The 114,273-nt window shown below is 43.5% G+C and overlaps 2 protein-coding genes across 8 annotated transcripts; one reads left to right on the top strand and one right to left on the bottom strand.

The window, feature by feature from the left end:
• Positions 1 to 28,056: 28,056 nt before the first annotated feature.
• Positions 28,057 to 53,525, bottom strand: SYNDIG1 (synapse differentiation inducing 1). 3 transcript variants are annotated; one of them, XM_081917920.1, is made up of 4 exons: positions 53,422 to 53,525; positions 41,054 to 41,606; positions 32,507 to 32,644; positions 28,057 to 29,641 (listed from the first exon to the last, which is right to left on the bottom strand). In XM_081917920.1, the coding sequence occupies exons 2-4, from the start codon at positions 41,546 to 41,548 to the stop codon at positions 29,483 to 29,485; spliced, it is 792 nt and encodes a 263-aa protein (XP_081774046.1). In that variant the 5' UTR covers positions 41,549 to 41,606; positions 53,422 to 53,525; the 3' UTR covers positions 28,057 to 29,482. The 3 variants fall into 3 exon arrangements, with proteins under 3 accessions (XP_081774046.1, XP_081774048.1, XP_081774047.1); XM_081917922.1 differs by lacking the exon at positions 53,422 to 53,525 and adding an exon at positions 51,661 to 51,778; XM_081917921.1 differs by lacking the exon at positions 53,422 to 53,525 and adding an exon at positions 45,588 to 45,695.
• A 9,916-nt stretch (positions 53,526 to 63,441) lies between these two features.
• Positions 63,442 to 113,910, top strand: AFAP1 (actin filament associated protein 1). Of its 5 annotated transcripts, none has more exons than XM_081917782.1 (18): positions 63,442 to 63,536; positions 74,407 to 74,535; positions 75,666 to 75,763; positions 79,288 to 79,396; positions 80,779 to 80,990; positions 81,440 to 81,619; positions 87,362 to 87,454; positions 89,750 to 89,834; positions 90,179 to 90,328; positions 92,231 to 92,442; positions 94,793 to 94,938; positions 96,726 to 96,843; positions 98,023 to 98,280; positions 100,149 to 100,263; positions 103,406 to 103,570; positions 104,017 to 104,207; positions 105,292 to 105,453; positions 108,013 to 113,910. In XM_081917782.1, exons 2-18 carry the CDS (start codon positions 74,409 to 74,411, stop codon positions 108,037 to 108,039), a joined length of 2,448 nt encoding a protein of 815 aa, XP_081773908.1. In that variant the 5' UTR covers positions 63,442 to 63,536; positions 74,407 to 74,408; the 3' UTR covers positions 108,040 to 113,910. The 5 variants fall into 5 exon arrangements, with proteins under 5 accessions (XP_081773908.1, XP_081773906.1, XP_081773910.1 ...); XM_081917780.1 differs by having other exon boundaries at positions 96,726 to 96,861; XM_081917781.1 differs by lacking the exon at positions 63,442 to 63,536 and adding an exon at positions 63,987 to 64,056 and having other exon boundaries at positions 96,726 to 96,861.
• Positions 113,911 to 114,273: the final 363 nt, after the last annotated feature.

Raw genomic sequence — 114,273 nt, 5'->3', positions numbered from 1 at the left:
TTCATGAGGTGAGGGGAGAAGGTGCAACCATATAATGTGGGCCAAGACCATGGGAATATTGCTTCAATTCTTCTTTTAAGTTAATATGCTTATTTCCCCAGAAGACACAAAATTTAAACGTCAGCCAGTGAACATAGCAGGAGCCTTTGTTCAAGATGATTGCAGTTTGGAAACTTTTTTTTACACAGAACACTTTTGATCTTAGTACTCTTTATGCAGAACATAAGCTCATTATTAAATTATATTCTAGTAACATTTAAGGTTATTTTTTACAATGAATATTTGCGGTATTAAGAGTAATCTTTACCAATGAATAGTTTCTACATTGGTGCAGGAGTGTACAATGGTGTTTTAAATAGCTTAAACTCTTTATGTGGGATTGAAATGGGGGGGGGGGATTTCAACTCATATCTGAATATTTGCCACCCACCACTGAACCACCTACTGATTCAAGTATGCAAATCTGCTAACTGTGCTACCAGCTGCACTAGAAGAACTCCAGCCCAGGAAACACTGCACACTGTGAAAATAAAAGATAATATGGAGCTGCTTGAATATTGGCATGTGAGAGGTCAAGGACAGAGAAGGGCCTCCATGAGGCAATTCTGCTTGTTCACAGAAGTTCATGTACTGCTTCACTCAGAATCAATAATCCTGCAGCTGCGTCTGGCTGCAGATGCAAAATGCCCTCTACCCTGGAAGGAAGCCACCTGTCAATCCTAAAGCATTTGACCTGCAGTGCTGTCCTCCAGCCAAGCCAGAGGGCTGGTTTTTCAAACTCTTTGAGCTGTGCGCCGTGTATCTAGAAATATGCTTGCACTGGTGATGGGACTTCTAATTGTTTGATTTTTATTACTAATCATCCTTCTCATTTTCTGTTTATGAGCAAAAATTATTTACGTTGCCTGTAGGTTAGCTCACCAGCAAGGAATTTACCAGACCAGAGTCTCCCTGCACCCCACCTCTTGGAGGAGGGGGAGTCCCGTAGAGTTGTCTTGCAAGTTTATTCTGGGCATGAAGAAATTATACTTGAGCACTAAAACAAGATGTCCTACAAGCCGGGGGGGGGGGGGGTTGCAAAAGACTAATAATAGTCAAGCCCTGCCCCCCCAATTGCTCGTGTGGGGCAAGCAGTGGCTTGGGAAAGGATTTGTCTCAGGATGATGGCAGGAGGGGAACAGGTTAATCACTATTCCTCCAGAAATACAGCCCAAATCCAAATGGAGCCTTTGCACCTGCTATTACTTTTTAAATTTGTGATACCTTATTCTCACATCTCCACATCGTGTTTGGTTTGGCAAGAACATAGGAAGTGCCTTGCTCAGTTAGGCCCAGGTCATTCTACAGCTAAGCTCCATAATGCTTATTTTCTGACTTATTCTTAGACTTGCAACCTAAGGTTTTAATGTAGCACCCTGTTTGTGGTTAACGCTTAGCTGGAATGAAATATTCAACGCAGCAAGAGAGAAATTAAAATAATAATTTATTTGTCAGACAAATAAATGAGAGGCACAGTGGTATATGGTTACCAAGCTCTGGCCTGGCCTCCTGCCATTATGGCCAGCACTTATATTCCCTCAGCCCAGCCTCCTTGCTCCTCCTTTGGCTGCCTCTGTCCAATCAGCCTGGTTGAAATTCCCATTGGCTGTTTGCTAGAACCAATCACAAAAGATACACCCATTTCATATTACCTTTTATGGGAGACAAAAGCTATATATTCTTCTATCTATAAATGACAAATAAGTAGTCATTTATCTTACATTTATCTCAACAAGGAACCTTAATTACCAGCTCACCTCTTGCCCTCCTTGCCCTATTGCCTTCCAAAACAGATGGTTAATCTTAACTTTTTATCTTCAAGGATCTTGAGTTCACATCATCATTGAAAGATCTCCTTCTTTTGGAGGTCTCTAAACAAAAAGCCTGACAACCATATATCAGGAGTGCTCGATGGCGTCTCCTGTCTGGCAGGGGGCTGGGCTCATTTGCCCCTCTGGTCTCCTACAGCCATGATTCTATGAAATAAGAATTTAACATTTCTTTCTTTCTAGATCCTTTGCATAATTACATTTAAGCCAATATATTTCATACATTATCATAAATAACCTTTTTAAAGGAAAAGAAATCTTCTCAAAGTATAAAGGAACAGTTTACAGCCTCAAAATAAAATAGGAAGAAATCTCTTCTTCTGTTTACACCTCATTCTCCAGCCAGTTGCTTTCTTTTCCATTTGCTCTTGGCCTTTTTAACCTTAGGAAAATATGGCTCAAGTTTAATGGGAGGCACATGGTTTTATTTTACTATTTATCAACGCTTAATCTGTAGGGTCAGTGTAACCTTGCTCTTAGCCTGTAATTCCCTTTTTACGACTTTGAGAATTGTTTTCTGCTATAAATCAAGGGGCCCCTTGTCCAGGAGAATAAACATCTTGCCAAGGTTCTTAGGCAGCTGGTTTGCCTGGCATGAAACATTTGAAAATCTTTAGGCTCATTTTAAAATACAGGCCCTGATAAAAAAATATAAGCTTTGATAAAAATGCAGGCTTATGATTAGATGCCTCATTATGTCATTAATTTCTCAGACTCCTACACTACCCATCCAATGATGTGAAAAAGCTTTCCTTCCTCACAATAACAAAATATTTCTGCTTCTGATCTTAACCTTGTTTTTTCCCTCTACTCCTGCCTCGCCCACCATGTGCCCACTAATTTCGGGAAAGGCCGGCTGGATCTCCCATGTGGAGAGTGTCAGTTTGGCCCTGCAGAGCAGTGACGCTGCTTGGGTTCCCACATGCATTCCCACTTACAGTAATTATGTGCCAAAAATAGCACCGAAAAATGGTGTTGCGGAATGGGAAAATCCCCACTTATGCATGTCCTGTAACAGAACCTCAGTGTAAGTGGCTTCCACAGGGGAGCTGCAGAAAAAAAATGTGGGTGGCCAAGAGAGCTGTGGACTCAAAAATGTTGAAAACCACTGATTTAGGCAACAGGATAAAGGGATAGGACTCCAATATTGGAAAAAGCAGTTTTCTCACCACTATGCAACTGTCCTTAAAGTGACAGTTCTTAGAAAAAAGGAACATCAAACTGCTCCCTTCACCATAGCTGTTAAGCGTCCCTTATTTGAAGGGACAGTCCCTTATTCCAGACTTCACATGCTATTCGTGTGAATGGGCAATTCAGGTAGAATTTGCCTCACATTAGTGTGGATGCTTGAGGTGCAAGTCTTCTTCTGTGGACTTCCGTGGTTGTTCTAGGTTACAGGACTTGGGTAAAAATACACACAGGCTTCCCCAATTAAGATGTTCACCCTAATGTGTGAATAGCAGCATCAAGGCCAGCTGCACATCACTGGGGACAGGGATGCAGCCCTTTGTACCTGTTATGCCTTCACTTGAATAATGTATAATGAGGGCTAAGAAGTTCAGTCCTGCTACCAGTGGCTTAAATTTAGATAATGGGGTCTCATCCCACTTACCAATGTTAAAATGTCTGTGTTATCATAAAGAACTAAGGTTGCCATGTTTTGAAGAGCAAAAAAGAAGACACATTTGCCGACTTCTACTTTTAACTATGGATCTCTATGGCAACTGTCATCATGAAAAAGAAGACTTGTCCTGGAAAAAGAGGACATATGGCAACCATTTGCATAAGAAAATAGTAACTCTTCATATAGCTTATGAAGTGGACTCTAATCCACAAAAGCTTTTGCCATAATAAATCTGTTTGTCTTTAAGATATGACAAGACCTAGACATGTCTTTAAGTTACACTACAAATAAAGTCCAGCCAAAGATGCACAAGGTTTGAATAAGGGTCACTTACAATCTTAGGTTTGGGGAAACTCAGTCTGACTGAGAGCGCAAGAGAACATCAGTGTTGAGAACACTGCACTTTCGACTGTGGAAAGGACAGTGCCAGTCTGGTCACTGCATATATCAGAAGTATGCAATTAAGAAAACTCATTTTCTGGAGACTTCCGGTCGGCGCCAGCGTTAATGGCGGTCCTTGCTTCGAGCTCCGAAGCAGGACTGCTCCGTGAGTTCGGGTCTGACCCGCTACGGCGAGCGGGGGACCCCTAAAATCACAGGCGCTGAAGCCTGTGAGCAAGGAGATTCGGTGGGCACCTTGGCGCCCCCCGGTATCGCGAAAGAGCCTTTTTAAAGGCTCCGGAGCGGCAGCGGGTGTGAGCGCGGTGCTGAGGATCGCAACCCAGCCCACGGAGCGAAGCCGCGTCGCCATTGACGGAGAGCGCCGATTCCTTCCTGAAACTACCGATTGGAAATAATACCTGTGAGTAAGATTGATAAATAAAGGGAACGGGACTCTAAAATTTAAGAATTTAAGAAGATTTGGCTGAAAACGGGTCAGGCAAAAATTAAGGAAGTCAGCCTCCCGGAACTACATGTTTGACTGAGCAACGAAAAAAGTAAGCTGCATTTAAAGGGATCGTATTTATCTTTTGCAACTTCATTAACCTGACATCGAAAGAGGACCTCCCCCCCGGAGAGCGGGAGAGGGGGGGAAGAAAAATTGACTTAATTTTGTTTGGTGGAAGAGAGGAGTTTGGAAACGGAAGTTTTCCGCTGTCAACACCTCTGGCCAGGCTGCCGGGGCAGCGAGCGCCTGGGAGTGAACTGTCAAACTAGATGTGACACAAAGTAAGATTTATCTGAAACAAAATAACGGGACTTTAGTGGACAGAAACTGTAATACTTAAAATCGCAACAAAGTAGGGTTTTTACTTGGACTTTCACTTTTGGAACTTGGCATGGCTACTTCTCTCCCTGTTTCTTTGTTCTTGTACTGGATATAATGTACTCCCTCTAGAGGTTTAAAAGAGAGACTGTTGCTGTACTGAGGCAGAAATAGTGGGATTTTCCACTTGCAGCTGTTCCTGTGGGAACGACCTTGAGATATGAGCGGCCCACTGGATGAAATATCAACAAGATCCAAAGCAAAGCAGGCTCAGGCTCAAAAGAAAAGAGGCTCCTTGTCAGGAGCATCAGCTGCACAGGAAAGAACAACAACAGTATCAATGGATTCTATGACACAGGCTTTACTCAGGATAAATGAATCTTTAGAAGCACTTACCAAGCAATCTACAGAGAACTCTAAGAAATTGACAGAATTGACAACAAGATTGGATTTGAACACAACGGCAATATCGTCTAATACAGATTCTATTAATCGTTTAATTCAGGAAAGTACAGAAACAAGGAGAATAGCCGAGAGCGCTAGGAGCACGGCCGAGGAAACTAAAGGGAAATTTGTTCCTATTGCAAAGAAAGTATATGAACATGATGCAGCCTTGGCCCTTATGGAATTGGAGAGGAAAGGCAAGAACTTGAAACTGAGACTGGTACCTGAAGAGGAAGAGGACAAGCTTGGGGAATTTCTTACAGACAAGTTCCAAGAATTCTGGAGTGATGAATTGGAGGAAGAGGAAGAGGATTTCGCAATAACTACAGCCTTCCGGATTGGCAGAAAGCAAGGCAAGAAACCAAGGGATTGCTTAATCACCCTTAGATCCAAGGAAGAAAGAGACAAGATACTGAATCTACATTTCCGGAAGGCATTGGTTATTAAAAATTCCCAAATACAGATCTTTAAAGATATTCCCAGATATTTTTTGGAGGTGAGAACACAATTTAAAGACTTAGTTGACCTATTGAAACAAAACAACATTCAATTTAGGTGGGAATTCCCACAAGGGCTGTCTTTCAACTTCAAAGGGAAGAAAATCAAAATAAAAACAATTCAAGACAAAGAATACTTTTTGGAGAGAAATTTTGAGGACTTTCAGAAAGGAACCGTGAGAGAGAGGGAAATACCGGACATTGCAAACCTATCGTTTGGATTGAACCAAGCACCGACTGACGAGGAACAAGAACTTGGAGCAGTGGGTGGGAAAAATACACAATAACAAAATGTCCCTGCAACTTCTGAGTTGGAACTGCAATGGTCTAAACCATCCCCGAAAAAGAGATCAAGTTTTTCATATATTAAAGAAAGAACAGTTAGACATAATCTGTTTGCAAGAAACCCATATTGCCAGGATACACAGGAAACTTTTGATAAATAAGAGATTAGGACTGGAATTTGTTTCCTCAGACAAAGTTAAGAAAAGAGGAGTGGTGATTTATACCAAGGAAAAATGGGAACCAAAAATGATTTTTAAAGATGATGAAGGAAGATACCTGGCAGTAGAAATTCAAATTCAAGGGGAAAAGATTTTAATTGTTGGGGTTTATGCTCCTAATGAGGGGAAGGCAGAGTTTTTCAAGAAGTTGCATGAGACTTTAATGGACTTTATGGACTTTAAAATCATATTGATGGGCGACTTGAATGGAGTTGTCTCCACAAATATGGACAAAGCTCAAAGACAAGTAATATCCAAGGATGGGAGACTACCAAAGACTTTCTTTGAACTCACTGATACCATGGACTTGATTGACATTTGGAGAACAAGGAACCCTCTGGAAAGAGAGGGAACCTTCTTCTCTGAAGCAAAAATGACCTGGACTAGAATTGATCAAATTTGGATTTCTAGCAATCTGGCACCAAGAGTGAAAAAAACAGAAATCTGCACAAAAACCTGTTCCGACCACAATGCAGTTAAGATGGAAATGAAATTAACAACGGCTGGAACCTTTAGATGGAGAATGAATGACACCCTATTTAGAGATGAAGAAATTTATCAAAAGGCCCAAAAAATAGTGAAGGACTATTTTGAGATAAATTTGAGAACAGAGGTGGAGAAAAGAATAGTATGGGACGCAAGTAAGGCCGTGATGCGCGGTTTCCTAATCCAGCAGAATTCTATAAAGAGGAAAAAACAAAATGAGAGAAAGGAAAAGATTTTGAAACAGATAAAAGAAGGAGAGAAGAAATTGAGATCTAAACCAAAGTCTCAGGAGATCTTAAGAGAAATAAAATATTACCAGACACAATATATGGAATTGATGAATCAAGAGATAGAATGGAAAATAAAGCAAATGAGACAAAAGACTTTTGAATCAGCAGATAAATGTGGGAAGCTGCTGTCATGGCAATTGAAAAAGAGACACAAGTTAAATACTGTGACATCCTTGGAAATAGATGGGAAGCTTGTTAACAAACCGAACGAGATAAGTAACTGTTTTCAAAGCTTCTTTAAAAAATTGTATGCACAAGGGCCTGTAAACGAACAAGAAATGGAGGAATTTGTTGAAAAGTATGGACTACCAAAAATTACAGAACAAAATAAAAGGATTTTGAATGAAAAAATTACAGAACAGGAAATAGAGGGTGCCATTCAGAATATGAAATTGGGGAAATCACCAGGACCAGACGGTTTAACTGCGAAATACTATAAAGCCCTTAAGGAATGGTTAATACAACCATTGAAGGAAGTATGCAACCAGATACTAGAGGGGAAAAAGGCTCCCGAATCATGGAAAGAAGCATTCATCTCACTTATACCGAAGACAGAAACTGAGAAACATCAAGTTAAGAACTACCGCCCTATATCACTCCTGAATGTGGATTATAAAATTTTTGCAGACGTTTTAGCGAAAAGATTTAAGAGGGTACTGGCAGAGGAGATTCACAAGAATCAAACAGGCTTTCTCCCAGGGAGACACATGTCAGATAATGTGAGGAATATTATAGACATTTTGGAGTTGTTAGATGTGGACATTAACAGAAAGGTAGTTTTGATTTTTGTGGACGCGGAGAAAGCCTTTGACAACATTTATTGGAAATTTATGAAGAAGAATCTCCATGGGATGGGGGTAGGCCAAGGGTTTGAAAACGGTATAGGTGCAATATATTCTGAACAAAGAGCTAAATTAATTGTGAATAATGTGGTAATGGATGAAATACCAATAGAGAAAGGTACACGACAGGGATGCCCTATATCCCCTTTACTGTTTATATCTGTCCTGGAGGTTTTACTAAACATGATTAGAAAGGACCAGCTGGTAAAAGGAATACAGGTCGGAACTAAACAATATAAGTTAAGGGCATCTGCAGATGATCTAGTGTTAACTTTGCAACAGCCAGAAGCTAGTACCAAAAGAGTGTTGGAATTAATGGAGATATTCGGCCAGGTCGCAGGATTTAAATTAAACAAACAGAAAACAAAGGTGCTGGAAAGAAATCTAACAAATGAGGAGAAAGATAGGTTTCAGAGTGAAACCGGGTTGGAAATAGCAAAAAAGGTTAAGTACCTGGGGGTAAATCTAACATCTAAAAATGTGAATCTATTTAAAGATAACTACGAAAAATGCTGGACAGAAGTAAAGAAAGATCTAGATATATGGTCTAGGCTGAAACTTTCCTTGTTAGGCCGAATTGCTGTTATCAAGATGAATGTATTGCCAAGAATGTTATTTTTATTCCAGACGTTGCAGATTCTAGACAAAATGGACTGCTTCAAGAAGTGGCAGAAAGATATATCTAAATTTGTCTGGCAGGGCAAAAAGCCCAGAATAAAATTTAAGATTTTAACTGATGCAAAAGATAGAGGGGGCTTCGCCCTGCCAGACCTAAGACTCTATTATGAATCAGCAGCATTTTGCTGGTTGAAGCAATGGCTACTTCTTGAAGATACAGACATTCTTGATCTGGAAGGATATGACAATAGTTTTGGTTGGCATGCATATCTGTGGTATGACAAGGTAAAGGTCTATAAAAGCTTTAAGAACCATATTGTCAGGAAAGCATTGTATAATGTTTGGAATAGATATAAGGATCTACTGGAAAGTAAAACCCCTAGGTGGTTGTCACCAATGGAAGCGAAAGCAGTGAAAAAACTTAACATGGACTCTAATTGGCCTAAATATTGTGAAATTTTAGAATATGATGGTGAAAAACTGAAGCTTCAAAGTTTTGAGAAGCTAAAGCTACGTTATCATCAGATAAATGAGACATTTAAGCAGGACAGGAAACTTGGTTTTCAGAAGGAGAGGTCAAAGTTAGAAACAGAATTGTTAGAATCCAATACTAAGAATTTATCTAAAATGTATAATTTGCTGCTGAAATGGAACACACAGGATGAAATGGTGAAATCAGCTATGATTAAATGGGCACAGGACATCGGTCATGATATTATGTTTGATGACTGGGAACAGTTATGGACCACCGGTATTAAATTTACGGCATGTAGTGCCTTGAAAGAGAACATAATGAAAATGATCTATAGGTGGTACATGACCCCAGTCAAACTTGCAAAGATCTACCATTTGCCCAATAACAAATGCTGGAAATGTAATGAGGCTGAAGGTACTTTTTATCATCTTTGGTGGACCTGCCCAAAGATTAAGGCCTACTGGGAAATGATCTATAATGAAATTAAGAAAGTCCTTAAGTGGACATTTGTAAAGAAACCGGAGGCTTTTCTCTTGGGCATGGTCGGCCAATTGGTACCAAAGAAGGATAAGACATTTTTTATGTATGCAACCACAGCAGCAAGAATCCTGTTGGCAAAGTATTGGAAGATGCAAGAATTACCTACTCTGGAAGAATGGCAGTCGAAGGTGACGGAATATATGGGACTGGCAGAGATGACCGGCAGAATCCGTGACCAGAGGAAAGAGACAGTGGAAGAGGACTGGAGGAAATTCAAAATATATCTTAAAAATTATTGTAAAATTGTGGACTGATAAGATGTCAAGGGGCAGGAAACAAAGAATTACAGCTGTAAATTTTAAACTTTAAGTAAATTTAAAAGGGACTTGATTAAAAATTGACTGATGAGTTGCTCGAAAAAATGGCAAAATAAGGATGTAGCGAAGGGAAGGTATGGGGAAGTCAAATTATTGTTGTATGTTTTTCATGTTTGTGTTTTGTTTTGTATTGTATTGTCTTTGATATGTGTAAAAACCAATAAAAATATTATATATAAAAAAAGAAAACTCATTTTCTGTTCCTGTGGATTAAAAGACATACAAGCCCCCAAAAAACATCCTATGTAGCTGCAGCACTTATTGGTACAATATATGCTATCAAATGCCCTTGTAGGAAATCATACCTTGGTCAAATTACAAGAGCTTTTGAGAAATGTACAAAGGAAAACATAATATAATATAATAATATAATATAATATAATATAATATAATATAGTAAGCTGGAGCCTCTCAGGGAATGTTTTTGGACCATAATAATATCATTAATTTCTTCTTTGGTAATAGACAAGCTGAACAAACACAACACTGAGCTGCTATTAAAGAAGGAAGTGTGTTGTAGTTTGAGTTTGCACAATTATAACACCCACAGATTTTACTGAACAACATGATTTTATTTCCCTACTTTAGGAGGCTGCTTTTCTTCATCTTTTCTACAATAATTTTGTTTGTCAATTTCGGCATTTCAGACAAGCATAATGCTTGTGGCAAGCGCCTGCCCTGGGCTGCCTCAACCTTCCTCAGCCTAGTGCCCTCCAGATGTTTAGGACTACAGCTCTATCACTCCTAGAAAGCATGCCAATTATGGGTAATTATGGGAGCTGTAGTCCAAAATATCAGGAGGGCGCCAGGTTGGAAAAGTTTGGGCTACATCATCTGCTTATTTCTGAGATCTCTTCATTTTTAATTTTTTGCAGCTAGTATCCTCCCATTTTCCTTCTCCACATAGCCCTGGCTGTTAAGGATTGGTCACTGTTGGTTAGAGAGGGGAGTCTAGTGAGGTGGAATGAGTATGGCCTGGTGGGGAAAAAGGGTCATGCACTTCCCTTGAAGACACTGCGGAAAGTGGGAAAATATGGAAAACTCCAGGTCATACTCAGACTGGGCAACCCTGTCTGAAAGCTGCTAGTTATTTCTTTAGCAACTTTTCTTTAGGCAGCGCCAGTCCAACAAAAGTCCTCACTCTGAGCACTGCAGAACATTCATTTAGGATGTAGTCATAGCAACACTTGAGGTGATTATTATATTTTTGAACAATGTCAGGTAACAATCAGGTAATTGTAAAATGACAAAGGAGTGATAATGTATCTCTGGCTCAGATAATCATCTATTGGAAGTGAAAGACAAGGGCTGATCTAAATGCCACTCATGGTGGGTGAGATTTTTGGGGTGATTGCTGCCACCCAGAGCAGACCTCAGTAAAGTTGTGGAAGGAATGAACAGATTGGGGGAGAGCTCAAACACAAAAGAATATTTCCTGTATGTGGATCTCTATCAATTATCCTGTACAGTGGTACCTCGGGTTAAGTACTTAATTCGTTCCGGAGGTCCGTTCTTATCCTGAAACTGTTCTTAACCTGAAGCACCACTTTAGCTAATGGGGCCTCCTGCTGCCGCGGCACTGCCAGAACATGATTTCTGTTCTCATCCTGAAGCAAAGTTCTTAACCTGAAGCACTATTTATGGGTTACCAGAGTCTGTAACCTGAAGCATATATAACCTGAAGCGTATGTAACCTGAGGTACCACTGTATAGGCTCTAGTATAGAAATTAGGTTTAGTAAAACACTTCCCACTAAAAAGTCCCAAAGCAATTCACAACGTAGTAAAAAAAATTACAGTGATAAAATTTGCATAGACAGATTTAACAATACCATGTTCTAGTTATAGGAAGCAGAGCCTGGTGAGATGGAGGAACCACAAAAGGATTGCACCTGGTGGGACAGCAAGGTTTTGCTACGGTTTGAGCCTAATGAACATGGGTGTTGAAATGTAGGTGGGTTCAAGCATGACCCAAGGGCAAGGTTCAGCTGTGTGTGGCCAGTGGGCTTGCTGGGGTGCTGCTGCAGCAAGTAGTCATAGGGGGCCATGAAGACGAACCACCAGAGCGTGCGGGGGACAAGATCTGTGGGGTCTGGTGCAAAGAGGCCTCGCAGTGGCTTGTGGTCTGTGATTATTGTGAAGTGGTGGCCATAGAGGTAATCGTGAATGAAATATTCTCAGAGTCAAGTGTGAATTTCATGCTCTTTATTCAGCTCATAGTAGCAATGAATGAAAATTCCCCCAAAACGTCTAGCTATATATACATTATTTACACAATGGCCCCCGCATGATTGGCTAATTCCGGGCTGTTCCTGTAGGCCAATCAGGTTGCAGATTCACTTCCTCAGGAGCCTGATTGGCTGCTCCTGCAGGCCAATCAGGTCGCTGATTCACTTCCACCTGGAGCTGGATTGGGTGGCTCCTGCGGACCAATCAGACTGCTGCATTCTGGATCCTATTTTTCTAGGTTTCAGCTCAGTACATAACAGTGAAACCTCTTTACTCCAGCCACGACCGCCACAACCTCCTTGTCAATTTGGGCACAGTTCCACTCAGCTGCTGACAAGGTCCACAAGCAATAGGCAACCAAAGCTTCCTGGCCAGCCAGCGAGAAGTTGCTGAGCACAGCGCTGAACCTGTATGGGGAAGCATCACAGGTGAGTACCACGAGCAGGGACTCATTGAAGTGGGTGAGCACACTGTCTGAGTGTTCAGTTTCTGTTAATTGATTCTCATGAAAACTTACAGATTCTGGCTTCACACAATTAACTCAAGGCAGTGTCAATTGACTCTTGGCAGAAAGCCAAGGTCTGCTTGACCTAGAAACTACTTACTCTGGTTAACGACCAGCACTCAACTCTGTTATCTAGGAATGCTAGCACAGTTTGTGTGGTAGGTGTGTTAGGAGTAGAAGTGCTGTGTATGGTTAAGAGAGAGAGAGAGAGAGAAAGAAAGGATTTATTTTGCTTTGTTTTGTATGCAGAAACTCTGCTGGTTTTATTTTTCCTTTTAATAAATCCTGTAAATAGTTATTCTGAGTCTAGCTGACTAGTCATTTCCACCTCAACTAGCTTCTTCGCTGTGCAGGAAAACTCTGCTACGTTTGGGCTAAAGCCATTAGAGCTATGCCTGACACTTCAAAGTTCCAAGACTGAGGAAGGGAGGCCCTTTGTAGCAGAGAAGGTGTCGCCGTGTGTGTGGCCCCAGGCCCAAGGGGACTTCTTGTCCATGAGCTGGTGCAGGGGCTCCACCACAGCTTGTGCGGCAGGATGGAATGATAAAAGTTCAAGGGTCCCCAAAATGCCTGCAGCTCCTGCTTAGAATGTGTTGGTGGAGTGTTCTAGATGCTGGCTACCTTGGATGGAGATGGGCGGATGCCGTCAGCATCAGTGAGGAAGCCCAGAAACTCGGCCTTGAGGGCACCCATCTGGCACTGATGCCAAACCAGAGGTGCTTGACTCAGAAGCCCCGCCCCCCTCATGGGTCACAATTGTTTGAAATGATGGACATATGTTTGCAACAGGAGTGGGAAACCTGATTTTTTAAAAGAAATTGTATTAAATTTAAGTAATTTGGTTTGATTTGTAATAATTTGGAAAACTAATAAAAATACACTTTTCAGATTCCTGTGCAATATCTGGTGGATATTTTTTTAATCTGGTTTGCTTCTGCAGTTTACTGGTTTTATGCAAATCTGAGGAATCTTCTCTCTCTCTCTCTCTCTCTCTCTCCTGTTCAGTAGCATGCCAGGAAGAAAATATATATGCACTGAGGAAGGAGTGGGCATGGAAAGAGGAATAGAAGAAAGTGACTGTTGATCCATCCGCCCCAAAACACTGGACTCATTTGGAGTCCATTTCTACCCAAGTTAGTGGATTAGCCCCATATCAGGTAAACCCAAATTTACAGGGGGGGAAACAGATACTTGTGGGTTTTTTGGTGTAGCATCATGTGGACTACAAAAATTAAATGGGAACACAATCATCTTGAAACCCACAGTAAACTCTGGTGTGGATAAGCCCTACATAAAAAACTCGGTTCCAGATTGTTTCATCTTACTTAAAACACCTCACCATCTTTTAACATAATAACTGACATCCTAAAGGAAAGATGAGTAATGCTCCAATCTTATTGTTCAGAACATTGCTTTGGTAGGTGGCCCTATAATTAGCATCCACCAGATGCATCGCAGGAGCATTTTACAAAGGTTTGAGCTAATGCTGCTGTATAAGTGCCAGAGTGGAAAGTATTTAGAATCCCTTGACATAAAGTGATACAGACAAGGAAGGGATAGTATATCTGGAGGCAGATAGTATAACTCTAGTCCACCAAGAAATTTAAGAGGCATTTAAATAAGGTTTTGGAGTGAGGGTGGGGATGTCCCACTGTTTCATTTTTAAGAAAAGAACATGTTTACAAAGAGGTTGAGTGGTAGATATTCCACACTTGAATGTTATCTCTCTTCTTGGGTTTCTGTTTACCATCCCTCAGCCAGGGCTGAGCACTTTTGGGAAACCATTGCCAGCAGTGTGGGTTTCAGATTTGTATACAGAGGCTCCTGAGGAATTCTGAAGTTGCCCATCTCAGCCCTGTGACGCTATGGTTGTACTGTGACACCAACATTGACAGTGCAGCATCTTAACATGCTTTCATTTGCCTTCAGCCATAAAATGGGGCAGGAGCCCACAGTGCCTCTTTTGACGTTTACATGTACCAGTTCTCTAACAATGCTTGATTCCAGAGGGTAGGGTTGATTCAAAGGCTGTAGGAAAGTTTTTGCCACCACTGATTTGGGCCACTTGCTCTCCAAAGAGATAAAAGAAAGCTAATTTTGTAAACAAGTTCTGTTGTGTATTGAGTCAAAGGATTTTATGTCTGTATTATTATTGTCTGTATTTGCATTAGGGTAAAGTAACTGCCTTTTGGTTCCAGAGGGTACAGCTACTATTGGTTCATTTAAGCTGCTGTATTTGGATCCTCTGTCTTATTGGTTTCCTCCAAAAGGCAGGACTGTGATTGCCTGATATTGTTCTCTCCAAAATGTATCCTTTCTAGTTAGTCCCCTGTCCCTATAAATGTAGCTTTCCCCTCCTCAGTCTCAGTCTTGTTTGCTTGAATAAAGAAGTGTTACTAGAGAACTGTCTCCAGCATATTATGTCAAGAGAGCTGAAATCACAAACCCCACGTCACAACAACTGGCGACGAAGGTGGGATCCGGAATGCTGAGGAGCGGTTAAACGCAGCCCTGCCTCAGAGTCCGGATTGTAACTAAGAACGAGACTCACTGGCCAGCTGAGAAGACGACCCTGCCCACAGGACCATGGAGAGTCCAAGGGTATTGGAGCCCTTCCAGCTATCAGAGCCCCACACGTGGGAAGACTACGTCGAACGCTTCGAGTTCTTCGCAGTGGCTCAAGGGATCACCTATGCCAGCAAAAGAAGGGCCACATTCCTGAGCTACTGTGGGCCTGAGATCTTCACGCTGGCCAAGGCATTGCTTGCTCCAGCGAAGCTAAGTGAGACATCTCTCAAAGATATTCTTGCCTGCCTAACAAGCCATTTGGCGCCTACTGAGACCAAGATGGCCCGGCGGATGGAGTTTCATAAGAGGCAGCAGCGTGCTGGGGAGTCTGTATTTGCATTTCTAGCTGAACTGCGGAAGCTCGCTCAGCACTGCAACTTCCAAGATCTGGAAGAGACTCTCCTGGATCGGTTTATCGGTGGTCTGAGCAGCAAGAAAGCCAGAAGACGCATCGTGGCTAAAGAAGAGGTTACCCTTGCTTCAGCCTTGAAGGAGGCCACCGCCACAGAGAATTATGAAAGAGAGGAGCTTGATGCCAGTTGCAGGGCCCCTAAGCCACAGATAGAAGTTGCGCATGCCATGGACGAGCTAGAGGCTACTCCGAGCCAGAGCCCAGTCCGTGGGGTCGAGTCAGTGCGTCAGGCCTGCACAGTGCACAAAGATCACCGAGGCAGGTGCCCTGGTTGTGGCGGAAACCATGAGCGGAAGAGTTGTCGTTTCCGGGATGCTATGTGCCGGACGTGCGGGAAGACAGGTCACATCGCCAGGGTCTGTAGATTGGTGGCGTTGGCAGCGACAGGAGCACCTAGACTGGAGCATCGCAGACCGCCCACAGCAACCCACGTTCTACAGGACTGCCACTACGTAACGGAGATCAACGGGAGGGTCGTGCAGTTTCCAGCTCAAGGCAAGGCACACGTCAAGGTGAAGATTGAGGGTCAGCTGTGTGACATGGAGGTGGACTCTGGATCTGGATTCACTATCGTGTCGGACCAGACCGCGAGGACATTCTTCCCCAGGGGTAAGTTGCCCCCTCTGGAGCCCTTCCCGGCAACTTTGCAGTCATACTCAGCGGGCCGCATCCATGTCATGGGAATGTGTGCCGTGAGAGTACAGTTCCGGGACAAACAGGTGGTACTCAAACTGGTGATTGCGAAGGGCAGTCGCCCCAGTCTCCTGGGCACTGACTGGTTCCCCGCCCTGGGACTGAGTATATCAGGGCTTAATTCAATCCAAACCTGCCCTGAGATGAGCGAGGCATTATGCAAAGAATTTGCTGGTCTCTTTAATGGAAAACTGGGTTGTTATAAAGGGCTCCCAGTTGACTTCGAATTGGACCCTGGGGTGGCCCCAATCCGACTCAAACCAAGGCGAGTGCCATTTGCACTGCAACCCAAGATCGAAGCAGAGCTGGATAAATTGGTCAAGCAGGGAGTTCTCTCACCCGTGGACTCCGCTAAGTGGGAGACTCCAATCGTCACGCCCCTTAAAGCAAATGGGGAAGTCAGGATCTGTGCTGATTACAAATGTACTATCAATAAGGCACTCAGGGGAAACTCATACCCCATTCCAGTCGTATCACATCTGTTGGCTAAACTGGCTGGGGGCAAGGTGTTCGCCAAAATTGACCTGGCACAAACTTACCAACAGCTGCCAGTAACCCCACAATCAGCGGAAGCACAGACTATTGTCACACATAAAGGGGCGTTCAGAGTTAACAGATTACAATTTGGAGTTTGTGTGGCCCCAGGGATTTTTCAAGGGTTCATGGAATGCCTGTTAAGAGGTCTGCCGGGGGTCTTGCCATTTTTTGATGACGTTTTGATTGCTGGAAAAGACCCACAGGAACTGCTTGCGCGTGTCCGTGCAGTGTTGCTCAAGTTCAAGGAGGTGGGGTTGCAACTAAAAAAGGAAAAATGCAGTTTTGGGGTGCCAACTGTGGATTTCTTGGGGTTTAAAATTGATGCATCAGGCATCCACCCCACAGATGCTAAGGTTAAGGCCATCATTGAGGCACCACGACCACAGAACAAGACGGAGTTGCAGTCATTCCTGGGACTTATTAACTTTTATCATTCGTTCTTACTCCAGAAAGCTTCGGTAGCTGAACCATTACATAGACTGTTGCAGAAAAAGAATGTGTGGCGATGGGGGCAGGGGCAGCAGAAGGCTTTTGACTCCTTGCGAGGAATGCTGAGTAGCAAGAGCGTCCTTGCTCATTATGATGAGTCGAAGCCGCTGGTCCTGGCATGTGATGCCTCTCAATACGGCCTGGGGGCGGTGCTGAGTCATAGGGAACCGGATGGGTCGGAAAAGCCCATCTCTTTCTATTCCCGTACGTTGTCGCCCACGGAGTGCAACTATGCTCAAATTGACAAAGAGGCGCTTGCAATTGTGGCAGGAATCAAAAAGTTCCATGATTATGTGTACGGTCGCCATTTCTCCATTGAAATGGACCACAAACCACTGTTAGGGTTGTTCAACCCGAACAAACAAACGCCACAAATTCTCTCCCCCAGAATGTTGCGTTGGTCTATATTCCTGAACGGGTTCCAGTACACCTTGACCCATGTGCCGGGGAAACGGTTGTGCCACGCTGATGCGCTGAGTCGATTGCCCCTTCCTGGCGGGAGCAATGACGATCCTGCTCCAGCGGAGCACATAATTATGCTGGAAACACTTCCGGGGGCTCCTGTAACGGCTACTGATATAGCTGAGAAAACAAGGAAAGATGCTGTTCTCTCCCGTGTGCTCACTTGGGTGGGGAGGGGGTGGCCAGGAGGTCCACATGAAGACAAATTCAGGCCTTATGCGGCAAGGCAGCACGAGTTGTCCATGCATAAGGGTTGTCTCCTGTGGGGAGATAGGGTGATCTTCCCAGCACCACTGAGAAACAGGGTTCTTGAGACGCTTCACGTGGGACACCCGGGAATGGTCAGGATGAAGTCGCTAGCCCGATGTTATGTGTGGTGGCCTGGAATGGACCAGAACATAGAACAATGGGTACGAACATGCAAGGCATGCCAAGAGGTGCGGCCAGAAGTGGCCAGAGCACCAGTTCACTGGTGGGAGCAGTCCAGATCTCCCTGGAGCCGGCTGCACTTAGATTTTGCTGGGCCATTCCAGGGGAAGGTCTTTTTGGTTATCGTTGATGCATATTCCAAATGGTTAGAAGTGGCGATGGTCCCTAGCATGGCATCAGCTGCCGTAATCAAGGTGTTGAGGCAGCTGTTTGCAACCCACGGGTTACCTGAGACCATTGTATCAGATAATGGGGCAGCTTTTGTATCCCAAGAATTCAGGGCATTCTTGGCTGATAACTTCGTAAGAGGGGTCACATCCGCGCCCTTTCACCCATCCTCCAATGGGCAGGCGGAGCGCATGGTAAGAACAGCCAAAGAATCCATTGCGCGCTTAATGGAGGGTAACTGGTCAGCTCGCATCGCGCGAATGTTATTTTTGCAGCATGCGACACCGTGTACTGCGACGGGCAAGTCACCAGCTGAGCTGCTCTTGGGTAGAAGACTGGTAACGGTGCTGGATTATGTCCACCCGGATAAAATGCCAAACCGTAATTCAAGAGCAACCCCCCAGGCTGAGACTGACACAACAAGGTATCTCGCCCCTGAAGATCTGGTCTGGGTGAGGAACTATTCACGAGGTCCACGGTGGGTGGCTGGTGTGGTCACCCGGACTAGTGGACCTGTGTCCTATTATGTGACCTTGGAAAATGGGCAAGTTTGGAAGAGACATATAGATCAGCTGAGGCGCCGGGCGCTCAGCAGGGAGGAGTCTGATAATTCATCCCTGGCTAACGATGCAGAGCTGCAAGACCAGGGTGAAAATGGCCCAGAGGTGCAGTCATCAGGGGCCTCAGCAAATGAACCAGGGTCTGCTAGTCCTCAGGATGACGAGGTACAGGTAGGGGACTCTGAGATGTCTGGGACTCCATCTGTTCCTGACGAAACCCCTATAGCAGCCCCCCTACCACAGGTGACACCCAATCCAGAACCAGCAACACCTGTTGTCAGGAGATCAAGTAGAAGTTGTAGGACCCCACAGTACCTGAGAGATTACGTCTGCTGTGCTCACTAGGGGGGGGAGGGGTGTTGTGTATTGAGTCAAAGGATTTTATATCTGTATTATTATTGTCTGTATTTGCATTAGGGTAAAGTAACTGCCTTTTGGTTCCAGAGGGTACAGCTACTATTGGTTCATTTAAGCTGCTGTATTTGGATCCTCTGTCTTATTGGTTTCCTCCAAAAGGCAGGACTGTGATTGCCTGATATTGTTCCCTCCAAAATGTATCCTTTCTAGTTAGTCCCCTGTCCCTATAAATGTAGCTCTCCCCTCCTCAGTCTCAGTCTTGTTTGCTTGAATAATGAAGTGTTACTAGAGAACTGTCTCCAGCATATTATGTCAAGAGAGCTGAAATCACAAACCCCACGTCACAACAAGTTCCCAGCTTAAGGTCTGTTTTAATTTAATATATTTTTTCCTGTAAAGGATTACTGTCTGTGCTGTGTTCATTTGTGCACTAAGCCTATTGCTCCTAAGAGTGACTGATTTCACTATTTTAGAAAACAAATTCACACTGGTAAACATGCAGTTTGCATGGTGCAGCACAACAGCCAGCTTCCCAAAAGCTCAGTGCAGAATTTATTTCCCATCGCCACATTTCTTTGGGAATAAATGACTTTCCATATGCTGAGGAACAAGAGTCTGTAGAGTGTTAACAAACAGACTGTGAAAGAGCATCCTTTTTGGCAGACTTCTTCTTAATTGGTGCTTGATTAAACAATGTGCAGAAATGTGCTGAGGCACTAACTTTCCCTGTGAAGTTCAATACACTGTCTGCTCAGGCATTATGAACATGGGGAATATTGGATTTGCAGTCAGGGAGGGCTCCACAGATCTGCTGTAGCAGCCCTCGCAAATCTGCCAGCCCTTGCGAAGCGGCAAAAGCTGAGTGGTGGAATTCTTACACCCCACTCAACACCCCCAGGACAGCAGATTCTAATGCGGAAGGAGCCTTCCAGCCAGCAGAGTTATTTGCGATAAACAAGCCGCCAGGCGATTTATTAATAGATATTATGCCTTACATAAAGTCTATGAAGCAACAATAGAACAGCTCTTTTAGGAAAGGATCGATGTGGGGTTCATACACCCAGCTAAACCTTAAACTGTTGAAGGTAGTTTGGCATATTCACATCCACTCATTTGCAGTAAATGTAGACGCTAATATCTTAAAACGACTTTCCTGTTATTCTTCTGGAGCATTCATAACTTTCAAGAAGAAAGCTGTGCTCTTAAACTAACCTTTGACAGTCCTACATTCATTCCAGATCCCTTTGTGCAGGGCCGTATTAAAAGTTTTGGGGCCTTTTTGCCACTTTCTGCTTTGGGAGCCCCCTCCCTTTTTTCCATTTAAACTTGGCCACCTCACTGTTCAGAGTCATACACCCATTCAGATGCACACAGAAATCCATTTACAATCTTCCTGTTTGGGCCACTTCACACACTAAGCAGAGACACATATTTGCCACTGAGTAATAAATACACTGTACAGGCAGGTGCAGCAATCACAAGTAGAAGGGGCAGGTGAGGAAAAGGAGAGCACTCTTGTGCTTTCGATAGGAATGTAGAAGAGGGTACTCCAACAGGTGTACCTTACATGCTGAACTTCCCCTCTTCTACACACCTATTAAAGATACAAAAGTATTGCCCGCTTTTCCACCATTCTAATCACACTTACCTGCTGAGCACTTGTGTATAATATATTTGTTTGCAAAGATATTTTTAAAGATGCATCTTTAAAAATCTTAGATGTGCACATCTAATGTGTGAAGCAGGCAACACTCTTTTTTGGGGCCCAAATAAATTATACTTTGAAATGTCACACACAATGTATTGAATGTTTTAACCAATCCTAAGCATGCTTACTCAAAATCCGGGACCAGAGAAGAGATACGGCGGAAGAGGATTGGGGAAAATTTAAAGAATATTTAAAGAAATACTGTAAAATTAATGAATGTTAGAAAGACGCTGGATTATAAATTAAGGGGTTAAGTGCGGCAAAGGGAAATTTAAAGAAATTAAATAATATTAAAATTAAGTCAAAAGTAAGGGAAGAATTTGCTGATAATTTAATTAGAAATTAGAATACAGAAAGGGGAGGTATGAGGAAGTCGGGAAAGTAAGTTATAAGAAAGAAAAATCAGAATTTATACGTGTTTTATGTTTTATGTTTGTATTTTTCTTCTATATTGTCTTTCTATTCTGTTTTCTTTTCTATTTGTGTTGTGTATAAATTTGTGAAAATCTGAATAAAAAATTTACTTAAAAAAAAATCAAAAGTAAGTTAACACTGTGTGTTTCCATGTTACTGTGCTTATGACTGCAGCACGTCTAATGTGGACTTGGGCAAGTAGTGAGGAAAAGACACTCCTAGCCGCCAAAATTACCCAAGCCTCCAGTGACGATGTTGCATCCAGCAGCAAGCTCCCCTTGTCTCTATATCTGTCCATCAGAGGTTTCAATTTTTCCCAGTGACTTGGTCACTTTGGGATTTGTTTGTAATACAAACTGGTAATACTTTGTTTTTCTTTCCTACTTTCATTAATAAAGTCTGTTAGCAGTTTAAGTGCTGTGGCTGCCACGCTGTGTTGCTCCAGCGCTTCCTGTGTCCATAACACCTCACTTTCCCCCACCATTTCTCAAGGGCTCCTCAGATTTTGATATACACAAAACATAAAATCATCTGTTCATCTCCTCAAAAAGTAAGCTAAAACGTTATTGGGATACACAAGGCTATTGTTTGAGAAAAAATGCAATTCAGTGAGCATTGTCATGGACTGGGTGGACACAGAAAAATGGTAGGAGGCACCATCTTGGAGAACCTCCAAAGGAAGAAGGTTCAGAGCCCGGAGACTGGTGGTGAGGATGGGTGGACAGAGGGAGAAGAGGAAGCTGAGAAGGTAGTTTAGGAGGTTTAATGAGCAGGGAGAGGCTGCGGAAGAGAACAGTCCAGAATCAGAAGTAGAGAAGAAGCAGGAGAGGAGGGGAGTGGAAAGGCAGAGATGAGGCACGCTGGTGAAGAAGCCAGAAGAAGAGTTAGCTCCACATACTCTGTGTGAGTTATTGCTGGCTGCCTCTCTGACAGTATATGCACAGGCAAACTTCTGCTTGTTATGAAAGGTGAAAAGGTTTGCAGAAGGTTCATCAGTAGTGGAGAGAGACTTTAATGGAATTACAGACTCCAAAATGGAGAGTCCAAATAGGAGTTCTAGGTTCTCTGGTTTTGAGGTGAGAACATGAGTCAACACTTGGATCCAACTGCTTATCACCAGTTAATAATGCGGCAGACTCACCTTGCTAACTGTCCCCTATTAAATATAATGCACACACCTCACTGTACACCAATTAATACAAAGCTTTACAAATTTACCACAGGATGTCTAGTGGGGGACTTGTGGGAGGGAAAACTTTATGATTAGAGCCTCGGGCATAAAATGATCAAACAAACAAGAAAATTTTATTAAACAAAATGAAGGTTTTGAAACAAAGTGGGTCAGGAAATGTGGTCTTTCAGGTAGATGTTAACTTATTTACGGTACTTTAATTAACTCTAAGATGTCTCACTGTAACACAGTGTTACAATCAGAGTTTCTCTTAACCTCTCTTTACTCAAAATCAGTTGTTATACTTCAGTTTCTGTTACTTAATTATGACAGTTAAATACTTTTAACATCATACAGTTTCCTTCACCGATTAATACTTTGGTTCATGAGTGAGGGGCACTTTTCCTCAGTTGCCCACTCTCTCAGCAATCCCACACCTGAGGTATTCCAAACGGTATAACAGACCCAGGGGATCCCCTCACCCCTTGTGACTGGGTTGGGAGTCTTCGGGACTAGACCAACTCTCCCATCCTGGCTATACTGAGACCCAGGGAGCCTGCATTCTCACAGGTTCTACCTCTCCCAGTTCAGTCACAACCCTCCCAGAACACTCCGGCCTGTATACCTTTCCCAGACCCTCAACCCAGTCTCCCTAGCCAAGTCTCCTCCAGTATGGATGTTTAACTTAACTGAAAACCAGTTCTCCCTCAATCAAATCCTATCCTACTCCCTATCTCTCCTCTTAAATCCAGCCCTATCTCTTAACCCAGGCATAGTCAAACTAAGCCCTCCCGATGTTTTGGGACTACAACTCCCATCATCCCTAGCTAACAGGACCAGTGGTCAGGGATGATGGGAATTGTACAGTGGTGCCTCGCAAGACGAAAAGAATCCGTTCCACAATTCTCTTCGTCTAGCAGTTTTCTCGTCTTGCGAAGCAAGCCCATTGACATCTTAGCGGATTAGCGCTATTAGCGGTCTAGCGGCTTTTAGCGATCAGCTGTTAAGCGGCTTAGGAAAAGGGGGGGAAAGCGAAAAAACCCGCGGGAACTCGCAAGGTGTTTTCGTCTTGCGAAGCAACCCCATAGGGAAATTCGTTTTGCGAAGTGCCTCCAAAACGGAAAACCCTTTCGTCTAGCGGGTTTTCCGTCTTGCGAGGCGTTCGTCTTGCGGGGCACCACTGTAGTCCCAAAACATCTGGAGGGCCGAGTTTGCCTATGCCTGTCTTAACCTGAACCTTAGCCTTATCTAAGTCTCTCCCTCAGAAACTGCTCCTTTTATTCTCCCTCCCAAAGTGCTGCTCCTCCCCCTTCTGTGACGAGCTGACTTTCTAGCCAATCAGAGAGAGGTGCCAGCGTTCTGGTGGAATTTCAGGGGGACTGCATCACCAGACTCTGGTCTGGCTCTGCTGGCCGTCAACACCCCTCCGGGAGAACAACGAAAACCCCAATTGCCACCAGCAAGCAAAAGAGGGGGAGTGAGAGGAAAGAATAATCAATGGACAAGAATCCTAATGAGGGTCAAGTTTCCAAAAGAACTTGACTATCCAGTTTATTTTGGAATCTGTGGTTGATTATCTGATTGCAGTGCTTGCAGTTGTTGTGAGCATTCACACGATGGGAATAGTTAGTTCCATTAATGCTATAATGAGGTGGGTTTTTATACAGGGTTTGTTAATTCAGCATAATAGTCACTGAGCAATACAAGAACAATGAGCACATATGTGATATATTGATGTCGTATGTGGATAGATCCAGCTCAGACAGTTGCATTTTTCTTCCTGAGTGCAGGAGGCATTGTGCCTGTAATACCAAGTCTGAATACTGAAGAGCCTGTCTGCTTGGAACACGTGCCTCTTCAGAAAAAAATCAAATTTTCCTTCCCCTTCCACTGAGCCAAGGAAAGTTCTGAGCAGTCTTTTCAGGAAGAGTTAGCACTGGGAACTTCTCATTTGAAAATCTGTCTCTTTACAAACCTTCTTAATCTTGTTGCTCCCATTAATCTGAAGATCCAATCTTGTATGCTAGAGACACAAATGAACGATAGATCTACCCTGCTCCTTTGTAGGGAATATATAGCTATTTACAGCAACATGCAAAGGTCATGCTGGTTCCTGTTCCTTTAGCTGTTGTATTTGAAATAGAGAATTTTAGCAGTCCCCCCACCATTCCTGCATAATGTGGCACTTCCATACCTTGGATCATTTGATAAGATCTCACAATCTTGACTCTATGCATGCTGGCAGACGGACAATACCCCTTCCTGCTCCAGACACAGGTGAATGTCCTGTTTGACAATTGTGTAAACCCCAAATGGCTGTATGAATTGCCAGACATGGGATGCTGGTTGGGTGTGTTGTGTATTGAGTCAAAAGATTTTATATCTGTATTATTATTGTCTGTATTTGCATTAGGGTAAAGTAACTGCCTTTTGGTTCCAGAGGGTACAGCTACTATTGGTTCATTTAAGCTGCTGTATTTGGATCCTCTGTCTTATTGGTTTCCTCCAAAAGGCAGGACTGTGATTGCCTGATATTGTTCCCTCCAAAATGTATCCTTTCTAGCTAGTTCCCTGTCCCTATAAATGTAGCTCTCCCCTCCTCAAGTCTTAGTCTTGTTTGCTTTAATAAAGAAGTGTTACTAGAGAACTGTCTCCAGCATATTATGTCAAGAGAGCTGAAATCACAAACCCCACGTCACAACAGGGTGCTTCAGACTTTTGTGTGCATATACACTGTTTCAAAGCTTGACTGCATACATGCTTGATGGGCGATTGGTAGAAATACACCATCCATCCTTCTTTCTTTCTTTCTTTCTTTCTTTCTTTCTTTCTTTCTTTCTTTCTTTCTTTCTTTTTCTCTCTCTCTCACACACACGCACACACACACAGCATGACATGTAGGGAAAATTTTGTGAAGAGAATTTTGTGCATGTCTCCACTTGCAGGCAGATTCTTGATCTGTTTCATATCTGATCCAGATTTTTAATTCAGATTTAAGTGCACACATGAGAGGCCGAAAGGCCCAGCAGGCCGGGCATTTATCCTTGCTCTGGGCACAAGGCCAGGTGCTGCTATTGGTCAGTTGGTCCTGCACCCAGGGGAACGCCCTCTAAATTCCTGCCACCATTGTCCAATTCGGCAGCAGCAGGACAATTCGGCCTGCAATAAGCTGGTTCACAGTGGAGGCCTGGGACCCACCTGCAAAGCTGCCCACCCGAGAAGGGCAAATGGAGGCTACAACGTCTCCTCCAGCCAAGACTAGGCTTACCCAATGCCTATCCGCCAATCAAGGCGTTATTGAGTAAAGAAAATTCAGTTATTTTCTGTTTGTTTTTCCTAGCACTATCAAAGCTCACATATGGCAACCTTTGCTTGCATACACACAACTGCGCAATTACGGCTCCCATACAGAGCACTGCATTCTTCTTCTCTACCATCTTTCAAAAGAGAGCCCCTGATTTATGTCTTGTTCTCTTTTGAAAGGCAACTCATGATCTTCACCTGAGAGGCTTGCAAAGAAGCTTTCTGGAGTGGCAAAGGCTGCTCCTTACTCACGACGACACATTTTGTTGCTTGTCAGGGATACCCGAAGCCTTCTTAATGCCAGGCTGGTAGTATTTTCTGAGGTGGTTGTCACCATCCCTGAAACTGCTTTTTCCATACTGGCGAGAGGGGGGCATGAATTAGTCCTGCTTTTAAGCATTAATATCTCCTGTTAGTTCATGTGCTTCATTGTGCAGTAGTAAATTGCACACAATTCTGTTTTAGCTTCAGGGTTTTTTAAGAATTAAAATACAATAAATCAAAATAGTAATCTCTGGTTTCAAATTCCGCTTATATAGGGTTATATAGGGTTGCTGTCATGGCGTGTGGGATTTACTTCTAAGTTAGCATGCAAAAGTTTATATGGCAATGTCTGGCAGCTTCATGAAAAGTAACTTATGATGTTCTCCTGTTGTTGTTGGCATCCGCCTGTCTCAAGAGACAATGGAGGGTGCCTCCAAAGGTGAAGTCAAACCACTAGAGAATCACAGCGCCTGCTGTGGCTGCAGAGAGAGGTAAATCGTAACTGCTGCCTCCTGCATTGTTTTTGTTGCATTCCCACCACCCAGACAACAGGACCCTGCTCTCGACCTTGCATGGTCCAAAGGAAAGCAGAGCAATACGTTTGGCACCAGTTTGACTACAGGAGTTGCTGGAAGGAAGTGTACAAGACACCAACTGTCCAACCGTCTTAGGGAATCCACTCTGGATTTGTATAGGGTTTACTCCTTTGTTTTTCTTTTCTTCCCAAGATGTCCCACAAGGGTGCAGACAGTGCTTTGTCTCAGGGGGGACTCGAGGGGATGCAGTAGCAGCACCTCTTTTTTGTTATTAAAAAGTGTGGAACTTACTGTAACAACTTCATGGCAGGTACCTCTCTTTCTAGAAAAAAGCACTGGGTGCAGGTAATGTGGGGAGACGGTTGTGTGCTTTCTAGGATGTGCTGTTAGTTTGCATGGTGAACCAGCAAGACCAAACAGGTTTTGTCAGGTGCGAACCAAGAGTCAGATCTGAATATATCCCAGAGACTCCTCTATCGTGACAGAGGTTCTCCTGCAGGCAAATCCATGTGATATTTCAAAACTACAGAACTAAGTTTGAGTAATTAGGAAAAAAATATTATGATCCTCAAAAGATTTTTTTGGAGTGGTGGTGGTGGAATCAACATGTGGATTGGTGGCTTTCCTTTGGGAGTTCTGGCTTCACAATCCATTTCTAATGTGGACTTGGACAAGTAGCATTCTCAGCTCTAGGACCCTGTTTGTAGAGCAGGGTAGGTATGATATGTGGAAACGGCCTTGTGAGAGAATATACCTTGTAGGGCAAGGCAAAAAATAAATAATAGGATTATTGTGGGGACAACAAGAGCTGTGGAATGATTGTGTGATTTGGGCAAGATCACTGTACTGCAGAATGGTTTGCTGCACCCCAAGTGGGGCAAGCCTACATGTGCATGCTACATTCTTATTACACTGAGCCAGCAGTCACCACACCCACATATTACACAATGGAAACAACCGGTATTGACAATTTCTGTGCGAATCATCACAACTGGACAGCATTTCCACCCATCTTGCAAACCCCAGTGAAAGCATCAAATCAAAAGCCCAGTAAACTGTGTTACTAGCAGCCATCCCATAGCCACTAAAAGTTCCAAGCAGAAGAGATAGAAAGCTTCCCTCAAAGCCACGGTGGTTAGGAATGTAACTGGCAGGCTCAAATTAAAATTCTGCCTCCAACTCCATCAAGTGATTTTCAGGGATTGGTTTTATACTGAGCAATGTATCTGTAATATTATAAAAAATAAATACTGTGTAGAAACATATACATACCCCAAATAAAATGCCCTGTCATTTAGTGAGGGAGGTTGTGGGAAAGGCCCAGAATTTTATAACAAAGTCTCTGGGTATGGGCTTTATATATGGACAAAAGTTTCCTGCAGGATATCTTGTAAAATGGCTGTCTTTCATCACTTTTGTCACAGTTGACAGTAGTCTGTTCCCATTTTGCTAACTGACTGTGCAAGATCTATCAAGTAGGTTAGAGGTAAAAGCCACCTGCTCCCTTCATAACAAGTAGGCAAATTACATGAACCAACACCTGCATTTCTTATATTTTTAATGAACTTCCTAAACTTGCACAAAAATAGTTCCACATCTGTATGCCCTTTAATTTCAAGCGGCACTTTTAAAAAATGGAAAATAAACAAATTCAGTGTTAACAGGACCTTAGATTAACAGCCTTGATTAAAAGCAATAAATAGAGATAAATACAATGGTTCATTGCAACGAGTGGTTTCACAGAAATCTGCAAAATGCTAGGTAAGATGTTGCTTCAGGAGATCAGAAGAACATCAAAGAAATAGAAGCACAGTAATACACAAAATAAATATTATTTTCAGTTGATTTTTAATATTAATTCTTTTCAATATGCCCATTGCCCACTTGAGTTTATTTTAGGCGAACATCGCAACTAGAGAATGGGGAATGTATCACAGCATGACTGAAAGTCCATAAACCAAGAATGAAGGTTTGTGCCATCAGGCTGACACTCCAGGGTCCTGTCACCAGACCTCTTGGTCCATGCTGTGATGTGGAACTCCATGCCTTGTCATGAAATCTGTGGACAGGCTTCTTACATTTAGTTGCAGGAGAGGCCCCTTTGTTAAGAGAGATGCTGCCAGAAAGAGCTGCATGCTTTGCAAGCAAGTCATTTTCAGAGTGGGATCAGGGCCAGCCCAAGACACTTTGGCACCTGAGAGGGACAAATCCTCTTGTTAGCAATGCACCAAGAAGCTCAATGTAAGCTCCACCGAAATGAACAGGAGCTGCACAAGAACACGACTGTACTTCTGCACACCTCATTTTGGTTTCAACGCAGCTTGCACAGGAAGCTTTCACAACAGCTTTGTTCCATAAGTTCAACACCCCAAATCTGCTGCCCTCAGGCAGCCACCTCATTTTGCCTCACCTCTGGATGTGATGGACCAGAAGAACGTATCATTTTGAGTTTGTTCATTTCCTATAGGGCTCCTGCTATTCCTATATGACATTCACTTTGCAGGTAATATTTGAGCCATGGTCATGAATATGCACTGAACCAGCTGTTTCATCTTCTCAATCATCCAAAGCCGAGAGAGGAATCGCCTTTCTTATGTAGGAAACTGTCAGCTGTGTAGAGCTTTAGGTCTCTACATTCAGATGCCTCTCACCTTTTGACAGATGAACCTCATGATCCAGGGTATATATGCGACAGAGCTCCCTTTGGGTTTGGTCCAGCTCAGGACAGCAACGAGCTCTGAAGACGTATATCTGGCTCTCAGGAAAGAACCTGCATTTCTTGGCTTCTTGCAATGACTGTACTGCCAACATTCAAAGTGAGCTGGAGGGGGTGTATAGATCCTGAACATTCTTCTTCAGAATTCAAATCGTACAAAATTACAGCAGCCCTTCGTACCATCAAAACAAGTGATATTTGAAATGTCATGGCCTCCTGTGGCTTTCTACAGCAGTCCACTTCTTTGAGTTTCATATGTGATTGTTTTTGGACAGGTACGCTATAAGCGCCACGGCAACCCCTACATAGATGCCTGTTCCAATAGTGATGGACAGCACAGCCAGGAAGAGGGCTCGTCGTGAACTGGAGCTGGCATGGTGGAAGTCCCCTTTAGCAATGGCTTTGTTTGTCTGTAGGGGGAGGAAAAGCTCACTTTAGTAAACCTGGATATGGTGCACTCTTCAACTTTAAAGAAGAAAAATGATTTTTTAGACTTTTTTTTTTAGTATACTGTATAGTTTGGGCTTTTAAAGCTGTTGCTAAGGTAGAAATAGCCAAACACTACAAAGTCAGATCCATTCCATCAAGTACAGGAGGATAAAGGATTGCCCCGTCACAGACAAACTGGTGCATTGAATAGGACTTTCTGAGTTAGTAATTTAGTTGTCTTTGCCACCTGGCATCCATTTTTGGCATAAACAGACGAGCCACATTAAGCTGCAGCCCCACTTCTTAAATGTCAAATAATCTTGACATCTCTTTTACAATAATGTGTTTTATCCTGCATTGCCTGGATGCTTGTTTCAGTGGGTCTGTTTTCTTTTTAGGTGGTTCTTCAACTCCTGTCAACTGCATTTTAATGAACACAAATGGTGAAAGGCAATTACACTGCAGCTGTTCTGTTTTAAAATTACTGATGAGTTAATCTGTGATAGTATAACTGAGCATCTAAATGATAACACTTAAACTATTATAATGTTGAGACAAGCATGTCTAAATAAACATGGTGTGTTAAACTATTGCTCGGCTAATAAAGGCCAGGTGAAACATTTTTCTATGTGCCATGCTAGGTCATAACAGAACACCTGTTTTGCATGCAGAATGCCATAGGTTTAAGCTTTCAAATCTTCAGTGGTATACACACCCACACACCCCATATTTTTCCGTGTAAAGGAGGCCCCCATGTGTAAGACCACCCCTATTTTTTAAAATCCAAAATGAAGAAATCAATATTTTAAACATGTTGTAGCATGCTGTAACTAGAGTAGGTCATTCTGCCATGGTTAATGGCAAAATCTTGCCTGTGAGTCCTAGAAAACCTACCCCCTGTCTTGCAGGCTTTCCCACCTGGCCTGGGAGGGTGAGACCCTGACTGACTCCAGCTACAAAAGCTGAGCCTGCTGAACAGACACTTGGGCTGGGGAATTGCTTTTGTCACGTTTGTAATTATGTAAATCGTTTCATGTTATAACCTGTCTTGAGCATGGTTTTAACTACGGAAAGGCAGCATACAAATTAAATGATGATGATGATGAAGAAGAAGAATATCTGACACCAGAGACATCTATCTCACATGAACTTGAAGAACGACACTGCCACCCCCCAAAATCAACCCTCCTTTGCTGTCCTGCAGGACACCTCTGCAGCGGCTATGAGTTCCAGCACTTTCCTTTCTGGAGAAAAAAAAACAAAAAATATTTGGCCAGACTGTGGTTGGCATCAAGATGACTGATGAGCCAATTTAACACAGTCTTCAGGCTGAAATGTTTTCAGTAGCAGGCCAAAAGCTTTAATAAATAAAAAGCAGGCACAAAACACAAACGGAATTCTAAGTTGGGGGATTCCGCTCAGCAGCAGCACAGGGCAAGCCAGCTTGTTCAAGAGCAGACAGAATTAAAGATAACAGTGGGGACTTCCTTGTAAAGGTCTTGGATCCTTCAGCACCGATCATCTTTAAATGTCTATTGCCTAGAGCATCCTCACTCATTAAGAGCATCCTCACTCATTAGCCTAGGATGCCTCCACTATTTTAGTTTTCTCTGCAGTAATGTATTTGTAATAGCACTGTACAAGTGGCAGAATGGCAAGTCTGACAGCAGTTCATAGGGGCTGGTGACATTTATATGATCATATGTGCCATGTGCTTGTGAAAATGGGTATATTTTTAGGGATTTTGCAACAGAAGGAAGCTAGTTGCTTAAATCAGTCTATAAAGTGACTGTCAAATTCACAGTAGCAAGAATGCACATTTGAATGACTTCCTTCCACCCTTTAATTTTATTTCTAGAGTGCTGAAACAAAGTAGGTGCTGTATATAAAACACAAGTCAGTGTAAGATGAGAGACACTCAATGGAAGGAGAGAGGTGGGAAATAATAAAGGTGTCAGGTGGGAGAACAAAAATTTGAGTTTCATAGTGCAATCTATACATGTGTACTGAGAAGTAAGCTCCATTGAATTCGGTGTGGCTCCTTCCCAGGTAAGCGGGGACTAGATCACAGCCTTGCACAGGCATTTAAAAATAGCAGTGGGAGGAACCAGGTGGATTCTCAGTTCTATCCTGCATTCACAATGTTGGCAGGTGGGGAAAATGCACTAAAGAGCCTCAATGCTTTTTTGATCTCTCATCAAAAATGGTCTTGAATGCATTCTAGGATCAAAAGCCCTTCAGTCTGAAAGAAAAATTAAGGTACTTACAAATTCAAATGCACCAAGAAGTATAGACATTATACATTAAAGTGCCCCCATTAACTTCTGCCTCATGTAAGCAATAACCACATCCTGAATATTGTGTTTGCTTTCAACTTATGCTTCATGCACCCACATTTCCCCTTGGTCTTTCAGTCCCAATTCTCTTCTTTTGAAGGGTTGAAACTTCCAGAGATATATCAAATTTTAATAAGCTAAGCTTTAGAATTCTAAATTATTACTTCTGACAACCAACCTCTTGCATGATGAGCTTATCTTAAATACAATCTTGTGCATATTTAGCCTAAAGTAAAGCCATCCAAGCACCTGCGCTGAGAATTTATCTCCTCTATTTCATGAAACGGAAAGAACTCCTGAGTACAGTCGATAAGGCAAGCTTGAAATATCAAACCAGGGAGGGGAATAGTTGCTACACAGAAATAAAAGTGGAGGCGCAAGGTCATCCTGCCCCCTACATACTCAGCTCTGTCTGCCCAGTCCATGGATGGTTTCATCATGCCCTCAGCATAAACAGGGCAGCGCATGCCTGCACACACTGCTAATTGAGATAACAGAATTGTACATTACCTCATGTGACAAATAGAAGGCAGCAATTCCCAGTGGCCAGAAACAGCAGAGCATGGAGAACACGCTGAGTCCAAGATGGTCCCTGGGCGGCATCATAAGGAAATGGTCTTCACTGTCGGTGTCACTTGAATAATCGCTCTGGAACAGCAAGAGGAAGGGCACGTAAAGAGGACACTGATTAGAGGCAAGTTCTTATTGCCTGCCCCTTTTGGATCTGCGGTCATTTATTTAAAGTTTGCTATATAGCCGGGATAGCTTAGCTGGTAGACGATGAGGCTCTTGATCTCAGGGCTGTGGGTTTGAGCCCCACAAAAGATTCCTACACTGCTAGGAACTGGATTAGAAGATCCTCAGGATCCCTTTCAACTCTACTATTCTATATCTTAAGAAGATATCTTTTTAAAATAACTCACGAAAATTGAACTGACTAGCCAAAAGCTTCTTAAAAACTAGCAAACCTTATTAATAATACTGTTGTGAATTTGGCTGCCCTGACCACTCAGAATAAGCAATCGGAACCTTGACAAAAATGTATTCTTTCCTAGGACTGGGTGCTTTCTCAGATGAGCGTGGGTGGGGTCTCAGGTGGGTGCTCTGCAGTGGGAGAGGGTGAATTAGTGAAACAGGCAGCTTGCCTCAGACCTGGAAGAAAGACAGCTGAGAGTCTGTAGCTGAAACCGGGGATATGGTTTTGTGAAAGCTGCACAAGTTGCCCTCAGAGAATCTGCTGCCTGTTTTTAAGAGTCTGCTTCCTTCTTATAGGCTCTGCTTTATTTATCTGTATCTAGCTATACATCTAGGCTAACATTATAAAGAGTCCTTAAGGCAGTTGGATGGCGTCTTGCATGCCTCCTTCCGGCAACTCTTGAAGCCAAGCTGGTGCCAAACGTCTTGCTCTGCTTTCCTTTGGATCACATTGGTGAGGACCTTCAGGCTTGCACCCTGGGGCTGGTCCCCCCCCCCCGCCAAGGTGCACTCCATTGTGTCTCGAAATAGGCTGTCTTTGTAATATTTTGCTGGGATCTGCCTAAGTCTGCAGTGTGCTCTTGTTCAAAGAAAAGTAAACACTGGCTGTAGACAGTGTGTAGCACATTTCAAATGTTAAAGGCAGGTCAATATCATGATTATGTAATATGAATTGGGGCAGGCAAGGCAGAGACTGGTGGTTTGTGAAGGCTACCTCTTGAGAAGTCTCTCCTCTTTCATCTGCCTCAGGCCCTCTGTAAGCCAAGGGACCTGTGTGAGTGATCATGGTGATCCTGAATTTCAGAGGTGTGCAGCATCCTAGGTAAGCCATCAAGTTCAGACAGAAAGTCCCCTAAACCTAGAGAAGGTGGTGTGAAGCCCACAGGCTGCATTCAGTTGTCCTTCCCAGGAAAGCTACGCCCTCCCTTTTCGCAGAACCACCAATACACGGATGAGTCACCACATGGCAGCAGCAGAGGACTACATGGATCATAAGGTTGCCACTTTGTGAAATGAAAAACAACAACACTGGGAGATGGCTTGGTTGCAGTGGGAAGGAGGCTTCTGAGTCACAAGGCAGTCCCAAAGCACATCCATCTGATGAAGCCCAGTGCGCTTAGCCAGCTGGAAGAACAGTTGAGAAAAACAAGCTTGCTCTGTTCATTTCTGGGAATTGTCCCCAAGGCAAAAAAACCCCAACAGCCAGGCATTTCCCCCCTAATCAATTGGCAATGTTAATGTTTGAAGGGGAATTCTGGGAGGGCTGATGACCGTTTACTTCTATTCCAGAGAGTTCTAGAATACATTTCATTATCTGGGGAAAGTAAAAAAGGTAAAAGTCAAGGACCCCTGGACGGTTAAGGCCAGTCAGAGGCGACTATGGGGTGTGGCACTCATCTCGCTTTCAGGCCAGGGAACAGCTTTCCAGGTCATGTGGCCATCTGTCACGGATGCTTTAGCTGAGATTCCTACATGGCAGGGGGTTGGACTAGATGACCCTTGGGCCCCTTCTAAGGCTAAGATTCTATGATTCTAAGAAGCCAGGGTTAGCCCGCTATATGTGGGACTATGAGAAAGCATTTGACCAAAAGGGGAATGCTTCATCTTTATGATTAGCATTATTTAGAACTTGCACATTAATCATGGCTGCTTTTGGAAAAAGAAAATGGGGCACATCACAACCACAAGCAAGCTCTTTTTAGTTGTCGTGGCTTCTCAATGGCAGAAAGCTGAACAGATGCTCTTAACGTTCTACTCTATGTACACTTTCTCCTCTCCCCTGTTGAATTCAGTCTGTTTGTCCTCCTAGGAGGCGGTTTTGTGGACGGGTTCTGAGCTGCTCTAGTGAACCAGGCAGGAGGTCTTGGACGTTGCCCTGGGTGCGGGACCAACTGACCAACAGGGGCACTTGGACAGAATAAACTGTGGCCTGCCAGGCTAATTGACCTCTTCCTTTTGTTGGAACTTTGTGCAGCAGTGGATCAAGGGATCAGGACCTGCCTCGAGACTCAGCTGCGGATCCAGGAGGAGTGGCTTCTGTCCAACGCTCAGACAGGGGCTAGGGCCGTACCACTCCTCAAACAGGGACCTCTTGGGGGCACCCTTATCTGATGTAAGTCATAGGGTGCCCCCACCCCCAGTTGGGTTTACCATCAGACCTCCAACAGATGGGCTGGAGTGGATTAGTGGTGGCTTCACCCAATGCCTGTTGCCAAACCTTCATATCTGTAACCAATAAAGCTGTGGCCTTAATTTACCCCATAAATCATTATTCTGCGTTTCGACTGGTTTTTTCACCTAGGGAATGGGGTGGTCTCGGGGCCTTGGCACACGAAGGTCAGGTTATGTTTTGCATCTGGAGAGGCCTTTAGGTGCAGTGCACCAATAGCCACCTTGTATGTTCTTGGAGAAGGAATTTAATTTGCTGCTCTGGACTCTGTCTGGAAAATGAAGACTGGTTTGTTCTATTTCATCTCTTGCAAAAGTAAAGCCAACAAAGACCGTGAGGTTTTTTTAAAATGACGTCTATACTATAAGATTCCACCACCATACTGAGTGAATTCTGTAGACATTCAATTGGCCCAGGCCCAGCAAACATTTGCTGCGGAAAGAGAGACTTTTGGATAAAAGAGCATGGCAGCTCAAGTGAGAAGCTCAGGGCACTGACACCGCCCATGAAATGTTAATCTAACTTTTCATAATTCAGAACTTTGGTATTCAATATTTCTCAAATCTTAACATCTATCAATCAGCAATAAATGGCTGAAAGGAATACTAATTTATTCATAATCATCTGAGGTTGCAGCCATTATTCAGGCATGGCAGCTTCAGAATGGCCATAAATAGTTTAGTGCCTGAATAAAGTTAATCTTCAGCCCCCCTTCCTGATTTGCAGTGCAACCCTGTACTGTCTATTTAGAAGTAAGTCTCAGAGTTCAATGGGGCTTCTCCCAGGTAAGACTGCAGACTAAGACATTTGTCTGGGTATGTGTGCTTTTATCTTTGTCTTCTCAGTAGTCTGCACTAGCTTTCCCTCCTCCATCGCCAGCCTTCCTGAATACTGAATGTGTATATGTGTGTGGGGGGGGGGGGAGCAGAGAGAGAGAGAGAGAGAGAGAGACAGAGAAAGACGTGACTTGGCAATTATATAAAAAGCATCTCACACACGTGCAAAATCTCAAGGTTCTGTCATGCTCTCTGGAATAACTCCAAAGCCAGCCTGGGTTAAGATTGTGCCTTCAGCAGGGTAAGGGAGGAACAAGAAAAAAGACTGAACTTGACACGGTGACTAAGGCTGAGGAAGAGGTTCTCAATAGATAACCTTCACAACTAAATTGGAGAGGAGCTACAGTGCGTTCGTGAGGAGGGGTGAAATTCATGAAAGTGGGAAACATTTCAGGGGCAACCAAACTGTTTGGAATGTTCAGTGCGGGCTGTTTTCTCATGGGTGACAGATGCAAAGTAACTATTTCTTTAAAATAAAAAGAAAAAAGAAAAGATATTGGTGGTGCAGCTCTTCTCAATAGCCATCAGCTGGCACCTGCCATTTTTGTTTCCCAGAATGCCTCAGACATAACATTATGTCTGGACTTTCTGGGAAACAAAAATGGCAGCTGCCCACTGGTGGATACTGAAAGGAGCCAGTGGCATAGCATGGGTTGTCAGCACCCGGGGCAAGGCAAGTAATTTGCACCCCCTAACCCGTGGATTTGCGCCCCCTAACCCGTGAATTTGCACCCCCTAGCCCTAACCCCCAGATGTTGAGCCTGGTGCGGCCGGCCCCCCCTGCACCCCCCACGCTACGCCACTGAAAGGAGCCCCACCATTTGTGGCATCAACTCTTCAAAGAAACTGGGGAGGGGGGAACTGCTACTGCTAATAATTTCACTCTGCTGGAAAAATCACCGAAACCCTCTTCCATTCACCTTCTGTGCATAGTGTGATGAATTTAGAATAGTGGCAGTATTTTTGCTTGGCCATAAATCAGTCCACAGGTTTACTGATTTTAACTTCCAGGAAAGTTTGGTGTAGCAGGGGCAGGGACTTCAACAAGCAGCTCATCTGCCAGCAGTTGAATCTCCAGCCCTTCTGCTGGTTGATGTGTCTAGGGAGGCTGCCAATATGCCACTCCTTCTGCCCACTGTAGCTAGCATGCCAGTCTCAAGTGACCCTTCTGTGGGGATATCTGAGAAACATTTCACCACCACCCCTTGAATATGGACCCTGTGAGCATGAGGAGCCCACTTCAAAAAAGAAAGGCAATCAAGTGTCCACTCTGCCCCCACAAATGTGCTCATCCCTTGGCATCTGAGCATACAGTGCAAAGACTAGCAGCAAAGAAGTCTATCTATATCTGTGTTATATCTGCATGTGTGAAGACTTCTGCACAATTAAGAATCGTACACAACTGGGCCTCCAGACTGTGTGAAAGTCTTCATGCATGTGTATGTGGCTGCTGGGGGCAGAGGAAGCTGGCAGTGTGGAGGGTGGGCACTCAGTGTGCCCTTGCTTCCATCTTGCACGCTGATTCAGTACATCAGCAGCTCTTCTGAAGGGGAATAGAATAGAGCACTGAGTCTATAACAGGTGAACCAATACCAATAAATATATAATTTGCTATTGAAATTATCTGGTGAAAGCACCAGCTCCTAGCTACCAACCAGGAATCTAGGGAGAATTCCTTCTCAGCCCTGCCAACTGGTGACTGACAGCTTGTTCACAGAAAAAGAAAGTGTCTGACAGAAATAGACAAGGGGGTAGGCTGGCAAGCCATGGCTAGCATCAGGGCTACACCTGAAATTTATAGCCCAGGTGCGTATCAGAAACAAGTTCCTACTCTGGTTGGCATGCATGCCTCTTTATCCTCATAACAGTCCTAGGAGGCAGATCAGGCAATGTGATAATGGCTGGTCCAAGTTCACACTGTGCGGGGGATTGAATCTGGGTCTCCTCAAACTAAATTCAGCAGCTGCAGCCTCACCGTGGCTAAATCATTTAGTTTCTTCTCCCCTCAATTCCAATACTTGCTCTCATTCAAATGTTTAGTAAAAAGCCTTCAGATCTGTAGACTAATCTCAAGATTACTGCTGAGGCTGAATTAAAAATATTTCTACATGTTTCAGTGCAAGCACAGATTATTATTTTCCTGGAGAAAACAGAACTCTTCAGTTTATCAGCATTTTGCATTGTGTAGATCAGTACTGTGAACAAGAACCTCTTAAGAGCGAACAGTTGAAGATGCAATTGAAGACAATCTGAGTAACACTAAAAATAAGAACACAAAAGAATTTTGGAAGCTGGCATGAAACCAAGTAAGGAGAGACACTTTGGATAAATATCCAAATTAGGAGGCATTCTGAACTGTGTTTTGGAAGGACACCGTTGTTTAAGACAAGGGGCGGGAAAGATTTTTCAACCTGAGGGCCACATTCGTTTGAGAGCAACTTCCCAGGGGCTTTGTGCGAGGGGAGGGTTGAGCCAGAGGCAACAGTGGATGGAGCAAAGGACTGTGCATTTGTACAGTCGGCGACATGCCTCACCCTCGCTCTCTGTGCTGGCAAGCAAGTGGCATGATCACACTTCAAAGACACATTCCAGCAAGACAAAAGTACTTGGGAAGGGCATGGAGAGGAGGCGCAGCCTAAGGAGATTCCTGGGGGTTGGGTGAGGGGGCCCACCAGGCCTGAAGCTCCCCCCATCCCCCCCGATTTAGGCACTTCACTGAGAGTAACGGTAGAAAGCATATTTCCAAGGAAAAGTCACTCAAAGCAATGCATTAGCTGCCAACAGAGAGGAATATTGCCTATGAGAATGAGTATCTGAACTCCAGTGTGTAGTTGGTGACAGTATCGCCAAAGAAGCAACTCAGAGGCTTGCCAAGCGAAGAAGAAGGCTTGGGAAGACTTTCTTTATTTTAAGGGATTTGAAATTGAGCCATTTAAGACTGTGGTTCCCCCACCCCCTTTATTGATTTTTTTTACTTGGCTGAGAGAATGAGGAAAGCAAGATTATTGCCGTTCATGGACTGTCTTAATTAAATTAAGCCAATCAGCAGACTAAATATCAATGAACCCAAGTTTTAAACCTGGGCAATGCTGGAGCTTTTGTGCACATGGACTGGTGTCAGTGGTGCACTTGGATAATTTTAGGCTCTGGTCTTAATGGAGGATTCCTGTTTTGATGGCTACCACTTTGTTTACTTCAAAAAATGGCAAGCCAGTCCTGCTCATCCATCTGAGTTGGGCTTTGAACCTCTACCTAAAGTCCTGCCCTGATGGCGCCATTGGCTGCTGAGATAAAGGAAACTAGATTTTGGTTTTGTTGTTGTTTTTAAAATTTTGGCTGTGTGGAGAAATACCCCTGGTTTCTCTATTTCTCTTGAGGGCTACATTTCAATCAAAATGATAGCACGACTTCCAATCTTAGTAAAAAAATAAATAAATCAGATATTCAGTTTTACTTTTTTCTGCTTTTGCAAAAAGAAAAATCAAGAACATCTAATGACTGTGCAATGGAAAAGAAATTGCGCCAGGATCCAGACCTGCATGATTTCATTATATATTCTATACACATTTTGTAATTTGCTTCCTTATTGGCATGGGACTTTTTGTTGGCTGAAAAATGTATTGCTTGTGCTATTTAATGTATAGGAGCAAGTCTTTGGAACAACGTCAGGCAACTAATATAAATGTTTGCCAGGGACCCTGCATCTGAGCAATGATATTAGGGATGGCCGGGTAACTAGGCAAGAATATTAATTCCAGCACAAATTGTATTGCAGTGCTTTAACTGCTTTCCACAAAGATCGAGACAGCACACGAGACTACAACTGAAGTAAAGTACCTTTGAGTCTCATTGATTTCACGTGTGCTTAAATGTCTCCCCTTGAAAACAACTGAAATTAAAACAGTTTCACTTTGCTGCATCGGGCTCTGCAAGGGGAAAGTCTCATTTGCTTCCAAAATAAAAAAGTTAAAAATGAAAGACACAAAACAATAGCAGTCTATTTTCCCTCAGTCTTTTAGGACATCTCATAGGGTTGTCACCTGTCCTGTATAATACAGGATTTTCCTGTATTTCAATGTAAAATGCTATGTCCTATACTGATAGTCTGTCCTGAATTTCATGTATTCTCTTTCTCTCTCTCGCTCTCTGCCAAGTTAGGGATCCTCTCCAAATGCATGGTTTCAGTTGAAAGGGTGTGTGTAAGATCATGTATTTAAGCTCTGGGTAGCAAAACACAGACTAATTTACAAAAAGAGAGAGAGAGAGAGAGAGAGAGAGAGAGAGAGAGAGAGAGAGAGAGAGAGAGAGAGAGAGTGTAATGGATCTTCCTTTACTCTACACACCACATGGTCAAAGGCAGAGGATATTGCAAGTACCAAGCAGGGAGCCAAATATTTAACTGCTCCCCCACCTGATGTTTCAGGACAGTGCCAAGTGTAGCCTAAAAATCCACAAACTGAAGATGACGGTAGTTTTGAGGGGTTTTACTTGTGACTTTTCACTTACACTGAAGACGCACACCATTTTAAGAACTGACATCGTACAAGCTTCATTTAAATACACGTGTTGACTGACAACCACTCTGAGCAAACTGAACATGTTTCAACTATACGTATTCTCCCACACTAGTCATAATTAAACACATAAACAGCAACACATAAATGGCAATACACAAACACTAGAATCTTAGTGGTGTCATCTGAAAAACAGAAACCAAAACTTATTTTAAGTTTGTTTTAAAATATACAGTATTTTTCAAAACAAACTCACTACTTGAGCAGGGAAGGATTCTCAGACTGCGTAATTCTGCTATGTCTCTGCACTGGGAATATGTGACCGAGCCTATCACACCTAATGGAGAGATGTAGCAGAATTACTCACCTGCAATGGAGACCAGCTGGAAGGGTGGTAGCCCAGAGTAGCCACTCAGGCAGAGAGGGAACGGGCAACCTCTTTTGTGGGCGGTCCCTTTGGACTCCAAGTAGTCTTTAATCGTGTAATAATAAAGGCATGCCATTGGACCAGATCACATCACAGAAAAACTCCTGCAACTAATGACAAGAAGACCTGCCTGACCTCTACTTCCTGGAAGTCATCCTCTTCTTCCACTTCATAGGAGAGGGTATGGATCTTGATCTCATCCGTGGAGAGGCTAACAAATTTGCCATCAGAGTATCCCAGGCTGTCTTTGGTGGGTGACCGGTCTTCAATGAAGGTGGTTTCACAGCACTCCGCACTCACACTCTCTCCCCACGATCGCAGCATGCTTTCCGAATAGAGGATGATATTCGGGTGGTAGCGGGACTCCACTGTCTGTGGGAGTGTATTGGGGTCAAGGAGTTGTTGCACCGGGTCATTCCGTGGGTAGCCTGGAGAGTAGAGAGTACCAATCTGCCGACTCTGATACTGGGGGGTGGGGTACACAGACACCAAACCTTCCCTGCCCTCAGCCATCAAGTTTCTGGTGTTAATCAGCCCATTCCTCTTCTTGGCATCAGCTGCTTTGGTGGGCTTAAGGACACTCCTCTGCTCAGCCAAGCCATCCATCCTGTTTTCCTTTTCCTCTACCATCTCACTGAAGGGGAATCTTTGTGGACGATTATCACATGGGATGAAGAGATCCTATATCCTGAGGCATGAGAAAGGGAATAAACCACAAATTAGCACAAAAGCCCCATTCATCCCTAAGCCTTACAAATCACTTTTCCTGGGCAATTTGCTTCTTGTGTGGAAATGATAGGGCTAAAAATCATTTCACCACAGAGGATTCTCACGGCATTGAAAAGATACTGTAGTAAAAGGGCCAAGAGACAGAGCTGTTAACCATCCCCATCACTATATTTGTATGCCATCTATTCCATACATGCTCAAAGAGGATTACAACAGGAAAAGGTTTGCATAATTATCACTAAATGGACTTAGGTAAGTTAAGTGTTCACTCAAACTCAGCACCTGCTCCCCCTTCTGCAAGATGACAATATGGTCTAGACCAGGGGTCACCAACCTAAGGCCCAGGGGCCGGAAGCAGCCCACGGAGGTCGACTGACAGGCCCACGAGCCGCCCCCCAACCGAGCTGCCCACTCACATGCTGCGCTAAACCGGCAGAGGGACTTGCTTCCATGGTGCCAGAAATCGCGTCTGCGCATGCGCAGATGCCGAAAATCGCGAGTGAGCGTGCGATCCGGCCCACAGAGGGATCTCTGCGGGACCGATCCAGCCCAGGCAAAATAAACCTTGCTGACTCCTGGTCTAGACCCCTGTTTCTCAAACTATCTAATGTGGTGGACTAGCAATTCCGCCAACGCCAATGTGCCAGGGACCAGTACCATATTTGGTCCCTGAAGCACCCCCCCCCAACCTTGGGTGTCCCTGAGGAATAAAACCAGTGGCTTGTGGACCATTACCCAATTCATGAACCACCACTTTGAGTAGTCCTGGTCAAGAGGGACTGCTGTTTTACCCCCACCACGTCTCCTATGTTCTAACACCCAATTTCATTTGATTGACAAATGTTTACACACTTGTATTAGCATGGGAAGGGAAAGTCAAGCCAGAATTGCAAAAACTATTTTTAGCAGAACCTTTTCATGTTGTATTTGGCACTACAATGGCATAACCTGCTGTGAACATAAAACGAATGCAGATTTATCAGGCAAATCAGGGCTGCATTTCACACAGGAATTAATCTTAATGCTTAAAATCTCCTTTCACAAGCAAGATAAAAAAGGGATTCTCAGGAACATTACAGAGTCCTGAAATACAAAGGTTTTAACCATGTATGTTTGACAATTTCTGCAGCGACAGTATTTTTCACCCTTCTCTAAATGTGCAGGTTGGGTGGGAATACACTCCTATAAAGATTTTTATATCATGTCTGGTAATGTGTCCCAATGACGTATGAGGCCAAAAATATTCTGTAGAACTTGCTACTCTTATCACAGTGCTGCAGTGAAGGGCGAAGAGGCAACCTCAAGCTTCTCCCTGCTGCACAAACCACCTTGTGGCCCTTCCTGGGGTGGGATTGCTGTACTTCAGCTATTCATTCACTTGTGAGATTTGCACCCCGCCCTCCATCGTAAGACACTAGGAAGGGTAACAACAAACATACCAATCCACAAACAAAGTCCTGTACCCACTCATCAAATCTGATAAAATGTCAACTGTCTGTCGGCTTTTCTTTTTACCACAGAGACCACCTCCACAGCATGCAAAACATCTGAAGCAAGAGACAGATCTGCAACTGGCACCTAAAGATAGCGCTGGCACTGGGACATGATTCTGGCCTACCCAGAACCAGTCCCTTTATATGGCCCAGCTTCACTAGTCCTCCATCATGTAAAGAGGTTGCATCTCCCTTCCAATACACAAACTGGTATTTTGACAGCTCCCATCTCCTTCCTTTTGCTATCATGCTTGCTTCTTCCTCCAGCCCCAGGTATTTTCTGTGCTATGTGCAACCTCAGTGAGTCACCTGTCCATCAGAGCCCAAGCTGCCAATATTGCTTTGTCCCTCATGCCCCCCCCCCCCGTGACCATCCAAGATGCTGCATTGCTTGAAGAGAACCCTAGGTTTGTGCCATGAACTCCTAGGCTAATCTCACTTTCTAAAATTATTCATTTGCTTTCTTGAAGCACCATTCTGCTTTCCACCTCTGCCCTCTTGCCTCTTATCCTTAAAAAACTTTAAAAAAAAAAGTGGTTGTTGGGGTTCTTACATGTCTATGCACCAGAGCCAAAGGTGCAAAATGAACACTCAAGCCCTTCAAGGTCCTATTAAGCAGGATTGCTTCCAAATGACTCTTAAGGACCATCTGCTTTTGGAGTTCCCTGATAACACTGAGGAACACTAGGTAAAGGGACCCCTGGCTGTTAGGTCCAGTTGCAGATGACTCTGGGGTTGTGGCACTCATCTCACTTTATTGGCCGAGGGACCCGACGTACAGCTTCCGGGTCATGTGGCCAGCATGACTAAGCTGCTTCTGGCGAACCAGAGCAGTGCACGGAAACGCCGTTTACCTTCCCACCGGAGCGGTACCTATTTATCTACTTGCACTTTGATGTGCTTTCAAACTGCTAGGTGGGCAGGAGCTGGGACCGAGCAACAGGAGCTCACCAAGCTAGAAACATCTATTATTGCAGCCTGTGAGCAAACTATTGGATACCAAACTAAGAAACACCAGGACTGGTTTGATGAGAATGACAGTGGGATTGATTGATTGAATGAATGACTGACAAGAAAAGGAAGGCCTTTCAGATCTGGAAAAGAGATAGAAACTGCGCCACTAAGAAAAATATCTATGCCAACGCTAAGGCTGAGTTTCAAAGAAGAACCAGAGAATAAAAAATGTTGGATAAAAAATGCTCAAGAGATCCAGCACTGAGCCCACATTCATGATGTAGAGTTTCTTTAAAGCCACAAAGACCATCTATGGGCCATTAAATTATGGTATAAGCTTCCTATGCTCTACAGATGGTACCACATTTCTAAAAGATAAAGAAGCTATTGAACTGCACTGAAAAGAACATTACCAGCATCTCCTTAACCGCAACTCCCCCGTAGCTGCTGAGGTGTTCTCACAAATTCTGCAAAAACAAATTAGAGATGAGCTTGCGGTATCTCCAAATCTGGGAGAGTTGTGTGCAGCTATTAACCAAATGAAAAACAACAAAGCCAGAGACTTGGTGAGATACCTGCCAAAGTCTTCAAAGTGGGTGGAATTTAACTTACACAACAACTTCACAATCCCATCAAAAAAATCTTGGAGACAGAAATCCTAGCAGACTTTAGGGGTGTCAAAATTATCAATCTTTTTAAAAAAGATGATCAAGCGGGTTACGGAAACTATCAAGGCATCTCTTTATTAGCTGAGGCTGGTAAAATTCTTATAAAGATCTTAGCAAACCGTCTCTTAACAATATGCAAGGCTACCCTTCCTGAATCCCAAAATGGTTTTGACCTTATAGGGGAACAGTGGACATGATTTTCACCACTCGACAGCTTCAAGCAAAATGCAGAGAGCAAAACCAAGCCTTGTATATGGTGTTTATTGACCTGACTAAGGCCCTCGACACTATAAATCGTAATGCCCTGTGGACTGCCCTTCCGAAAATTGGCTGCCCAGATAAACTTGTGAACATCCTTCGGCTCCTCCATGATAATATGACAGCAATAATTGCAGATAACAATGGCTCTCAAAGTGACCATTCACAGTGGAATCAGGTGTTAAACAGGGTTGTGTTATTGCCTCTATTTTTTTCATTGCCATGATCCTACACTTTGACGAAGGGAAACTCCCCACCAGAGTAGAAATCACATATCGAACAGATGAAAAGCTCTTTAATCTGAGCCGGCTGAAAGCAAAGAATAAGGTTACCATAACTTCTGTCATAGAGTTTCAGTATGCTGAGGAAAATGTAGTGTGTGCACACTCAGAGGGTGACCTCCAAACCATCCTAAATATCTTCGCAGATGCTTACAGAAAAAATTGCCTATTGCTCAATATCCAAAAAACCTAAGTGCTGTACCAACAAGCACAAAAGGACCCCTCTGCAGTGCCACAAATCCAACTCGATGGTATAATGTTAGAAAGTGCTGATCACTTCTCCTACCTGGGCAGTTATCTTTCCACAAGGGCCAACACTGATGCCAAAATCCAGCATCGCCTGAGCTCTATGAATGCAGCCTTCTCCCAACTGAAGTGCAGAGTATTTGAGGATTGGAACATTTGCAGGGAAACCAAAATGCTTGTTTACAAAGCTATGGTACTACCAACCTTACTGTCTGCTTGTGAAACATGGACCACTTATAAATGTCAACTCCAATTCCTCGAAAGATTCCATCAGTGTCTCTGAATATTTTTTTTATATCACTCGAGAAGGCAGGCGAACTAATGTCAGTGTATTGGAAGAAGCAAAGATCACCAGCGTTAAAGCAATGGTTCTTGACAATCAACTTCGCTGGACCGGTCATGTTGTTTGGATGCCTGATTTTTGTTTTTGAAGGCAACTAATCTATTCCAAACTTAAAAATGGAAAGCGTAATGCTGGTGGTCAACAAAAGAGGTTTAAAGACTCTCTCAAGGCAAAAAAATGTAGTATAAACACTGACAATTGGGAAACAGTGGCCTGTGAGCGCTCCAACTGGAGAACAGCCTTTACCATGGACTCTGAAGATGCTTGAACTCAGGATGAAAGGGAGAAACATGCTAAGAGGAAGGCACGCTTGGCAAACCCTCACCGTGATCAACTCCAACCCGGAAACCTATGTCCCCATTGTGGAAGGTCATGTGGATCCAGAATTGGCTCCACAGTCACTTACAGACTCACTGTTAAGACTGTGTTTATGGAAGAAAATCTTACTTGGCTACGAGTGATCGCTAAAGAAGAAGAAGCTGTGTTTGAGGGCAGCTGAAATTTCTGTTTCTTCTCCCAAGGCAAGCCCAAGTACCCTGCACTGGAGTAATTCGACCACAGTCCAATTGTGCACCAATGACCACTCTCTGTTTTATTTATTTATTGATGGGTTTTAACTTGTGAGTTAGCTGCCACAACAAGAACCTTTTGGCTGAGTAGCACAGTGTAAACAAAGTACAACAAATATACCAAAGCAAATTCTAATGTATGATAATTCCTGGTTTTAGGTTTTAAAATTATCTTCTGAATTAATTTTTTAATCCTCCTTGAGATAAGCATATGAGAGCATAGCATCTAATTATAATATGTAAATGACAATCTGTCTTATAGTCACACTTTACTACATTAATTTAAGAAGCTAAGTTTGCAAATTGCCATTGAATTCTAAACTGGTTTCTGAACCTGCAGACATGACCAAAAACAGTGCAGACGGACACAGCTACCACTAGTCAGTCACATGCATTATGCTCCTCCTATCAAAGAGAGTGAGGGTGATTGGCTGCAACATTGGTTACCCCACTGACTGCCAGGGTTGATCTGGCTGACTTGCCAGGAGCCCCTGCCTCCCTCACCACTCAGTGTGCTCCTCCTCTCCCAAAGCAGTGAGCTCAGTGGAAGAGGACGGGTATCCCAAATGGAGAGGTAAGGATTCTGCTGCATCATCTAGTTCATCTAGTCCAGGATCCTGCTTCCGAAAACGTGGCAACCCTAAATTGTTCACACCCAGCTATCGGCATGCACCGTGCGCTGTGAGACTGCAATGCAAAAGCTGGTTTGCCTGTTAACCTTCAGAGTGAGGAAACACATACTTGTTTTGCCTGTAGAAGGGAACAAACTCTGTTGCACCACCAGAGATACAAGAAGACCTAGCCCATTCATGTCTTAGGTAGCAGAATAGGAACCATCCATACTTCGTTTACCAGGGTATATCAGCTATTTTCTCTTCATTAGCTTTTTTTTTTTTAAAGCTAGGTGCCATATCACAAGAAGAGGTTTCTTACTTGCTGTTCAAAACATGTGACAATTTAAACCAATCTTGGGAGCATCTCATTCCTGATCTCTTTATCGGCCTCTGGTGGAAGATTTACAGAGGAGTAGCACAGTTAGCCTGCTGCAGCAAACAGGACAGAGCCTTGCGTCATAAGCTTTGTGGACTACAGGCCACTTCAGCAGATGCATGAAGCTATGGCCAGAGGGCAATGAAATGCAGTCAAGTACAGACAGTGATATTTATGTAATTAACAGTACATAATTTGCAAACTGTTGTTGATATCACAGATAGTCTGACATTGGTAAACCAATTTAAATCCTTTGCTGGATATCCCCTGAAATCTTGATGGATAGTATTGCAACTCCACAGTTTCATGCCAACGTTTAAGCTTCTACAGGATTCTAAAACATGTAAAGCAAGGTCTGAAATACATGCATTTTCCTCATTAGCAGAGTAATGTGTGAATCTGCTCTGTCACCTTCTGCCCTGAGAAACAGACTACTTAGAGTTAACGCTGATGCTCAGGCTCAGCACCACACAGCTCTCCCCATATGGCAAACAGGTTGGGCGAAACGTTCACCATGAACAGAAGCTGCAGTTTTGCATGTTTCCACAGACAGACTCACTCAAACTCTGTGGGCACAAAATCAAGCTCTTGTGCTTCATGTTAATTAAATCTATATTTTAAAAAACAGCCTTTGCTTCTGTTTGCAATCATTAATGCATTAGAATGCTGTTTGCTACAAAAGCACACAATAAAATAAGGTAATGGATTTATCTAATGCAAAACTCCTGGAGAACGGTCACTCAAGGGGAATTCCTTACCACCTCCACACTGCAAGCTCCTGCATGCTCCCCAAAAACAACACCTTTCTCTGGGTGGGGAGCTCAGGAAAGGCCTGGAATGCCTCTCTGTGCATCTGCTTGCTTGGTTTTTCCATCCCACACCTTTCCTAACTCTTAGGAGAGGCTCTTGGGTGCAGGGAGAGAGACTGCAGTGGAGAATTACCATATCTTTTGCACCATAACACTCACTTTTTTCCTCCTAGAAAGTAAGGGGAAATGTCTGTGCGTGTTATGGAGCAAATGCCTACGGGTGGCAGGGGGGGGGGATCTGCTGCAGTCGTGAGCAGAGGATCCATGGTTCCCCTTCCTTCCCTCCTTTAAAGGAGCAAAGCGGAACCGGCTCCTGTCCGGTTGGCTCCTTTAAAGCAAGCAGGATCTCTGTCCCTCTCGCCTCCCCACTCAGCTGGGCAATAGCAGCAAAGTTTTTCAGCGAGCCGGGAGGAGGGAGAGAAGCAGAGCCTGCTTGCTTCTCCTCTTATACCCCTCTTCTGCATTATTAACAGCATCCTTCTCCACCCACCCCACGTGTGTTCCTTGTCCCTTGAGTGCTTTTCCTTCCCTCCCCACTTAAAACGTGGTTTCAAAGCATGGATCACATGGATCCTCAGGATTTTTGCACTGGGTCACCCCAAATTCACCATCAGATCACGTCTGTGGCCACAGCATGAACCACAAAAATCATACATCCACTGTTTCATTTAGAATATTTTTGTCTTGTTTTCCTCCTCTAAAAACTATGTGCGTGTTATGGTCGGGTGCATGTTATAGAGCGAAAAATAAGGGTATATTTGTGTGGCTCTACTTGTCCTCACACAGCCATGGTTACTTACAACCTATTAATAAGCATTTATACAACACTTTTTTTTAGCTCTCAAAAAGTAATTCACAGCAATCTTTACCAGCCCTTATCATCACCACTGAGCTAGGGCTGGGGAGCAGAGGCTGAGAGGATTTGCCTAAGGGTGTCCAGCATGAATATGGCAGAGGCAAGATTTGAAGGGGCGCTTTCTGATTTGCTGCCATACTATAAGGGCTTCCACCTGCCTTGCAAATGCAAAGAAAACCTCCTCTTTATGGCTTCGCAGCTCCTTGCCATGGCCTCAGCTGGTGTTTAAGGGGAGGAAAGAGATTATGACCCCAAATATGCCACCTAAGAAGCAATGCGCTTGATCAAGTTACTATCTGGATAGAAAGTGTCCTTGCCCTGAAGCAACTGAAGATGCCCACTTTTATCACAAATTAAAGATTGATAAAACTAATATGGCATTTGTGATGATAAACAGTTCCTATCCTTCCTATCCATATAGGTTTATTATTACCTCACTCTGAAGGTGGTGGCGGTGAAAGGCTAGATGTGTAGTGAACTCTGCAAAGGTCAGTCTCAATCGATTTGAGGTTTGCTCAGACTTAAACCTTAAACTTCATTGTATTCTTGCTTGCTCATTGCAGACCTCCAGTTTTTCTGACATTATGGCCTCCTGTGTGTTACAGCAGAAATGGCTTCCGAATTATATAGAACATTTGTTTGGAAAATTAATAAGAATTAAACTGAGAAGTGCACTTTGGCACCACGTGGATTATTTCTGCTTCAGCAGAATGCGCTTTAGTGACAAATAGTGACGGCATGGGGGGATACAGCCCCCCCCAAAAGGTGCATGCATCCAGTACTGAATGGATGTTATTGCTCAATGTGTCTGCACAAAAAGAACAACAGCTAATTGAATTGTCATGTGACAGGACCCTTGAAGATAATTTAGGCTATTCAAATTTTGGCTTCATGCCATTCAAATTACTCTAGTACTATCCTGAGCTTGCTGATGAATCAATATAAGCTCAGGTGCAGCGGTGAAACTACCGGTAGGTTTTATTTCACCCAGGTCAAAAACCCAGATTGGCACTCCCCCGCCCCGCCCCCGTGCATTTCTATACATACACAGGCTGGGAGCCTCAATGACGCCCCTCTGGTTAGCCCCCACCCCTCAGCTGTGGCTCTGTCTGAGAGTTTTTTCAAAAACCTGTCTTTGAGACAGGTTTTTTAAGCAATGTATTATTAATAATGTGGGGCTGCCATACATCTGGATTTTGCCAGACATTACCAGGATTACAAAGGTGGAATTGACATCCGGGGGGGGGGGATTTCTGAAGTGTGGCCCTTTGTCCTGGATCTTAGGCAAGTCAATTGGAAAACTGCATTTTTTGGCGTTATTGTAAAAACAACACATCTCAACAATTTTTGGGGTGTCCTGGTTTTTACCTTTTGAAATATGGCAACCCTACAATAATGATCTGAGACTATGTGTAACAATCATCACACCCCACATTGACCTACTTTTGGCAAAATGCAAACTCTGACATCCCACTGATACTTGCCAAAATGGGCTTCATCCTGAATAAAACTACTAAAATTATTCAGGTTGTTATATTGAACACTGCTTGTGTAACCTGTATGTATTCAGGAAAAGTATTTATAACCTTATGAAGCAATATCTTGCATTCAGATAATTGGTGTTCTTCCATTTCCATTAAGAAAAACTGTGAATAACTTTTGTAAATACTATAAATATTTCAACAAATTCCACATTAACAGGAGCATTATGTGGTGTAGTGTAGTGTAGTGGTTAAGAGCAGTAGTCTCGTAATCTGGGGAACCGGGTTCACTTCCCCGCTCCTCCACATCTGAGAGCCAGTGTGGTGTAGTGGTTAAGAGCGATAAACTCGTAATCTGGTGAACCGGGTTCACATCTCCGCTCCTCCACCTGCAGCTGCTGGGTGACCTTGGGCCAGTCACACTTCTCTGAAGTCTCTCAGCCCCACTCACCTCACAGAGTCTTTGTTGTGGGGAAGGAAGGGAAAGGAGAATGTTAGCGGGATATCAAATCCAAACTCTTCTTCTTCTATGTAAAAAATTTACTTGGTTGACTCAAGAATCTCAAGAATTAGTTATAAAAAATAGGCAAACCTGCAGTGAAAATGCATGAAACCAACAGTGGCTGGAGACCCAAGGTCCAGAATTCATGTGACAATAAATCAATGTCACTATATCAGGTAAATTTGGAGTTGTGGGTTACCATGCTAGAACAGGTATGAACCACAGTGTGGTCAGTGTCACTGAGTCTTTTTTCAGTCAAGACATTTTGGCATCTATTTGTTTCTCCATTTCCTTCTCTGCACTTTCAGCGTAGATGCATTAAAGTGCAGAAGAAAGAGTTACAATTTGACATTTACGGTATCACCATTTGTCCTGGAAATACAGTTTAGAAGCTTTTCTGAATTACTGTCGCTGTGGTTATGGGGACCACCTGAAGGAACGCCATAGAGCACTGGTGGCCCATGGACCACAGCTGAAGAATTACTGCAGTAATGCATTGGATCCATTTTTTATTGGAAATAAACAGCAGTTTCACCCACACAATCCTATAGACCTCGACTTACTTCCAGGTTCCATTGAATTTTGTGGGACTTCCAAAATTCAGTGGAGCTTACAAAAAGCTGCACTTTTATGTGAGGGGAGAGGGACTTTCTGCTGGCCATCAGGCAATGACTCTTTCCACCTGCCTTGCTTCCAGGCCTGGGAGTCTTCCTCAGACCACGACTTTGAGAACAGCAGGCGCAGCTGGGAAGAGAGGAGTTCAAAGATATTTTTTTTAATTTTAAGAATAATTTGTGTGTCCTTGTTTCTCAATTTCATCATCTTATATGGTTTTGTATGTTTTGTGGTATTTTATGCATTGTGATTTGCTGTTATTTTTATTGATTATACATTTTTTTAAAATAGCCTACTAGTTTTTGTATAAATTTGTTCCAAATATTGTTGTCTTTATCCAAGCAGAGTCTATGTCTGTAAGCAGTCCATTCATAAATTGCAAGTTCATATTATCAATCCACTGATTAAAGGAGATTATGCCTTTAACTAAAATTTTCAGAAAAAGAATATTCTGCTGTACTATACACCTACTGTATGGAACTTAACCACTGGACAACGAAAATGGGTTTTACACGCTCTAATGGTAGCCAAGAAATTTATATTGATGAACTGGAAGAATAAATACATGATCTCCTTTATTGATTATAGATTAGTAATTACTGTAATTGATAAGTGTAAACAATCTAATTATTATTTGCTGATGTTTAATTTTACTGTTTACTATTAGATTCTAATGGATTTTTTAATATTGCTTTATTTGATATAAGTTGTTTATTTTTAAATTGTTGTGACTGTTTTATATTGGATCAGATTATTGCTATTAATGTTTGATGTTTTATTATGTTTTTATATGAGTTGGAAGCCACCCAGAGTGGCTGGGGCAACCCAGCCAGAAGGGTGTGGTACTTATTACTATTATTATTATTATTATTATTATTATTATTATTATTATTATTATTATTATTGCTGCTCTAATAAGTTTCCACCTGGGAGTAAGGCCCACTGAATTCATTGGGACTTACTTCAGAGTAGACTTGCATAAGAATGTGTTGTTCCTCGTGTTCTGTATTCTAAGCCAAAGGGACTTCCTTTAGCATCTCCCCCTAAATCTTCACCCGAGCACGTTCCCGAGCACGTCCCTTGGGGAGAAATCACTGGAAATGGCGGGGGAGCCCGATGCACCCGGCCAGCTGGCAGCCTCTCTTCCGCGGAGGCGCCTCTCTGCCGGCCGGACCCCCGGGGACGCGTCCTGCTCAGGGGCTCCCGACGCGTCTGCGCTATGGCTCTTATCTCGGGGTCGCGGGTTCGAGCCCCAGCCGGAGCATTGCAGGGGGCTGGACTAGATGACCATTTTGCGAGCCCAGATTCACAGGTGGGGAATTGCCGGCATGGATTTGTCCCACGGGACCCCTTCTCGGAGCCTCCCCACGCGGCGCCTTCGCGACAGGAGAAGAGGCGGCTCGGGGAGGCTCAGAGGCGAAGCCACGCGGGGGCCGGGCGGGCGCGAGGGGCGCCCATGCCTCGCATGCGGCCGGAAGATCGGGGCTGCCGCCTTCGCGCTGCCGTCGGGGGACCCGGCGCCCGAGCAGGAGGCGGCGACTCAGCCTGCGCTCCCGCGGCAGCAGCCCGAGCCCCGGCGTCGAGGCTCCTTCCCCGCAGCGCTGCGGGGAAGAAGGGAAAGGCGTCCCGTCCCCCCGCGAGGCTGGGGCAGAGGCGGGACGGACGCAGACTCCATCTCCCCCCCCCCCAACTTCCCTCCCGGGACTTACCTCCGGGCCAAGCGGCGGCCGCAAGGTGACCTCCGTCGGGCGGGCGGGCCGTCCAGGCTGCGGCTTGCGGGACCGGCGCTCCGCCGGCGGCGGCCTCACCCTGCGGCGGCGGCGGCGGCGGCTCCGGGCAGGGCAGCCCCGCAGCGGATGGCGAGCAGCCCGCGGGGAAAGAGTCGCCGCGGCAGGTGGAGCTGCCTGCAAGCCGGGGCGCAGCGCCGCCGCCCGGGGAGAGCCGAGAGCGGCGAGGCGCTGCTGCTGCTGCTGCTGCTGCCGCATCTGGGGCTTGACAGGAGGAATTTACAGCCCTGCACCGAGACTCGCTTCGGCGGGGGGGGGGCGCAAAGATCCCCCCGGGTCCTAGAGGGAGCTCAGGGCTGGGCAGGCGGGAAGCGGCGAAGCGGCGCGAAACGTCGGCGCCAACCCGCGGAACGCGGACGGTGCCCAGCCCGGAGAAGGGAAGGCGAGCCAAGACGGTGAGGCGCCCAGCCAGCCCAGCCAAGCCTTGCACCGCACAAGACCAACAACAGCCCGGCTTCCTGTGAAACGGGCAAATCACATTCCTGCAGCAGCCGGCTAGAGAGCAAAGGCAAGCTGAGCCCCAAAGTCAAAGGCCTTCCGAAAAAGAAAGATCACCTTCTGATGCTGAAAAGGGCAGGAGGGGAAAGCTAAAGGAAGCTCTTTGGGGAGAGAGTAGGCACAGAGAAGACCCTGCTCCTTCCAGGCCAAACTGTGCTGGAATGTTAGGCTCATTGGCCAGAATGCTGGGATGAAAATATTGTTGCAGACGCCCCAGTCTCCCAATGGTGCAAGACTCCAGGGGTTCCAGGCGCTTAGCCAGGGTTTGGTTCTCCAGAAGAAGGTTGCCTGGTCAGTTCAACAATTGAAACCTCCATTAGATTTTAACCCTTGCTTAATCCAGGACCCCAAGGGACTCAGGCATCATGCAAGCTAACCCCCACCAACTCACAAACATATAAATTGGGGGCCAGGGGTCCGGATTGGCCCTGATTCAGGCAAGTTCCTCCCTGCTTCCTTGGCCACCACTCTTCAGTAAGGATACCTCTCGGGAAATAAAAGAGACCTGTCTCTTAAACAACCCACTGGACAGGATCCCCAAGGACGTCCTCTATGGGGAGCTGGCCTCCAGCACCAGGCCAATTGGCAGATCTACTCTGTGTTAACAAGAATGTCTGCAAATGTGACATGAAGGCCGGCAACTTCAACATCACTGTGTGGAAATCCTTTGCAGACGACCGTGGTACCAGTCAAGTTCATAGCAGTGATGGGGGGGGGGGCGACCACTGGGAGGAGTGCAAAGCAAAGAACTGCTGCGGTGCATCTGCAGCTGCACAACTGGACGCCTTAATCTGCCCCAGCTTCAACAAAACAGATCCGTCCTGTATCAGTCTCTACAGCCACAACAGATGCTGTAACCTTCCAACTGCTTGATTTGACCCCCAAAGGCGCACTCCTCCATTGTCTCCTGGGACAGAGGGAAGGTAGCCATCTTGGTCTCTGGTGGAGATGGAGGGGCCTCCACTGTAGGCAACTCTGCTGGGCTTTGGAGCAAGGATTTATTCTCTGTCTTGTCCACTCTTCTTCAGGGCGTGTCTGCAAGGGAGGCTGGGACCCCTGAAGACATCCAGGGACAATGATTCCTGAAACAGCTTCCCACAAGCCCCCCCCCCCGCCACCCCTAGAGGAGCTTCCTGTCCTGATGGTTTGCTACTGGTGTGCGCTTGCCCTCTCGGCGGGTCACTGTCACCTTTGTGAAACAGCGTGAGCTGAAGCCTCTGTCCAACCCATTTTGGGCAGGACTAGGAGGAGGGAAGGAAGGCATTTTTGTCCCGAAAACCAGACCTGTACAAACAATGGCATTAAAGCCATTGGTTTATGTTCGGTTTTTGAAATTCCTGCATTCCAGCACTTTTTAGTTCACATAATAGCCTTAAACGAGAGAGAGCTAGAAACTTGACATTCACTTTCCATCCTCTTTATTTAAAGTGGGTCTATGTGGTCTGGTTCACATTTTTTAACATCTAGAAATAAGGGATTTCAATTATAAAAACATTAGAAAAGCTTATATTTGCTAGTGAAAGGTTCTCTGCATAAAGCGCTTACCATTCCAAGGCCACAATCCTGCACAGAGTTAAACACCCAGACTACAATCCTGTGTGCACTTCTCTGGAAATAAGTCCCATTGAATTTGAGTGGGGATTATTTCTGATTGAACACGTTTAGGATTGCTCTGCACAGGGCACTGAAATCCATTGTTACGACACAGATCTTTGGGTAGAAGCATGGAGGACCTTACATACTGTTGATACGTATTTGTGACTTTCCTTTTGAATCAGAGCCATTCAACCATTATAAATGCAAATGTGTATGCTTCTATTTTCCAAATACTTCACTTCTCAGATGTATGTCTGAGCACAATTCCCCTCCTTTAAGCAGATATTGGAAGGAGAGTTGGTGGTGGTGCTGAGGGGCACACGCCTCATGTGCATCTGATTCTCCTCAGTGCTGCCTGCCTCTGCTTCCTGTCCTTTTGCTCATCTGCACTGCAGACAAGGCAAGGTGTGAGGCCAAGGCAGCCAGAGGGTTGCCCAACATCACATTTCACCCCTATTTTTAGAGAAATTTTAAACACATTTCTGGTTTAGTGCTAAAGTGTCAGCTCAGAAGTGTAAGTGCCATCATCCTTCCATTTTAGAAAAGAGCTAGAATGGCCAGACTCATTTAACTTATGTTCAGAATACTGATTCCCCAGTCCTGCAATCATGTTAGTTGCTCTTTGAAATGCTTTAGCTCTAACCTGACTTTTCCTCTTCAACATTGAATACACAATGACAGATGAGACTTGCCTTGCGCCTGTTAAGAAGACTTAAGCGGATGCTTCCAAAAACTGTATTTTCTCCTTCTTTCATCACATTGTTGGCTCAAAATTATGAAACTGCTTCAATCTGCTCATTTAACACTTCACATAAGTTACTTCTTTTTGTGTGCACAATCAAGACTGCAATGTGACCAGGTGTACATTTACTTTGCTTGTGTGAACAGAAAATTCACATGCATTGTTACATATGCAAGTTGGGTCTGCTTCACATCACTGATAGCCGATTCCTTCCCTTTAATCATAGCTGCAAGGCTGAAGTTGATTCCCAGTTCCCATTTCTTCTGATTCAATGCAGCGTTGCTTAAGTACCCTGAACACACAGACACACACTGCTCCCCAAAATAAGTTTCATTGTCGCAATGAAGTACACACAACCTTCCTTGTTCACTTTTTGTACCCCTTACATAGCCATTCTTATAACATTGGCTCTTTGCTGTAATGTGTGATTCCCAACAGCTTTGGGTAAAGTAAATAGATAAATTAAAATTCAAGATGATGAAAGGAAGTGATATGGTAGCTTTCCATGTTAGGTTTCGCTCTTGCTTTATAATATGTGTGTAAAGTGCATTTCCCCCCAATTATCATTCCCCTATTCATGAAGTTATGGAAGGCATCCTGTTCCTTAGAGGCCTGTCTCCTCAGTCACTTGCCACTGCCATAATACGTGGAGGGAAGGATGCAGGTCTGAATGTGAACAGCCAGCACATGCCTTGGAGCCAGATGAGATTTCTGCATATATATATATATATATATATATATATATATATATATATATGCTTTCGTAGATTTTCACGGGTACAGGAATGCAGGTTTTGGTGTCCTCGGGTGTCTTCCCGTGTAAAAGTTGGGGTGTCTAGGCGACGTTTCGACGAGGTCTCACTCGTCATCTTCAGGCTGGTGCTTTCGGCTTCTTGTTACTGGAACAGAGCAGGATCTCAGTGTTTGAGTTCCTATAAATACTGTTGAGGGGGTGTGGTGTATAGCCTCCAATGTTCTGGGCAGAGAGGAAGTTCCCAGGCTAGTGTGCCTTTTCTTCTTTTGTTCCTTAATTACTTGAGGGATATCTTGAGTGATTTCTTGAGTGATATCCTGAGTACCACTTAGGTGGGTCATTAGGTGTGGATTAGTTGCTAAAGTCTTTGTGTCTTGACCTCTTGAACTTTGTGAAGAGTTTTTCTGAGAAGATGGCTGTACTGCACTTAGTTGTGCTCTGGCTTGGCTTCGTGTATAGGGGCGAGCTGTGGTTTTGTGGCCTGTGTCAGCCAGATTCCTACACAGACTCTTCACAAAGTTCAAGAGGTCAAGACACAAAGACTTTAGCAACTAATCCACACCTAATGACCCACCTAAGTGGTACTCAGGATATCACTCAAGAAATCACTCAAGATATCCCTCAAGTAATTAAGGAACAAAAGAAGAAAAGGCACACTAGCCTGGGAACTTCCTCTCTGCCCAGAACATTGGAGGCTATACACCACACCCCCTCAACAGTATTTATAGGAACTCAAACACTGAGATCCTGCTCTGTTCCAGTAACAAGAAGCCGAAAGCACCAGCCTGAAGATGACGAGTGAGACCTCGTCGAAACGTCGCCTAGACACCCCAACTTTTACACGGGAAGACACCCGAGGACACCAAAACCTGCATATATATATATATATATATATTGATGAAAACTCCTCTGTCCTCCACACACAGAGATGTGTGAGGGCTCTAACCCAGTGGTTCTCAAACTTTTTTATTGATAAGAAATACGCTGGAAAACAAAAGGAAACAACTCATAGCAATCTTTGATTTATAGCATAGAACACAACTACATTATTATGTAGGGACACCCAGAAAGTATCAAACAATGCAGCTGCATAAGAACATGAATTTGGACAAATCTGGACAAAAAAAAGCCGAGCACGATTCAGAATCACCTGAGCACAAAAAAGTAAAATTAAAAATCAACCCCCCACCAAAACCAGGCGATTGCTATAACTGGTAAAAAATCCCCCCAGATGGGCATGTAGCCCCCCCAAAAGAGGACATGTGCAGGATTTCCTTTCTTGTTTGCTTTGTTACACAAGAAAATCTTTAATAAAAACTAATTAAAAACAAATCAAGGATTGTCCTCAATATGACTTTATGCTCTTGCTCTCATTTTGAAAAGATATCTATCCATATTCTGCAAATAATTTTTTATGTACCGTATATACTATACTATACTACACTACACTACACAATATTGAAATGTTTAATTGTTTCTTTGACTGTCCTAGAATCTTCCAGGCACATGTGGCATCAAAGTATTGGTGCTGACCTTTAAAGCCCCAAATGGTCTCGGACCAGAATACCTGAAGAAGCCTCTCCACCCCCATCTTTCAGCATAGACACCGAGATCCAGCACCAAGGGCCTTCTGGCAGTTTCTTCCGTGCGAGAAGTGAGGTTACAGGGAACCAGGCAGAGAGCCTTCTCCGTGGTGGCGACCGCCCTGTGGAACGCCCTCCCAGCAGATGTCAAGAAGATAAAGAACTACACAACTTTTACAAGACATCTGAAGGCAGCCCTGTATAGGGATATTTTACTATGTTTTTATATGTGCTGTAAGCAGCCCCAGAGTGGTATTATTATTATTATTATTATTATTATTATTATTATTATTAGGAGAGGGGTTGGAAGATTGTATTTTGTGACAATCCTGTAAAATCCAACGTTAATATTACAAGGAACATTTCCCAATACCAGAGGCGCCATCTAGTGGGGGCTGGGAGCCAAGGCCCATCTCCAAAATTTCTAATATCCCACAGCCTGCCAGCCCCATTGGGTCTTCCTGCAGCTAGTGGAAGGCTGCCCCAGCCTGCATGGTGTCCAGAAAAGCAGTGGGGACTAGTGTGCTTCCACTGGCCTGCACAGCATCTTCCGACGCTGCGTGAAGGGGTGATGCATGTGTGAAAGGGTGTTACGCGCATATCAGTACATAAGCCTAGCGCTCTTCCCTGTGAAGAGTCTGTGCTAAGCAGCCTCCTCTTTGTGCAAAAGAACTTAGTACATGTCTGTCACTCCATGCAGAGACAGCCTTCCCCTTTGCTGAATGTGTGGCCAATGGGAGTTAGCCTGTGAGGGCTAACACAAATGCTATAAGCCTTTTAATGCTGATTAAGCTTCAGGTTAAAATAAAATAAAAATTAATATTTTGGGACTTTCCTTCTAAGCAACTACACACCAACAATAATATTCACAGGGGTCTCCTTCCACCAGGGGTGGCGAATCCCTTGGGGCCATGGATCTATGGTCAACTTTCTGGGGCCTCATGTCCAAAAGGGTGTGGCCAAAATGGGCTTTTTAACAAGTTTAAAAGACAAACCAGGCACAAAACCAACAATAGAATCTCAGTAGGAGACTTGCAGAAGTGGTTAGTGTGTGTATCACACCCTCCAACATTCTTCAGGGACATTTCTCCCTCCCTCCCTGACCCTCCTCAACCTCCCTGCAGAACATTTCCTACCAGAAGAAGGGTGAGTGCCACCACCTCTACACCAACGGCACACAGCACATGCCCTCCACTGTCCTGAGAAAACCCCTAATCCCGATTTTATTTTATTCGTTAGATTTACGAAAAGAAAAGCACACACCAATAAATTTTAGACAGGGGCAAGATTAGACACACACACAAAAAACAGTTTTTAAATCAAGGCTCCTTGTGTCTTTCTCCTCTGCCTTTCTTCCCACCCAGGGCGGCCCTGCCCCTCTGCCTGCCCCTCAGAGCCAGTGTGTCCCATAGGGCTGGGCCACAGTGGCAGCAGACCCCCCCCCATGCTCTCCAGCAACCGCTACAAGCTGCCCAAGGGAGGAGGCCAGCAGCTGTGTCCATGGGTCCCACATCTGCCTGGAGTATTGTGCTCGACAAAAGAAGTGTTGGCTTCTTCTACAAATTGTAGAACATGAAGTGTTTCCCAGCTGGAGAAGCCAAGCTACTCCTTGCTGGTTTTAAGGCAGAACTGGGTAAATTTATGAAGGGTTTTCAACTGTGTTTATTCTGGCATGTCAATTGCTAGCCTGTAAGTTAATGGAAGGCACCTTCATGTCCACATCCTCATGTGGGTCACCCCCTTTCTCTGAACATGGCAGCCACAATTAGAGACAGGCAGGACGTGTGGCAATGTGACACCGCACCCCAGTGAAGTGATGTTTCTGAACAACTTGTTGAGTGGGTTGTTTCAGAAGCCTGGTGCGTTAAACCAGGGGTCCTCAAACTACGTGCCAAGGACCAGATCCAGCCCGCCAGGATCCTGAACCGGGCCCATCCAGGGTTGGGAGAGGAAGATGAGTTCTCGTGTCTTTGGAGGAGGCAGTTAGGGAGGAAGGGGGTCACGGAGGAGAGAGGCGCCCCTGCAAGCACACCGCCTGGGCAGCCTGGGCCTCTCCCTGCCCATCCGCCTGCCTCCCCACCCCGGATGGGTTGCAGCCATGGGAGAGGGGCCCGGTGCGAGGGCCTTGCTGGCGCTGCAGCACATGCCACCCTCATGCCACCTCCCGGGGTGCCCGCCTCGCCCCTGGCTGTGCCGTTGTTTCTGATGCGCCTGCAGGGCTGTGACGTGGAGTTTGTGATGTGCCAGGCGACAGTGACGATTGGGGGTAGGAAGATGCACGGGCAAGATGGCGTGTGGGGATTTGGGGTTGGCGGACAGGTGTGCAAGCTGGGGGGTGGATGGGGCTTAAGGAGACACAAGTGTGGGCTGGGTCATGGGGATCTGGGTTAGGGAAGCACATGCATAGGCTGGGTCGTGGGGGTTAGGGAGCCGTGTATAAGCTGGGTTGTGGGGATGGGTGTGTGCAGGCAGACACGGGTTGTGGGGATGGGGGCATGTAGACTGGGCCATGGGGGTGAGAGAGATCCATGTGCAAGCTGGGTTGTAGGGATGAGCATTAGTGATACTGACCATCTCATTAGCCAAAAGCAGGCCCATACTTCCCATTGAAATGTTTATAAGTTTATGTTGATTAAAATACAGTGGTACCTCAGGTTACATATGCTTCAGGTTACATACACTTCAGGTTACAGACTCCGCTAACCCAGAAATAGTACCCCGGGTTAAGAACTTTGCTTCAGGATGAGAACAGAAATCGTGCTCCGGGGGCGCGGCAGCAGCAGGAGGCTCCATTAGCTAAAGTGATGCTTCAGGTTAAGAATAGTTTCAGGTTAAGAATGAACCTCCGGAATGAATTAAGTATTTAATCCGAGGTTCCACTATAGTTCATTTTAAATATTGTATTGCTTTTCCTGTTCTTTGAGCACTACAAATAAAATATGTGCAGTGTGCATAGGAATTTGTTCACATTTTTTTCAAAGTATAGTCCGGCCCCCAACAGTGTCTGAGGGACAGTGAACCGGCCCCGTTTAAAAAGTTTGAGAACCCCTGAGTTAAACTATTTTATCTGAGAGGAAAGATGGGGTGCTTGGCATAGTCCTTACCACACAAAACAATAATGCCAAGCACTTTGATCACAAGTCTCTGCCCACAGATCTCACTGCCTCTGACAAAGAGGCGAGGAAGGACAATCCTGACACAGTTCCATCTTGGTTGATTTTAGTCTTTTTTTAAAAAAAAACCCTCCAAGATTAATAGCAAAGAATGGATAAGACATCTTACTCTTTTGTACTGCTGCCTTGTTCATATGAGGTATAAACAGTGTCTTCAAAAATGAGTGAACCCTGTTTGTTCTCCAGCAAAGATACACCTCTCTTGAGGGAGACCAAGGGAGTTCCCCCCCCCCCCGCCATCCTGACTTACACTATCACCACACTATGGACATTTTTATTATACGTCATTTTTAGAAATCCCTGTCTCCTTCCACTTCATTTTCCTCCAGTGCTAAGCAGGGAGATAGCACCATTTCTGGCACCTGGGAATGCAACTACACTTCCAGATCCTCAAGGGTAGAGGGGAGCGACACAGAAGACGCTCTCACACCGCCTTAGGCCAGGTCATAATCCCCAGTTCCGCCAGCTTTTTTATAGTCAGCTGGCAGGGTGCTTCAATCTTCACAGGGTCCTTAGCCTTCATTTTAAAGAGCAGCCTCCAGGATGCACCACCAAGCCAGATCCCACCTGAAAGTACTAAAAGCATGCACTTCTGTTGGGATAAAGAGATGGGTGTCACAGGCCTTGCAGCAGCTACTGTTGGGTCATGGGGAGTAAGTGCTGCTCTTCCTCTGTTGATGGCTGTGAGTTTCCTGCCTGTGGTGAGGATTTCAGCATTCAGTCAAGGGTTCCTAGTCCAGACATGCTCCCTCTGGACTACGTTCCCATCGGAGGTCCACCGATCCACCAACCTAAGGCAGGAGACTGAGAAGAGATACGATAGCCATCTTCAAATGTCTAAAAGGAATTTCGCATGGGAAATGGAGCAAGCTTGTATTCTTCCATTAGGGAAGGTAGGACTCGAACCAGTGGATTCACGTTACAATAAAGATTTTGCCTAAGCATCGGAAATAACTGTTCAACAGGGGAATGGTCTCCCTCGGGAGGTTGCGGTCTCTCCTTCTTGGAGGTTTTTAAGCAGAGGTTGGATGGCTGTCTGCCATGGATGCTTCGGTAGAGATTCCTGCAGTGCAGGGGGTTGGACTAGATGACCCTGGGGATCCCTTCCAACTCTATGATTCTATTAGGATCCCTTTCATAAAAGAGAGGACTTTAATGGCACGGCCATTCTTTATTTCGGCTTCTCCCAACGGGGCCACCAGGGATCAGAAAAGCTGAAGAAGAGAGCCTTCCTCCGAGGAGGCGGGAGACCCCCGGGCCCGCCGCCTTTCCCTCCAGAGGCCCCGCTCCGCCTTTTGCCAAGCTGGGCCGAGGGCGCCTGGCGGGCTCTGCGTGGCTTCCCGGCCTGGAGGGCAGGCTGCGCGCGGACCCCGCGGGACCTCTCCAGAGCCGGCGGCCGCCCTCCGCGAGGCAGGCCTCCGGCTTCCAAGCCAGCGGCACTGGCTGTCCGGCGCAGCCCCCTCCCTCCTTTGTTCTCTGGGGCCCCGCCCCCCCTCTCCCCCAGCTCGCCCATTGGCTCGCGCCGCCGCCACTCGGGTGGGGGCCCGCTCTGGCTCCGCTCCCCGGCCCGGAGAGAGAGAGAGAGAGAGCGAGCGGGAGCGCGCCGGGCTGGGCGGCCGAGCGGGCGTCTCCTCCTTCCCTGCGCTGCTTCGGCCGCGTCTGCAGCCGCCGCGGGACCAGGCGGGCGACGGGTAAGGCGGGAGGGCGGGCAAGGGGGGCTCGCCAGCCCCGGGGAGGCGGAGGAGGGAGCCGGCGGCGCCCCGAGCGCGGAGACAAAAGGCGGCCCCGGGAGCCCCGGCCGCTCCCTCGCGGGCTGCCAGGCCGGGGCGCGGGAGGGCGAGGCCAGCGCTGCCCGGACGCTGCCAGCCGCTCGGGAGGAGCGCGCTCCTGGCTCCCTGCGCCGCGGCGGCGTCTCGGGGGATGGCGGCGGCGGCGGGGCGAGCGGCAGATGCTGGTGCGCTTGGGGGAATTCCTGTCACAGGGAGTGACGGGGCACGTCCCCCGGCGGAGCGGGGCCGCGGCTGCCCGGCCACTTTCGCCCCACGTTCCTGGAAAGGCTCTGGAGGAGCCTCCAGCCAAAGTTAGTTGCGAGTGGCAACACCCATTGGAGGCCGTGGAATGGGGCTCCGGGTCATGACTGAGCGAAGTCGCGCAGAGCTAAGCGGATATCCTGTGCATATCTGCCTAGAGGCAAGTTGGGCTTACTCCCAGGTAAATGTGCGCAAGATTGCCCATTGTGTGTGTCTGGCTCCTGATGACTTCTGGCAAGGAGACTGAAAAGTGCAACCCCCAGTAAGGATCAAATGACTTTAGCATATCTAAATAGGGACTTGCCTGGTGCTGAGGGGAGTTGCTTCCAGGTGACCAGGGATACATTTATTATTATTAGTTTGCATTTTCTTCTTCCTAAATTAGCCTGTCCGTATGCTACAAATTGCTAACATACATATTTGTAAGCAGGTTAGTAAAAATCTTTGAGGTAGCAACTTTTGTGGACTTACTAGCAACGGGATGCTGCCAAACACAGTTACTAAAGCCTGATAAAAATCTGACCACCTGGCTAAAGGAATAGTTAAGCTACACCGCAGAATGTGTCAGGTTAGTTCCAATTAATAAATTTGTGAGGATTAAGGAAAGCATATAATTGAATAATGGAAATGGAAATAATTGCCATCCTTAAAAGTATATTAGAGTAAGAAATGCAGAGCAATTGTCCTTCTAACAATTTTTCATTCTTTGAGAAATTGTTTTAATTTCTACTCTCAAGTTCTCCATTTAAATATACAAAATTATAGCTCAGGAAAATATTACTAACATAAAAATCTGTAGAAAAATATGCTTCAAACTGAGAGAAGGACATGATGAAGTAGAATGTCCCTAGATACATTTCACCCATATTTTATATGTCTAAAAGTTCAAACACTGGTTCCACTTTCCACAGAATACAACTGGTTTCTTTCTTCACTTTAAATATTGGCGTGTAAGTGCCACTGTCAGCAGAGTATTCCATACTTAGATATTTTTCATGTGCTTCCTTCTTAGATGCCATTTCCCTGTAATTAACAGATTAGTTAATGGGTTCCTTCATCATACAGTTAAAAATATATATATAAAAGCAAACTGTCTTGAGGACATAATAACAAAATTAATTTTAGTTCTATGTTAATTCAATAATTTTGTTCTCCATATAAGTATAAAAAATGACAGAAAAAGCATAACACATACTCTAATTCTGTTGAACCAATCATTAAGATTCAAAACTTTACATACTGTGACTCTGGTTCCCTAACCCCTTAATCCAACAACATATTTTAATTCTGATTATTTGCAGGAATGTGAGCCTGAGTACTGGGTAGCTGTAATGTTTGGTTTTAGCATCTTAAAAGGAAGTCAGTGTCTTAGCAGTCATAAGGAACTGTAGAAAAATGGAGACTGATTTTCAGGTTCAGCTCTGGTCCAGTCCAGGCCAAGACATTTAAAAACAATTATGCTAAATTTGCGACCCATAGACTCATCGGATTTGCAAGAAAGTTATTTTTCCATTGAAGTGCAGTCCACTTAAGGACTACTTTGCTGAGATATTTTAGTAGCCAACCAGAGTACCCAAATGGGATTGATATCCTGTTCACTCAACTCCCTGAGCTCTTGTAACCATAAGTGAAATCTGAAAGTTAATTGTAAGATTGTCAAGTAGAAAGGTTCCAGAAGAAGACACATTGCCACACAAACTTGAAATGATGGCCACCAGTCCTTGTTATTAACAATACAGGCCAAGTCCCCAAAGGTTTGACCCGAATCTGCAAATGTCCTCGCCATTGGCAATCATACTTTTTAATCTGGCAAGTGCTCCCAATCTGCTCTGGAACCTAGAGAAGGGCAGGGTTCCTTCCCATCCTCTCACTGAACCCTAAAAACACTTGGAAAACAATGGGGCATCTTTGTGCTTTCCAAGCGTCTCTGAACTCAGCACAAGCTCAAAGAGAAACTGCACCCTTATTTGGGCTCCAAAGAAAGGCAGAGGCTTTCCCTGACTCCCAGTGGCCCTCTTTTCTTCTGCAGGGTCCTGCACTAAAATGGAAAATATCATGGCCTGTAGGCACAACACTTAGCAGAGTTAATTTCAGTTATAACTTGGCCTGGATTTAACCAGAGCAGAAAATCTGGTCAGAGCTGGGAAGAAGTTCCACTGGTTCTCAAAGGGTTTGGAATGCTCCCAAATGCGCTGTTACCGGTTTATTAGACCACATGTGAGCCACTGTCAGCCCAGGGGGTGCATTCTGCCCCTGATCTCTTGATGCCTCCTGGTTGCCGTGTTCTTCCATCTCATCAGAGTCCCTTCCTACCAGTTCCCTGCTCCTTTTTCTGGTCTTTTCAAAATGTGTTTCCCCTCTTTCTGTGTGGTTGGAGAAGGGACAGAATTTTACTTGATTAAAATATAATTTATGCTTGGTTTTATTTTGTTTATTCCTGGTTGTAGGTTTAGAGGACAGCTGTGTTTTCCCCAGATGACTGAAAACAAATTGGTAGCCTTCTGTGATTTGTGCATCTATATAGAAATTACTTTCATGGAATTTGTTAGAACCGTAGCTCTGTTAGAACCGTCTGCTTTAAAAATATATTTAAAAATTCTCTGTATACTTAATTTGAGAGCAATCCTATCATTTGGCAGGGCTTGCTTTGAGAAGAATTGAGAAATTTAATTTGAGGTAGTTTTTCTGAAAATTTTAGGGTGGTTTATATACCAAATTAAATAATTCCATCATTAATCTGCTCTGCATCTCTTCCTGTATGATGCATTGCTTCAAGAATGACCAATTGTCATTTTTATTCCAGATTCAAGTTCAGTTCTCCACATTCCCATATCAGTTTGCAACTTAAAAAATCATTGTGAAAGTTTTCCAACATTTTATTGCCAGTCTCCTAATATTTGCATGTAATTTTGTTTGATTTACACATTTTTGCAAATATAATGCATTTTGATATGCTATTTTAACTAATATATGTGTATCCTTATGCACATTTTTATATGCATCATTTGAACGGAGAACAGCATCACAAAATTTGGAGAAGTGCAGATTTAGAAGGCTAGCAGTCTTTGGGTTTACATTTTAGGCAGGTTCGCATTAAGATCCGAACTGAATTTCTCAATAGATTAGTTGGGTATGACCCATTATCTTTTCCTTTAGGCAGAGGATTGAGCAGAGGACCAGCAACTAAGAGCTGCAGAACAGGGGGATCAAAGAAGAAAAGCATTTTAGTTCAGCAATTTCCTCTAAATCGGAGATGACTAATATTCTTGGAGTGAGGGCCAAATTTGTCCTTGGCCAACTCTCCAGGGACCTCATGCTAGTGGTGGGGCTTTGCAAAAGTGGGTGTGGTCATCATGCAAACTCACACATGCGCTTTAGGATGTGCAAGCCTAGGCAGACAAACACAAAAGGCTCCCACCCACCTCTCTAATCAATCTCATGACCAGAATAGAGGCAATTTACATCCCTTTCAGTGTGCTGGGCTCTATCTCTGCTCACCCCAATATCTATTTTATTTCTTTATTTTGCCTGTGCCACCAAAATCTGTAGGGTCTGAGGGGCAGAAAAACATTCTTGGGGAGTTCAGATCAGGACCCCACTTCCCTTTTTCTAAATTGTATAATTCCCTAACCTGCAGGTAAAACTTGATAACATCTCTGTTTGACTTTGATTTGACCTGGCATTGTCTTGGTAAGCAAAATTTGACTTTGGTTTAAACTGTAACTGGAAAAGGCTGTAGTTACATATGACCATCTTATTGATAACATTGCTACCGGCGGGGGGGGGGGGGGAATTTGGGAGCCAAAATGCAACCTTATCTGTCTATTCAAATTAATGTCATTAACTCTTACGTCCACAATATACAGTATTTTTAAGACTCATTTGAAAGCAACAAGATTCCAAGGTCTGAAAACAATAAATGGGTTAACGACAAATATGCTAAATATTGCTTAATCTATGGGAGGTAATATATTTTCCTGCTTTTAAATAACTTTACATGGACTATTGCCTTTCAAAGGTGTTTTGGGACTGAATTATGGAGCACAGTGGACCCCAAATTTGTTTTTTTGAGGTCTGCTACAGTTAGGTCTTTGTACATAGGAAGTGGTATTGAGGACTGAAGTAGGCTTTTGGACAATGACCTCCTGAGTGTGTAGCACATTTGCTTCAATATGGGTTGCAGTTGCATTTCATAAGGTGGCCGTTGTTTGTTACCAAGTAGTTCTCCTTGAAGCTACTTGCGAAACCCACAGACAACAATTGGATCTTAGAGAATGAAAGCTACTCCCAGATGATTTGAGGGCTGAGGATGATAATAGAGCTAGGAAATGAATGAAGCACAGATTAAAAGGAGGATGTGGAATGAATTATAACCTGCACTTTTTTTTGCTGGTGTTGCCTTTTAAAATCAACTCTTATTTTAGAATCTTGAATGTATGATTTACATCTAGTTCCTTGACAGATGCTTGCACAGCCATTAGCTTCCAGACTATGTGAACCGCCCTGGGACCTCTGAGTATAGAGCAGTATGATAATAATAATAATAATAATAATAATAATAATAATAATAATAATAATAATAATGTCAGTGACCTCTTTGGAAGGAATGCACAGGATGAAGATGGTATAGGTTGGCAGTCATTCATATCATTGTGATATGGTTGGCTGGTTTACTCACTGTGAAAGAATGGTCATGGTCTTGACAAAAAGAATCATAGAACAGTAGGGACCCTGAGGATCATCTGGTCCAACCCTCTGCAATGCAGCTGTTCCAAATGGGGATAGAACCTGCAACTCTGGTGTTATTACTACCATGCTCTAACCAACTGAGCTATGCAATTTTCTTAGTGTCTGTCAGTTGTCCCCTTTCTCTGGAATGGACAATTCATCTGCATGAATAGGGGCTTGGACCTGTGCACCACAAGGTGTGTTTATATGTGTGTGCGGTTTTTGGGAAATGAATGGGTAGAAGAACATAAGAGCAGCCTGCTGGATCAGGGCAGTGGCCCACCTGGTCCAGCATCTTGTTCTCACAGTGGCTAGCCAGATGCCTGTGGGAAACCCGCAAGGAGGATTTGAGCACCAGAACACTCTCCCTTCCTGTGGTTTCTAGCAGCTGGGGTTCAGAAGCAGGCAGAGAGAGACAGTTTAGTAGGGGTTAGCGGAACCTGAGTGCCACTTTAGAGCAGTGTTTCACAACATTGGGATTCTAGCTGGTTTTGGACTACAACTCCCATCATCCCTAGCCAGCAAGACCAGTGGTCAGGGATGATGGGAACTGTAGTCTGAAAACAGTTGGGGACCCAAGGTTGGGAAACGCTGCTTTAGAGCAGCCTGTCATAGCTGCTCTCTAGGAGTTGGATTGATTCTCTCTGCTCATAGGACCACTTTGCTTATACAGTATATTTGTAAATTAAAGAAATATTGTAAGGATGCCCTAAATCCCCAGCATAGGTGCTGCCTCCTAGGCACCAAAGCAGTTTCGGCCCCCATAATATTTTTTTAGGGGAGCGGGTCCCTCAGTATTCTGAGCGCTTCTGATCATCTGGATGAACTGGTGTGTCTGATCTTCAGTGCTTTCTCATTCAAAGGAATTTTAACCTTGTTGTGCTGTCTTGGAACACCTCACCACTTGGAAATATGTGTGCTATGTACTAATATGGTGGCTGACAACAAGCAGGTGAGGATAATGGTGCACTATTTTGTTAATGGTGTGCTGTCTCTAGGGAAAGATTTGTCAGCGACTCTTGCCAGAATCATTCTTACCTTGAGAATGTGTTACTTTGATAAGTTAGGAACATGTAAAGAGGAATTGGTTGCAATTGTTGCCCATAAAATCAGACTAAAATTTGCTGATGTGTTTCCTACCAAGGTGAGCCTTTGGTTGGTTTGTTTGGTCTGCCATGCTTTCCCCTGGATTCTGTAGTTATTAAAAAATAAATGAAACTGAAGTCATACCAAGGGGGAGCCTAGCAGGCTGCTGCTGAGTACCTGCATCTCCTTGAAAAAGCTGCCACCTTGATCTGGGGGCCAGTTCACACTTAAATGTAAGCAGTTGTGCCCTTCCCCAGACATAGGTGTGTCTTGGGAAACACTGGGATCTTCCCTCTTAAGGTGGTAGACCTGTCAATTGACTGGTGAAATGCTGACAAATGACTTTCTTATGTGGCTGTTGTCCACTGTGTACATGACAGCTTAACTTTTTATTTATTGTGAATAGCACTAGAAAGAACGATATTTGCACATTTTTGTTGTGGTGGAGATGGGGTGTGTATGCTCGTTTTGATCACTTTTGGCAAACTGATGCCTGATGTAATGTTTCTTTTAGAGACTTGTAGTCTCTCTAAGCAACGCCCCTCTGCACTTGGCATATAGCTGCTCAACTTTCTCCAATTAGGTGTGGTTCTCGTGTTTTGGAGTGTTAAGTCAAAGACACTCCTGGCATCTGAACTCCTCCATTTGTGGAGAAGTAGTGCAGAAAAGGAACAAAGAGGTATAATGGCATATGGCATTTCAAACAATTTGCAGAATTGTAAACACTTCGCCTGTGTTCTGCTGGATTACTTGGCTAACAAGATCCAACATATTGTCTTTTGAAAACTCAAAACGTTTTGCTACGGTATCGAAAGACACACAAAAAGGTGATGTGAACAGAATTATGTTTTACTCTGGTTACTGTGTCAACTTCAAACTTACGTATGTTGTTTACAATTAAAAGATTGAAAGCATAAGGTAAAAGAATACAACATGGAAGTTGAATCACAACACAATAAAACCAGCAACACTGTAATGTGAATTATCTCTGAGCATTGATATACCACACTGAAATTTATTTATGACATAGTTCAAATACCTAATCCATACCCTCCCTCGTGTTAATGGAGGATGGGGTGGGGAGAGGATTATGAAATATATTGTAATGTGATATCTGAAGCAAGACCTCTGTAAGATTTGCCTCTACCAGTCATTTGCGTGTGTCACAGCTGTTTTCTACAGACAGTTGGCAGCTGCACACTCAGACAGACAGGCCATGCCAAGTCCCATAGTGACCATTTTCAGCCATATGTTGATGAAGGCTTGATAACGTTGATGGTAATGGGGAGACTTAATGAAGGAGTTTCCTTTTTCCTCCTTTGCCAAGAAACATGCCCCACCCCCCAAGCAAGAGAAACCTTTCAGTTATACTTCTAGTGGTAGGTTTTGACTTGCTTGTACAAAATATAAAATCATTTAAATATTTAAGAGGTAACTCAAATGTGTAATTCTTTGTGGAGGGCTAAAGATGAAAACAAATGAAAAGTGCTATTAGGAATTGCAGGTTGACAAAATGAAATGGCAAATGAAGTCTTCTGGCTTTTTATTTGCAAAGGATTCTGTTGGTGCAGAAGTAATTGAAATCACATAAAAGTTAGAAATGTGTGTTTGTTTGCAGTGTTTAATAATTCAGTGTGGTGGTGTTTTAAGGAAGACAGATGGCAGCAATAGCTTCTTAATTCTGATATGAGCCTTATTAATTTTCAAGCGAGCAACAGAAGCAGCTGGCAAGATGAGAAAATCCATCCCCGTTGTAGTGTGGTTAGTGGTTGTCATTGCCTGAGCCAGAGGACTCAGCTGGGTGCAGCCCTGATGGCCAACTAATGAGAGTCTCAGTGTAGGACAAACCTTCCTCCTGCCTTTGAGATGGTATGGGGATCGGCATATCAGCGTATTTATCCATACTTTGTTTACACTTAACATTTAATATGCAGCAGATATGTAGAGCTGCTCATAATGTGTGTCTCATAATTGGAAATGCATGCTCCATCTTCTCTTAACGCAAGAATTGCCTTGGTGGAAGATACCAGAGCTCCTCCTCACTTAGCATTCTGCTTCCAACACAGCCAGCCAGATTTCTCTGGGAGCTCACAACCAGGGACTGGCTACTTCTCCATGAACATTGGGAGGGAGGTTATTGGTTTGTTTTGTTTATTCTGGATTTTTATGCTGTGAACCACTCTAAGATATTCAGATGATGGGCATAAAAAATGAAATATAAACATTTCTAATTCCTTTAAAAGCAATCTAGGCTTGTGGCCATGATTAATAGTTATCCAGGTGTTTGTACACTTACATCTAAGTGTTCATATACAAAATTTTGTTTCTGAGAACATCTGAACCAGCCAACTGAATTAATCTTTACATTCATTTTTTTTATAGTCTTGTTGAAAGTTAGGCTTGTTCATTATGGGAGGGCTGCCCCATTTGTGTCTCTGCCCTCATTGTATCCTTTTTTTTTTTACTTCTCATAGAAGAAATGTGCTGCCAGATCAAGGGTGAGGATGGATATAGACCACCTGGGAATTGACCTTCCCCTGTGATCTCTCAGTTGTGCTGCTCTCCCTTAGGCAACATAACAACATCTTCAATAACTGTATCTAATGAAACCTTGCTTCTCAGAAAGTTACCTGGTTATCTTTATGGATAGCCTTGAAAGGGTGATGTAGTTTGATAAATAAATCTAGCAGTTGATTTTTTTCATGGCATCAGAAATTTTATGGTCAATAAATCTGTTTTGCTTTCTCCTACAGAACAGACAATATTAACTCTGTGCTATACTGTCAGTACATGAAAGATTTGTTCTAATCTATTAAGGCTCCCTGCATTCCATCGCCTGGATCATCTTAGCTGCTCTGCTTCTTTTTTTCTGTGCCTTTGCATATGAAGGGCAGGTTCAAATGTTACTAGAAAGCTCAAAGCTCTTCCTCATGGTGCCTCAGACATCTAAAAGCTGTTTACATCACACATTTACCCAAATATGTGCAGTGTCCTGTTTCACCATAATCATCTGGCAGTGTAGGGCACTTTAAACCCATCCCACCCCTTGGCTTCCAGATGTTAATGTTTGTAGATGAGCATCAATAAAGGGAAGAATGTGCTCTAGTCTAATGAAGGGGGTAGGTAATGCTTGAACTGGCTTTGCTGCAAACTGTTTATCCGCCTGTCCAAGGGATGAGCACTTTCTGAATCCTCAAAGATGTCTCATTTTCCTGACAGTAGTCTAGAGGCCAGAAGTATGTTGTGCCAAATAAACAGACTGTCAGTGAAGGTGGACTATAAATGCAGAAATGTGAAAAATGGCATCAAGCGAAGGTTAGATGAAATTGGTTTGGGTGGTGCATTTACCAGTTGGCCATCTTACCCTTACCCTTACCCAGATTATCCGGAGCTTTGAGCTGAGTGTCATATGCTGATGACACTCAGCTCTATCTGCTGATGGATGGCCACACTGACTCGGCCCCGAACACACTGACCAGATGTTTGGAAGCTGTGGCTGGATGGTTTCGTGGGAGCCGATTGAACCTAAATCCTTCGAAGACAGAGGTCCTATGGCTAGGTTGGGATGGCATGGGGGTGAGGGACCAACTCCCTTCTCTTGCGGGGGCCCAATTAGTGCCATTGCCTTCCATTAAGAGTTTGGGTGTAATCCTTGACGCCTCCCTTTCAATGGAGGCGCAAGTTACAGCAACAGCCAAGGCGACATTTTCCCACCTTCGCCGCATCAAGCAGTTGGTCCCTTACCTTTCCCGCCCCAACCTGGCCACAGTGATCCATGCGACGGTCATCTCCAGGCTTGACTACTGTAATTCGCTCTATGCGGGGCTGCCCTTGAAGCTGTCCCAGAAACTCCAGCGGGTACAGAATGCTGCAGCGAGGCTCCTCACGGGGTCTCTGCCCTGGGAGCATATTCATCCAGTGCTTTTCAAGCTGCACTGGCTCCCGGTGAAGTACAGGGTCAGATTTAAGGTGCTGCTTTTGACCTTTAAAGCCCTTCACGGCCTAGGACCCTCGTACCTACGGGACCGCCTCTCCCAGTATGCCCCACGGAGAGCCCCAAGGTCCATAAATAGCAACACCCTAGGGGTCCTGGGCCCTAAGGAAGTTAGATTGGCTTCAACTAGAGCCAGGGCCTTTTCAACTCTGGCTCCGGCCTGGTGGAACGCTCTGCCTCATGAGACCAGGGCCCTGCAGGATCTGATTTCCTTCCGCAGGGCCTGTAAGACAGAGTTGTTCTGCCTGGCCTTTGGCTTGGAGCCAATTTGATTCCCTCCCTCTCTCTCTCTCTCTCTCTTTTTCTTTCTTTCTTTTCCTTCTCCTCCTGCGATGAGGCTACATTTTAATATTTTAATGTTCCATTATTTTAATGTTGTATTTTGTTTTTGTTTTTAAGTTGTAATCATTCATCTTGTTTTTATTATTGCTTGTAAGCCGCTCTGAGCCTGGCCTTGGCTGGGGAGGGCGGGGTATAAATAAAAAATTATTATTATTATCCATAGTGTCCTTTCCCTTCAGTTGCCTGTCACTGGATTGCCCTGGTATAAATACCATTCCTACCTGTTGTTCAAATGGTCTCAAGCAACAATAGACAGGAAGCTGCTATGTACAATTTAAACCACTACCAGCAGCTTCCTTTACAGTTCTGCTAGGCTGCCTGTTCTAAATGTCATTTTTAAGCATATTTTCATTATGCAAAATTGTTTTTATTTTGTTTCAGCCATGGAAGAATTAATAGTTGAACTACAGCTGTTTCTTCAGCTTCTGGACCATGAATACTTAACAACCACAGTCAGGGAGAAAAAGGCAGCTTTGAGTAACATTCTTCTGAGGATACAATCATCAAAAGGTTAATGCCAGGTTTATGTTATTAGCATATGGTATGGGGTGAGGTAAGACTGTGTTTAACCCAGAGCACTAGGAAAACAAAACCTCGCCCAGTCCCCCCCCCCCATCTTGTTGCAGTCTGGCTTACAGGTTCTGCACCCGAGTAGAACAGCATTTCCAAGTGGCCAATCTTGCAGGGGTGAACCTTCTGGTGGTTCTCTCACTGCGAGAAGTGAAGTTACAGGGAACCAGGCAGAGGGCCTTCTCGGTAGTGGCGCCTGCCCTGTGGAACACCCTCCCAGCAGATGTCAATGCAATAAACAACTATCTTACTTTTAAAAGATATCTACAGGCTGCCTTGTTTAGGGAAGTTTTTAATGTTTGATGCTGTATTGTGTTTTTAATATTTGGATGGAAGCCGCCCAGAGTGGCTCGGAAACCCAGCCAGATGGGCGGGGTATAAATAATTTTTTATTATTATTATTATTATTATTATTATTATTATTATTATTATTATTTAATTAATTATTAGTGCTGAGGGCAGGGAGTATGGTCAAATTGGGCACAAACAGTTCATGCCTCTAACAGGGAACAGGGGTGTTTTATGGAGTTGGGGGGAGGAAGGTGGAGGGTTAACTCTTCTCTGCACAGCAATTAGGCTTGAAAGCAGCTTCTCATTCAGCCCAATGAAAGGCTGTTTTCAAGTCTCATTTCCCTGTGTGTGAGGGACTTCTTTTTTAAGGGGTGGTGGTGTCACAGGGCATGGAGAGTGGAGGGTTGACCACTTACTTTCTGACCCTTCTAAAACTGTCACCCCATGGCATTTTGTCTTGAAAACAGCCATTGGTTTCAGTTAAAGGCTGTTTTCAAGGGAGGAGGGGGTCTTTGCTCTGGATAGGCCACAACACACACTAGTGCCCCATTCCCAGAGGAAAGATTTGCATCATTCTCTTCATGCCTCTTAAAATAAGGATTCTTAACTCCCCTCTTGTTTTTATTTTCATTTAGCAAGTCACTGCCCTTGTAATGTGTTACTCCTTCTCTCCCACCCCATGTCCTGTGTGTAAGCTTTGAGTTGATGCCATGGTAAGCATCACCGACTCCATTAATTAATACCAATTTTACATAGTATTTTCCCCATCCTCACATTAGATTTTGAAATAAAAGAAAATGCACAGAAACAAGAGGTTACCAGTAACTTACCTGCTCCTCCTCAGATGCCTCTGCCAGAGATTCCTCAGCAATGGCTGGTGAGTATATTCTAAGTGTTTGCGAATGAAGAGATCTTTCTCAATTTTATTTAATAGTACACCTTTGGAATTCATTTACCTATTTGTTTATTTGAATGTATAACCTGTTCCCTCATATCTATTTAAAGTGTGAAAGCAGCATATCCAGTAGGATGATTTGCCACACCTTTCTTGCCATACCATCTACTTGAAGAGCAATTTGACTTTCACTTTTAGCTAATACTGTCCTTAACAGATGATCCACCAGGTCCTCCTGTTCATACTTAAATATAATTGAAACAAATTTGCTTATTGACTATTCCCAGTGTTTCGTTTTCAATGAAGATACTACACCAAATTTTCACCCAATTTTAATTGATTTCCGTATTTGATGCCTGCCAATTAATATTTTGCGATATTGGATAGCTGACATGTTAATCAGTCTCAGTTGTTTTCATACTTCTATCTTCAGGGAATAATTGCTCTATTGACATATGCCAAGGAATTTATCTGTGTTCTCCACAGAATCCCTGAACATTGTACAAGATGCTGCAGTGTGTTCTTGGGTCTTGTACTCACTTGGGTCTTGTAACACCAGACATTCCTGTGGTTGCACATTGCAGACCAAGTGCACAAGCTGTCTTTAATCTACTCCTCCAAAGAACTCAGGGTACCCTGGGACATAGTGTGAAAATCCCTGTTACAATGTAAATGACTATATTTTATGGCTTGAATGCAATAGAAGTAAATATTAGACAGTATTTGACAGCTAGCGTACAATTTAACTTACAGCATTTGATAGACTATATTTGTTAATATTTAGTTGTTATTTGATAACATAAGTTTATAATTAGTATTTTGACTGTTAATAATTTATTTATTTAGGATAATTAAAAACAAATACAAAAATACCACTAATTTCCCATTTTGACACAATGAACAACTAAATAGTGCATCTTCATAGCACATTATGCATAAAAATCAGCTTCACAGATGGAAATAAAATTCAACATTGTAAAACATAGCAAACTGCCAAACGAAAATCCTTTAAGGACTAGAAAATAGAATATTACAGATGAAAAGTGTAATTTCCACATTTTAAACAACAGGATCAACAATTGGGCAAAAGAAAAATCAAGTTGCTCTTCCCATCCACATATGCAAAAGCAGTCACAATCCAATTGCATTCCCAGCCCCCTATACAACAAAAACATAATTACTGCTAAAAATACATCACATTCTGTTCCACCCAAGCACATTCTATATATGAACAACACATTCACACTAATGAAACTCAAAAACACCCTAAACTAATATGCTCATTACTATTCTAGAACACTGTTAGATCACACTCTTGACACTATTCCCACAGTTCAGCTTCCCATCCTCAAACAACAACATACTCACATGCCTACTCTGTGAGACCCAGACAAACCTGGACAAATACTGACATGCAAGCAATAATCCATAAACACCCCATGAACAAAGCCTTCATGCCAGGCACTTGCCCTCTCCATCTCTCACTCTGCAGGGGCAGGTGGGCAGAATCTCCCGTAGTTCTGAAGGTTATAGAAACTACTTCCTCCAACTTTCTCACAACCATGCAGTGACGCCTCACACTACACCCAGAAAAATAATTCGGTAAACATGCTGCCTCATATAAATACCCCTCCCTTCACCTCTCACCTAAGGGACCAAAGCTATCCTAATATCAGGCTGTCTGCATTCTCCACCTTAAAGAAAAAACACATTCTAGCTCACTAATCATGTTTATATGCTGCCAGAGAAATATCTGTTCAATCCTATAACTAATAGTGAAATTCTTCCAGGTGTGGCTGCTTGGAGTCCTGAAGAGAATTAATCCACACCACATATTGTTTCAGGTCCCACTTGCTTTCTTCCAATTCCCAGCATGAGTAATTTTTACTTGTATTTGTTCATTCTACCACAGCTGTTATAATAGCAACATGATAATGTTTAGGGATCTCCATCCCTCCTTCTAATGACTTTCTCAACTCAGTGATTTTATTATTCCCAATCAGTCTCTTCAACTTGGTTGAACCTGCATTTTTATGGAAAGCATCTGACTCATCTAGGCACATTTTGCTGTGGACCATCTTTGTAAATGCTGCCACAACTTAGCCCTAGGCTCATGTGATATTTTAACTGTTGGGCAAGTACTTTGATAACTTTATTCTTGAATATTTAACATCTCTGTCTTTCCATTTAGAATTACAAACATTTGTGTTATTGTTTTAAACGACTACCCGTTGCTTGGTTTTGCTTGATTTACGTTGCAACCAGCAGATTTGCTGAATTTGTCAGGCCACGCCATCCTTTGGCCCTGAGTGCATTGTGTGGGACTAAGTCCTTGCTGGTAGGTCCCCAAACCAGTTGAGGTGGCATAGTCTGGTCCCTTTTATTTCCCTTCCATTGCTTTCAATAGAAGGCAAATAGTTAAAGTGGGAGAAAGGAAAAGGGTGGAGGGACACAAGACCACTCCTCCACCCTGTTGACAAGACCAGCAGGTCATTCAAGTATGTTTGGTTCTCTTTCCTTCCTTAAGATTACAGCCTTGCAGTAGCCAATAAATTCTCCATCGATACAGAGTCCATCATAATCACTCTCTCTACTTTGTTACACATCGTCTTGATGTGGAAGACTTTTGGGCGCAGTCCTGTGCTACTAAGTAATTGGTAGAACACTCAGATCACATTTCCCTACCTTAGAAGAAAAGGCAGCTTAGCTGAGTGGTCTGCTGTGATTATACAAAAGCTGCATTTGGACGTTTAAATTTCCATGCAGGATTCCTAAAGAAGTTGCAAGATCTGAACATAATGTAAAACAACAACCACAACACCTTGATGTTTTCTTTTGGCCATTCAATGTGCTTCACTTTTGTGGAGCTGCCCTTGGGTCTGGTTCAGAAGCTCCAGATGGTGCAGGATGCCGCGGCCAGATTGATGATGGGAGATTCTGGTTGAGAACATGTGACAGTGTTGTTAAAACAGCTGCATTAGCTGTCCCATCTGCTAATGAGCCACGTTTAAGGTTCTTGCATTGATTTACAAAGCCCTGAACAACTTGGGGCCAGGATACCTCAGGGACCGCCTGGACCCTTATATTCCAGCTCAGCCGCTGAGATCATCTGCAAGAGAGTTTTTGGTCATTCCCAAAGCTGGTGAGGCTTGTTTGACAACAATGAGAAATTGAGCTTTAAGTGTCATCGGCCCAGTCCTGAGAAACACCCTGCCAACAGAGAGTCAGGGGGTGCCTTCTGTGCCAACTTCTAAATGCCTGCTGAAAAGTTTTCTGTTGTGCCAGGCATATGTAGGCATTTGGGAGTACAACCCCCCACAATGGTCTATTGATGCTTGGTTTTTGTTTTTATGCTTTTAACTTTTTATTATTTTATTGCCTGCTTTTATGTTTTTATATTGTTGTAAACTGCTGCGATAATAGTTTTTTGATACAGTGGTATATAATATTTATAATATAAATATTAAATAAATAATAAGTAAAATAAACTTTCCTCCCCCATTTAGCCACCAGATAATGGTCCACCACCATTACCTTCCTCATCCCTTCCTGAAGGTTACTATGAGGAAGCAGTACCACTCAGTCCAGGAAAGGCTCCAGAATACATCACATCCAGTAAGTAAAAGATACACAACTGAGTAAAGTCAACTGCAAACAGGAAAAAAAATGCAGACAATATATATTATATCTGCACAAAACTGATAAACCTGTTTTAGTTAAACTAGATTCCGTTTCATTTGTTGGTAGGATTGAGCCTGTGTTGAGCCTGTGACACTTGATCAGTATTCTAGGTTACCTACCAGAAATTATTTTTGCTCACTGTATGCTACTCAAGCATTCAAGACTGTCCTGCACTTTTCAAATAATGATCCGCTTGACCTTTTTACCAAGCAATTCTAACTATAGGAAGCCAGCAGAATCTACTCTGGGTAATTTAAACTGACATAAATGAAGCTGGCATAAGTTACCCTTATTTCCAAACTCCATTGAGGAACAAGGCTACTGCCGGCTGAGCTGGCCTGAGTCTGGCAGAGAGAAAACAAGCCTTGAAAATAGAGTTTGACTTTCACCACCTTTTTTGACGGTGTAGCTTCCATAGGATTATGGAGTTGGAAGGGATCCTGAGGGTCAACTAGTCCAATCCCTTGCCAGGATCTTAGGTCACATGACCAAGCTGAAGGGGGTTTGGAACAGGTGCAAGTCACCCATGTGCTATCCCACCCAGCCACACTCCTTTTTACACTGGCCTCAGTTCAGCCAGCTTTGGCTGAGCTGGGATAGGAGACTTCCCCTGCTGTGCCTCTGGCTAAGCCAGGATAAGGGCTCAGTGAGAAAACTTACTTATCATCCTGGTGGATCTTGGGTTAGAATTGTGCTGCCACTATATCTGTGGCTTCAGTGTTAGAATCAGAATGCCTTGGAGCACCAATTTCTGGGGATTCTGAGTGAGAGAGGGCTTCCCATAGACATCTGGTTGGCTCACTTAAGAATGTCGAATTGAAGTCATTGTGGGACTGCACAAACTGAGTAAACATTTGCCCTTTCATGGGCATATAAAACTTACTTTATGTATAAGGAGGCAGGCCTGGGATTTGGGTGTCTTTCAGATCAGCATTTTCCTTCTCACATTATGAGGAGATGTAGTTAATGAGAGAGGGCTGGACAACAAGGCCCTTAAACATTTGAACCAACTTTCCCAAACAAATAGGTTTAGGATTCTGCATTTCTTCCTTTGTTTTATAGTTTTTTGGCTTTGGTTATTATTTGTAAGCTAACTTTGATAGTGAAAATGTAAATGTGATACTTCTATAAAAAGTTACTCAGTAGACTTACGTCTGTTGATCTTTTAATCTACTGATATTACTTAAGAAAATGCTTTGATAGACATGAGATCATTCTGAGCAGACTGTTTTGTTCCAAATGTTGCTTTGTTGGAATGTGCTGTTTGGTAAAGTTTATTTTAATAGAACTCCCCACCCCACCACTTTTGTCTTAAGATTACGATTCTGATGCTATGAGCAGCTCTTATGAGTCTTATGATGAAGAGGATGAGGATGGGAAAGGGAAGAAAATGAGACACCAGTGGCCTTCTGAAGAAGCATCGATGGACCTTGTTAAGGATGCTAAAATCTGTGCCTTCCTTTTAAGAAAGAAGCGATTTGGGCAGTGGACTAAACTGCTTTGTGTGATCAAAGAAAACAAACTACTGGTGACTAAAATTTATGGTTTTTTGTGATAATGCCAGTTATAGTGTATTGAAGCCTGGGAAAACTATCCATGAGGCTGTGAACCACCTGCCTGAGTGTGCTGGCTGACTTGCTGCTGCCATTAGCCTGGTGAAAACATAACCAGCAGGACAACCCACTTATCACAAAATCTCACAGCAGCAAAATTTATTGCCATAGTGCAAAAGCTTTGTGGATCAGAGTACTAGAATTCAGCTGGGGCTTCTGTTTCATTATTAGTTTTTCTGACAACATATTTTATTGCTATTTTAGAAACTAGGACATGGTCTCAATATAGTTGTGTTAATGTTGATGCTGTTTATCTTTGATTAGTGGAAAGATGAAGCAATTTTTTTTTTTTAGCTTTAGATTGGAGCTGCTTTTTGCGCACCATGAAGCTTTGTCCTAATATCATTCTTAATTGTGTGTTTAGTGCTATAAGAGTTCCAAGGACCAACAGCCTCAGATGGAACTTTTGTTGAGTGGCTGCAGTATTACGTACATTCCCAAAGATAGTAAAAAGAAGAAGCATGAGCTGAAAATCACACACCAGGGGCAAGATGCTTTAGTGCTTGCTGTACAGAGCAAGGAGCAGGCAGATCAATGGCTGAAGGTATGTACTTCAATTTTAACCAGTCCCATTTCCTATAGTGATCTTGGTGCCATCAAAGTGTGTTTAGGAATGTGAGTAAACTTGAAGATACGTTTGAAGTGTGAAGTGTCGGCACTATTCCATTACTCGTGGCGTTGGGGCATGCAGCAGCGTTGGCCCATGGTGTGGTGCAGGTGGGTCTACATTGCTCTCCCAGCTTCCCAACGCCATGTTTTGGCTGCTGCTTACTGAGAGGGTGAGGTGCAGGCAGCGCAGCATGGTCCCCCACACTGTGGCAGGAGAGTCAAATTGGCTCTGCCGCTGCGCATCACACTGAGCATCACGCTGAGCTGTTCATGCCATGCCCCTTGGTAAGTAGCAGCAACACATGGTGTTGGGGAGCTAGGAGAGCAATGCAGCTCCACCCCATGCATCCTGCCAGCTGCTACTGGAGGCATGATAATTCAGCCCACTAGTATCCTTAAGCCACACATAAACATTGTATGACATGGCTCAGTGTGTTGTTGCTGTTGCTGTTGTCCTCCTTTGAGGATTCAATCAACTGGTGATGTGACCTAGTGCTCATTCAGCTTTTAATCTGCTTCTGCCTTATCAAATTTTCACTCCCAGCTCCTACTTTTTGTTGTTTTACTTTTTTCTGTTCATATGTTTGGTTATTTAAAAAAGGGTAATTATTCAGGTTTCACCAACAATCCGAAGTAGTTGAAATGTAAATGGCCCTACTTTTAGCTAAAGTTAGTCCTGATTCAGTTCACTTAAAAGTCACCAGATTTCACTTCTCTTGTTCCATTGGGACTTTGTTCCAAACAATTGCAGCTTGGCTGATGACTGCACAGTGTAGAATGTTAGGGCCATCTTTTTGCAGGCAAAAAGTATTGTTTCTCTAAAAAGCTAAGGCAAAAAGTGTTACATTTGTATTTATGATTCTGTAGTAGCCACTTATAATTTCCCTGCCTTAGGGGGGCTCTGAAGCGTCCATATTTTGAAATCCAACTGCATGCTGACAAAGCACAATAGAAAGGCAGGTGATTAATTTTGGCAGAAAGTTGTCCTTGACCTCAGAAACGGAATGAGCTCGATGCTTCTACTCTTATCAAGGCATTTTTGCCACATAGTAAGCAGTTGCGTGTAATTGCTAAAGTTCAGTTTTTCATGTACTTCCACCTCCTTTGCAGTGTTGAAGCCTAAATTAATTTCAGAAGGACTCTCAGGCAAAGTAACTTTTATCCAGTGGCTCTTGAAATTTATTAAAGTAGTTTATGAAGAATTCTTTCCCATTTGCCTTTACATGCTGTTTCGTTTGCAAATTGGCATTCTGATTCATGCCCGTTTGCACAAGGAAGCAGCTACCTTGGAAGGACTGAAGGGCTATTTTCACACTGCCTGTTCTGCTTCAGAGACAAGATGCACTGGCTAGAGTGGAAGCCTGTCTCACATGCAGGCTTCTCTCATTCTAACTCCACTCCTTCCTTGCAAATGAGCTATTTTGCAATACAGGAACCTTCCCAGAATTGGACATCTTCATTAAATGCTTTATAAAATGTTGTGGTTTAGTCAACATTGTGCCGCTTGGTGGCAAGTGGCAGTGTGAATACAGTCACATCTTTCCCCTGCTTGCCCTAGCGTAGACTGTACTGTATATCTCCTTGAAAGTTTTGTGTTTGAAGCAGCAGGTTCCCCACTAACTCTCCACACAGCTGGCTGGTGCAGCCCCTTGTTCTTTGCCTCAGGTCTGTCATGTCTTGTGCCGTCTTGTCCTGTCTGGAATCCTCCTTTGATGGGATCTCCTCCTATGTGTCCATGCTCCTTTCCAAGTTGGGAGTCCTCTTTTGAATAAGTGTGTTTTGGAGCTGTCCTGGTAGCGGTAAGCTTCAGAGACCCTTTGATCTATTATGGAGCCTTCCTACTATGTCTGCGCTCTGTTCTGCCTTGTAGCCTGAGCTCAGCTCCTGCTCCCGACTTCCTGCCTTGCCTGCATGACGGCACCTCTTTGGTTCTAACTGTATATGCTTCTTTGTGTGAGCCTAGGTCCTGTGCCTACTTGTTTGTGCTGGATTCTTGCATAACACCTTTCCCAGATCCGTAAAAAACCTTCCCCTTGCATGTTACTTGAACTCTGATTTTCATCAGGTTATAAAGTCGACTTCCTTGGTCTAAACCAGAAAAGGGTTGGAGGAAAAGGGTCTCTTTCACAACATTGATTTGTAGCATTTGTCCCTTGCCTTTGGATCTCAAAAACGGAATTGTTAGTTAAAATTTCTGATACAGGATTCCCTCCCTCTTTTGTCTCTCTGTGCCCAATTTCCTGATAAGAACTTAGCCTAAGTGCTGATGTTGGTCTCTGAGCTCTATTTGGGTTTCTGAACTATATTGTCTGACTTCCTCTGGTTGCTTAAACTATTGGTAACAGGTTCTTGACACAGAGTGTGCCTCAATATATCTATCTATATTCTCTGGAGCACTATGAAGGTTCAGATGGATCAGGCAGGTTTGTTTACTTTCCCTACTCTATGCCCTGCTTATTTGTGGGCAATTTAAGATAATCTTCTCTTTAAAAATATATTATTTCATTTCCTTTGCCTTTCTCCTTTAATCTCTGAGGTAGGTCTTCCTAAGTATAAGTAGGTGAGGCACATGGTGTTCTTTCATTCCAATACTTGAGGACGGATTATGTAGCCAAGAATCCCAAAAACTGTTGCAGATTTCTAATAGTTGTCTTGTCAAAGCACTTTTAAGTGACTTCATTCTAAGTGTTTTTGTACATTGTTCAGTAGTAATAAGGGGAAATGTTTGATCCTATGTAACATGAAATAAAATAGATCTTGTTCTTCAGATTTTACTTTTGGATAAAATTGGTCAAGTCTTGTTATTTAACATACCCACTACATAATATACACCAAAATTCTTCTTTAGTCATCTGCTGCATATTGTGAAATAATCAACCATACATCTATTCTGATAAAATTCCTGGGGAAAACTTTGCACCTTTTACTTTTCAGTAGCTGTTCTGAATTTTTTTTGTGTGTAGCTGGGGAAATAATTTATCATCAAGGTTTTCCAATGGTTCCATCAGTGAAAGCATTTCAGCTTGGCCAGCAGAATGATCTCCCCTCTCCCCCTGCACAGGCTGTTCAGGGAGGGTCTCCAGACCCCTCTGAGGTCATTGGGGGGGAGAGGAATATACATGGGGGAGGAGAGGAATGTCTCATTCTGCTAGCATTCTGCATCTGCTTAGTTGACTCTGGTCCAAAGTGCTTTAAAATATTTGTTTAGACATAATCATAATCCCATGTGTGTTCAGAAGTAAACAGATTATATTGATTTCAAAAATAACAAACAGAAGTCATTTTGGTTATAGTGTAAAATCTCAACATTTTATTTACCGTATTTTTTGCACCATAAGGCGCACCGGACCATAAGGCGCACCTAGTTTTTAGGGGGGGGAATCAAGAAAAAAAATCTTATTTCCCCCCCCAGCCCCAAAGAGCAGTGGAGAGGCTGCGCTTCTTCCAGAGCTTCTGGGGCTGTCAGGGGAAGCCCCCCCCCCCAGCCCCAAAGAGCAAAGAAGCCAAGACAGCGAGCAAGATGCTGCAGGATCTCTTCTGCCGTTTTATAATTTTCAGTTTATTGATGATTTCATTGTTTTTAATTTGTTGATTTGTGCTTGAAGAGCATGGTTAAATCAAATAAAATTGCCACTGCAGTGGGATTGAGGGTGTGCAGGTCTCTACCCACAACCCACCAAAGCTTCCATTGTAGCGATCTCTTTTGGATGGAAACAGCTGTCTTGATGACAGTGAGGACTCTGGATCCCTTCCTGCTGTAGTGGTGAAATAAGGCTTTTGAGAAAATGCATGACTGCACAGATACAGCTCCATGATCACTGCCAAGTTATTTCTTGTGTCCTCTCTTTGACTTCCATTATTGTGTGTGGCCAAAACTAATTGACTCTGTGGGATGAGCAGATGCTGAAAATATGAGCAATTTTGTCAGGGTCATGAAAGAGGCAGCAGCAGAAGTGCAGCTTTTTTCTGTAAATACAGTACATTTGCAGTAAAGGGAACTACATCCATTTGAATTTTTTTGAATACTTTTTTGAATACTTCCAAATCTGTTTTAGAATTCACATTTTTGCATAAAAATGCTTAGCACTTTGTCCAACAAATCAGCCTTGTTCAACTTTCCTACCAATTTTTTAAAAAGAGGACGCTTTGAAAAGAATTATTAAGTATAGTGGTGTTGCTGAAAAATCCCTCGAGATATATTGCAGAGTGGCAGAACAGAAAATCTGTATCCCATCTGGCTATAATGCCAAAATAAGTAGGAAGATTTGGCTGGCACTAGAGGAAAAAAAGAACTCATTCTATTGTGATGTTGAGAAGGAGGTTTCATGCAAGGACATGTCTCCATTCCAGCCCCGTCTTCTGTTGCTGTCAGGAATGACGTGAAAACAGAAGTGGGAGCGGAAATTTCCCATGTATGCTTGTTCGTCTCATACATAGAACTGAAATCAATCAAGTGAATACTATCTGTATTTACTGTTGCTGCTGCTGTTTTCATTCCACAAATGATATGTGATGGATTGCCGTCCCCGTGCCCCCCATTGCGTTTCTTTGCATTGAAGTAAATGGCGTGGAACATGGGTAGGCAAACTAAGGCCCAGGGGCTGGATCCAGCCCAATCACCTTATAAATCCGGCCTGTGGACGGTCCGGGAATCCGCATCTTTTTACATGAGTAGAATGTGTCCTTTTATTTAAAATGCATCTCTGGGTTATTTGTGGGGCCTGCCTGATGTTTTTGCATAAGTAGAATGTGTGCTCTTATTTAAAATGCATCTCTGGGTTATTTGTGCGGCATAGGAATTCATTTTTTTCTCTCTCCCAAATATAGTCCGACCCCCCACAAGGTCTGAGGGACAGTGGACCGGCCCCCTGCTGAAAAAAGTTGCTGATCCCTGGCGTGGAATAATGCAATGACAACATAACTTACATAATTTAACCTTGCTATAAAATTGTTTCGATATGGTACATGATGCTTGAAAAAAATAATAGCATCAATCGAAATTTAGAAAATTATGAAGGGTCAGACAACTGTTGTAAGCTATTTCTATAAATGGTGGTTGTGCAACAAGGCTAAAAGGCAAGATGGGTTGAGCAATCCTAAGCCCTGGTCCTGAGCAGCAAGGTTGAGTTAAAGGTCGACCCCATACCTGAAGTCTTGCTGGCTTGTTCCAGCCAGGGCAAAAGTGGCATTTGTGTGTGTATTTCAACATTTTTTCATGCACCTCTCAGGGGAATGGACTATATTGGGATCCATGGCTGTCCCTACTGCTGCATTGCTGTTTCGAGGCTCCTACATTGGATAACTCGTATTTAATGTGTCTGACACAGTATTATTTGCCTCAGGGCTCAGTCCTGTTATGTTGGTTTGCAGGGCCCTTTTACGCAAGCCTTTTATCTGTCTCAAATTTGGGTTTAGCTATTATGGAAGTTGAAACCTTCCACCTCTTTACCTTGTGGCCCCTCCAAGACATGCATAAAGAAGCTGACTAAACATAATGGGAAGTATAAAATGATGGCATCCTTGAGAAGTATCGGAATTCATATTTTTATGATATTTATGATATTTTTCAAGATAGCAGCTAACTACAATCCCAATCTCTTATATGTTCTCCTCCCCTCCAGTACAATATCTTCAGTTTCAAGAAAAAATGGCTCTTTTCTTTTTACATTTTTTGAAGGTAATTAAGGAAGTTTGCAGCAACTATATTGGAGCTACAGATTCAGATGGACCTTCATCTAATTCTCCTGTGCACAAGACTGAACTGGAAAAGGTAATTGTACAATAAGACTACTGGAAAATGGAGTGTATGAGTGTTGCACCATGAAATATGGGTAGTTAACCTTTTCTAAGAATAATGGTTTGGTTGAGAGTCTCTTCATATATGTCACTATCTCAAATAAGGGTTTCTACATTTTTAAGTAATACATTTTTGCTAGTTGTGTGCTGATCATTTCAGGCACACAGACTTGCAAAACAAGCCCCCTTCCCCATGTCTGTTTTGAAAAATTTGGAAGATCGCTGTCCTTTTAGTTTTCTTGTTAATGACCTTTCATTTTGGTTTCCTGATCTGCCTGATCTTTAAAGTCAAACATGGTAGACAAATGATACCCTCCTGTTTCAGGGCATGAAGTCCAGGGAACCATTGGAGACATACCATACTTTTCCATGCATAAGACTAGGTTTCCCCCCTTAAAAATCATGTTTAAAAGTGGGCATTGTATTATACATGAGTAGTGCATAGGGTGGACGTTTGATTGGTTGCTGTCAGCGGCTACTGTGCATGTCATTTGTTGCTGCGTCAATGCGTGGTGGTGATTGTCCGACGCTGCAGCAGTTGGGCAGGCAATTGGCAGCTTCTGCCGGCGAGGGGACAGACGGGAGGCGGATTTTGAGAGGCGTGTGCAGGTGAGCGGTTTTTGGCATTCCCCCCCCTTAAAAAGCTCAACAACCCTCGGTAATCCCCCCCCCAAAAAAGCTCAACAGCTCTGGGCAATCCTCCGCAAAAAAAGCTTTGCCATCTCCCCCCATTTTCTGAAATTTCAGTCCCCCAAAATAAATAGGGGGCATCTTATACATGGGGGTGTCTTATAGACAAAAAAGCACAGTAATTTTCCTCTGGGCTGCTTTGCTTAGTCCTCTGGGTGTTCTGCCCTGATGTGCTGTGCTGCCCAGGGCATTAGGGTGATGGAGGAGAGAAAGGAAAACTTAGTTTCCATTCACTGCACACCCCTGCTGCCACTGTTCCTGCTGCTGCTGCTGCTGCCTGCAAGTTAACAGAACAGAGGAGGAGGAGGAGAAGTGTACTTTGGGTGCTGGGGCATCAGCCTGTGTGGAAGAAAACGAATTACAAAAAAGTTTATTTTTCTGTTACTGCAAAACGTAAATGGGAAAAATGCTTTCCCTCAAAACAGTTGCAACACACTCATACAGGAATAAGAGCAATCTTCTTCTGCAACTGCTGTGAATGTTATTTTTGGCCCAGTGTTTGCCAAAGAGAGCTCTGACTGTTGGTGAGCACAGAAGTTATAAGGACAGGCAGGATTCCAGCACCATTATTCAGACATTTTCAGGAACATCAGCACAATGAAGGAATGCTAATTTTGGAACATAGTGAGATCGAGGACTAAATATATGCATAAAGAAAGTGAATATAGAAATCCCTGGGGGTGGAATGAAGAGAAAGAGGGTAAAAGGTGTACTGTGAAAAGATTTAACAGCTCTTTTCAGATGTACATGTGGATAGGGTAATTTTCTTCCTGTTATCTTTTTGTAGCACCATAAATATACAAAGCACTGCAATAAGGCTGCCATCAGTTGGGGCCTCTGCATGATTGGGAGTTCTGAGTTGATGGAAGTCTACCCAGAAGCAGAAGCAGCAGCAGCTGCTCATGGCTAGGCTCCTTTCCTGCAGGCATCTTCTCTGACACATGACTGTCCAGGGGCAGGCCAGTCACAAGTAAAAGGGTCACAGTTGTGGCTGGGTGGGAATTTAGAGGTGAAGCCAAACGTTGCTGAGAAGTGGTTTTAAGGAGGCGTTTAATCGCAATGCAAGTGATCTGGTGTCAGATAAAGGCTAGAATGAACTCCCTCTTCTGTTAGGAGAATAGCAAGAACACTGAGGAGAATGATCCAAGGGCGGTGAAGTAAAGGCCATGGGCAGAAATGTAATGGGAAATAAGGGCAGAGGTATAGCCTCTATTAGGAAATGCAATACTTTACATTTTGTGACTGAGCTCGACATGACTCCCCCGGGTCATTTATAAATAACTACAGAAGGAAAGTAAATCTGGACTCTGGTTTATATAGAGAGAATCAAAGCACTTTGATCATTTTTTACAAAAGAATAGTACAGATAATTCCACAGTGGAGGAATAATGTAATATTGAGTGGTTTTGACAAATATTATATATTTAATGCTTCTGTGAAAAGGTTAATCTTTGAAAATAAATTATTGACTGTCTCAAATTTGTCCCATGGCCAGCTAAATAGATGGCACATTCTGATTCATAATACATCAGTTCCAATGTGACCCCATTACTGATGACCTAGTTCTTTTGTCCTGCAGAAACTATCTTCAGAAAGACCAAGTTCTGATGGTGAGGGGATTGTAGAAAATGGAATAGCTGCCATCTGTAATGGAAAAGAGCAAGGTAATATGCTACTGACAGTGTTTGAGTCACACCATAAAATGTTCACAGTATTTTAAGTGCTGGAAAGGTGAAAAGAAAAATGGAATTTTCATAGACATTCACTCTGAGGAAAGGTTCATTCTGCCAACTTGATTCATAACGACGTCCAGTTGTATCGCAACGTAGCTGAAAACCTGTTCCTTAAGCTCAGGAACCACCACACAAAATTTGGTTACAATATTTTAAGAGAGGTCTCCAGATGCATAGACAAGAACTTTCCAAAGTATATAGTAGATGCTGGGCTTCTGTTAAAGATGCAGGTGTGAAATTTTGCAAGACTGACACATTCATGCTTTTCTTAATAGTAAAGAGGAAAAAGAGCTCTAAGACAGATTCCAAGGGCACTGTGTCTAAAGTAACAGGGAAGAAGATAACAAAGATAATTGGCCTAGGAAAGAAGAAGCCCTCCACAGATGAACAAACCTCGTCAGCTGAAGAAGATATCCCAACTTGTGGTGAGTAACTTCCCTTGTTGTTACCTGCAATTAAACTTGAAAGGGCAACAGGTAGAAAAAGCTCCACCAAACTTTAGTATTTAGTGGTGTTTCAATCTCCTAGGTTTGCTGTTACTTTCCTCTTTCACTCACTGAATGTGGGCTCTGATGATTTAATAGTAGCTTTAAAGATTATGGCATCTCCACTCTCATCTGTGTCCCAACTTCAAATGTGGTTGAGAGGACTTAAGCAGTGCGTAGGTTCACTTTCCACAAGACCTGGCTTGCTTTGTATGGACCACAGATCATAATTTAAAACAAATTCTGGTCTGTTTTTAAACAATCCAGCTTCAAAGTATAGGTTATGAAGCTTACTGTTCGTTTTAACCAGAATCTTTGATTTGCAGGTATTGACAAGCCAGGTTTTGTGGAAAGTGCAACTAAACTCTGCTGAATTCCTCCTGGTTGCTGTACAGGAGTTGAGAGAGAGAGAGAGCGCCATGTGCTTGTGGCTATATCTTGCTGCGCAAGTACATAGTGCTAAAACATGGTTTACTATTACATGCAGCCCCTTTTTATTGCTCTCTAGTACTTTTTCCATCTCTACAGTGCTGAGAAGTGTGGTGCAGCGGTTAAAGTGTCAGCCTAGGACCTGGGAGACCAGGATGCAAATCTCTGCTTGGCCATGAAGCTCACTGGGCGCCCTTGGACCAGCCACTTCCTCTCAGCCTAGCCTACCTCACAGGGGGGTTGTGGGGATTAAATGAGGAGGTGAAGAACCACACACACCACCTTGAGCTCCTTGGAGAAAAAGGTGGGAGATAAACACAACAAACAAACAAACAAACAAACAAACACACCAGAAGTGGGTCCTCATCCACTTTCAAACAAGAGTAATAGAGAAAAATGCCCCAAGGTAAAGAGTTTTCTTTAAAGTTTCCATGGCATTCTACAGAGGCAGCCGACCTTGATGTAGTAGCAATCATCAGAGATGCTTGGCTGTGTACCTGGTTCTCCCTTAGGTCTCTGAAAAAAAGACAATATGCTAATGCAGACTTGTGTCTGCAACTCGTGGTGGGGGCAGTCCTGCTATCCCACCCTCAGTGTCCCTGGATGTGCTGGCCTGCCTACTCCAGCCCCCAGCTTCCAGCCCTGAGTGGGTCTGAAGGAGGCTCCTAAGTGCAGTTGAATCAATGCACTTGGAAGCCTCCTTCCTGTTCTCAGTTTTCTCTTGTGGGGAAGATTCTAAGCACACCTGGAAACCGCCTTCAGACATTTCCATTGACAGCTCTAGTTTAAAAGAAAGATGGAAGCTGCTGCTTCTGCTTCTTGGGGGAAAGAGCACATGTCTTGTGTGTGCGTTGGACAGTCGTGCAGCTGCATGGTAAATATTTGCGCTGTCTCCGCCACCCCAGCTGGAGAGTGCCCAAAGAGAGACGTCTTTTCTGTGGCTCAGTAAAGCTTTAGTTAAAAGCACCCCCTGTTTCAGCTCAGCTGTAGTTTTTATTTTTCAGTTTCACATCCTTAATTTTGATGAGCACCAGAGTTGACTTGATTTTTTTAAAAAATGATTTTGTCCCGTCCCCCGATAAACACAATTATGATACAGCTGAGATGAACAACAACCCTAATAAGCATTGGTGTGTCAAATCATTTACATATTCATATGACTCTGTCCTGAGGTTTATACACCTTACGCAGGCTGACCAGTAATACAGCCTTGTGGGTATATATCATTTCAAAGGAGCCCATGGTGTTGTGGTGACACAACCACAGGCGCTCCTTTGCCACTGCAGAGAGAGAAGGGCATTTGTATGACCACAAGTTTGCCGTTGATTTTGGGGTCTTTGTGGTGGGTCCAGTTGAATGATTTTTTTTTTGGATTTTTTTTAAGTGGAAAGTGCCTGTCTTTGTGTTTTGCAGGATATCTTAATGTGCTGTCAAATAACCGGTGGCGTGAGCGCTGGTGCAGAGTGAAAGATAATAAGCTCATTTTCCACAAAGACAGAACAGATCTAAAGACCCATATTGTCTCTATTCCTCTCCGCGGCTGTGAAGTTATTCCAGGATTGGACTCCAAACACCCCTTGACATTCCGCCTGCTTCGAAATGCACAAGAGGTTGCCGTATTAGAGGTTAAGTTGTTTAGTGTGCTTATCCTTTGCCAGTAGTGACATAAGCAAAATCCCATTCTCTGACCAAACAATGTGAGCCATACCTAGGAAATTCTCCAATTATATGTTGGAAGCAGGATTTCCTTTGTTCCCACTCTTGTCCCACACATTTCACGGTTGGATCAATTTATAGCTTTTGAAATTTCTTTATTATAGTGCTTCCATTATTTAAATTGCTTCTATTTTGGGGGAAATTGATCTCTCTTCCAAATCTTATCTGTAGGGCACATCAGTCTCATGATTACCCTAATTTGCAAGGCAGTGTACTGTACTATTGAACTATAATATCAGGCCAGAAAGTGGCTTAGATGGATTCTCTCTTCAGTTCTTAGTTTCCACTTCTCATAAGTCCATGAGGAGAAGATAATTGGTAAACAAAATAATATTTACCTTTGAATGTAGTGCTTCTCTCATTAACCTCTCTGTATGATTGTATAATGGCAATACTGCCATTATTGCCTATGCTGTACTATAACATAGAATCATAGACTTGTAGAGTTAAACCCAAGGGTCATCTAGTCCAACCCCCTGCAATGCAGGAATATGCAGGTGGCCTGTGTGGGAATCTAACCTGCGACCTTGGCATTATCAGCACCATGCTCTAACCCAGCGTTTCCCAGCCTTTTTCAGACCACGGCCCCCTTACGATCTTGTTTCCTTCCTGTGCCCCCCCCAGACATAGCCAAGGCGGGTGGGGGCAGCTGCCCCCCCAAAATAAGTAAAAATCAATACAAATAGGAGATTCTCCCACCCTAACGAAAGCCTGCCCACCCAGCAAAAATACTGGCTACGCGCATCCCCTTCCCATCCTATTGGTAGAAAGGTAGCTATTGAAATGTTTTGTTTGTAAACAGAACATTTTTTGCCATTTTTATACAAAATGTAATTGCATAAAATGATAGGAACATAATGAAATATTGTTGAAGCAGAAAAAACATAAAATCATGGAGCTGGAAGAGAGCCCAAGGGTTCTTTCTAGTGAAACTCCCTTGCAATGTAGGAATCTCAGCTCAAGCATCCCTGACAGACGGCCATCCCACCTTTGCTTAGAAACCTCCAAGGAAGAAGAGTCCAGAACCTCCCGAGGGAGATCCATCTCCCATGTGTTACAAAAAGTAAGCAACACTTATTTGACCCAACTTAATTGGCACCGAGGTGTACAGGGAGTTCTGTATATGTGGGAGAATTTTTTAAAGCAAGTGATCCTCACTGACCTGGTGCAAAAATATATTGTTATCCGGAGGAGCCCTGGCCACCTAGATAAAACTCACACACCCTTACCTGGGAGTAAGGTGCACTGAACTCAGTCCTGCTTTCTTCTGAGTAGACACTTTGGGGTGGATTTAACCCCTCACCTTGCAGAGCCAGACTGACTCTGCCGATGGGCCCTGCACCCCTTGACAACATCCAGTGGCCCTGATCCACTAGGCACTGGGGTGGATTGCACCTGCGCCTTGTGGAGTCAGGCCTATGATGCCACGGGTCCAGCCCTGCCGGCAGCAATAAGCAGCTCAGTCTCGCCCAGCGCTGCCCGTTGCCACCCCACCACCACACTTACCTGACCTGGGGGTTCTGGATCGCGGACTCTACTGGGCAAAATGGGAGCCTGAGCAATCACATTCTTCTGCCAGAAACAAATCAGGACTGTTCCAGGAAAATGCAGTTGGCAGAAAGGAGTCAAGCGGATAAGAATTTAATAATAATTAGCCAATCAGGATTAGAAGAATAAAAATCTTCACTTCTCACTTCCCTCCGTGGCCCCCTAGCCTCATGTTGTGGCCTCCCATTTACATGATTTTCACCTTGCCCCCCATGGAATATCCTTAACAGCCCCAGGGGGCCATATGGCCCCCAATTGGGAAACACAGTTCTAAGCAATAGAGCTAGCTAACTGGCGGCTTCCCACCTCTCATGTCACCTGGGGGGGGGGGGAATGTGCCATTCATCTGATGTGAGGGAGGCGGCAACTGGAGAGAGACCTCTCTTTTGTGGTGCCCCACTTATGAAATGCTCTTCTCTACAGAGGTGCCTCTGTTGCCAATTACACTTTCTTTACGCTTTTAATTTTGTGTAATTGTATTCATTGCTGCTTTGATCCTGCTTACTTCTTGTTTTTGTACATTCTTCTTCTTGTTTTTAGCTTGATTTTGGTGAGCTGTCCTGAAAATGTTTTTATGTTGAAGAGTGAGGCATGAGTTCACTAGAATGCATTGTTTTTGATAAAGGGGGGAAAAGTACACTTGAATGAAAAACGATGCCTTTCAAGCGACGAGAGTGCATGTTTGCCTGAAATTTCCCCATCTTTGTGTAGGCTTCATCTTCAGAAGACATGGGCAGGTGGATTGGTATTTTGCTGGCTGAAAGTGGCTCCTCTGCAGATCCTGGCACTCTGCACTATGACTACATAGATGTGGATGTGACGGCAAGTGTCATTCAAGCCGCAAAACAGACCTTCTGGTAGGAGGAGCTAAACCAGTTAAGAACATTTTCAGGAACTGTGTCGGCTTAACTCCCTCATCCTCTGCTCAGCCAGAGATGTACCTCTGTATTTCCTCCATCCCAGCTGATGTAAACCCTTAAAAAGGGGTGTGGGGCAGGAGCAGAGAGGAAGGCTCCTTACCCCCCTCCCCGGTCATGTAACCTGGCAACCAACTGGCAAAAGGCTTAAACCAACTGGTTAAAGGCTTGTTTCCCCTCTGCTAGGATTAGGCTGCTCAGCCAGCCATAGTCTGGCTTAATTTAGACCAGTGGTACCAGATTTGTCTGTGATAGCTTGAAGTTGTGAGTAGAAGCTGAAGGCATCCATTTCTGATCCATCAAACAACTTAAGCTACAGTCCTAAACACATTTGCCAAAAAGTAAATTCAATTGAAGCCAGTGAGATTTATTTTTGAATGAAGTATCAGAGCATTGTGATGTTATTGTTAAACACTCGTGTTCACTCAAAATGCTTCACAAAAAACCTGCTGTGAATTAGGGCTGCAGCCCAATCAAATAAATTCTAATTGATTAATAATGCTGAATAACCAATAAATCTGCATAAGGTTAAAAGCAGTATTTCTGAAGCAAAAAGCAAAGGAGGAAGTTTTTTTTCAGATGGTGCTTGCCAACTGCAGTTTTATAAGCACTGTTAATAAATGTATGTGTATTATTTTTAAAATATTCTGCATGATACTTTAACATCATTTAAAGTAAATTAAAAGTGTTGAAATAGATTGATCTAACCAATTAATTACATGTTGAAGCCCTACTGTCAACTCAAACCCCCTTTAAATATCAAATGAAGTACTTCTTCCCTGTTGGCTAACATACCTATAATTATAGATGATAGTAGCCCCCCATGGCAGTTTTCAAGTGTTATCAGTATTACCATGTGGAGGACCAACCTGCAAAAACAGAGAAAGCTTTGGAAATCTTGAACCACTGCCAGATACTTCAAAGAGAAAATACATGGTTTGGGGAGGAAGGACCCACCCTGCATTTCTCTTAGGACCAAGTTTTTATTAGTAATTCATAATTGGCAGTTTTCTAATGATGTCTCAAGTTACTAATTTAATCAAAGCAACTTGTATATGCAGTATATCCATTAGGCCCCAGACTTGCCCAAAACAGCATTGGGGTGCAGCAATCATCCTCTGGCTACAGACAGGCCCTAGGGGAAAAGCCACCTTTGTATAATCAAGAGCATGTTTATAATGATTCTTTCTAGTGAGGTGTGAAGTCCATCTCTTCCCATTATTTGTCATTTTGGAGCTACAAGTTGTGATGAAAAAAGCTGAAGCCATTTGCTGACACCACTTGCAACAACATGCTTTCATTTCCAGAAAATACGTTCTCCTTCCTGAGAAACTTCCTACCACTAGGAAAATTTAAGAGTATCATTTCATTTCCTAAAACTTCAGCCTTGTTCCTAAAATCTTGTAGCCATCTTTAGCCCTTTTCTTCAGAATCCTTCTTTCCATTGCTATGGGTAGTACATAGCTATATTTCCTTAAAATCAATTAATGTGTACAGGAACTGCTCTCCCACCGCCACCCACACAGTGCATTGCTAAATGATAGATTCCTGGCTTACACTTCGGCCTGTGATACCATACTGGGTGTGTTTGTAATGAAAAAACCTTTGGTAGGAAGGGAGAAATGCAAGGAAGAATTTGAGGGGGGGGGGAGATGAAGGGTGAATCATGCTTACTCCCTGTGTGTGCTTTCAGCATAAACTCTGTTCTGTTTTTGCTTTTGTTTTAGTTTTATGAACAGACGGGTTCTGTCTACTAATCCTTATCGAGGAAATGCTGCCAATGGCTACGCTTGTCCCAGCGGAATGGCACTTCATTATGACGATGTTCCTTGCATAAATGGATCAGTAAGAATTGATTTTTGTGTAGGTCAAATCATTTACGTGTGTTGAGCCCCCAAAGTCACTTGTCAGAGTTTCACTGGGCATGATCCCAACATACTGCTAGGTCTCAAGTACAGATTCTTTGAAAGTAGGGCATATAGTTTTAATTCTGCATGCCCATGTTAGTTAGCATAAATATATACAGTTCAATAGTCCTCTATTAGCCAAAGCATTAATGCAACTCCCAGAGAAAAGTTTAAAGTTAAGATTTGATCAGATCTGAACCTCACAAACTAAGAATGAAATGAGAATGATGCTGCTGATGCTGCTGTCTCCTTCATCCCCTTTCTCTTCTCCTGGCTGCAAAGGAGACTTCTTGACTTGTTAAACCATTTCCCCATTATATTCAAACTAGGAAACTGTGGTTTAAGCTCTGTGTTCAAACCAGGATGAGAGTCTGGTTTCTAGGAAGCTCTTAAACTGCTTTGGACATCATGGAAACTGGTTTGAGGTCGTCTCTACCAAAACAAACTGGTTTCTTAAGCAGCTTCTCTACATATGAACCAGGCCACATCCTAGTATGGTATAGCCAGATGCTTGCTATCTCATTTTCCTTGTGGTTTTGACCCACCAGCCAACTTCTGTATCTTTATTATGTCACTGGCACTTGTGTTGTAAGGTTCAATAAGGACAGATAGCATAAATGCTGCATCACAGGGCTGGATTGAACTAAATACTTGTGGTGGCAGGAGCAAACGCAATGAGTCCCATTAGCACAGCAGAACGTTTTCTCTCCCCGCCCCCCCCCCTGTCAAATTGGCTCTGGGGGGTCAGAAGAATCCCCCAGAACAGTTCACGGGGGAGAAGAGGGGAGATCATTCCACCTGGCAAGCAAAAATACTTGTGCTGACTGAACAATCCTAACAGCATGATGCTGAATTCCTCCCATATTATGGCCGTGTGGGGAATAGACCCAAGATGGCAACCCCATGATATCCCTTTCAGTAGAGCCTTGATGAACCTTACTACAGCCTCCAAAAGTAACTCAAGAACTGAGAGAATTATGGTAATTAAAATTAGAGCAGATCCTTATGGAGGCAATGCATGCCGAGAAGGGGATCTCAGAGATAACTCTCTAATGGTTTCATGTTTTCCCCCCAATGCATGATGTTTGTGTTAATTTACTAAGTATGTGTGTTTCAGTGGGAACCGGAAGATGGCTTTCCTGCTTCTCGTGGCAGAAACATGAGAGAAGATGGGCTTTATGATAATATGGGCCTGTACGATAACTTGCCGTCTCCGAAAATCTTTGCACGCTACCCACCAGCAGACCGAAAAACCAATAGGTTATCTACTGACAAACTGTCCTCTAACCACTATAAATATCCTGTCTCATCCAATCTGTCTTCTGCTCAATCTGTCACTAATACCTCTGCTGTGGGGAGGGGATCTGTCTCACAGGTACTGTGCTGCTTATTTCTCTTAATCCAACTTTCTTTTGTGTATCTCTGAGATAATGCACTGGCACCAAACGCTTGAAAATTAAACAAGGCGGCATGCTGCATTGCCCATTGTGTTGTTAATAATCACATAAAAATGTGTAATATTTTTGGAGGGTGGAGGAATCAGTGAAATAAAACACAAGCCCATCAACCCATGCTATGCTCCCAGGGGATTCTCTTCATTGGGTTAGTCTAGGTCAGAGCTACCAACCACTGACCCTCCAGATGTCCTTGTTCTACAAGTCCCACTAACCACGCTGGCATGGGGTGATGGGAATTTGGAATCTAACAAGATCTGAAGGGCCATAGGTTGTTCACGCCTGGGCTAGATTTTAAAAGTAGAGCATGCACATGCACACACACATTCACACACAGGTGTTGGCAGCACTGTACTGACAGTTAAGAGTACAGAAACCCCATGTAATTCATACTGTCTGAGCCTTTCCACTCTGTTGTATAGGAGGCATCCTTCAGTTCCACAAGAAAACATCCACTAATTTTGAATACAAAAGTTAAATTTAGAATCTGTATGTGTGCTCAATTCTATGCCCCATTCTGTTTTCAAATTCTTTCTGGGGTGTTATTCTTCCAGAAGCTCAAAACAGTCTGTGAACCCCGTCCATGGTGGGCATTTTCAGATTTAAAAATGAGCTGGTGAAAACCTTCACAAGCAGTTGGGCAGGATGTTGTTGTTGGCAAGGTAGTAACAACCTAGTGGCAAGGTCACCACTTTATCTTGGAATATATTTGAACTGTGGAGCATCTTTTTTCTGTTTGTTTAAATGCTTTGGTAGCTTATCAACTAAGCTGCTCATCTGAATCCACCCCAAGGTGTTTTCTGAGCTATTTCAATTGCCTTTGTTTTTGGCCCCTGGGTTTAGGGTGGTATATAAATTCAATTAATAATAATAATAATAATGCTCATTGCAAACAGCTGAAAGCCTGTAAATTTTGATAGTAAACCTGATTTGCAATAGGGGTTGAATAATTTTGATTGCAACTGTACATGTTCCCCAAGTTTGAAATTGTTATATGTAAAACAGCTTTGAGGTAGAAAAGCCAAAATCTGGCAGTATAGTTACTTTTGAAGTCAGTGTTGAAATTCTGTTTTTTGTATGCAAATTTGAAATTGACTTCCTTTTTTGGGGGGTAAAGTTTCACACTCACCTGATTCATGCTTCACTTCAAACAATAGCAAAAGGGGGCAAGCAATTCTGCTCAAGTGTACCCCCCCAACTTCCCTCCCCTGATTTCTTTCTCCAATGTCCTGGGGAGTAAACCAGCACTCATTGTTTGTTTCTCTTCCAACAAACCATGATGGTAAGCCAAAGTTTGTTTCTGGCTTACCTTGGTAATTTGTTAGTCGAGAAGTGAACCACAAATTCTGCTTTATACAAAACAGTAAGCCAGCACTTGTGGTTTGTTTCCTTCCCAGGTTCCTGAAGAGAGGGACAAAATGTGGTCTTTTGAGCAGCATGCACTGCGATTAATTAGCAACATAGATCCTTGCAAAACCATGTGGCACATTCTGAATGGTTCCTCAAAATTTTGAATAGTCACCTGTAGCCTGTGACTTAAGAAATGTGCAGTCTCACTGTTGTGTGCTGCTCAGTAAGAAACTGCAGGTGCTTTTTGTTTTATCTTTGCTGCTTTAGAAGAAGCATCCTTCCCAGCTGACCTAGTTTTTTAAACTTGTAACCTGCCTTTCAATTGGGCAGCTTGGGACAGTTTTGAAGCTTTGATCTAGGAAAAGTGTAAACCCTGTCATTGAATAATTACTGCTAAATATATATTTAATTACTAAACACATATTTTTTTTTCTATCAGTTTAAAGGAAAGAAGGCTTCTGCTGCTACAAATGGAATAATGGGGAAAGGAAGAACATTAAACAACCCACAAAAGAAATCAGAATCTGCTTCAAATGTAAAACGCAGCAATTCTAGTGAGTGTTTCCTATTTAAGGAAAGAAAAATCCACTTTTTCAGTCAGTTAAAATATTTTTAATCAGTTAACTGATTAATCAGCTACATAGAATTGTAGAATCTTAAGAGCTGGAAGGGATCCCAAAGGTCATCTAGTCCCACCCCCTGCCAATGCAGGAATCTCAGCTAAAGCATCCGTGACAGATGGCCATCCAACCTCTGTTTAAAAAACTCCAAGGAAGGAGAGTCCACCACCTCTCGTGGGAGTCGTTCCACTGCCAAACAGCTCTTACTGTCTGAAAGTTATTCCCAAATGTTTAGTTGGAATCTCCTTTCTTGCAACTTGAAGCCATTGGTTCATGTCCTACCCTCCAGAGCTAGAGCAGGAAGAAAACAACCTTGCTCCTTCCACCATGTGACAGACCCTAAGATATTTGGAGATGGCTATCGTATCTCCTCTCAGTCTCCTCTTTTCCTAAACATACTCAGCTCCTTCAACCATTCCTCATAAGGCTTACTTTCCAGACCCTGGATCATCTTGGTTGCCCTCCTCTGCACACGTTCCAGCTTGTCAGCATCCAGCTTAAATTGTGGTGCTCAGAATTGGACACAGTATTCCAGGTGTGGTCTGAGTAAGGCTGAATGGCGTGGGACTATTACTTCCCTTGATCTGGACACTAGACTTCTCTTGATGCAGCCTAGAATAGTGTTTTTGCTGCTGCATCACACTGTTGACTCATGTTAAGCTTGTGGTCCACCAAGACCCCTAGATCCTTTTCACATGTACTGCTAGTAAACCAGATGTCCCCCTAGCCTATATTTATGCATCTGCCTAAGTGCAGAACCTTACATTTGTCCCTATTGAAATTAATTTTGTTAGCTTGTGCCCAGTTCTCCAATCTGATAGGGTCATGTTGAATTCTGATTCTGTCTTCTGCAGTATTAGCTATCCCTCCCAGTTTGGTGTCATCTGCAAATTTGATGAGCATCCTGTCAATTCTTTCATCCAAGTCGTTTATGAAGACGTTGAAGAACAATGGGCCCAGGACAGAACCCTGTGCCACCCCACTTGTCACTTTTTTCCAGGATGATGAGGAACCATTAATGAGTACTCTTTGGGTTTGGTCTATCGACCAGGTACAAATCGATCTGACAGCTGCCTTGTTCAACCCACATTTTACCAGTTTCATCGCGAGAATATCATGGGGGACTTTGTCACAAGCCTTACTGAAATCATGATACGCTATGTCCACAGCATTTCCCTAATCCACCAAGTTTGTAATTTGATCAAAAAAAGAAATCAGATTGGTCTGGCATGACTTATTTTGAGAATCCCATGCTGGGTCTTAGTAATCACAGCTTTCTTTTCTAAATGCTCACAGACAGAAGCTTGAATTTTCTGTTCTAGGACCTTCCCTGATATCAATGTTAAGCTCAGCGGTTGGTAGTTACCTGGGTCTTCCTTTTCCCCCTTTTTGAAGATGGGGACATTACCCTGCCTCCAGTCTGTGGGGACCTCATCTGTTCTCCAAGAATTCTAAAATATAATAGACAAAGGCTCTGAAATTACATCCGCAAGCTCCTTTAGTACCCTTGGATGTCGCTCATCAGGCCCTGGAGCTCTGAATTCATTTAAAGTAGCTAGGTGTTCCCTTCTCTTTTCCTGCCTTGGGCTGCAGCTCCTTCCTTACATCATTTATTCTGTTATCACAATGTTGAGCATCGCTTTCCTTTTGGTGAAGACAGAGGCAAAGTAAGTGTTGAGTACCGTGTCGGTCTGCCATAGTCAAAACAAAAAAAATTCCTTCCAGTTGCACCTTAAAGACCAACTAAGTTAGTTCTTGGTATGAGCTTTCGTGTGCATGCACACTTCTTGCACTTCTTGGTATGAGCTTTCGTGTGCATGCACACTTCGTGTGTATCTGAAGAAGTGTGCATGCACACGAAAGCTCATACCAAGAACTAACTTAGTTGGTCTTTAAGGTGCTACTGGAAGGAATTTTTTTAGGTGTTGAGTAGTTCTTCTTCCCCACACATAGGACCGACCACTTGCTTGTTTTTCCTCTTACTTCTGACATAGCCAAAGAAACCTTTTTTATCTTTTTTTACCCTCTCTTGGGAGCCCGAGCTCATTCTGAGCTTTAGCCAGCCTGACTTTCCCACTGCAACTGTTGGCTACTCCTCCTTTGTGATTTCCTTTCTTCCATTTCTTACACATGCCCTTCTTAACTCTCAGGTCATCTGAAAGTTACAGTCCTACCAGTTAGCATTTGGTAATTAATTTGGTGATTTCCAATTACTAGTTAATCACTGAACAACTAGGGAACTTAATTAAACTCTCATCTTCTTTTCTCAGTCTTCCTGTTCATTACTTACGAATTTTGGAACCGTTCTGGATTTCCTTTACATGTAACTTCGCTGGCATGTTTGCCACAGCCTTCCTGACTGCTCTTGCTTTGGTCCAAGTATTTAAACCCACATGGGTTTGATTCCTGGTGTGTTTTACAAACCACACAAGTGACAGACATCCCAAGGCTACAGGTGTCATGTGTGGTTCATAAACATGCCGGGAAGCTAAAACAAATGTGCTGAAAGGTTTACACCCCTGAACCACAGTTTGCATGGGTACAGCAACCACACTGGGAAAGAGATGTCACAAGCAGAGATCTTGGAATACGGTTCAGAGATTTGGTGGTTACATTTGAGAAAAGTTTTGTATGCCTTGGAAAACAGCCACATCTGCTGAATGGCTGTTAGAATGTCTGTGTTGGGACTTAGCTTTTTGATTAATAAGAACCTGGGGAGTTGCCTTATGCTGAGTCAAGACCCTTCATCCATTTAGCTCAGTATTGTCTACATGGCAGTGGCTCTTGAGGGCAGTGTTTCCCGAACTTGGGCCTTCAGCTGTTGTTGGACTGCAACTCTTGCCATCCCTACCCAGCAGTAGCAGTTGTCAGGATTGATGGGCGTTGTAGTTCAACAGCAGCTGAAGACCCCAAGTTTGAGAAACACTGCATATTCCCAGCATAAGCTGGAGGTGCCAGGGGGTGACCCTTAGCTCTCCTACATGCAAAGCAGATACTTAACCACTGAGCCATATAAGAAGGTAAGATTAATAGCATTCCTGCTCTCAGATGTCTAACAGTTAACCTTTATGTGTAGGTGCTGAACAGTACAAATATGGAAAGAACCGTGTTGAAGCAGATGCAAAGAGGTTACAGACCAAAGAGGAGGAGCTGTTGAGGAGAAGAGAAACTCTGAGGAATCGCCTGGCTCAGCTTCGAAAGGAAAGAAAAGACCTTAGAGCAGCCCTGGAAGCAAATGCTGGTATGCTGGGTGTTTGATCTTCTTAGATCATTGTATGACCAGAATCTCAGGAAAGATACTTCCAGTAGCAGGAGAAGGTATATGACTAGTTAGTTAGTTAGTCTTTTCCCACAACAGAATGCCCCAAAGCAATATGCGGAAATAAAATAGGGGAAAAATGCATAAAACACATTAAACATAATCAGAAATATTATCATTGGTTCTTCCTATTACTACTACTAAATAATCATTAAAGGAGTCATAGGGGTAATGGCACCAGGACAGAGATTTAAACTCAACCAAATATTACAAAGGAGGAAGAAACCAAGATTGTACCTGGTCAAATTGCAGTAAGTTTTATGCCTGCGTCTTGAAGTTGCTTGCAGGGTTGTGGCCTCATTGAGTAACTAGGAATGTACAAATCTCCCCCTGCCTCAGATATCACTTACCTTGCCTCTGAATTTCAGGTAGGAAAACACTAATTATCCTTGAAGATAAACTAAAGAAGTTGGAAGAGGAGTGCAAGTTGAAAGAGTCTGAGCGTGTTACTCTGGAACTAGAGCTGACAGAGGTGAAAGAGAACCTGAAGAAAGCTTTGGCAGGTGGCATCACATTGGGACTGGCGATTGAGCCTAAATCAGGAACCTCAACTGCACAGGTACTTCCATTAAAGCAGTTGTTCCCAGTTAGGGATCCGGGGGGCCCTGGGGGTCAGTGGAACACACCCAGGATGTCCGTGGCCCCGTCCCTTGCCTCCTCCAAGTGATTTTTTTGTCATTTTTGCATGGTAATATCACAAATTTTATGGTCTGTTCTATCGCTTTGCAATTTTTCAATGTATTGGCCCAAACCTGTTTTGAAATCACACTGCAATAACAATTTTGACCCGGCAATACGCAGCAATGTATCACTCCTTGCATGAAAGAGAGCAGAGCAGCCAATTTCAAGGTGTCGTCAATATCACATGATGATCTCAGCCGATAACACTGCTGATCTGAGCTGCCTTCCCTCACGCTGATGGAGAACAGGGCAGCTGATCGCCCTCACTTCAAGGAACTGTGGCGCTACCTTCCCCTGGCACTGAGGCAGAGCAGCTTTTCTCAGTCAGCAGGGCATCTTCGCTGGCTGCCCCGCTGATCGTGACTTGATGCACACCCCATCCCTATCTCCTCCCGCTCAAACCATGCAGTGGAGGTGACTCCCCTTCCTCGCCTCCCCCCCCATCCAATCTCCATGGCTGCTCCTTCCCTCATCCCCACCCCTGATCTCCAATTTCAGACGTCATTATATATCGGAATATTGTGATGTTTAGCTGCTGATGTATCACGATGTTGAAAACCAGATATCGCTTAGCCCTAGTCTTGTTTTTTAGCATACCTAAAATTCATTGCTTATTAGGGGCTAGCCAACATTTTGTTCAAAAAATTGCTTTGCAGTATCAAAAAATTTGAAAGTAGGGGGTCAGTGCTTAACTTTTGAAAAATAGGGGCCCCTCAGTAATTAGCTAATTGAGAACCACTGCATTAAAGTACTGATCTTGTTACCAGATAAAGGCAATTAGTAAACCATCTCAGATCAGTCACACTCTGTAGTCCCATCTATACATTTTGGAAAGTCGTTTGCTCATGGTCCACTTGCACACCTCTTAAGCTATTGCATCCTAAATTTGCACGATGGTTCCTGAGACCAAGGAGCAGGTTTTGATAGCTGTCATGATTTCAAATGGTTTTGTATTCTTACAGTCTCCAGTTCTAAAGCATCAGACTCTGGAGAATTCACCTATCTCCAGCTGTGATACAAGTGATACTGAATGTTCTGTGCCTGTGAACAGTGCTGTAGTCCTGAAAAGACCCTCCTCCTCAAGCACCTCTCCCTGCAGAGGCCACGTGCTTCAGAAGGCAAAGGTGAGATCTGCCTCAGTGTCCGATGTTACTCTGCCAATATTTACAGGCTTGGCTTATTTGCTTTTTGCCCACACTAGAGGAGCCAGTTTTCTGTCTCACTTTGGTTCTGAAAGGGTTGCCACTGTTCAGAAAAGAAAAAGTTAATGGCTATCTTGTCCTACAAGGCTGTGATTGCTCTTTTAGTTCACACTGAAAGGAAGAATAGTTGAACATTTTCAGTGACTCCTCAGTTTCCTATTATACACTCCTGGTATTTTGCTTTAAGAGCTGAAACCTTGTTAAGTTATTGTATTTCCCACGGCTTACAAGAATGAGGACTCATCCAGACTTGCTCTTGCTCTGCCCCTTTCCCCAGGGAGACCTGATCTTTGCTACTGAATTGGAGCAAATTTCAGTTTGGTTTTCTACAGATTGGTGTCTGTTCCTATATATTGCTACAGAGTGGGTTTTTCTGGTGAAAGCAGCGGGGCAAGGGCAAAACCACTCAGCCCTGTGCTTAGGAGGTGTGGGACAAGCAGAAATCCACACAAAGCCATGCTTTCTAGGCTTGAGCCAAGCAGAAGGGCTGATGAGCCCTAAGTTGTTGAAATACTTACTCATACATGCTTTGTTGTTCTCGGTCACTGATTGCATACATTTCCTTGTTTATTCTAATATATTTTCATTTTCTTGATGATGTGAAAAAGTACTTTCTAAATTTTATCTATCTGTGGTGTGACCTCACTATTTTAATCTTGATATACATGAGGTCAAATTACTCAACTGAAACAAAACTGAAAATTGGCTCTACTTTGGTTTTATACAATTGGGATTAGCATTCGTTCCTGTCAAAGGTCTGCATTTTTCTTACTGGACTCTTGTGCTTGGTATTGTATAGAATTCACTTCCCGAGCCAGGGGTTTATGTTTTTTAAAAAAGGAATTTACACTGGCAAGGAAATAACTTAAAAGGGGCACTTTTAACCATGCAAAAACTTCCATTAAACTTCCATTAAAAAAAATCAAATTACATAATAAATATGTTAAATGCATTTTCACTTTAAACATGATTTAAAGAAATTTAGCACTTAAAATTAGCAGCAATCATCTCTACCAACTCTTGTACCACTAGCAAGTGGAACAGTCCCATTCTCAGAGTTCTGTTTTTGCTTCCTCTGTCTGTATTCTTGCCAACTGTTCACAGGAGGCAAACACACTTTCCCTCATTTTTAACAGCCTCAGATAATTTCAGTTGTAGGTTTTCCCCCCAGAAACAAACTTCACATCAAGACTTGTGCCTGGGCAACAACTGACTGCCTCATTTTTCATTGGTTGCCTGTTTTGTACTGCACTGCAGTCCAGTTTCCAGTATATCTTTTTTTCTGATGCTGTGATTCACATTTTTGTTACAAAGAAATGCTTTGCCCAGTAGCTGGTGGTGGGTGCAGGAGACACAAACGGGGCATTATCTCAGTCGCAGAGATGATGCAGTCTTCTTATTACGCTTTTCTTGTGGGGAGTTTCTGGTTTAAAACCATGAGGATTTTGTCCCACATGCTGTCTCAGAGGGAAGGCCTTTTTCTGTGGTTTTAACAGGGTGTGTAGTTTTCACTTCAGGGTGTTTTCAAGCAAGCAGATCTTCATGTAGAAGGCATGGCATGCTGTCATGTGAGAAATGGACGTCTTGGACCAAGCCTAGTATATGAGATAAAATCCATACACAGTTTTGATTTAAAAGGGGGAATTTTGCTTACACCTTAGGCTGCACCCTTCCTTAAGGAGATGGGGCAGGCTTTAGCAGTCTCATTTGCGATCTGGTCCTATCCAGTCCAGTTACTTCCATTCTTCTGGCTGGAAGCCAAGCAACAACAACAACAACAACAACAAATGTTTATTCGGCTTTACGCCCATCATGAAACACAACACAACAAAACAAATCAAATAAAACAGCGGACTCGTACAAACCACAAGTAATATAACACAGTTCACAACTCTGGAAGCCAAGTTTTGAAAGGTCCCGAGCCCCAGTCTCCTACCCCAGAGGTAGGAAGGGAACTGGGCTGGATTCCACCACTACAGTCCTGCTCTATCAAGTTCACACATACTCCTCCAACAGGCCCTTAGTTGCAGTAACTTCTTGAAATTGTATAGCCATATTACCACAGCGGAAAGCCTTTGGCGCCTTATTCCAGCAGTGAGCAGGGGCGGATATACAAAGAATCACAGGATGTTAAATAGTACAATTATTTTTTCAAGTCAGTAAGAATTTTAGGTTCTAGAATTTCTTTCTGGACTTGCCTGATTTCTTCCCTTCCAGTAAGCTGCAGATAATGGAATGGCAGCATGTCTCTCTTGTGTATTAACCTCATGTTCTAGTTCATGTGAAGTAAATACAGATTTGACAAAGATTATTTTAACTTGCAAAATTGCAATTCGGCCCATAAATTGCATAAATTGCAATTGCTTTTCTGCATAGGTTGTGGCAGCCTGGAATACAGTAAAGTCCACTGAACAGCTCTTGCATTTTAGATGTACTTGAGTCAAGTATTACATGACTTTGATATAATGTCTCCCCCTCTAGGAATGGGAGATGAAAAATGGAACATAAAGAAGTAAGATCGTCCCTAGTGCCCTGTTTGGTATGGCTCAGGATGGACTGAAGAAGATTTACCTGCACCATGATGTAAAGGGTTTGTCAATCCTGTTCAGTTAGTGGTCAATATAGGTTTAATACAGCCAAGAGGAGGGCCATCTTGAATGTGCCATTTTTGTTACTGTGACACTTCTTCCGGAAATAACATAATATAAAAGGAACATTTTAAATGGTTACGTAGATGGATCAGGTTAAACTAGCAATTGTGTTGGATGGAATTTGAGATTGGCATGTTTCGGTACTCATTTGAAATAGTTTTAGATAGCTTTAATCATTTGGTACAAAATCAGATGTTGGTTCTCTGTAGAAGTTGCTGGATAAATGTGGGGATTCTCAACTCTGTGGCATTCATTCAGTTCTTACAAGGTTTTTAAAGTAGAAGACTGAAAAACTGTAGCCGCTGTGGAAGTCCTGCACCTGCTGTTTTCCATGGTGATGAGAGACCAAGAAGGATAACACAACTGAAATATTACCTTGGTACTAGTGTAGAGCTGCTTCTCCCAGCTGTACTAGAAAGAGCTTCCATCGTTTTTAAATGTTATTTTTGAAGATGTTTTTATTTTCTTCAAATGTTTTAGATGGATTCCCCACTCCCACAAAAAGCCAATAGAAATGGATGCCACTTCACACAAAGTAAACAGGATCAATAACTCTCCCCTTCAAATTCCCCTCAACTTTGTTTTGAGGAGGATAGATAGGAAGAAAATAAGGAACAGTCTAAAGAACAATTAATGTATCATTGCATTCAGAAACATTCCAAGAAAAAAAAAATCTGATTTTTAAAAAATGTAACACCCCCCCCCTTTTTAAAATAATGCCACTCAATGCTAAAAGGTAAAATTCTTTCAACCTCCAATGAATGTTTAGAATAAACCAATTTTTAATTGTTATCCTTAAGCACCTCTTCTCTTCAGTGATCTCTGCTTAGAAGATGGTATGTGTCCCTGTATTTTTTAAAGAAAACAATTTAATGTTTATTTTTCTAAGTTTATATGACGTTTCTTTTTCCTGCCAAAAGCATGAGTTGTAAGCCAAGAAGTTTGCAGCTGAAAACCCACTTCAGCGGTGAACTTGCTAGGTGGCCAAGGGCAGGGCTGCCTCACCACCCAATCTGCAATATGGGGATAGTAATAATAATCATCATCATTAATGATAACGATACTGGCCTATCTTGCAGGGTTGTGGCAAATAATGTATGTGAAATGCTTCAAACGCTTGAAAAGTGGAATATAAATGATCTTTATTATTCTGCACCTCCCAAAGAAATGTCTCATAAGTGTAACAAAATTTTTCTCTGGTACTCCTTAGTATATCTGTTGCCTCAGTCCAGAGTTTTGTGTGATCTTAGGAAAGCAGACAGCTGCTGTGCGGATGGGCTGCTCCAGCGTCTTTCCCTCTTCAGGCATATTGTGTAAGGCAGCTGGGAGGCAGCATCCACTGGCAGGTGCTTCTGGCTCCTTCTGTTTCTTTCCTGAGAACAGACAGAAGAGACCACAATAGGGAGGTTTACGGTGTGATCCTAACCATGTCGACTCAGAAGTAAGCCCTATTCAGTAGGCTTACTCCCCAGTAAGTGGGGTTAGGGTTGCAGCCTTAGTTAGAAGGGATGTGTCTCTGAATTCTTTTTTGCCTCTTTCTGTAAGCAGGCAGGCCTTCCAGGGAGAGCGTCTGTCTATCCCTTCTCTGGAGCTGAGTTCAAGTCAAGCTACAAGATAGCCAGGACACTCTCCCGCCCTGCTGCAGCACTGAGCAGGCTGCTCTTCTGACCTACCTGCCACTCAGCTAAGAGCCAGAGCAGGAACAATCCCTCCCCAAATGGCAAGCTTTCCATCCTGCCCTCCCCTGCAACTCAAGGGGTCCAAGGCACCCCATCACTATGTCAAGGAGGAGACAAAGCTCAATTCAGAACGCAAGCAACAGAGTTTTAATTTTATGTATGTATGCATTTTATTTTAATAAGATAAGTAGGGAAGGGGGAACCACTCAAGAGAGGTTGCATCAATCCTCTTTTGAGTCTTCTATCCCAGCAGTATCCTTCCACATAAGATCAGGTTGGCCCACCAGGGACTTTCCAGAAAGGAATATCAGGCCCAAAGTGAAAGTTTCAGCCACCACCCAGAAACTGAGGATAGGGAAGGTCAGGTCATAGGCAAATGGCACCTTCTGGATGAGTGCTGTGTTACAGATAAATGTAACAGAACATTTTTATGTTTGGTTTTATGCTGTTTTATTTCCTGTGCTTTACAAATCCAATGAAGGCACCCCATGTGCCATAGGATGCCCGAGATCCTCCTGGTTGGTGGAAAGAGAGAGCTTTGATCCTAAGGGGGATCTGATGTTGGAGTTCTCCTCTGTGCTGTCATGACAACTTCAGTAGCCAAAGGATCCACAGCCTCCCAGCTCCCCTGATGTCCCCAAACCAGGGAGAAAATTACGTCAGCCCATCAGTTCACTCCATTTAATTTCCAATGGGAGGGAAATTGTGTTTAAAAATCAAGGCCAGAGGTGGGGGACGGGACGCCCTTACTTTCACCCTCCCTGTTGGCAGGATCCCTCCAGAGCATGGAAGAAGGTGGATAAACTGACTTTGTTTTCCCCACCCAAGCCTTGAGATGTGGTATATATTGCATAGTAGAAGCAGGAAATAAAGCAAACTCATACAATCCAGCAGAATGTGTAAAATTGTAATCAAGACCAGCTCACATTATATGCTGAAATGCTCAGATCTTCCTCTGGTGCCAAAATGACATCATAGTTGGAGACGACAATCCACAAATGGGGTGCTATGAATTAAAGTTTCATCTCCCCCCCCCCCTTGCTGGCCACCACCTACCTAACTTTAATTGGCCGGGGCTTATGGAGGAGGGCCTCAAGTTGGACAGGCTGGTGTGATGAAAGGCGGCTCTTTTACACAGTTCTGCCCTCCATCTGCATGATTTCCACCAGAGGAAGGTTTAAAATTCCCATGAAAACTCCCAGCATGTTCCTCGTGCTCCTGTGTTCCTAATCTAATCATTCACACTGGCCACACTGTGAAGCTTTGAGGGACTGTCTTTGTTCAGAATGATTAGAGCCAGATTTGAGTACAGGACCATTTGTTTTGCTGCATGTATATTGAATCTGCCGCTGGTGTCAATGGGCCCCACTGCGCATACAAAGAATTAGAGGGCTTTGTTTCCTGCCGATGGGACTGGAAAGGCAATCCACTGTCATAGTCCATTGGTGCCCTACTGACCAGCTGGCTTGGATTGTCTGCCTGTGGAGGGGAAGCGAACAAAATAGCCCCAGAAAGCCCATGCTTTGCTTTCATATCGAGGAAGTGATGAGGGCAGCTCGGCCCATGCAAAGGAATTTGTATAAGACCAGCCTCCACTAGTGTCCTGAATGGAGCAGCCCATGGACGGGGTTGAGTAGACCCTGTAGATGCATCACTTGTTGCAAATTGGTCACGTAATAAGCTTTTTGTTAATTTCTGAAGCGTGTAGGGAGGATAAAATGCTCCCTGAAGGGGTTAATTGTGGCAAGCACTGCCCACCTCTCTCATTCCATCTTCCTTTTTCCTTTCGTTCTCTGGCCTGTCTGGCGGTTTGGCAGGGCTTTACAGACTGGTGTGTGCAGAAAGGTCATCTATATCCCACAAAATGTCCCGTGCAAGGAAGTGTATACAAAAGTTATTTTATTTAGGCAAATTATTTTAAACTAATTTATTTGTATATTTCATTAAATGTTTAATTTATAGATGTACATATTTATGATATATCCTAGAGCTTAGATCAGCACGTTTAATAAGGAAGCAGCTTCTGTTGCTGTCCCTTTTAAACAGATCACAGAGCACAATAACTAGAATAAATTACCAGATATGTGCAATTTTATTTTTCCCTTGTGAAACTTACTTTGAGCAGAGTGTGTATTCTAAATTTCAGTTGCTGCATCTTCGTATCCGCCCCCCTGGTTGGTAAATTTCACTAAACTCAGGCCCAAGACAGACGTGCAGAGCTTGAGGAGGGAGCCTGCTCTGCCTCTACAGCCTTTTAAGGACAGGTACATAAGTGAAAGAATGAAATGAAGGAACATCAGGTACCTCCTGTTCCCAGTAAAAGTAGGCTCAATGGAGTTCTGATTGGCTAACCCTTTTGACAAGCACAAAGTTACCTCCTCATCTGAATTAGCAGAATACTAATTGACTGGTTAGTGTGGCCATCAAAAAGCAGGTGTCCCTTTTTTTTTTTTTGGTTAAAATAATAATATATATGTATTGGTGCATTTTTAAGAAGGCATAAAAATGCATATGTAAAAATTCTTAAGACGTGCAGAGGACTTTTTAAGAAAACACAAAAGCCTTCCCAAATAGCAGGGTGTGAATGGGAGGACAGGAAGAGATGCAGCAAGGAGGAGGCGTCCCTGTCTTGGGCCTGAGAGGGAAATGAGTCCCTGTGTAGTTACACCGTTTGAGGAAAACCTTTCAGCAGAGTGAGGGTTTGTGTGTATTGCCCTTAATGCAGAAGGTGGGGATTTGTTTGGTACGCTGACTTTGCAGGAACCATTTTTGTAACTGTATTATTGAACTTCTTCTCCACGAGAGTTAGTACTTTTCAGAAACAAGGCCTTGTAAAAGGGTTGGGATGCTTCCCCACAGCCCAGTGGGAGTCCTTCTGATGTCCCTGCTGTTATTTGGTTTTTGTCTTGGAAGTGCCAGGTATATACAAATAATGTACAGTATGGATTTATACAGATAAAAAAGCAGAAACAAACCAAAACAGAAAGAACCTCTAAATAGACCATATTAAATGCTGTGAAATATACTCCACCCCTTTCTCAGTGTACATGTTTGTGTGTGCATGTGCAGTATAGTGCTGTGGCAGAGCTCTGAGTGGCCAGGAAGGCCTCTGGATGTGCTTCCAGGTGAGCAGCTTCATTGATTCTAGCTTGGGTAGAAGGGTTCCTGTGCAACCTTCTAGATAAACCAGCTACAAGCATTCTGTCATGCTCTGCTGCGACTTAGAAAAACAGAATCCAGGCTAAGTCTGCAGATTGGAGAGAGATCTACTCCTCACCTGCTCCCCCCCCCCCCCGTTCCCATCATGCATTTCACACAGGCCTTTAGCAAAGGTTTTACTAATGATCAAGAATTGCTTTAAGAAAGTGGTTTTGTACACTGCATTTCTGTTTGTGAGGACATTTTACTGATCTAGTATTCCAAAATAAAGTATGAATCAGGAACTGTTTTTTATTTTTGTTATGGAAGTTGTAATTTATGTCATTGGATGGGGATATGGGTCTACTTTTTAAATATCAGGTTATGATTTGGGGAGCAAGACTTTGCAAAAAATAATTTTTTAATGTATTAATAATTCTGTATCAGTCTTCCATTATTACCAAACCTACCAATGGATCTGAGTTGTTTGACTTAAAAGAATACTCTTGTATTAAGAATGTAATTATTTTTATGATTGTATTTTCAAAGACAAAATCGTATTTAAAGTTTTCCATGAAGAAGGAACACTAAAGCAAGGGGATTTTTTGTGAGCTGTTATTATGTTTTCATATCTCCTATGTTTTATTTCATTGTATTTTACATTTCATTTCTCAGTGTTGGTGTGGCTGCTGTTAGTTATCAAATGCTGGGTCAAGAGCAATCACTATCTTCTGAGAAAGATAATAGAAGTTTGTAGAAGCCCAAATTGGAAGGAGGAAAGGGCCACACGAAATGCAGGCCTTACTTCTTTTAGTTTTTTACCTTTCTGTCCCAGAAAATAATATGACAGGCACCTAATTGGTGTAACACATTAATTGACATTATTAATAAAAATACCCTGTGAAAACTCAGCCTTTGTATCTTAACTGTTTGCTTTTCTGATCTGTTGCATGACAGCTTTTTGGTGATGTCTTGAAGGTGCTGGGAAGTTATTTCTGTCTCTGGGTTACACTGCCAACTTTAGATTGGTTTAGAATAGTGGGGGAAACACAATAGCACGTTCCTGTGCCTTCCTCTACCGGAACATACCTCTAGCATGCAGCTGCCATCCAGATCACACTTGGGTTTGATCTGGGCCACCTCCAAGGCAGGTGCCACTTGGGGAAATGAAAGCAGAAGCAGAAATATATTTAGAAGCTCACATTTCACCTACAAGGTTAAGTTGGGTTCCGGTGATAAGAGTGGAAAACTTTCAGTGTCAAGAGTGTGTTTTG

The sequence above is a fragment of the Podarcis melisellensis genome (genome assembly GCF_964234715.1).
Source record: "Podarcis melisellensis genome assembly, chromosome: 7".
NCBI classification, from domain to species: domain Eukaryota; kingdom Metazoa; phylum Chordata; class Lepidosauria; order Squamata; family Lacertidae; genus Podarcis; species Podarcis melisellensis.
This window is presented reverse-complemented; position numbering and strand designations above follow the sequence as displayed.

What these genes read in the sequence shown, in the direction of transcription:
- SYNDIG1 (XM_081917920.1), bottom strand. Translation starts at nt 41,548, where the DNA reads ATGGTAGAGGAAAAGGAAAACAGGATGGATGGCTTGGCTGAGCAGAGG. An exon ending in ATGACTTCCAGGAAGTAGAG is followed by an intron (nt 32,645 to 41,053) that starts GTCAGGCAGGTC and finishes TTGCTGTTCCAG; the next exon opens with AGCGATTATTCAAGTGACAC. An exon ending in CCTTCTATTTGTCACATGAG is followed by an intron (nt 29,642 to 32,506) that starts GTAATGTACAAT and finishes CTCCCCCTACAG; the next exon opens with ACAAACAAAGCCATTGCTAA.
- AFAP1 (XM_081917780.1), top strand. Translation starts at nt 74,409, where the DNA reads ATGGAAGAATTAATAGTTGAACTACAGCTGTTTCTTCAGCTTCTGGAC. An exon ending in AAGAGGTTGCCGTATTAGAG is followed by an intron (nt 92,443 to 94,792) that starts GTTAAGTTGTTT and finishes ATCTTTGTGTAG; the next exon opens with GCTTCATCTTCAGAAGACAT. An exon ending in CAGTAAGAATTGATTTTTGT is followed by an intron (nt 96,862 to 98,022) that starts GTAGGTCAAATC and finishes TGTGTGTTTCAG; the next exon opens with TGGGAACCGGAAGATGGCTT.